Below are 144,179 nucleotides of genomic sequence, written 5' to 3' on the forward strand. Positions count from 1 at the left end.
TTAAACAAGTTGAACTGTGTTCCCAATGAACTGAGCCCAGTAAGAGCTCTTTTAGAAGGATGCTGGTATAATCTGCACACTGTTCAGCTACATCCTTGCACACTCTGCCCCTGACACAACCCTTATACAGTAAGGTATTCACTCCTTTGGACCACAATAAAAACTGCAAAAAAAAAAAAAAAAAAAAAAAAAAAAGAGGAAAACCAAGAAAAAGAAAGGCTGGACTAATGCAAAACTAACACAAATGCAAATAAGCGATAACCTATTTAACCTAAGCACAGCACCGCCAGACATTTCACACACACGATTTGGTGTTTCGTGTTGGTTTTCCTTTCATTCTTTAAGGCAGTGGTATCCACAGGTCAGTTCAGAGAATCTGCAGCAGCAGAAGCAGCATGGTCTGTGGCAGTTCATGTTGCAACTCCATCCCCTGAACTCTTAGTGCTTTTTTGTTTGTTCAGTACTTCAAAGCTTTGAAACTCCGTTTACCGGCTTTGTTCTGGCACAGAAGTTTAGCTGGCTTGCCCTCTCCAGGGCTTCCCTTCTTAACCTTTTACAGCATTCAAAAATGTCATCTTGTTCCCATTTTAAAGAAGCTTCTCATTCAAACGTCATCAAGTTGGCAGGAACCTGGAAAATACAAGGATACACAAATTCCTCGAAAGGCTACTTAGACATCTCTACTGTCACAGAAGACTAGATTTTTAGAACAGATTGACTACTGAAAAATGCAAACAAATACCATTTGTTTTAACCGGTTGTGCCATTTCAGGGGTGGTGCAAGGGATACAGCACCCCTCCTCCAACCTATGCTTATAGATCACATGTGCTTATTTCTCTGGAGCGTCTAGATCTCTGGTTAGGACAAGGTACAACAAGTACTCTTTAAACTGACTCCTTGTTTTGCTAACATGGAATACACCCAGGACCCCGCTATGACAGCTGACCCTGCCACTAAAATATTTTTGCACTCTTCTCAATGGTGCCCCAGTTATCTACAGACCCAAAGTAAGGTGCACTGCCTCTGGGGCTTCATATCTCCAGCATTCCTATGTGCCTGACACACTTCTATGTAAGTATCTAGCAGGTGGCCAATATGATCTGTAACTACCTAAACAGTGAAGACTGTAATATTCCACTAATTGGCATTTCCCATCATTTCCTCTAATAGTGAAACTGTGACTATGGGATGATCTATAGGGCAGTGATAGCCCCACCCTCCATGATTCGGGGAGGTTTTGGCATACTTGGGAGCTTATCAAGGGATGCAGAACATTTCTCCCTCCTTAGAAGAGCTGTGCAACCGCAAAACCTTTCTGTAGAAACACAGCGTTACAGAAAGCCTTAATGTTAACAATAGTGCAGAGGGGGGACTGCCTTCTAGAGTGGCCAGTCTCCTCTGTCCTCCCCCATTCAATCAATACTTCCAGAAAAACAAAAGTAACTCTCTGAGACAACACAAACAGCTACACCTCCCTCCTCCACTATCCTGCTCAGGTTAGGAGGCAGCTACTACAGGTTTTCCACCAGGTCCCCCATAGGAAATTCTGGAATAACTGATCAATTGTCCCAACATAACTAGGGGGATTGTGGAGCAAAAGGCATTTGTATATAAACAGTAGTGTTGGCAACATGATGTTTAACATGCTCCACAGTATAGTCTAATCCTTACCATCCCATTAGATCTGTTTTAGCTTATGGAAGAGCTGCCTTGAAATTTACCATGCTTAAACTGATAGTGGCTTTAGTACTGAGACTCCTCCCCCCCGCCGTATTTATAGAGAGCTTCAGAAAAAATGTGTATGATGTTTAGACTTTACACAAGGGAAGAAGTTCATTTGTTCCATGTCATGCCAAATAATTAGTGTTTTTGGAGGAGGTGCAAACCAGAACTGTTATCATTCTGCACAGGGATTTATGGCTGACCTTTAAAGTTTGGGTTCTGGGATATCTTTCAGCCCTTTGGGGGTTTGCTATGTATGGGAATGAACAGGTGTGGTGAATGGCTCTGACAGCAAAAATACTGATCTGTTGTTCATGGAAAAGTACTACCACACCACATTTTGAATAGGGTCTGAAGACTTCGGCGTCACATGAGCAAATCCTGTTTAGAGGTAATAATAATATGGGGAAAGTATGGCCAGATCCAGAGATGCTTCACAGAACCAATTTGAAAGTACATTAGGATTCAGTGCTGTAACAGTCTATTATAGGATGCCTCTATAAATACCAATGAAGAATGGGGGAGGAAGGGTAAATGTATAGGTCATATAACACACTCCCAATTTGTCTGAATTACATCATATGGAAGTTGTTTGATGGGTAAAACGTAAGTAAAAATTCCATACCAGGGAATACTATTTTATCAACAGTAAAAATTAGGGGAACCCTCAAGGTCTCTTTTCTACTCTTTCTGAAGGCCACAATATCTGATGATAGGAAAAAAATCGCTTCCAATAACCTATGAGAACAAGTTATTTCATAGCTCTTCTGTTGAAACAGTGTATACTTCTCATGATGCCTTTTTGATCTCTTGCATGTTCAAGAGAAAAGAAACTCATTTTAATATATGCTTTTAAATGCCCATTATTTGAAGTTTGCATTAATTCTCAGAAAATCTGGACAGGAGTTATTAGGCTATTTCTTGCAATCATGGAACAACGGTTACACTACGCAAAGCCACTGTGATTTTTGCAAGGAACTGCTAAATATTCAACTTTGACTACAAGTTGCTGAAGTAGCTCAAAATTTGTGCTTTCTTACCTGTTGCCTGTTACTTTGGCAGGCAGCACTCAGATGTTTGAACCACAGCATTGCATTCATTCTGTTACCAGCCTGAAACTTGTATGAGTTTCCTGAATGAAAAAAGAGGGAGAACTCCCTATACTGAATAATCAACAAGCACATAGTATTTCATTAGCTAATGTTGGAAAATTATGTATTGTACAATGAACAGAATCAAGAGAAAAACCAACAAAAACTGCTAAGTTGGCACTGCCATATATGTTAAAATTCAATATGGCCATGATTAATATGAATCAGTTACATTAGAAAAAAAGATAGCACTTATTTTAACAATGCATACAAACCCCACAAAGAATTCAAATATTGTTTTATTGCATTGTTTTTGCAATCCTGGTTTATTGTATGCATTATATTGTTTTTATTGAATTGTTTTTCATCTCACAGAGAAAGCTGGAATATAAATGAAGTAAATAAATAAATACATAATCAATAGGCAAAATGCAAGGTGTGATATAAAGACATCATAATTAAGATGCATTAGAACACAGACCCCAAATTTTTATTTTCAGTAGACTGAATTCTCCTCCACCCCAGCACACACACACACACACAACACACGTCTTCATCAACAATATGAATGTATTCTGTCTGGCCTTTACAAAAAGTTATCTTGAAGGGAAATCGAGTTATGGACCCAAGTTTAGCTACAAAGATGGGGAAAAAACCCCACTCCAAATTAATGAGGTAAATATTTTGGGTGATACACTTGCATGTCTAGAACTCCACGTCACACAACAGAGCCCTTTAATACTTCTTCTCAACTATTCTCATGAGGTAGGAAGTTTCCTGCTGAGCAGCAAGGTCAACCTGAGTTTTGCCCATTTTCTGGGATTTGACCCAAGACTTCTTGCGCTGGTCGGACATCATTCCAAATCAGCTCGAGCCCTGCACATTCTGACAATATGGGAATGAGACTGGGGCTTGCTGCTGAAAGCGGGTAAATAGCAAGAGAGCAGTGGGCTGAAGAACTCTAGCACTCATCACTGGTAAGTGACCAGTTTCCCTTTGCTAAATTTCAACACCAAAGGAAACTTATGCTCATGCTTACAGTGCGCTTTCTGTGGAGGCAACTCTTAAGCACTGTGAGAGGGTGTAACAAGAACCAATAGTAAGGTCTTTTTCAGCATGAGGATGTCAGAGAGTGTGCCCAACTTGCAGGAGCTTGGGGAGATGTTTGGTGGCTTTCAAAAACAGGCTGGAGAGGTAGGGTTGCCAGGTCCCTCTTCACCACCAGAGGGAGGTTTTTGAGGTGGAGCCTGAGGAGGGTGGTGTTTGGGGAGGGACTTCAATGCCATAGAGTCCAACTGCCAAAGTGGCCATTTTCTCCAGGTGAACTGATCTCTATTGGCTGGAGATCAGTTGTAACAGCAGGAGATCTCCAGCTAGTACCTGGAGGTTGGCAACCCTATGGAGAGGGCTTTCTCTCGTAATGCTGCCTTGAGGCAGGAAGCCTAGTCATGCCTTGCCTTGGGAGTAAATTGTTTGCAAACAGAGCTGCTGGATACATCATGCTCCTCACCGAGGTAAAATAAGCAATGTGCAGTCAGAGTAAGATTTTGCCCCAAGACACATACATTTTCTTTAACAGAGCTTTTTGAGCCAGATTTTGGTGGTCGTTTGCTCTTTAAAAAAATCTTTTACTCTGGAAAATACCAAAGCTGAAGACAAAACTGTAACCTTTCCTTTTCAGATGGAAAAAAGCAGTTTCTTTAAATTGTTTCTCAAAGAAGGAGCTTCTAATAGACACAACCTCTTTCAGAAGCGGCTGAGAACTGAGGGAAGGGTACTCCCTCCCCCTCCCTTTCATGCTGAAAAAGACGGAGGGGGGGGAAGGAGTGTCCTCTTCTTCTTCAGAGCTTCTAAAACTGTGGTTCTCTGTGGCTGGCCTCAGCATGTGCAGAACCCATGTGGGACTACACAGGTACCACAATGATGAACATATACTGCCTCAAAATATACTTTGAACAACAAAACCAATGGACCCTGGATGACAGACTGGAAAACTCACACACATAAATACTTGGGAGCAGTTTTTATTTAATCTGTTCCATATGACTTTTTTTGGGCAATATTTTTATTATATATGCTTTAACTATTTGTAAGCCTCTACGAAAGTCCTTTCTTTTGTTTTTGTTTGATGTAAATTTTAAAATAAATATGCACCAAGAGAAATGGTTCCCTCAAACAATTTCATGGAACCCAAACAGGACAAAACACAAGACTTTCAACATCATATACATTAATAACGAAGCTGATCACGGTGTGTGCAACTAATGCACACTGGGTCTCTCATATTCAAGTCTTTCTAAAAACAAAATGGCAAAAACAGGCACCTCCTAGGCCTAAGCGTGAAGCACTGCTTCATCCCCTCTTGATCAGCTGTGAAGCTAGCAAGTGAATCCAGGTTTAAAACATTACTAACCTCTCTCAGAATCTGTAAGCAGGAAGAGATCGGGATGTTCTGGGTCATCAGCCATCATAACCATCCATCCTACTACTGACACATTCTTAGCTGGTGTAGATTTGAACTGGGGTGGGGGGAGAAGACATCCAAACACAACAATAATGTTAATTGAAAGAAAAAAGGGTTCAGGAAATATGACAATATTGCAAAAATGCAGCTGAAATAGCATTGTATTTGTTTGACAATATGCTATAATAACTTATTTATAAAAATAAAAGCCTCGGAATAAGCAATATGCGATAATTTATTTATAAAAACAAAAGCCTCATAATAAGCACATATAAAAGCAGTTTCTCTAGAATCACTATTTCTCTAATTTTAGATTCGGCCACATGGTTGAACACACAGAACACATTTCACAGGTGACAGAGCCAAGCCAACCAGCTCCTGTATGTTCCCAGCGACTACTGGAAAAGGCGTATGTTAGAACAAGTTCAGAATGCAGTTAAGGAGATGCATCTGGGACAAGGAGTGGTGGAGGCTGGTAGTAAACCAGAATTAGGTCCCTTGTAGGGTGTCCTACTGATTAGATCTGAGCTGCCACAGACCAAAGAGAATTTCTATATTATGTCACATCAACTCAGACAATGCAGCTGCCTTATTTTGAGTCAAGACCAGTGATTAATTCAGCCCAGCACAGTCTACTCTGGCAGATTTCTTTTCAAACAACATTCATGCGTTTGTGAACCTGGCTTAAGACAATTTAGATGTAAACTCATGATCACACAACAAGATCAACATTACTTTTAATTCACTGTTGGGAGGCATTGGGGTCACAGTATTTCTTGGTCGCAACTTCGAATTAATCCAGGACCGATTCATGCATTGAAAGGGAGATGAACATATGGTACTTGATGTGCACTTTGATAGAAATAATGTTGTTGCTCCATTCTCGACATAAAGCACTGCGAGTTTGTGGCTATTAATAATAAGAATGATGCAATCTCGTTGGTTTTGAAAGAGTATGGACAGAGAGCAGGAAGGATTTGCATGGGTACCATTGTAAAGTCAGAAAGAACACACAACACACTTTAGAGAGGTCAGTTTTTGTACACATTTTGGAGTAACGTGACTTTATGTTCGTGCTTTAGAGACCAGAGAGGTTCAGAAAATGCTGTGGAACTACAGAATTGCTAGGGCAGAGAGACCACCAGGCTATTTTTATTCAGTTTAATAGCTGCAATCGATATCATGCTTGTGCGCACTTTTTTGCCTGCCAAGACTGATCCAGCTGCTCTCGTAAGGCCTCTGTAGAGCTCCTCCCGCTTTCCTCAGCCTTTCAGACTTGAGTCTTTTGGAGGGACGATTTACAGAGAAAGAAATTGCTTTTCAAGACAGCTGCTGAGATGTCTTGGCAGCAGAAAACCAAACTGGGGGAAGTTAAAGTAGAGAACTGAGGGAGGAAAGTGGGCAGAGAAGATACTAGCCAAGCAGTAACAGTGGCTAATGGGGAAACAATCGTACAAAGGGTCATGGTTGTTGAACACACAAGACCCCTCTGCTCCCCCACCCCAAAAAGAAGGAAATAATCCTGCTGCCAAGTGAAGTGGGGGGGAGGCAGAGCAGAATCTTGGAAAAAGTGATTCCAAACCTGCTTTCCCCGTTACTGGAGGTTAATACATTTTGTGAACTAAAATGGCCATAAAACGTATTTAACTTTAAGCGCCCATCCGCCCCAAGACCAAGCATACCAGTAGGAGATATGCCAAAGGACAACACATACATGTTTTCGCTCTGTCGCTTTCAAAGACTTTGCTGCATAGTAGAAAAGCTGAGTTCCACACAGCGCGGCCCAGTATTTTGTCCAAGATGCTACCTGTAGAAGTAGAGTCCACAGATTTATTAACCTTAGAGGACCATGCCATGCCACTTTCATGTGATAGTTTACATTTTTATACCAATCTCAAATTGAGCAGAATGATACTTTTCAAAACCAATACCACCCAAGCAGTAAAATACATTACTTCCTACAGTGGCCTAGATCAGGGGTCTTCAACGTGGTGCCCATGGGCATAATGGCGCCTGCCAACACCTTTTCTGGCACCCAAGAATTTTTAGAAAGTAGGTGGGGCCAGATAGGCCTTTCGCTCAGCAAGTATTCTGATTGGCTGTGCAGATTTTTTTAAAAAAATATTATTTTGGTAGCAGCTGCCACCACAGCGCAATCCAGGGTAGTGCCAATTGCCAATTTGGGGTCAGGAAGCAATTTTTCTCCTGGCTAGATAGGCCAGGGATCCTGGAGGTGTTTTTTTTTTTTTTTTTTTTTGCTATCTTCCAGGTTTAGAGTAGGGGGTCACTGGGTGTGTGTGGCGGGGAGGTAGCTGTGAATTTCCTGCTTTGGGCAGGGGGTTGGACTAGACTGGTGGTCCCTTCCAACTCTGTGATCTGCACTATGTTACTGAAGTTAAGCTGTGGCAATCATTTTGTGGCTGGTTCCACCTCCTGTGGCAGCCATTCTATTGCTGTATCCTTCATACCGTGTCAGAATTCCAAATGTGCCTGCAGGCTCAAAAAGGTTGGGGACCTCTGGCCTAGATCACTACAGGAAATTGTTTCAAATACAAATAACTTGGTATAGACGCAGGATTCACAAACTGTGCCATATCAGTGGTCCTCCCCACAGCTTCCTTCACGCCTCTCTCTCTCTCTCTCTCTCTCTCTCTCTCTCTCTCTCTCTCTCTCTGTGTATGTATATATGGAGCTGATTTCGTATCGAAATAGAGACTGACTGACTCCCCAGAGCAAATCAGTGCAGCAAGACAGACACCCTAGAGAGCAATGGTATTACTTTTCCAATTTAAGGGCAGGCACGTTAAAAGAAAACAGAAAACAACAACATGATGTGTGCTACAAAATCCCAGGAGAGAAAAACAGCAGGAAACAGGGCTTCTTTCCAAACTGATCACTAGCTTTTAACACCACAGTCAATAGAGAGGCACACTGCTGCCAGGACCAAAGTTTGGAACAAAACTAAATCATATATGTTTTGAGTTATTTTTAGTCATTTCTCAGGTTGCCATAATAGTCTGCATTTCCTGTGATGAACACATTCCATTGTTTGAAACGCTAAGAACTGTGTCTTTGATCCATTATTAGAAGGAACTAAAACAGCTGCATCTATTACCAGATTTATTCTCTGCAGATGAGGGAATAATTTCAGATACTCCAGCCCTCAGACAGAAGCTGCTTAAAAAATCTCTTTGCTATGGTGGTGGTTTCTGCCAGGGTTTGGAAAAAGCAACAACTGCCTCTCATACTATTAGCCTGATAACACATAAGGTCTCTGTGCCTTCTGAATATGTGGCACGGGAATGATGATGATGATGATGATGAAGAGTTGGTTTTTATACCCCGATTTTCTCTATCTTTAAGGAGTCTCAAACCTTCCTCTCCCCACAACAGACACCTTGTGTGGGGCTGAGAGAGTTTGGAGAGAACTGTGACTAGCCCAAGGTCACCCAGCAGGCTTCATGTGTAGGAAGAGTGGGGAAACCAACCCGGTTCACCAGATTAGTCCGCGGCTCACGTGGAGGAGTGGGGAATCAAACCAGGTTATCCAGATTAGAGTCCACCACTCTTAACCACTACACCACGCTGGAGATTCTGCATATGAGAGGGCAAACCATACAATGAGTGGCAACTACATGTTATGGCCCATGCATAGAACTACTGACAATCCAAACAATTCTGGGGCAGTGCCATAAGGAGGTCTGCAGATAACATCTAAATTGGTCATGAGATGAGCTACCACTGATTTTATCCTGCCCTTCTCCCCAGAAGGCTTTCAAGGTAAGGTTTCCCTTTTCGGCTCACTGGAATAACCACTGTTGACCCACATAGTAAGACAAATCACACATAAATTTTCTCTGCTGACCCATTTAATAAGACAGATCACACATAACTTTGTAGAAATTAAGAGGCATGAGAAATATACTTTAAGTGTTTTGTTTATTGCCTTACTGTTGGCTTTTTGCCTTCTTTCAATAAAGTCTTCCTCCTGAGAACGCCTTGAATAGTTACAGCTCCCGGATACAAATGAACAGCTAAGTCTTCAGACTCTGCAGAACTATAAGCAGCACAAGAGAGGAAACGTGAAAAACAGAAATGTCCCAACAAGAGTTCTCCAACTTGCAATTAACATTGGCATCAAATGGTAAAGTTGTTGCCATTTCATTGACTAGATTTTATTGCAGAACGTGACCGTGGCTATTAGAAGGGCAGCTTTTGTGGAATTTAATCCCAGAAGCATAAATAACATTCGAAAAGAACCCTTCAGTTCAGCAAGCAATTAATATATTTAAAAAACCCTAATGCTCTGAGCAGCCATAATACAAATAAAATGAATTCTAAACAGCAGACAGTTTCAGGCTAAACTGTCTTCTGGAACATGCAATATTGTAATTTGTTATTGTAATTTGTCCACTTTCTGGTAGAAAGACTGGATTAGTTAGATTCATCTGAGTTCCTGAAACTGCAAAAAAAAAAGAAAGAAGAAGCAGCAACAACTCAACGCATGCACAAAAATCCTCCTTGAAAGCAGCAACACAAGCAGCAGGAAAGCAGAAAGCCTGACCCGGAGCAGTTAACTGAAGCTGTTTTACCATAAGCTTGTGTTCTAACAAGTGAGCAGCTGACCAGCTTTTAAAAGGAAACTTTTGATTGACACAACAGTATGCGTGTGTGTTTTGGTGCATGCCAGGAAGTTTATAAAATCATGTAGGCACAGCTATCAGCTCCCAACAGACAGTCTAAGGAAATAAGAATTTCTGAAATGTCTTGGAAATAGCTCTTCATTCATCCTTCATCTGTTGGCAAGTGTAAATTGAGAATATGATACCTGGAGTCTCAGCAAAATACACAGCTCAAGTTTGACAGTTGTTAAGAGCTGGGTTTTGGCCCTTTCTTGAACAACTGAAATAATTCAACGGAGGTTAAAGTTTAATTACAAGTGTAAACTGTTTGCATAAAATGCTGTTTCTAAAGGGTTTAAGCCAGTCATTGACAAGTTCTTAAAATCTGGATGTCACGAACTCAGATGCCAACATCACTGTTGCAGCCCCAAATTATTTGCAATGTTAAATAGTGCTACAGTACTAAAAAAAACCAAAAAAAAAACACCAACATTTTTATGGTTCTTTGTTTAATGGTGCAATACTTTCAGAAACTTCATTTGCAGATTAGAACAAGCCAGCCACAATCTATTAAAGATATGATTGAGTCACGCGAAAGGGAAGGCCCAATTGTAAGGGAAAGCACACCAAAAGGATTTCGCCAAGGAAGTCAGAAAGAACAGAAGTGTCAGGTGACACCCATTCCAACATCAAGCCAGTCACCAACACCAGAGGGAAGAAGTCCGACCCCTGAACACAAAGGGGTTTGTACCTGCTGCCCTTCATGTGGCCTCGATAACCATTTCGTGCCATTCTTGTCACCGGACCAAGAGAATGGTATAATCTGTTCCTGTTGGGTTCCATTACAAATTGTATGCATTATACATATTTTCCCACATAGTCGTCATCATCATTTGTTAGAACACTGCAATAAGCTTCCTTCTGCCTTAATGCTCCTATGGCTCTTTCTTGAAGCCATACCACATTTTTTAATTAAGAAAAAAATATTTTTTCTTATTTGGACACATGTTCTTTATATGTGCACACCCATAACTCTGGGTTACTTTTACTGGCATCTCTATGAATGGTTTGGAAATCAGAAAAAAAAACTGCTTTAAAATTGAACTTAAAGAAAGAGCAGAGAATTACATTGCTGAACAATATTTATATCAATTAAGGCAAATAATTATTGCAAAACTTTGAAGATAATACACAGACTTCTAAGTTTTGATAGCTTACAAGCAAAGAACACAAGATGTGCTAGCAGGACAAATTAAAAAGTAACATGAATGTGATAACTGTCAGTGAATGCATAAAATGGTTCTTATATATTAGTTTTCTTATTACAGGATACTTTTAACAGGGCTGAGTTTGTATCCACTGCTGAGAAACTAAAGCACAATTTGCCATGAGGCAATATGACAGCTTAAAATGGTGAGCACGCAACCAAGTGTATATATTTCACTTGTAAATGAATTCAGTGCTTTGTACCATAATGTTCTTCTTAAATTTAGCACTGTTTCAAACTCAGTCTTTGGACACAGGTAAAATAAACATAACTGACATTTTTCAAGATCAATCAATGACCAAGGGGCATAGGCTTTGATGACTTCTTCCCTAATACTTGGACTTATATGTCGTCGTAGCATGGTCAAGACAGTGGAGCCCCCAGGGCTTAACCGGCCCTTAGATTCCCAATGTTAGGTGCTAACATCTTGCATACCTCTTACAGATGCTAATATGTACCACTATTTCACTTCATCCTGTATTAGCCTTGGCATTTTTTCTACTTTGCTGCTGTTGGGAGTGTCTCAGCCTCTTTGTGTGAATAGATTACTCCTTCAACTGGATCAATCGACTGGCCTCTCTTTGTAACATTCTCTGGAGAGGCGGTATAGATATTTTTCTAAACAACGACATACATAATCCACCCCCTGCACTGTCTATAAAATCTGGCCCAAAGGTTGTATAACTTGATGCATCTGAAGAAATGAGCTTTGACTGATGAAGGCTTATATCAAAATAAAATTTGCTACTGTGTAATTTTGAGAGTCTTGATTTTGGATAAAGGAGTTACGTTGCAACTTTAATTAGTCTGTATTTTAATGCTGTGCATGAATCAAATGAATAATTCTTCCACTACTAACCAAAGAAACTTACACCATAATGCCCTTACTTTCTCAATGTTATACAAACATGATGCACCAGAAGCAACTGACATGGCCTGCTTATTAGCAAAGCTGATTAATCACAACCAATGCGTTTGAAATAGGGTTGCCAACACCAGGATGGGAAATTCTTGGAGATTTGGGGGTGGAGCTTGGGGAGGGGGGTTTAGAGAGGGAAGGGACCTCAGCAGGATATAACGCCATAGAGTCCACCCTCCAAAGCAGCCATTTTCTCCAGGGGAACTGATCTCTGTAGTCTGAAGATCAGTTGTAATTCTGGGAGATCTCCAGGCCCCATCTGGAAGTTGGAAACCCTAATTCAGAATGCAATCTCTTAACCCTATATGACAAAAAAAATATTCAGGGATAAGGAGCCGTGTTACTTAACTCCACAGAGAGAAGATTCATGCCCTTAGCTGGACTCAGATAAACATAAGAAAAGCCATGCTGGATTAGACCAAGGCCCACCAAGTTCAGCCATCTGTTCACACAGTAGCAGAATTGTAAGCACTGACCATTTATTCCTTCCTATTTTTCAAGAGTGGTCTCACCATATATTTGCATAAAGGCAATATGATAGCAGCAGTTTTATTCTCTATTCCTTGTCTAATTATGGCCAGCATGGTGTACACCTTTTTCACAGCAGCCGCACACTGGATTGATATTTTCATGGAACTAGTCCACTACCACCCCCAAGATCCCTCTCTTGGTTTATCACTATCAATGCTGCCAGCACAGATCCCATCAGTGTGTATGTGAAGCTGGGATTTTTTTGACGCAATATGCATCACTTTCCACTGGCTCACATTGAATCTCATTTGCAATTTTAACCCAGAGAGGGATAAATAAAGGCAATACAAAATACAATCACAATAATGAAAGGGATGCCCATGTGCTTGTTTTTAAAAGCTATTGCTTAACATCACATGCTCCTTCCTCAGTGGAATATTCCAGTTAAAAGAACAGTACTGGCTCTGGCAATAGATTGTATTCATGAGAAAATGGAAGAGCAAATAAACATCCAGCAGTCGGTTTGTGAACATGGTGTTATTTATGAGCATCTGTATCCAGAGGAATAACCCAACAGGAAGTTTCAAATACCAGGCCTATTTCTACCTCTGAGAGCCCCATCTGCCCTCCACCCTGACTTCCCTCCAAATCCCGCTCTCCTAACTGCCTCTTAACATTCTATCTTGCAAGCAATTCCCCACTCCTTCCAAGGAACCCCTGGAGCACAATTCGTTACACTATTATCTCCTCTTAGAGGAGACCAGTAATGCACTGCATCAAGCATTTCTTAACTAATAATGAATACTAGTGAGGCAGCTGCATCGATTTTTAAAAAATTAAAATCTAAAATGCACGGGCTCCCTGATGATAAATATGCTTTTAACCTACACATATTTGTTGTGTACCTGTTTGCTTTGGCAGTTTAAACAAAACCTGAAATGGTTTCTTCATAGTGTGATTGCAAGTCAGTTAGGGACCCCACAGTGAATGGGAGGTATTATTGCACCATATTACTAGATACGGCTAAGTGAAAATGTAACTGAGGAAAACAAAGACTCTCATAGCCTTGCAAAGTTCAGAATTAAAGGTAGCAAACAGATTATCCCTTTAAATGAGCATATAAATTGGAAAAAAAAACTTTTAATACAAGCCTAGCATCATCCCCCCCTCCCGACTGGAAACAGTGTACAAGTATTTAATAAGTCAGAATCAAAAACCCAGTGCTAAAAGTAGCACTGGACTAGTAGCTGGCTTAATTTTTTAATGTCTTAATGTCCAGTATATTTAGATAAGAATGAAGGGGAAACTATGCTTATGAGCTTAGACAGCTGTCCTACACAACATGAAACAACACTACTGCCAGCTTTTTAGAAGAACATGGAAATGATTTCCTAAAGCTACTCTGCTCTGAGAAAGATCAGTTCACAGGAGCAATATCACCTAAACAGAGAGAGATATGGGAAACTGACAGCCTGCTTGCCGAAAGGGCATTTGAACTGCACAGCAAGAAAATGGTGGCAAAGTTGGCTAGACGGTAACCCCACTTCAGAGAGTTAACCCCATCCTAGATATCAAACTGCTTCCAAGGAGACAAGACTATACCTCACTTTATTCATTTATTTAGACCATTGCAAACACACTGTTCTCTGTAACAGCGGGTTACAACTCTTGCCTCCTGTCAACAGAAAACTGGTCAAGAAGTTGTTGTTTGAGTCATTAGCCCTCCTTGCTAGCAAAGGAGAAAAGTGGCTGCCTCTGCTTCTCCCACTGAGTTGCCTCTGTACAAGTGGTGCTGAGCAAGTGGTGTTAACACTCAAAGCACGCGCTAATCATAGCTATGTTTAAATTCAGTGCATACAGAGACTGAGGCTGCCCCAAAGAACAACAATTCACAGCCCATTCAATGACATGAGATGCTGCAAAGACATAATGTTCTTTCTGGAGACTCAGGAGGGACTCAGAGGGGATTAGGGCTCAGGGCACGCATGTAATCTTGGTAGCCTGTGGAGAAGAGACAGCAACCAAGCACCCATCCATCATGCTTGAACTGTGATTTTACCACAATAACCTTCTTCCTTAGCTGGGACTGGTCCCAGGTTTGGGGCAGGTAGAGTGCAAAGCCCCCCCTCTATTATTGTAGCTGATATCTGTAGTGGTTCTTAATGACTAACAGTGCGTTCCTAAGGAGAGTTACTCCAGTCTAAGCCCGCTGAAACGAATGGGCTTAGACTGGAGTAACTCTCCTTAGGAATGCACTGTTAGGCACCACTTTTGGAGGCAATGTTTGACATGGCATAAAAATGCAAGAAAAACAAACGCCAGAAAACACCAGGCCCCTCTCAGCAATATGCCTTGGTTGTTGTAGAGAAAGCTGAAGGACAGTGGGGGAATTGCAGGGGGGTTAGGGTAGAACCTTAAATCCCCAACTGTTGTTGCAAGGCAGCACAGAAACCGATAGTAACTACCTGCAAAGAACTGCTCCCAAAAAAAGTTGGATTCAGGATTCAAGTGTGATCAATGAAGGGGGAAGCAGCAGGTCATCATGGACCAGCAAGACTACATATCTTAGGAAACACCTCAGGGCAGCTACTATTTTTGGGGACGGCTCTAGAGCTCCGGCTAGGAAGGAGCATGAGGAGGCTCTCCTCAGCTCTGGATACCACTTTCAACAATTTGCGTGTCACTGTGTGTACTGTGTACTCACTCATAGGTGTAAACTACGGGGGGCTGAGGGGCTCAAGCCCCCCTGAACTTAGCTGGGGGGGCTGAGCGCCCCCCAGGCAACCAGTGCCCAAATGAGGAGCTCAGTTCCAATGGTAGCTGAAGCACAGTCCTGTCCTATCTTCCTGTTATATCATATTACAATTTCCATGATTCTTTGAGGCTTTTGTTCCTGTTTGCTAGTAGGAGCAGCAGAAGGGGTAATAGGGGATTAGGAGAATATTTGATTTTACTATAATTTTAAAAATGTAAATAAACAGTTTGCATTGTTAATTAAATGTTAAAGTTGTATTTCAGCTGTCAGAAGATAATGTATTGAAGCCCCCCTAAATTTCTGGGGAGCCCCTCCCTAAATTTCCCATAGCCCTGCCTCCATAGATAGTGGCAACGGAGGCCCCTCCCTATGATGTCACTGCCTCCTCCCTGTGATGTCATAGCAATGCCTCTGGCCCAGCCCCAGCCCCAGCCCCCCCCCTGGGAAATTGGAAACTCTACGCCCCTGGACACACTCTCAAAGCAGTTTGATATCCAGATTGTAGAACTGAAGGTTGTGAGCCTGTAATTTCAACTCTTCTAAACACCACTTCACATGTGCTATTTCCTACACAGATCTCACCTCCATATAACTGACTCACAAAATCACCACCCATTTGCGCCAAAAGACTTGAATAGGTGGTAGTGTACACATTCTGTAGTGTACACATACTTACTTAAATGATATTGCTTAAACAGCTGAAAGGCCACAAGCAGCATCACACTAATAGAATTCCCAAAATTAACCCTTTTTACAATTAATTACAGCCCGCAAAAAATTAGCCACTAATAATGTAATTCTTTTATCTGTGCCAAATAACTACCATTGAAATTAAGCTTTGCAGGGAGAGAAAAACGTATAAAATAAAAGTTGTCCTCATAATTTCTGCCTCAAATCATCCCAATGACAGTACAGCAAAAGGTGTCCCAGGTTCTCTATGGGGCCATCCCCACAAACGCAGCTTCAATCTGAATGGAGTACGCCTGCAAAGCGTCATTGGTAACCATAGACGGGAACACATTCAGCCTAGCCAACATAAATGCTTTTCTATATTGATCTACGGTTAAATTAAAGACATATTGTGGAATGGACTTAGAGGGGATTAAACCATGCGAGGCCACAGAGGAGACTCGCTGAGCTCTCTCCTGCGTATTACTAAGGTCAAATCACGCTAGATTTAATTTCATTCATCTCGTATGCCTCATTAGGGTTAAAACCTAGCCGCTGCAATCTATTGGCAATAACGTGTGTTTTTTTTCTGAATGTGTCTCTCCTACGTGGAGATGATCATCAGGTAGCAGAACTATCAGGGCCTGCAAAACGGAACTATTCCGCCATGCCTGCAATTGAGGGCAGCCGCAAGTTTTACATTGTTGCTGGCCTCCCCATCCTCTCCCCGCCCCACTCTGATTGTGGGGGTTACACTGCCTGCCTGGGTCCTCAGCAACTGCTATTCCCCAGAGTGAGAATGACAACTTGATTTTATCTTATTTTATTTTATATTTGTGATTAGTTATTGTAGTTTTTAGCTGATTTTTAAAAATGTGTTTTTAAAATGTTGTTACCCGCTCTGAGATCGGCCTGGCTGGGAATGAGGGTGGGCTTTAAATGAAATAAATAAATAAATAAATACTAATAAATGTGTGAAATGCTCCTTCTCCCTGTTTGACCAAGATACAGAGTGTTTTCCCCCCCTTACCTTTCAAATGCTGGCCATGAAGTCTCTTCGCTGAGTTCTGATCCATCACTGCTACCTACGATATGAAGAACCTGAATTTTAAAAGGTCCTCATTCTATGGCATCTTTACCAATCAAAGCAGGATTTTCAAATGCACACATGTGGACATCTCCATAATAATTTTTTAAAAAGTATTTGTTGCAATAAGGAGAAGCTGGGCCAAATCATCCATCCTCTGCTCCTCAACCATTCTCTGATTTATCTGTCAAGTACAGGCTAGTGTTACGGAAACTCTAGAAATTGTGCCTGCACATGCTTACCGAAAAAAGGAATATTCCTTTTAACACTCAATTAAAACCTATGCTTCATGCAAAACAAAGGAAAAAAGACCGAGCAACAATTTCTGCTAACTGACCAACTTAACCCGCACGAAAGCATAAAAAAACAGAAGAAAAATAAATCTCAGACAATGTTAAGTCAAGGCATAGCTTGAAAGTATATGATGTAGCAACACTGCTGAAGCGAATGATATATGGCTGCTAGATAGGAGACAAGCTGGAAGCCCCCTGAGTGCTGCTTTGGACTTCCTGAAGGAAAGGCAAGATGTAAAAGTAATGAACACACAGCATGCCCAAAGCCTTCGCAATATATTTCAATGACACGTTGTTTTTATCTTTTCCGCATTATTTACACCATTGGGATCTACTTTTCACAGCAGGAGGCTTAGTAATATAACCAGTTTTGGCTATACGCATGGAAATCCTTTTCACTGGCTCATTGGGCTTCAGATCTCACCTATTGAAATTCCACTGGAAAGAGTGGAGCTCTCTGCCTGTGCCCGAGACGGGGCATGTGGCTCCATGACACTGTCGTCTAGTAGATGCCTTGGTCCTGCATTGGGGAATGTTGCACTTTTAAACTCTACTGTGTTCATCTTATGAATAAAACTGCAAAAAAAGAGAAAGGGGGCACATACTTAATCAAGGGTTAAAAGTACCCAAGCAAACAGATAAATACTGTATTCACTTAAAAAATCTACGCTGCCTCTACAAGCACAACAGTATGAGAAATGTAAAGGATACAAGATGCAGTACAGTGGATACACACATTTATGTTTCTGAGTTTAAATTACAAAACATGGAAATGATGTGCTCTCAGTGGTGAGGGTCACACATGCTTCAGAGGGTTGCTTTCCCTTCAACAGACACTGTAGGGAACGAGCCTTGGATACGTACCGTGAAGGCTCCTTCTGCTCTGAGATACGAAGGGCATCTATGATTGGGTGCTTCAGCTTCGCATGCTTCGGGAGGCAGGACCTAAAAAGATTTCACTCCCACTTCCTGTTTCCTGGGACCGGCCCCATCTCTCCAGTTCAAGACTTTCCGAGAATCACCGGGCTCAAACGAAAACTCCCCAGGAAGGAAGCAAACTCATAGGATGTAAAGGTGTTAATACTTATCAGCAGTGTACCAGGTGAGGAACAGTAATACAGATAGGAACAGTATAAACAGGTGAGTAACAGTTATAACATATAAACTTAACTGGGAATGAAACAATACCCCCAGGGAAGAGGAAACTAGGTCAGTTTCTTGAGTGTAGTTTAATAAAAAACTTGGAAGAAAATTAATGATAACCTCCTTACCCTATTCAGGACGTTTTGGGCGGGGAGATGCCCTTCGTATCTCAGAGCAGAAGGAGCCTTCACGGTACGTATCCAAGGCTCGTTCTCGCTCTGAGAGAGAAGGGCATCTATGATTGGGACATACCAGAGCTGTCCCTAATGGGTGGGATTAGACGTCCTGCAAGACACTCTGAAGGACCAGTCTGCCAAAGGCGGCGTCCGACGAAGCGTATAGGTTTAGTTTGTAGTGCCTGACAAACGTGGAAATAGAAGACCACGTCGCGGCCTTACATATTTCCTCGAGCGGGGCCCTACGGTCGAATGCGGTAGAGGTGGCAGCGCTCCTCACTGAATGGGCAGTAATCCTGGGAGGAACTGGCAGGTTACTGTGAGAGTAGGCGAGGGAGATACACTTAGTGATGGTTCTACTAACCGCTGACCGGGACATGGGTTTACCCTGATTAGGCTGGGTGAGGTTGATGAAGAGGGACTCTGAGTTCCTGATGGGACCCGTGCGTCTGATGTAAATCCGCTGGGCTCGCCTCAAATCTAGGGAATGCCATTCCTTTTCTTTTTGAGATTTTGGGTTGGGGCAGAAGGAGGGTAGCACTAACTCCTGTTCCCTATGAAATTTTGAGCTGACTTTTGGGCAAAAGGATGGATCCGGCCTTAGGACTACCTTATCGGCATGAAAGGTGCAAAGTCCCGGTCTAATGGACAAGGCGCTAAGCTCTGAGACCCTACGGGCTGAAGTAACCGCTGTCAAAAATAGAGTTTTCATGCGCAGCCAACTGAGACCTACTTGACGGAGAGGCTCAAAAGGTGGCTTGGTCAATGCAGTGAGGACGGTATGCAAGCTCCACGTCGGAAACCTATGGATGACTGGCGGGGATATCAGGGAGACTCCCTTCAGGAATGCTTTGACGTGGGGGTGTTTGGTGATCTGGAACCCTGATACCTTGGGAACTATGGTGGCAATTGCCGCTAATTGTCTGCGGAGTGTGGATACTTTCAACCCCTGTTTGCGACCATCCTGCAGGAACTGAAGGACATGTGCTATTCGTGGTTTCAAGGAATTAACTTTTTTGCGACGACACCATCTTGTAAAGGCTTTCCACGAGGCATTGTATATCCTGATGGTAGAGGGTTTACGGGACGCTAAAATGGTTTCAGTAATTTCTGCTGAGTAGCCTAGGGCTAGGAACCGGTCCCTTTCAATGCCCAGGCGGTCAGATGGTACCATCCTGGGTTGGGGTGGAGGATTGGGCCTTGATGGAGAAGGTCTTCTCTGTTCGGTAACCTCCAAGGTTCCTGGGTGGACAACTCCATCAGAACTGGGAACCATGGTCGACGAGGCCAGTAAGGAGCTACTAGAGTCACTGAAGCCTGGAGATCCCTTATGCGTCTTAGTACTCGTGGAATCAGGGGGAACGGAGGGAAGGCATACAGGAGTTCCTTGGGCCAAGGGGCTATCAGCGCATCTGTCTGTTCTGCCCCATGCTGTTTGTAGCGAGTGAAGAACCTTGTTAGTTTCTGGTTCCCTTGGGCTGTGAACAAGTCCACTGTTGGTTGACCGAACCGTTGGGAGATCTGCTGGAAAACCTCGTGATGGAGTGACCATTCGGCTTCGTTCAGGGTTTCTCTGCTTAGCCAGTCTGCCTGCACATTCAGGGTCCCCTGAATGTGTTCTGCTGATATGAATGACAGGTTGGCTTCGGCCCAGAGCATCAGTGATCTGGCCTCTCTGCTGAGTGCCACGGAGCGAGACCCACCCTGTTTGTTGATGTGGGCCTTTGTGGCCACATTGTCCGTTCTGACTAGGAGGTTCGCTCCCCGGATCTGTGGTTTGAAGAACTTCAGGGCCTTTAGAACCGCTCTGGTTTCGAGGACATTGATGTGGAGTCTTTTTTCTCGAGCGTTCCACACTCCTTGTGCTGCTCTGCCCATGAGTGTGGCCCCCCAGCCAGAGAGACAGGCATCGGTGAAGATCTCCATTGGAACAGGTCTGATGAATAGAAGACCCTTGGACAGGGACGTAGGGTCTGACCACCAAATCAGGCTGGATTTCACTTGGTCGGGGACTGTTAAGTTCCTGTCGCGTTTCCGCGCAATGTCCTGTTGGTACACGTTGAGAAAGTTCTGGAGTGGTCGGGCGTGCAACCTCGCCCACTGTACAGAAGGAATGCAGGATATCATTAGGCCTTGGAATTTGGCCAGTGACATAAGACGAGAAGACTTGGCCGAGATCGTCTTTTCGGCAATGGTGCAGATCTTCGCAACCTTGTCCTCCGGCAATATGAGCAAGTTGCTGGTCGTGTCGATATACACCCCTAGATGGCGAATGCGCATGGAGGGCGATAGTTGGCTCTTGGTGACGTTTGTCTGGAAACCGTGAAGTGCCAGTAGTTCCAGGACGATGGACGTGTGTTCTAAGCTCTGTTGTTTCGAGGCAGCACATATCAGGAGATCGTCCAGATATGGATAGATTCTTATACCTCTTTGGTGCGCCAGCACCACCAGCGTCAACATCATCTTGGAGAATACCCGCGGGGCAGAGGTCAACCCGAAGGGGAGGGCTCTGAATTAATAGTGGTGATGGTGGAACTGAAAGCGTAGAAACCTGCGATGGGAAGGATGGATCAGAATGTGCAGGTATGCTTCTTTGAGATCCACTGATGTAAGAAAATCTCCCGGTCTGAGGGCCTCTGAGATGGATTTCAGGGTCTCCATGCGGAACTTCTTTCGATAGACAAACTTGTTTAAAAATTTTAAGTCGAGGATGGCACGCCAACTGCCGTCTCTTTTTGGAACAGTAAAGAATATAGAATAGACGCCAGATTTCCGCTCCAATAGAGGGACTTCCTCTATGGCGTGTATGTCGACTAGGTGTTGGATGGCCGCCAGCGTTCTGGATTTCTTTTCCTTGTTCAGAGGGCGAGGGGACAGGATCACCCGATTTGGGGGGTTCTTGAAGAACTCTATTTGATAACCCGAAGACACTACCCGCATTACCCAGGAGTCTGGGTGGGAGGAGGACCATTGGTCCCGGAAAAGGTTGAGCCTGCCCCCCACAGGCTGTGGTAGGGAGTCATTGTTTAGGTTGTCGTGGGTTCTTCTCTCCTCTATCCGATTGGGGATTGGAGAAGCAGGAGTTTCTGGAATATCGGCCACCTTTACGAAAGGAACCACGTTGGGAGTTCCATTGACCTCTCCTATTGTCTTGTCTGTATCGAGAGAGGGGGTGAAAGGGCCGAAAGGAAGGTTGGCTTGGGTATTTATTATCCCTACGTAGGACCTTGGGGAGGTCCTTCTTTTTATCCTTGGTTTCAACAAGGATCGGCTCCAGAGATTCTCCAAAAAGCTTGTCGCCCTGATATGGGTAGCCCATTAACACGATTTTAGATCGGTGCTCAACTTGCCACGGACGTATCCACATGGCTCTTCTGGCAGCTCTGTAGTAGCCATTGCTCTGGCCGAGAACACCATGGTGTCAAGAGAAGCGTCGGCCAGGAAGGAGACAGCTTTTAAAATCCTTGAAACTCCCTCGAGGGCATTCCTGTCGTCTTCAGGAATAAGTTGGCTTAACTTCCTGACCCATACTATTGCTGCCCTAGATACGAGAGCTGAGGTAATGGACGCGCTAGCAGCCAGGGCAGAGACTTCATGGGAGCGCTTGCAGGCCAGGTCAACCTTGCGATCAACTGGATCTCTGATCATGACTTGACCTTCCTCCGTGGCCAGGTCTGAAGAATGCAGGGCTGATACAGGGGATTCTACTGTGGGTACACGTAGAAGATCTGCCGAGGCAGTAGCCAGGCTATAAAACTTCTTGGTGATTTGGGGGACCCTTTTCCCCTTTAGGGGCTTGACCCATTCTGCCTTTATTAGTCCTGTGAAGTAATCTGGGACTGGGATAAGAGTAGAAGGAGAATCATTCAAGTGAAAAAATTCCCTTGACCCTTTTAGTTTCTCAGGGGGGCAACCTTTAGGGTCCTCAGAGAGGTCTAATGCAGCTAGGGTTTTTGTCAGGAGAGAGGGGAAATCATCCGCATTAAAAATTCTATTCTGTTTACTTTCAACCACTATCTCTTCCCCGCTGGAGGAGAATTCTCCTTCCTCTCTCTCTTCCCCCTCCTCGTCCGAGGAAAAGGGGGAGACACTAGGCCCCTGTTGGTCAGTCGAGGCAACCGGCTGGGATCTTGATCCGGACCCTGAGGTAGGCGTGCCAAGCTTGCCTGCTTTGGCTCTGACCTTGGAGCTTTTGCTGCGCCTGGGAGGAGAGGCCTCTCTAGAGGTAGAGGCGAGAGGGGGGGTGGGGGGGGGCTAAATTAACCATGCGCAGCCCCTCCGCAAAGGAATCCCTGATAAGCGCTGCGAATTCAGCGCGTAGAAATTCCAGTCCCCCCGCCCCCACGATGACCGAAGTCGGGGGTACATTACCGGTGGCTGCTGTGGCGGCAGGCCCTGGGCAAGTTGAAGCGGCGCCATCTTGTGGAGTCTGAGCGACCGTAATCGCTGTGTGCTCTGCGCCGCGGCCCGGAGTCGTAACGGCAATAGCCGTTGAATGCTCGGGAAGAGGAGCTGGGATCGGAGCGGTCTGGGCCGCTGTGTGTCCCTGAGCGCCACCAGATTGTATTGGCTCTGCGCTCACTTTGCGGAGCTTTGGGGCTTTTTGAACCCGGGCGGCCGTGAGGAGGCGTTTCGCCGCTTTCCCCCGCGCCGAGCTGGCTTTCTTTTTTCTAGGCGCGGCTTTTTTAGTTTTAGCCTGAGCGCCTGCCAACTGGCTGCAGGAGGGCTGATCCCCTTCCATGGCTGGCCTCAGAAGGGAAGGGTCCAGGTCGCCCTGCATAATAAATTGGTCTGGTCGACCCTCCGCCATCTTGTTTTGGCGGGAAACATATTACTACCCCCTCACCCGCAGAGAAAAAATCTCTGAGGGAACAAAAAGGACACAGGGACTGACAGACAGTATGAGCCACAAAGGGAAGGGTTAGGGAGGGTAAGGTTAGGTAAAGGTAGAATACAAGAGGAACCTTTCAAAAAGCTGAGCAGAGAGCTGCTAAAAAACACGCTCTCCCGATAGCGAGGCAGGAAAGAACTGAAGAGATGGGGGCGGTCCCAGGAAACAGGAAGTGGGAGTGAAATCTTTTTAGGTCCTGCCTCCCGAAGCATGCAAAGCTGAAGCACCCAATCATAGATGCCCTTCTCTCTCAGAGCGAGAAAGGCATGGCTCCTTGGGGCATACACCATTCACGGTGCCATATGTGCAATATGACAGTAAAACTCCGGAACATTTTGTATTCAAGTTCAAAAAGTGTTAGTCCTTTATGCGTTTGTGTAATTTTTTTCTTCACTTTTTAGGATTTAGGAAATTAATGAAGATGGTCTGATCATTTGCAGAGCATTCCTAAATTGCAGCGTGTGTGGATGGTAGGGACGCACTGCCACACCGCCTCCTAAGACATTTCCTGTACACCGTAAAATGAAAAAAGCCTTTTAGAGGCTTTTTTTGTGTGAAACAGGGACTTTTTGCCCCATCAAGAAAAGAGAGGCTGCACCTGCGAAAAAGCAGGCGCAGCCTCGCTCTTCTCGGCACCGGCATTCCCGGGGCGAAAGGGGACAGGAAGCTGCCTAATGGCAGCTCCTCCCCCTGGCCTGCCCCGGGAATGCCTTCTGGGACGCCGGGATGCCGGCGCAGGCCTTTACACGGGTGGGACGCCGGCGGACAGCCCTGTCGGTGTCCTGGGGTGGCGCTGCCGCGGAAGCCCCCAAAGACCGATGTCTGGGCCTTCCCGCTGGCATTCGGGCCACTAACGCCATCATAAGTAGCCAAGACACTGGCGCGGGGGCCCCAAACGCCGGCGCAGCGCCTTCCTGGCCTCCTAAGGGCTTTCGCCCTTCAGGCTTAGGAAAGCGCTGTTAGTCTCATTAACTCATGAGACTACAGAGAGACTACAGAGAATGCTTCAAATGGTAAGAAATTTTACAAAACTTGCTTGCACAATTTGTGACTGGCCAAGCCAAAACTAGCCCATTACCCATGTATTGTAGGCTGTCAAAAGACTTGACAACCTCCCTGTTTTTGTAATCCTAAACAGGCAGGCATGTCAAGTCCTTCTTGAGCTACTCAACATGGCTGATCTGCTTTGGGTACAGGCTTGCTAAAGAGAAAGCACGCTCTATGAGTTCAATGTGACCACAACATGTCTTAATTCTTTTTCTTTCTATATGCAAACAACATTGCTATATTTATAACCAAACAAAAAACCCTTAAGGGGAGGACAGAAAAGATGGCGGTCGAGCAGTAGAGCCCGCGCTAGCTGCTCACCACTGTACCAGCAAGGACAGGCTTCTAACACTCCTAGAAGCCCCGGCAAGCTGAAACCGAGGATCCGGAAACCCCTTCCAGTGGACCGGGATCTGTGAGATCAGGTTCACCCATCGGAGTGAGTCCACAGTGGCTCGTGCCGCACCAGGTCCTCCCGAGCCAGCCACCCCTTGCCCTCCCCTCTCCCTCCCTTGCTTCGGAAGACCGAGAGGCAGCATACCGGCGACCAGCACCCAACAACTCTCGACCGGTGAGTGGAGTGAAGCCAAACCTCTACAGCGATCCGCATGAGTGACTTTTAAAACAACAACCCCCCCCAAAGGTCAAGGAGGAGAAAGGTGACTAAAATGGCAACCGGGCACAACTGAAACAATAACCCCCGGTGCCATAACCAACAGAATAGCGGCCCAGAGGGGGTACTCACTCCACCACCTCCCGAGAGAGAGGGCCATTCAACTGGAACCCGGAGAGGCCCAGGAGACCCAGCAGAGAACCTGGGCAGAGTGCATCGCCCGGAGAACCGCGAGGCCGGCACGGGGCAGAGGGAGCGAGTGGTGCTGAAAGGCTCATGGGCAGCTAGCTGAGAGCAGTGGTGGGAGAGAGAGGAGAGGGACCATTCTCAGTGCCAGTGGTGACCCAAAAAGCACAAGGCTGAGGCGGCGGGCTTGTCGACCAGGTGCCGAACAATCAAGGGCTGAGCGGGACCTGATGGGGGGGGGGAAGAGCCAGGCGCAAGAAACGCGCGCTGGAGCAGGAGCCACCAGCGACAGGCGTGTGGCAGACTAGCAGGCAGCCAGAACACAGTGGTGGTGGCGGGCACGTGGACTGGGCGCCAAAGAAGATCAGGGAGTGTGCGAGCGGGGAGGCAGCAGCGGGTGCACAGAAGAGCGCCGGGGTGAGCTGGAGCCCAGGCATGAGGGGGCAAGAGCAGGTGCCCAGGACGGGCACCGAAGAGCCAAGGCTGCTGGGACTCGGACGCGCTGGGAGACAGCGGTGGGGGCGCGGAGTGAGTGCCGAGGGCAGGCCAACCGGCAGCAGCGGCTTGGGAGAATAACACAGAGCGGTGCGATCCGGAAGCTAAACACAGCTCAATACTAACCTATGCTCTCAGAACAACAGCTCCACCCAGGGGTGGAACTCATACCAGGACCCCCTACTCCCCCACAGTGGCAGTAACATATCCCTTGAGCTGGAGAAATAATCAAGATTTTTCTCTCTTTCTTGAAGCTCTCTTATCTCCCCTGGTTAACCAAAGGCTCAAAACTAATTTTAAATATTCCTACCTCATACTAACAGTTATTTGGACACTATACTGAACTCCCTAACAGCAAACCTAACAAGACTAATCACTTTAACCCTAAGAACGGTGATTTTATGAATTTGAATAAATTGTATAATCCTGGTCATTGATTAATTGAAAACTGATTCTATCTGATGTCGAGTGGAGGATGCATCGACACTAGGCTAACCGTATTTGATTAAGTGGTACAATCCTGAATATTGATGAATTTAAACCTGATTTCACCTGATATTGACTTGAAGCTGTGTTTACATTGAACTGACCGTAATTGATTAAGTGGTGCAATCCTGAATATTAATTTAAACCTGATTCTACCTGATATTGACTTGAAGCTGTGTTTACATTGAACTGACCGTATTTGATTGTGGTACAATCCTGAATATTGATGTATTTAAACCTAATTCTACCTGACAAGGACTCGAAGCTGTGTTTACATTAAACTGACTGTACTTAACTAAGGGGTGTAATCAAATTGAACATAGATTTTAACTGTAGCTGAGTGGAAGCTGTGCCTAAGTTAGGTTGATTGTACTGCTCGGCTGACTGAAAGCCAGAGGTAGATTGAGAGAGTTGTGCAATCTCATACACTGCCCCAAATTGGTTATCTCAAGAGCTGCACACCACTGGGCATTGACGAATTGAACCTCTTCTAAACTGATGTTGATCTGAAGCTGTGCCTGCGCTGGGCTGATCATATCGGATGAAGCCGTGCAACCCTGAATACTGAGCTGAGAACCGACTGCCACAATTGTAGACCCGAAGTCGTGCCGCTACAGGATAGCCGGCAGTCAGGGATCAGTTGAGAGGGCGGCGCAATGCTGTGTGCTGCTCTAAATCCATCAGCTAGATAAACTACCGACTGCAGTGAACCTCCGGGTCCCCACACCCGAAAGCAGTCAGCACCTCAGAGATGACAAAAACGAGGAAAAAGACCAAAACCCAAGAAGAAGAAGACTCACAAATGGATGACCTCAAGTCTCTGATAATACAACTTGGTGAAGACAACAAAAAAAGACAAGACGACACCAAACAAAGCATCCAGGAGTCGCTGCAAAGGATAGACAAGAAAATTGACAACAATGCCAGAGATATCAAAATACTACAACTGAAACATCAGAAGCTAGAAGAGAAGCTAGAGCAGCAAACAACACTTCAGGCACACGAGGCGAAACATCAAAAAGTGGAAGAAAAGTTTGACCTTCAGGACACCATCAATCGTGGAAATAATTTAAAACTCAGAGGCCTGCCTGAAACCTTTGGATTAACAAACTTGGAAGCCGAACTACAAGACTTGCTGCAAGAAGCATATGGTTTCAGGCAAGACTTCCTGCAAATCAACAAGACATTCAGAATTGACTCAGCCTTCACAAGAAAATTCCGAACACCAAGAGACATCTTGGTAAAATTCTCTAGCCAGAAAGCCAGGGACGAAATACTCCGGGCACAAAGAGACAAGAGACTGTCATACAAAGAGAGAGACATCTCAGTCCTCACAGACTTATCACCTGCGGTCCTCCAAAAGAGAAAACAACTAGACGAACTGAGAACTATACTTCACCAAAAGAACATAAGATTTTGTTGGCTTGCACCTTACACCTTAAACATCTATCAAGAGGAAGAAGGATCGTTAGAAATAAAGCAGAAGCTGACCGACTTATAGACGAACTATCCTCTGACCATTCTTTCCAATCGGAAAGACCAAGGGAACACTTCAAACGATACGAGAGCTACAGCCCCACATGTGACACAGAGATTAGAAAAGACCGAAAGAGAAGAGCATCAACAGAGGAGATCGTAGACGTGGAGCGAGCCGACCTAAGCACACGCACAACAGAGAGAATTCAGATCAACAGAATAACATTCTCTCCAGCCAAAAGGAAAAAGATATTCCACAAGCTCTTGAAAACATCATCAGACATTACTTGCCTCCAGGAAACCCACACCAGAGACTCACAAGAAAAGTACTCGCAATGCAACAAACTAGGGGCACTGTTTGCCTCATCATCACGAACCAAGAAACGAGGTGTAGCAATCTATGTCAAAAGCAGCAATCTGACAGTAATTGACTCAATTAAAGATGGAAAGGGAAGGTACCTGATCCTATTAATGCAAGGGGCGGGTGGTCAAAAGTTCACAGCAGCCAACATCTATGCTCCGAACCAAGCGAAGGAAACATTTTTCAGGTCATTTTTTCGGGAACTAACGGATTTTCAGCAAGGAGAAATACTGATCATGGGAGACATGAACGGAGTGATGAATACAAAATTGGACAAATCAACGAAATACAAAGGCGGCAAACTACCGACGTTGGTCTTTCAATTTCTGGAAGACTGGAATCTCACAGGCATTGTATGATGCATGTCATACAAGCATCGAGTGGAAAGAGACTACACTTTCTTCTCTACCCGACATAAGTCTGACTCAAGAATCGACATGGCCTGGGTATCCAGCTCCCTACTCAACAAGCTAGGGGAAGTCAACATCCTATCTGCAACCTATGCGGACCACAATCCCATCGAAATGACTCCCCGGGGCTCGAGGACAGGGTTAAGAAGATGGAGAATGAACGACAACTTGCTCTTAAGGAAAGAAATTCTGGAACAATGCTGGAAGGACATCAAATCCTTTCTTGAGATCAACACGACCCTGGGTATGGCGCCCAGATCCATCTGGGACGCCAGCAAAGCCTACATGAGGGGACTGCTAATCGCACTGGCATCCAGGCTGAAGAAAGAAAGAGCAAGCACTGTCTGACCTACACCAGCGACTGCGTCAACTAGAAGAAGAGCACCAAAAATCAGGAGACCCACTAACCTACAGGGAAATCTTCAAGCTGAAACACCGAATTGCACAGGAAGAATTGGAAGAAATGCAGAAGAAAATGAGATTTTTTAAACAAAAATACTTTGAACAGGCTAATAAACCAGGTAAACTCCTGGCGAATACGCTGAACAGAGAATCGGAAAAGAAAAGAATCCTGGCGGTTCAAAAAGGAGACAGCCTCTCCAACAAGGAGGAAGACATCCACGAGACTTTCAGAACTTACTACGCGGACTTATATCACAATACAGATACGGAGCAACTGGGACTAGAAGACTATATTAAATCTGCCAATCTAAAAGAATTCACCGACGACGATCGACAACTACTTAACCAAGATTACGACACAAGAAATCAAGGACGCATTCAAGAAGCTAAAACCCAACACAGCACCAGGTCCAGATGGCCTAACAGCAAGCTACTACAAAGCGCTCGAGGATTCTCTGATCCCAATTCTAGAACAGGTCTACAACGACATACTACAAAAGGGCGAGATACCGAGGTCCTGGCAAGGTTCACATCTCACTCATCCCCAAGGACGAACGAGAGAAACACTTACCTAAGGCCTACAGACCCATATCCCTACTAAATGCGGATTACAAAATTCTAACGACCATCCTAACTGAGCGGTTCAAAAAATGAGTTCTCAAGATAATCCATCCAGACCAGACGGGCTTCATTCTAAGAAGGCAATTGACAATGTAAGAGTGGGATTAGCAGCAATACATGTCAAAATGCACAAAAAAAGGCTGCAATGCTATTTTTGGATGAGGAGAAAGCATTCGACAAAGTATCACGGAACTTTCTTCTAGCGACATTACAGCATATGGACTGCGGGAAGGAATTCATAACTGCAATACGGGCAATATACACAACCCAAAGTGCAAGACTGTTGATTAATGGGGCACTAGCGGACAACTTCACCATAAAGAAGGGAACAAGACAAGGATGCCCACTAGCACCACTATTATTCAACCTAGCCATGGAAGCACGGGCTAACAAAAAAAGACTAAACAACAAAATCAAAGGACTAAAATTTGAAGATCAGGAATACAAGATTAGAAGCTATGCAGACGATGTAGCGTTGATCTGTCAAGATCCAAAGGCTTCGATCGAAGCAATCAAACACGAAATCAACAGTTTCAGCTACTTCTCCGGATATAAGTTAAACACACAAAAGACCAATATCATCTTTTATAATCTGACCAACCAGAAAAAATCGGAAATCCAAGAAATCATCCAGTGCTCAACTCCAAAGAAGAGTGTCAAATATCTGGGAATAAGAATCTCAACTGGAAACGACACTCTATTCAACTTGAACTACAGAGAGACGTGGTCCAAAATCGAGAAAGATTTAGACCGATGGAACAGGTTACAAAAATTTTGGCTTGGCAGAATCTCCACAATCAAGATGAACGTACTACCAAGAATAAACTTTTCTTTTCCAAACAATACCAATAGACATAAACAAAACACTAATAAATCAATGGCAAAGAGCTATTAACAAATTCGTCTGGAGAGGAAAGAAACCCAGAGTCAGGTTTGCGGTGATACAAGATGACACAGAGAGGGGAGGACTGTCACTACCAAACTTGCTTCTGTACCACCAGGCGGCCACGCTAGTAGCCATTACGGATTAGGTTTTATACCCAGAAGACTGAAAAATCAGACTGGAAAAAGCCCCGCTAGGAAAAGGCTTTCATTTTTGGCTATGGTCAAAAACTCCAAAAATACTGCCCAAGTCTCTGCACCGGGATTCCATTACCTTCAGTCTGTTGAAAACCTGGAACTCCCTGAGATGGACGCTTAGTCCGCATGTGTCAAACCTGATGTCACCTATTGAAGCATACCTGGATCTGGGAGGTAGGAAAAATAACGACTACCTGACTTATGGTGGGCTCGTGAAGGAGAATGGCCAGATCAAAACACCTGAGGAGCTAAGGGCAGAAAACGTCTGAATAACATGGTTTGCATATCACCAAGTAATCCACGGACTAAAGACTGAATACAACCCTAACCCTAATCCTAACCAAGACACCCACGATATTTGAACAACTGATAACCAAATCCCAAGATCACTTGCTCTCCAAAATCTACAAGATGCTGCTGACCATGGAGACTGCTGAGGAACAAGTCAAAACATGCATGATAAAATGGATGCAGAACTTTGGGGAAACGATCCCAATGCAAGATTGGGAGAAGATGTGGACCTCTGAAATCGAATTTTCAGTCCCAAGACATCAGAGAAAATTGGTATAAAATGTTCTACCGATGGTATCTGGCACCTATAGACTTACAAACAATGTACAAATTCAACCAGGCGACTTGCTAGAAGTGCTCAGAAACAGAAGAAACCTTTTACCACCAATGGTAGACCCACAAAAAGGCCCAGAAATTTTGGAAGCAAATACACAAAGAGATCCTGGAAATGCTTTAGGTGGACATTGAATTAAATCCGAAGTCCATGCTCTTGGGAATAGTACCGACACAGATACAGACCATGCAAAAGGAAGTTTTCCAATATACTGCAGCGAGAGTTCTCTATGCAAGATACTGGAAAAACAAGGAAACTCCAAAAATCTCTGAATGGATTACAAAAATGATGGAGTACGCAACGATGGCAAGACTGACAAACTTAATCAACGGCATGCAACTAGAAGAGCATCAACAAAAGTGGCAACCATTCTATGAAAAATACGGATGAAAACTGATCTAGGTCATAAGCAGACTGCAAGAACAGTGCAGCTAGGGTTTCACCCAAGCCACAGCAGAAAGAACCCGCCAATTTTACCATGATACAGACCAAACATTTTTATAGACAACATTTCAGAACAACTTAAAAATGAGTTGAGTAGAACCACATGGAGTTCTACTAGGTGCAAAACTAGAAGTGGGTTGCGGGATCATAGCACACGCACCATTTCCTTATTCCCCATGTTTATCCCCCCTTCACTCTCCTGTATCTCCAAAAGATCAAGAATAACAATAATAATAATAGGGGAAAAACATGTTATGAAGACGTGCTTCACTGGGCACGGACAAGATAACCTGTAAAATCTACCCTATTTGTCTTTTCCTGTTTTTCTTTTTCTGTACCCCCTTCAAAAAATGAATAAAATCATTACCAAAAAAAACCCCGTAAGGAGCTCTATACATTTAGTGCTAAGCCAAATGGTGAAAAGTGTACAAAGAACAAATGTATGGGTTTTAAAAACAATTTCTTGGTCTTATGAAATAAAATGGGTAACAAAATGGATGTGAACATGCTAAAACATTGGATTTTAGATTAATTTAAAAACCAGCCACTGACTTGTATCCTAAACTATGACATTTTCTATGCCCGTGTGGCATCAGGTTCCTAGGGGAGGGAGGAGTTGGCGGTAGCAATGGTCCTTCAGCTGCAGCATTTTTTCGTATACTTTGTGGAGAAGCTCCAACTTCAGGGCCTGTGGATGAATGAAACCATTTTTAGCTCAGTACTTATAGCCGTATTACAATCCTTCAGCTTCTGTGCTCAGAGTAGGGCTGAAAAATGTGAACATGGATTCTTATACGTGATTCTAGTGACACAAAGAAAAGCATCCTGAAATATTTTTACTGAAGTTTTAAACAGGTTCAGCACATATTATTATAAAATAAGGTATATCACTAGAACCTCTTCATACAACTAGCTTCTGGGGACTAATTTTTGTCTGAAACTAATCTGGCCGCAGTGGATGTGACAACACTCAAGATCTGTGAAATCTGAAGTACTGATACATCCCTCCTCCTAGTGCTGAGATACTTCTAGCACACATACTAGGAAGTTGCTCTTTTGGAAGAAGGGACTCCAATGGCTGAGTTATGTAAGCTGCCCACTTGATAAGTAGACAATCTCTGTAGGAATACTGGGATATACTTCTGCAATCTAAGGTTTTTCCAAATATGTCAAAGGTCTCCCATCTCATGTTAAATGCCTGGCTGTTCAGGTACTAGAAGCTCAGAGTATTGCTACATATGGATATGTGGCTTGATAATATTATTCATTCTCTAGATGTGAATGAATGTTCAGACTCATCACAGGGTTCAAATGGAGGGGAACAAAACTATTTTTACTGCAGAAGCGTTCAAAGAGCTTTAGTTACTTTTTTCCAACATCAAAAGGTAACATTTTTGCACTTGATGCCAATATTCCAGTTTGCTTCACTTTTGTAAAATCTGTTTTAAACTAAATCTTATCAAGGAAACCAGTGACAAAAATCCCTGAAACCTGCTATCCTCCTGTATTTACACAAATTAATGCATCAGGAGCCATTCCAAAATCTTGGAGACATACTATTATTGTTCCAATCTTCAAAAAGGGTCAGCGCTCTGACCCAAGCTGTTATCATCCAATCAGCCTTTTGTCTTGCTTAGGCAAATTGTATTCCTCCTACTTATTAAAGAGGCTGTTGGACTGGGTTGAGAGTAATGACATCCTTGGCTGGGAGCAGATTGGCTTCAGAAGGGGTTGGTCTGTCACGGACCATTGTTTAGTGCTCTCTCACTCAGCCGAGAAATATTCCTCCCCCCAAAATGGCACCCTTTACGCGGGTTTTATGGATCTTAAGGGAGCTTTTGATACCATCCCAAGGGAGAGGCTATGGTTGAAACTATAAAATTCTACTATGGATGGGAGGTTACTATGGCTCATTCAACAATTTCATACTGAACTCACAGCTCAGGTTTGCTGTGGCGACCAAGGAGAACTAACTGAGCCCTTTGAACTGGCCAAAGGAGTTAGACAATGTTCCCTCCTTGCTCCTCTCTTGTTTAATCTATACTGCCTTTAAATTACATCTTAAACTGTGCTTTAGCACTGAGGGGTTCCTAGCTTATCTGAAGCACGACCCTTTTAAATCCTCATGGCAAAAAATCTTAGATGAGAAACTGTCATTGTTGGGCTTCTCACAGGATATGTTATTAGATCTTGGGAAAACTGAAGCTTTCACCAAAATTAAAACGCGCATTAAAGAGCTTGATTATAACAGCACTACTTTTCGTGCTCGCCGCATTTGTTCATCCCAGTTCTTTGGAATACTACCACAACGTGGTTTGCCTGCTTATACATATTATTTGACAACTCCTCGTCTTTCTAGAGCAGTGATGGCAAACCTTTTAGAGACCGAGTGCCCAAACTGCAACCCAAAACCCACTTATTTATCGCAAAGTGCCAACACGGCAATTTAACCTGAATACTGAGTTTAGAAAAAACAACTCATACATTAACATCTTTTGTCTTAAAAGAAAAACACAATAACAGAGCTTTCAATGATACAAACAACTTTTCATTGAAAGGTAAAAGTTTGTATTTGGCATGCTTTTGAACAATTAATGTGATTTTTGCTGTTGTATGCATGCTGATAATTTGTCTAACCTTGGCTCATACTTTGTAAGTTTGACAGCAACACATGCACTCAGGTCATCTGTTAGTCTGTTTCAGGTATCAGATTTGATAAATCCAAAGCTGAAAACAGCTGCTCACAAGCATAAGATGATCCAAACAAAGTAAGGAAAGCAATCTTTTAGTAGGGGATTTCACTGAAAGGTGGGAGCGCTCTGCTTCCCTCCAGCTATGCCACACTGTGAGCTGTGCTCCCCTCCATCCTAGCTCCTCTCCAACCCCACCACGGGAATCACCTTCGCTACAGACTCAACAGGCTGCTGCCCTTCGCCACACCCTCATGCCGCATGTGAGCTGCCCGGCATGTGAGCCGCCCTGCCGCATGTGACAGGGGAGGGAGGAAGTGCTCCCATTGGGCTGCTGGGCAGAGGGGCGGGTGATGTGAGAAATGCCCTCAGGCGCACGTGGAGAGGGGGAGGGGAGCAGCCCGGCCCTGCGTCCCTCTGGCTTTCTAGTAACGAACTCAGGCGAACTCTGTGCTAGGGCGATGGTGTGCGTGCCCACAGAGAGGGCTCTGAGTGCCCCCTCTGGCACACTTGCCATAGGTTCGCCACCACTGTTCTAGAGCTTTTTGTTTAGCTAGATTGAATGCCAACCCCTCTATGGTTATGCAGGGCAGAATTTTGAATATACCATATTCAGACAGGACCTGTCCTTGCTCTTCTAGTGCTATCGATTCACTAGCTCATGCCCTTTTGGAATGGCGCTTTTACAAGGAACTTCAATCACATTATATTTCCCCCTTTTAAATTACAAATCTAATGCCTCTGTGTCTGACATAATGCCTTTTCTACTAAGCGATAGGGATCCGAAGGCTACATTGTCAGTGGCAAGATTTGTTTCAGTCCTTATATCCCTCAAATACTAGTTATATGCTGCTCAAGATCAATGGATCAAGGAGCTTCTAAGGGATAAAAGGAAAGGAAAGGAAACCTGCTGTCACTTCCTTTTCTCTAGGTAAGTATAATAGGATAAACACGGTAGTAGCATGAATCTGAGAAGACAAGAGTCACTGAAAAAGACAATCAGGCTAGGAGAAGTAGAAGGCTGACGGAAAAGAGGAAGGCCCAGCATGAGACTGACTGACTCTCTAAAAGGAAGCCATGGCCCTCAGTTTGCAAGACCTGAGCAAGGCTATTAACGACAGGACATTTTGGAGGTCATTAGTTCATAGGGTCAACACAAGTCAAAAGCAATTTGAAAGCATTTAACTCACACATGAATTGAACAGGATATAAAGACATGTGACTGGTGGATCTATTTCAGAATTGTGGCCAACCCCTTCTAAGGCAATGCCCTTGTAGAATTAATTAAAATGTGTCATGGAAAGTGCTTTTAAGATTCTCTGTCTCCCTTTTAGGGGAGTGCTTGTTTTGGTACATTGGTCTCGCCAAATAACTAGGCAGTTCTGGTGTGGCTAGAGAGATAAACTGAGCAGCGGTTTGTTCAATGTTGCAGCAGTGGGCACTTCAAGTGACTGAGGCTTCAGGTACAGGAAAGAGGTTGTGGACTAGGGTTGCCAGGTTCCTCTTCTCAACCGGTGGGATATTTTGGGGGCGGAGCCTGAAGAGGGCGGGGTTTGGGGAAGGGAGGGACTTCAATGCCAGAGAGTTCAATTGCCAAAGCGGCCATTTTTCTCCAGGTGATCTGATCTCTATCGGCTGGAGATCAGTTGAATTAGCAGGAGATCTCCTGCTACTACCTGGCAGTTTGTGGTAAACAAAGGTTAGCGTGCTGTAGGATACTCAGCAAACTAGAAACAGCACTTCACAAAGCTAGACACAATGATTATAAAGTAGTGGTATTTAATAACATATCCACCACTGATAGTATGTAGGCAAAAACCTGTGTTGTTAATTATTGCCTTAAAAGTAACGCCGAAGAGAGGACTATGCCTTGTTACAAACAAATAACAGTATTATAGGTAAGTCCATGAAAGGGGGTGCCAACCTCCCTTTCTTCCACAGATATGCTTCTTGGGAGTAGCAATTCAGAGGTGCAGTTGGAGCCCGGTGATCTTTCTGTTTCAGCGATTAACGCCTTCTTCAGGGACCACTATATCATAAATTAGTACATAATACTAATTACGAAATAATAATTAACATGAATATGCTAGCAATTGGCTTAAACAAGGGAGAAAATAGAGAGAAGATAGAGCATCATGCTCACACGCTGGCTGTTATTAACATTCTCTGCGTTGGCAATTTACCAAAGATACTGACCTTAATTTTAAATGGTGCCGTCACATGTAAGAATCAACCATTAAAGAGACAGTTACATTTTACATTACAGAAAAACTGCGTTCAATTAAAGAGACAGCTGTTACATATATTATGTTACAAATAGCATGCTAAATCAATCGAGGTATTCAGTCCTGTAGGATACAAAGTATCAAACATGTCACTTGAAGTGCCCACTGCTGCAACATTGAACAAACCACTGCTCAGTTTATCTCTCTAGCCACTTCCAGAAGTTTTTCAGTGGGTACAAGGGCATCGGAGAGAAGAAAGGTCTGAAAAGCACCAGTGTATGCTGGAAACATAATCCTGGGCTAAACAATAATCTGAGAAGATCTTGATGAAATCAGTATATAACTTTAATAGACAATTTCACAGTGGAATGAGACCAAAGAGGGGTTCATAATCTACCTTTACCAACTTCTGATAAACACCTACCTACTAAATCTTCACGAGATGCAGCAGAACGGGGAGTACTGGTCCCAGGCTCTATCTTCAATGAAAGCCTGAATTAAAAAATATATATATTTGCAAACAACAAAATCTATGTGGAGACACCCCCCAATTTTATTCTTGACAAAACTGAGGTACACGTTTACCGTATTTTTCGCTCCATAGGACGCACCGCTCCATAAGACGCACCTAGTTTTTAGAGGAGGAAAACAAGAAAAAATCTTGTTTTCCTCCTCTAAAAATGCGGGCAGGGAGCGGGCGCGCCAAGCGCCAAGCGCTCAGAGCGGGCGGGGAGGAGGCGGGCGGGCGCTCCAAGAGCTCAGAGCGAGCTGGGAGGAGCCGGGCGGGAGAGGCGCGCCAAGCGCTCAGAGCGGGCGGGGAGGAGGCGGGCGGGCGCTCCAAGAGCTCAGAGCGAGCTGGGAGGAGCCGGGCGGGAGAGGCGCGCCAAGCGCTCAGAGCGGGCGGGGAGGAGGCGGGCGGGCGGGCCAAGCCGCCCCCCCTCCGCTTCCCAGCTGGGAGGCGAGCAAGCGCACAGAGCGGGCTGGGCGGGCGCACAGTGCCGGCTGGGCGTGCTGGAACGGCGCGAGGCAGCTTTCCCTGGCTGCCTCCCAGCGCGCCCAGCCGGCTCTGTGCGCACATTCGCTCTATAAGACGCACCCACATTTCCCCTCACTTTTGAGAAGGAAAAAAGTGCGTCTTATGGAGTGAAAAATACGGTAATATTTGTTTTGCTCTGCGCAACAATCTTGAGATCAAGCCATTCAATGTCCTCTTCCTTGTATACTTTGGAGAACATGCTATCAACCTTTCAATATATTTTTAGCACCAAACAATTTATTGTATCCTAGTAATCTGTAGCATTTATTAAATAGATCTGTAATGAAATTTTAAAATTAGGATATGATAGGCAAGTCAAAAACAGTACCGAGTAGTACTCAAGTAAAAATATCATTGGACTGATTTAATATATATGAAATTGACTGGCACTTTTCGACCGAGAAAAGAGGAATCATTTTAGCTAATCACCCTTCCCACTGCAGACTCCAACTCTTTCCCACCTAAACTGTGAAGTCACACTCTCTCAGCCCCACCAACCTCACAGGGTGTCAGTTGTGGGGAGGGGAAGGGAAGGAGATTGTAAGCTGGTTTGATTCTTCTTAAAAGGTAGAGAAAATCGGCATATAAAAACCAACTCTTCTTCTTCTTCTTCCCTGACGTCAAGGAGTACTATTCAGGAGATCCAGTGGGCCAGTGTGTGTGTGTGTGTGTGTGTGGGGGGGGGGTTCCCATTTCAAAAGCTTTCTACCATTGACAGTACTTTGAATCCAACCCATTAATTGTGTATAAGTAAAACACAGTCAGGGGTTAAATTCTAGTATCATGAACAAGATCTGGATTCCATATTTGTGAAGCTAAATTACTGCCCTCACAGACTACTAAACCCAAAATATGTGCTGTAACTCTGGTTTCTCAAAATGTTAACATACATGAAACATTATTATTATCATTTTTGCCAAACTGCAATTTATACATGAGTTTCTGAATAGAATAGGGCACAGGTGATGTCAGGTTCTTCGCTGAACCCAAGTACCAGTCAGGCTCTTGACATAAATTCAGGTCAAGTTCTGGCCACAAGTCAAGACCTTGGTTCCCAGGGTCAGAAGGTCCTGTGTATCTCCTGTTTGTGCCAGAGCTCACAACTGTGGCGTGTTTTGTCTTCAGTCCACGGGAATTGCTTATCTTGCTGTTGCCTAGCAATGTTTATCTTATTTTCCCGTCCTAATGTTTTTAAGCAAGTAACCTGTACTGGGTTTCCATTGCTAACCTCGCCTGCCTGCGTGCAGTCAGTTCTTTTATTTTGCTTTTTAGTTCCTAATAAAGTATTACTGCTTCAGATCTACCTGTCTGGATGAGTGTGCTTGAAGGATACTAAGGGCAGACGCCTGAGATTGACAGGTGCCATGATACTGCATGGAGATTCCCCACTGGTACCAGGAAACTCTATGCTACTCTGACTGCATTATGATCCCATGCAAACATCTCAACGCTGTTTGTGGTTGCCAGTCCCAAATTTCAGACGGACAGAATAGATTTGTGATCCAGCCCTAAAGATAAGCTTGGGGAGAAGGAGGTGGACTGGGAAGCGCACGGAGAAGCCGAACTAAATCCAGGAAGAAAATTCCCTAGATATTTGCAAGACTTCAGTTACCACTAGGTAACTGAATATTCCGCAGGTTAATCCCAAATCAGCTATGAGACATAGAACATTCAGAGAAAAATACAAATGGTTGAGAAAACAAAACAGCAGGCACTTATTGGCCCCTTCCATTATTGTACTTTACGAGGTTTAAATTTGAAAAAGCCAAAAAAAAATGCATTTTTATTGATTAGTTTTCAGGCTTACTTATAGTTGTCATCTTCCACAAACTTTTGAAGCTCTTCTATATACTGAACAGAATTCAGGTATTTTTGAACATGAGGCAGCACAGGGATATCTAGATAGCAGACAGTACAAGTCAGTCATTTTGTATCTTCATTACGTTTAACAGCAGTTTTTCTTGCATTCTTTGTATGGTTGTGATTAGCACTACTGTTTGTAATACTGTCTCCTGTAGCAGCTAAGCTGGCATTTGGTTGACAACTGTGCTGAAAGATAAACATGAATCACTCCAACTATAAGCTAGCAGGTTGACACCTCTAAAGGGAACCAGCATCCCTCTTGCTGATCATATTTCATCAAAGGCAATCTAAATACAATTTGCTGGGGTGGAAGGAGCCTCAGAACTACTTTTACCCTGTATTCAAGTTTATATATCCTGGCCTCAGTCCCAAGGCTGTGCAAACAGGATGTGCATGTGCTCCATCCTTACTTTCCCCTTATTCCTCCTCAGCAATATTTCCTAATGTGACGCTTAAATCTCTTCCCCCAACCACAATACAAGAACTGATCCAGCAGCTTAAATGTTCAAGTGACTCCAGAAACTCTTGCCAGAGAATGCTTGGGAGGCAACTGCAAATGAGCAATTATGGATCTCTTCTCTTGTACATACAGACTTGGGGGCATGGCTATAAAGAACAAATGATTTAAATATATATTTTACCCTGTCCCATTAGACACAGCATAATATTGCACAATTACCTACAACTATTTAATAAGCATTCTTGCTTATCAATGGACACTAACGTCCATTGGGGAGGGGCTGTGGCTCAGTGACAGAGATTCTGCTTTGGCATGCAGAAGATCCCAGGTTCAATCCCCAGCATCTCCAGTTAAAGGGACCAGGCAAGTAGGTGGTGTGAAAGACCTCTACCTGAGACCCTGGAGAGCTGCTGCCGGTCTGAGTAGACAATAGTGACTTTGATGGACCGAGGGTCTGATTCAGTATAAGGCAGCTTTATGTGTTCATGTGTCTTCCCTAACACATTTTACACAACCCACCAAAAGATAACAATTTAAAGCAAATTTATGAAGTTATAAATTAATGCATGAATGGCTAAAACTACAAATCATACAGATAACTTGTCTGCTAGAGATTTCTGCAATATGAAAGATATCCTCCCAAAATGTCTCCTTCTCCACAGCTGTCTTTTTTTTTTTGCTTCTGCAGCAGTTAATTTTAAATATCATATCCTACAAGGTTTAATCTAAAAGGATGCGGTTTTATCAATTTAATGCCAGTTACTAAAGAAAGGGAAGCGGCCTTCAAGGGCCACTTGAAATATGTTAACTATTTTGAAAAACTCAGACACAATGATTTATTAATGTCGTTTTGCTTTTTGCATTATTCTTGTCCTCTGGTTAGCCAATTAAGTGACAAAATACCCCTGCTTACATTTACTCTTCCAGGTTATGGCTGGGATCCACAAAACTACTTTAGGCATACCCAAGGGCTGAGATAAGCTTAGCGCATTTGAACGGCAGACCCCCCCCCCCATTCCATTTAACAAACTACTCTTGAAACTCATTTGATTTTCAAAAATGGCCTGCCCTGTGGCATGTGATGGGGAACAACTGTGTGGTTCTTTAGAACCTGGCTTTTATCTCCCCCCCCTCAAAGAAATGGCTCATATGAGTCGTTGATTAACAAATAACTTATTTGAACATAAAATTAGTTACCCATAATGGTGCGGTACAAAAGTACAATATAAAACTTACCATATTCACAAGACTGTTGTAAGTCCGAAATTATTCTAAGTATATTATTCATTAAGTTTGATCTCTGCTCATTTTCCAGAATACTTCCTGTGGATGGGTATGCCGAGTCGATATATGTCAAGTCTGAGAGATAAATACCTGAAGGTAAGATCAGAAAGATTACTTCAGGACCCTAAATAAAGAAAAGTAATTCCAAAAAGAGCTAACGCATTGCCATATAACACACCGGTCTACTTAATACTATTTAAAACTGTAGCAACTTTTACTTTCATTAAAAAGTGCATTGGTTAGAACTACCATTCATGGAACTGCTGTCTACTGCTTATTAGAGAAATCATTTATTTAAAACAATGTGTTGTGCTTTTGCATATGCTCACTAGACTGATCCCTGAAGTCATCCCACTGTCACAAAGTATTAAGTACAGAACTGCAAGGCAAAAACGCAACATTTCCCAACTTGCATTCTCTATTGCAAAATACCTTTCTTTTAGACACTCAAAGCTAAAAACAAAGTACTTTACAGAAACAGTACATAAGTAGTTTTTAATTTCGATTGACTTTTGGCTGCAAGAACATGCAATCAGCCCATATCTCCAAAGGGGAATGGTGTGAAAATGTTGGGTGGGGGGCAAGAGAAGAGAGCTCTTTCGGCATATAGGGAAGGAGATCAGATGGTGAGCAGCTGAGACATGCAGAGTGATGTCCAGACAGGGGATGAAAGAAGGGGGCAATTGGGAGCAGAACCAGTGAAGGGGTTTGGGAAGGCAAGATTTAGGAGAGAATATTCACACCAACACTGGAGGAACCCTTCTCCCGTAAAACCATCAATTTTTTGGTTGTGGCTCCTTGGCATGTGATGGGTAGGGAGCTTAGTCCTCCAACCCCTGAATTAAGATTCACCCGATATAGGCAGACAATTAACGTTCAACATGATGAAACACTTGCTTTCATCTTTGGATAGTTTCAATTTTGAGTTTCAGGTTGCTTGAGAGTTAAGCTCCCCCCACCAACTTACATACCTCTGCCTATTAGCGAAGACAACCAGTATTTACTGCCAGAATAAGCTGAATGCACCTTTTATAGTGGTATATGTAACATGAGTTACATTATGAACTCAATCCAGGCTGAGATTCCACCCGTCCACCAACATTATCTAGCAGCGGTTTCTAAAAATCAGCAATGTCAAAGCAGAACCATGCAGTCCACTGTGTGTCAAAGCCCAGCTGTTGTTTCTCAAATGTAAAGCAGTATTAGTAGGGCACCATTTCTGGCAAAGTAATGACACTTAAAGTCTTCCTTCAGTTATCACTTCCCTTCCTCTAACCCCCCCAATCTCTTTCCCCCTCATGAGGGGTTCCAGGCTTGCATTTCCTTTGCTAGTATGGGTCAGCAACCTGAGCTGGGGGGGGGGAGCACCCTTCTTAAGGTTAAGTACTCTCTTCCTGTCCACTGGTTCTCCACTTGAAATTGCATCATGCCTTGGAGATGTGGGATTTGAAGTGGATGTGGGATTTACTTTCAATGTTAGAAAGTTTGGCTTAATATCCAACCATACTGTAGTCTACCTGTTTTGACTATGAAAAAGTTTCAATCAAAATAATAATTTCTTTTGTTTACTACAGAATTCATTTTCCACTTTCAACTACTACAGGTAAACAGTAAGCTAGCAAAGTGTGCAGTTGACATCAAAATTGTTTGGATGATGAACACACAAAGGGATTGTAACAAGCTCCAAGAGAACCTCAATAAAAAGGTGAATGTAAATGAAAAATTATGCACATTGGGGCAAAACTCCCTAATTTTATGAATATACAGATGGGGCTGCTGAACAGGCAGCGGCTTTGGGAACTTGGTGGATAACTGGCTGAAAACTGACTTCATGTTCAGCAATGATTAAAAAATTCCATGATAGGAATCACCAAAAAAGGGGGTTGAAAATAAAACTCATGGTATAGTAATTGGCTGTGGTGAAACCTCATTTTGACTACTGTGTCCTGTTCTGGTCATCACATCTCAAAAAAGGATACTAAAGACCTGGAAAAAGTACAAAAGAGGGCAACCAAAATTATCATGGGGTTTGGATACAGCTATGGCAGCCATGAGCCAAGGCTAAAACATTTAGGGATTTTTTTGTTTCTGTTTTAGTAAAGATAACTGAGGGGTGGTATGGTAAGAAATCTACAAACGCACCCAGGGGTATAGAGACAGTGGATACAGGGAAAGTTTTCTCCCTCTCCCATAATACCAGAACTTGGGGTCACAGTATGAAGCCAACTGGCAGTACATTCATGACAGATAAAAAGAACTGCTTTTAGATGGTGGGTAGTTGACATGGAAATGTGATGATCGCCCCTGACATTCAGCTATCCTTCTCCTCCCTAGACCTCAGCTCCAAAATTACTTGAAATCCAAATAAAGATGGCTACGAAGGGCAAAAGGATATTAATAACCCTTGTATCTATCCCTTTCCATGTTGGATTGTGCCCACTTTAATAGGTGCCAGTGCTGCTTATTTGAGAAGGTGTATTTTGCCACTGATGAACAGTTGAAATCTGACAATAATAAATATTTATAATCTTAATGTGAAACACATCAGTGGTCTCATCAACAGTGCATACCTACAAGCACTGCTCACATGGTTTGAAATGTGATTATCGCCCCTGACTTACATGGATTTAAAAGGCATTTGGACTGATTTATGGAGAACAGGTCTACTGCTGGCTAATACCCATGATAGCTCAATGGGACCTCTGAGTTCAGTGGCATTACCATTCTTGGTAATAGGATGCTGGACCAGATGGACCATTAGTCTAATCCATCAGTCAGCACCTACATCCCCTAGAGCCCCCTGTTACACAGGAGCAGCATTTGTGGAGAGGTAGAGGTGGGAAAATTCTGTTGCTTTAGAAGAGCTGCCTACGGTATTTTGGATCCAACCAGTTGTTTTTAAGGAATTTTAAATTAGCAAAACTGAAAATATCTGTTGTGTCATGTTGGTCTTTCTCTGAACAGAAGGATGCCAGAGTAACTGGGAAGGCCATCACAGGCTTAACATGCTTCTGATAGATGTACTGATGACATTGCGAATTTGAATGAACAAGTCAAAGAGATCCTTCCTTCCTAGAAGTCAAGTGCTCTTGTAAAACAATCAAACATGTTCTTGCTGGAAATGGGTCTTTCCAAAATGACCTTTTGACCAAGGAACCAGCCTTACAGTACAGTTTTTCCAAGATAATCACCTCCATCTTAAATACATGAAACTTCTGAAGTTCTAGCCTTTCACTGAAGGCTTCCTGGAGGAGATGTTTCTTTATACTTAACTGTGTTCTTGGACTAACAAAGTGCTGTCAATGCTCATTGAATGACTAACAACACTGCAATTGTACAGTGCTCACTTGACATGGAGCCATGCTTGATTATCCTACACTGTGCCAGTACTACTTTGATACCATTACCAAGAGCGCTAAAATAATTTTTTTTTAAGTAACTGAGGAAGTGATCTTGCCTTAACACATCAGGCTGCTTTGAATTACTCACTGATTATTACCTTTGCTGTTTGATGAATTTAATAAATATAATACTAATAGCTGTTATAAAAGAGGGGAGGGGAGGGAGGCACATCAAGTGGTAAATCTACAATACAATCCCTAATGCAGAGTTACCACAGAATAACACAAATCATATTAACTGTCTTAGACTGGAGTAACTGCATAGCACTGCACAAGTAAATACCTAATTCTTCTTAGCAGAAATTAAAAAAAATGCTCAGAAGTCTGGCTTCCAGCATTACCTCAGCAGGACACTGGTTCCATGTTATTTGCTTAAAAAAATCTTTAGCAAAGTACAAAACCTTAAAATAATTTAAGAGATGTCATAACAACCGACAATCATAAGAACAATGTATTCTGTTTTCTTTGTAAGAGAAAGCAAACCCTTCCACTTAAGTTGTCATACGACAGATTTTGTCAAAGGGGGCATGTGTTCTGGTCTTCAAAAATTGAATTTTTCTTACAAAGTCTTGTCTTTGACAAATTCCTATACTCAGGAAACACAAAAGTTAACATTACCTTACTTGCACAAAAAGTTTCTTTATGACTATTGCGGCAAGAACTGTTTCTCATTAAGTAAACTTAAATAATTGAATGTGACATTCTGTTCTGCATTCTTCAGGACTATAAATGGTTCATTTGACTGTTATATTTTACTGTCTGCTTCTTTCATTCTTGGCTATATAAAACTGAGCTAATCAGCCTCTAAGAATCTCCCCTCTAAACAAAGCTCACTAATTGCAACAACATGAAAGGCATCTTTAGGCAGTGCAATAAAATGTTTTGCAATTGCCAGAACTCTTATTAATTGTTTCCCCATCTGCCCTGCTCTGTTCAACCAGCAAACAATCTCTCCTTGTTCATACTGTGCTTCTCCCCCTCCTCCTTTTCCCCAACTCCCTCTCTTCTCTAAAGGTTGTGGATAGGAAATCCTTTGGAGCTTTTTTCTTTAACTCTTTGGTGACATCATACGTGAGCTGACTGGTTTAAGTCTAGCCATGCATTTGTTTAAAGAAAAAACACGCCCAAATGTGCTGTATATGGAAGTGAGGTCATCTGTTGTTGGTTAGCACATTTCAGCATGCAAATGCCAGGCAAAGACAGCAGGGCAGATACACAATCCCGTCTCTTCTGGAGTAGACAAAAAGTATGATAGGTGGCTCTCTTATCTGACTGAACTAAATGGGGTGATACAAACTTGGATGTAATATGGCAAGACAAAGCGGCGGCTCTCTCTAGAGCTACAGATTACCAGCCAACAATACTGGCTCCAGGAGAAAGAACGCAACTGGGTTTTTGCTCTGCATTAGAAGAAAGTCATTGCACGGTTAGTATTCTCACATTTTCTTTATTGCCAGTCTGTATGTTTTCTGCACGTATATTTGTCCATAGATTGTACATGGGTGTTCTTCCTTTTACTATGCTAGTATCTGGAGTGTAATTCATTAATGCATGTGGTCTGTATTTTGTTACTGCATGTAAGCCATTGCAGAAATTAAAAGGGGCAATGTTACTAAGGAATCAGCTTGTGAACTGCTTGCATAAGAGAGCAAAATGTTCATATTATACCCCGACACACAGATTCTGACTATGAGAAAGTTTTTGCAGGCAAAGCATGAATATAAAAAGTTACATCTTCTTCCTAAGTCTTCACAGCAGCACACTGTAGTGATATTCCTTAGAACCAACTATAACCTCAGTGTAGCTCTACTGAAAGGAAGGCTAATTCAAAGTCCATACCTTGCAAGTTACCATATAAGTCTCCAATTAAAGTGTTAACTTTAATTTTCTGTATTCATAAACAAGCACCTCTTTTGTTCACCACAGCAGACATTTCAGTCAGCAGTGCTTGTTAAAAATTTATTCTTCATATACATATACTTGGATTTTCCATGGCAAGTTAACCAGTTCTTCTTCACACAGCAGCTTTAACTACATTAGGACACAGCTTTTGTAAGCAGTGCTTTTTGGTGCCTGAAAAGTGCAGTAAAATCACTGAAAGAGCCTGAAAGAAAATAAATTCACTCCACTACAGCTTCTCAATCATCCGAGGCAGCTAGGTATTCATTTGTAGAACAAGATCACTTTGAAATCACCACTGTACATCACAAGGGTCTACCAACACTGGGTTTTTTCTTAGAAATCAAAACCTGGCACAGTACCAATGGCAACGATACAGGAGGGTAGAAATGTACACAATGAAACGAACGGATTGGGTTAAGCAACCGGCTCTTTTAAGCCTTACTCTGGTTCTTGGACGCAGCTCCCCCACCGCTTTCTTGGTCTTCATTTTGCATGCTGCAGATGCAACTGTTTACAAAAATGTTCACTTAACAAGAAGTAACAGTTCCTGTGCTTATTAGGACATCTGCCTCTGCCAAACTATTCAGTCCTCCACTGGTAATTTCTTTTGCTTTCAAGCAATGAGGGATCCCATTGTTCATACAGTTTTCAGGGGCAGTAAGAATTACAGGACAACAGAATTTTTAATTCCCTCCATTCTGTGCAAAGTAATTTCTCATTCTTAGCCAATTACTGACAACTAGGGTTGCCAGGTCCCCCCAGCCACTGGCTAAGGACAGGGGGAGGGTTGCCAGATTCAGGTTGGGAATCTCCTGGAGATTTGGGGGTGGGGCCTGGAGAGGACAGGGACCTCAGTGGGGTACAAGGACATAGAATCCACCCTCCAAAGCATCCATTTTCTCCAGGGGAACTGATCTCTGTAGCCTGGAGATGAGCTATTATTCCAGGAGATCCCCAGGCCCCACCTGGAGGCTGGCATCCCTACTGACAACTTGCAAATTCGTAAGTCATTTTGGCTTGTTTTGGCTAGCTGCCTGTACATTACAGTTATCCCTTACAACTGGCCTGCTAGGAGTTTTTCTTTCCTTGACATGTAAAATTCAGTCTTCGAGTTTTCAATGCTGTTTTTAAATGAAATTTTAAAGAATACACACTTTAAAAGGTTCAAGTAAGTTTGAGGCAGGCCTTAATGTTACATGCTTGTGGCAACGTGACAAAGGGCCTTCTCAGTCACGGCACTGAAACTCTGGAACTCCCTCCCCGAGGAGATTCGTCTGTCTCCCTGTACCATTTTCTTCTACCAGCATAAATGAAAGACTATAACATTAATGTACACATACAAAACAGCTTTATGTTTGCATAATGGTACTTTTTCCAAGTCATTTAGTCCTAGGTACCACTCCCCTATTTATATTGTTTGGGTGGAAAGGCGGCATAGAAATGTTTTAAATAAATAAATAAGCCTGTATAAGTACCTCAGCTGTAAGTAAAAATAAACTTTCATCATTAGTTGTTTGGAAACTATTTGTTTTACATGTAGCAGACATTTAAACCAGCTATCTTTTTGTAAAAAACACACACCTGTCATTAGGCATTTATTACAAATTATATAACCCAATTGCACAACATCAAAAAATAACACAAATGATAAACCTTAAAAAAAGGGGGAAAAGAAAATTATCCGAAGTTATTGACAATCAATTCCCAGAGCCTCATGGCTGCTAGGCAATGTGTGTGTGTGTGTGTGTGTGTGTGTGTGTGTGTGTGTGTGTAAAGTGCTGTCAAGTCGCAGCCGACTTATGGCGACCCCTTTTGGGGGGGTTTTCATGGCAAGAGACTAACAGAGGTGGTTTGCCAGTGCCTTCCTCTGCACAGCAACCCTGGTATTCCTTGGTGGTCTCCCATCCAAATACTAGCCAGGGCTGACCCTGCTTCGCTTCTGAGATCTGACGAGATCAGGCTAGCCTGGGCCAGCCAGGTCAGGGCTGCTAGGCAATACCCAGCTATTTGATTAGTGATATCAGGGTTCCAGTCAGATAGAAAAGGTACAACTAACTGCTTATCACAGTGGCCATTAAACTTGTGGGATGGCCCAGATGGCTCAGTAATTTTTATACTGAGCTGAGGAACTTTTTAATTAGAAAAAACATGAGATAAAAATTCAGTTCTAGCTCTACTCAGGCAGAGTCTTTTCTGATGAGTTCTCAAGCCATCCATCATAGTGCCCATGATTCAAAGACTTGCCATGCTATGAAAGATAAAGAACACCAAGGAAAGGCTGTCTCACAGTTGACAATGGGAAATCCATGTCCACACTTGTGATACTCATCTGCTAGACAATAGAAATTATATTGAAGGAAGCATAGCTCATTTCAGTGGGAAAATATCATATAATGACTGCAATACAAGGTAAGACACGTAAGACATTTCCTTTTAAAAAGTAACCCATGCATGAATAACTGCTAAACTCTACAGCTAGGCTTGCCAGGTGGATGGTTTCGGCGGGCAATTGCCCGCCAATCCACCAGGCTGCTCCAGAGCGGGGATCATGTGCGATGCAATCACATCACTTCGGGTTTAGCTGGTGTTTTGGGGGGTTTGAGTGCTAAAGCAGCCGCAGTGATGCGCTGCTTCCGGGGGTAAACTCGGAAGTGATTGCATGTACATGCAATCACCCCAGCCCTGCCCCCAAAACCTCCCGCCGATGGAGAGGGAGGACCTGGCAACCCTATCTACAGCAATTGTTCAATAAGCAACGCATGAAAAAGCCTCACATGCAATCACGGATACAGTTTGCACATACTAACTATCAAAAGCATTTTAGCATTCTGAAAGTAAGATTGAGAACATTTTCCCTAAATGGTAGAAAGCTCAAATGTACATCTGTGGAAAATTGACTGACATATAATTTAATGAAAGCACCCTGAATTGGCCTTGTTCTCTGTCTGTGATACCATTTTCTGGTATACAAAATTCGCCTCTTCAGTTTAACCTCCTTTCCCCTGCTTTTTTGCTTTCTCAGAAACGAACGTTCTGACAGCAGCCCCTCCGTGCAGTGGGTTGGATCCAAAGGACCTTGGCATGGACAGATATTTCCTGCCTCCCCCTTCCTGCTGCATTCCACTGTGTTCCCGAAAATGCAACTTCTGGGGAGTTCTCAGGAAGAGTGCTGGATGCCATACGGGGGACTACAGTGGGAAGGGGGAAACCTGTGAAAACCTCCCCTCCACACAGACCAACAGAAAGTGATTGGATTCAACCCAGAGAGATAAAACGCTTAAGATCAAATTTTGCTCTCAGTGATGCCAAACCGTACATATTGTACTCACGATTTATGCAAGCTATGCAATCTACAGAATGCATACATGTTACAAAGGTTTGGGAGGCATTAGGGTACTTGTTTCATTTAAAGGTAGCCAGAACGTATGCCAAATTCCATGGTGCACTAAGGGATGACAAATGGAAAAGTCTTGTGTACAGTAAACCGAATAATACAGAAATACATTGCATCTTGGTATCCATTGCTGGTGTTCCATCAAAATGGTAAAATGGTTTTGAGTGTGTACTTTATGAGCTGCTACAGTATCTTTCACACTTCCCTCTACCCTTGCAGACCTATTTTCCCCTCAGCAGCAAATTCCCTGGTTAACAAATGTAGGACAGATATTATGATGCCTCATATCATTTTTGGTTTTGTTTCTTTTTTCCTCAATTCCCCCCCTCGATTTTTTCCTAAACTAACCAGCAATAGAACTAAATGAAAATAACTAGAAAAAGTAAGCTTTACAGATTTAGTAATGAGTCCAGAAAATAAAAGTTACAGTAAAATTTGACTTGTGGTGGCAATGTACCTGATGATCCCTTTTAATCTCAGGCGAACAGTGCTACGTCTACAAAATATAGAAAATAATAAATAGAGAACTACATTAGACACTTTATTTATAGACTGTGGAACTAGCTCATACTCCATAAATTCACCTCACTCTGTAAAGGATTAGGAAAAAGGTTCAACAGAAGTTGACAGAACACAAGGCAACACATTATATTGTAATGTTATTTTCTTCTCTTGTTATATATTTGGGAAAGGAAATCTACAACAGAGATACATTCATATTACTGATAAATGTTCAGCATTTTCTTGAAGCCAGCTCCAATGGAGTTGAAGCAACATAGTAGCTAAGATACTTTGCTATGATTTTGCCTCCATCATGAATTCAGTGGCTGGTCCTAGGCCACAACTGATGCCCACAAGTCTTGAAATAACAAGGGGAATAAGACTTTCCCCCAGTGCTGGTCCTAGGCAAGCTGCTTTCTCAGCCTCACTCCCCTCGTTTGCAGTACAATACGTATCTACCTTACAAACTTCCTGAACAGCTTGAGTACTCAGTGAACATCTGAAATACTTGGCTCATTCTTGTAACAATCTCTCAGGAGCCCATGAAATCCTAAAGACTGCCTCAAAGAAGCAATTTGCCAGCCAGGATGACAGACTGAAATTTGGTATACCATATCTGAAGGCTGGGTATGAGTTGGCAGCATCTAATGATGATGAATGCTTGGAAAGCAGCTTAGATTTTTCCTATGAAGAAGCTGAAGTTCTTGACTTCTCTATTTGGGAGCAGGCTTGCAATGCTATGACAAGAAATCCAATTTCTGAGTGCTATGCTCAAAGGCTTTGGAGAAATCTACATTGGTTCACTTTTGATCAAAAATGGCTCCACAGCTAGCCATGTTGGATTTTAACTTTGGGTCCACATTCCACTATTTGAGGCTCAATCTTGTTACTACATCAGATGCATGGAACAGATTTTAAATTAAATGTACTCCAGACAAGAAACAGCCTAAAGGACTAGCAGGATACATGTTCCTGAGCCTTGAAGATAAGGTACCAAGCCTGACAAGGTACTGAGCCATATACAGTGGCTTCGTTCTGGGAAGAACTCAGTTTGTGATCAAAGCCTCCAGGCCATCATCAGAGTAAACCGATATGAAACAAATTTTGCTGCCCACCCGATAGGTTTGCCACCAGTGCCAGGCAACAAGAGTGGGCGAAGGCCACAGCATTAATAAAAGCCCAATGGCAGAGAGGAAGGAGCAGCCCTGGTGGACAGAGAGTATGGATGGAACTGAAGAAGCAAGGTCTGGCTCACAAAAGCTTACAAGATTAAACTTGGCTAGTTTTAAAGATGCCACTTGATTTTGCTCTACATTACTACAACAGACTGACAGGCTACACTTTTGAAATTATTACCCTCCTCTGAAGTCAAACAAGTTCACTGTTTTCTGAGGGAAGCCTTTATTTATGATGTCATCTTGTGTGCCTAAAGCAATCTTTAGGAAGTTCTACTGTTTACACCATGTTGGAACGCAAAATTCTGTGCCTAGAAAAACAAACTGCCTTTCATACATACCCAGTCTTTTTAGCTTTACATTGTGAGGGGGAAATGAAGATCCTGACTTATTATTAGACAGAAGTATGGGCTTAATTTGGTTCAACATGAAACATTCCTATAACATAAGGAGAACGCAACACATGTGCTAAACATAACAGAAGTATGGAATATTTTTTCTTCAATTTATCACTATATGTACATGACATTGCACACATGAACACACACCAAGCTGCTTTATACTGAATCAAACCTCCATCTATCAAGATCAGTATTTTCCACTCAGACTGGCAGCTGCTCTCCAGGATGTTAGGCAGAGGTCTTTTACATCACCTACTGCCTGGTCCTTTTACCTGGAGATGCCTGGGACCTTCGGCATACAAAGCAGAGGCTCTTACACTGAGCCACAGCCCCTTCCCTTGCAATAGAAGCATCCTTTCAGTACCTGAACTGTTGTTGTCAGCATTATTTCAGCACCACATCTCTACAGTACTACTGTTGAGGGAACATGACTATTTCAACCACATTTCAAAACTGGCTTTCATTTTGTGTCCTATTCCTGACGATGTTGTACAGAGCATGTATCCTTAACAGCAATTTCATTCATCCAGTTTTTATAGGAAAGACATTTCCTTTCTGACCATAATTTATGCATATTGAAATGGTTTCCCATAAGTGGTAGATTTGTCCTGATTAACTGTTCTTGTAAGAAGTCATCAGTATAAGAGAAAATTAACTGCTCTGGTTCCTTGTGAGAAATCTTAGACTGTTTAGTTTCTAAGATAATTTTTAAAAGATTAGCAGTTGATCATTGCAGTCTAGTTATCTGCAATATGGCAATAATGAGATCCCTTAAGAAGGCATGTAAAGTGGCAAAATATGAACTCATTATGTTGTATCAAATAAAAAGATTTACTGATTTGAGGTAGTATTTTCAGCTTTACTGGTTTCCATTTATCTTGCATAATGAACTGTAAAACAGACTCTACAAAATCATATTGGATTTCTGCAGTTTTATAAGGGATATTTTTATTATTTTAATATTTAGTTATAACCTTTGTATGTGATGATGTCATCAGGTATTGTTCTGATGTTAACATTAATTTTAAAAAAATATTTGGGTCATGGAGGGAAATATTTTTGTTGTGAAAAATAGTATGTAATCACCAAAAATATTAGTCTGTGTGTAACTGTCATGAGACATATTGACACAGGATTACTAAAAGTGTAATTTCCCTCAAAAGTATTATCTGATAATCTAGTAATCAGTTCGTTTATCTGACCACTATGGGAACACCAATTATGCCTGTAGAATTTGGTGATTGTACAAGAGAGATACATTTCAGAAATGTGTGCTTTGGGAGACCATTTCCATTATAAAGTGAAAGAAAATCAAGTTATAACAAATGTAAGCACAAAAGCAACCAACAAGTGAATTTAACTTCAGCATCTTCCTCATTTATTTACCACTTACAGAAACAAGGTCAGAACTAGTGAGAGCACTGTAAAAAATGCTTGATTTGTTTCATTTTAAAGTTAAAATAATATCAATTTCCACTGGCTGGAGCATACATACTACAAACATTACAAGCCAAAATTAACATTAATGCATTCATGAATTCAAACTGTTCATTTCCAAAGGTAACATTTATGCACTACAAATTAGTACAGTGGCTCAATGTAGCTTGTTCCAGAATGGTAGCTGTGTCAGTCTGTTGTGCGTGTGGGGGGAGTTGGGGCAGAGAGACTTGGCCTGAATCCCCTCATAAATCTTTACAGTGTAATCCTGGAATGATTAGGATGTTACACATAATGGATGATGGGAGCGGTCAGAGCTTCCAGCTTCTCCCTCATGGCACTAGGCAAGGCTTTGTGTTCAAACAATTAAATGGAAGCTAGTTATTGCTAGCACTGCAATGAAGTTCTCAAAATACCAACAAAAATTTAGCCTATTTGTTCTCCCACACATCTGTATTAGTTAATTCCTTTCACAGGCATGCTCCACAACACAGGAGCTTTTTCAGCCCAATGAAAACTCATACGTAGGGGAAACCATGTGAATAATGTGACTCCATGGGTGAAACAAAACCATGAAGATACCAAGTACCAAAGGCTACTAAGTTGAGAAGGTAATTCTCCTTTACTCACATCCACCTAAACAGAATTCTATCAGAACTGTAACAATTGTTTATAATTCTTAGTAAGGAACAATAGCGGTAAAATCTGGAAAACTATTTTTAAGGAAAGTCCACTTTTGTACCATGTTCTGCAGTGTTACAATTGCCTTGTAATGTAGGTAATTCCTTTTTTTTAATGAACCATCGCTATGAAGGGCCACTCACCTCGATTACCCATAGTTATCTTTTGGAATGAGTACAGCCAATACAGTGTGGTTTAACATTTGGAGCTGGCAACACATTACCCTAAAGACAATTCAGCTTTTTTCTATTATTAATTATTTTGATGGTATTATAGCTGACAAATTACTTAGATTTCTTCCCTTTTCCTTTCTATTCAGCTCACTTGAAAATGAAGAGACTCTCATGGACATGGGGTTTGCTGTTGTTGTTATTAGCATCCAGTGGACACTGTTCAAAACAATCTAAACTCAAAAACTCTCTGAGGCGACAGCCACGTGCGGCAGAAGGGGGAGATGAAGCAAGAAAGTGTGGCTACACATTTATTGTCCCTGAACAAAAAATAACTGGACCAATTTGTGTCAACACCAAAGGACCAGGACCAGAGAATAAAAAAGATGAAATTACAAGGATGGACATAGAGAATCTGAAGGATGTATTATCTAAGCAAAAACGAGAGATCGATCTCCTGCAGCTAGTGGTAGATGTGGATGGGAATATAGTAAACGAAGTAAAGCTGCTGAGAAAAGAAAGCCGTAACATGAATTCCCGGGTCACTCAGCTCTACATGCAGCTTCTGCATGAGATAATCCGCAAACGGGACAACTCACTTGAGCTTTCCCAGCTGGAAAACAAAATCCTCAACGCCACAACAGAAATGTTGAAGATGACAACAAGATACAAAGAACTTGAAATAAAATACGCAGCACTAACTGATCTTGTTAATAATCAGTCTGTCGTCATCTCTTTACTGGAAGAGCAATGCTTGCGGATATTCTCACAGCAGGATACACATGGTTCTCCACCATTAGTTCAGGTGGTCCCTCACCACATTCCTAACAGCCAACAGTACACCCCTGGACTCTTAGGAAGTAATGAAATACAGAGAGATCCAGGTTATCCTAGGGAGAGAGATGTAAGGCCACCTCCTGATCCAGCTACCTCTCCTACAAAAAGCCCTTTCAGGATTCCACCACTGACTTTAATCAATGAAGGTAAGACATTTGCTGAAGTCTACAGTCTGTACAGGTTTAATTTTTAAATTTTAAAATCTCCATTAGCTATTAAGTATCAAAAAGCAGCTGCTGGGTTTAGGGATTTGGTGTTTGGGAAGAGGGCCCCAACTCTCCCCCCCCCCCATGTTTTTTTCTTGCTGAAACTACACCCTCCGCTGTGGCTGATAGTAGCTCTAATAGAAGAAAGCAGAGATGACTGGCTTCTCACTGGAGCCAGAAGTAGCCACTGAGAAGGCCCTCTTCCGGCACAGGACTAGAGCAATGACAAAATAAAATATGACCAACCTGGTAGCAACTGTGCAGTCTAACACGTGGGGGAAAAGATTAAGAGAAATATCCCAGAGAAATAGATTTACTAAGTGAAGCCAAAAATGTCTCTGTAAAAAGGTTTATTATAAAAAAGAGGGGGAAAAGGGAAAGGGTGGTTGGGTTCAAAAAGATGTGGGAAAAAGACAAACAAAATACAGAGAAAGGCACACAGCAGCAACAACAACACAGAGATATTCAAATGAAAAGCAATACAGTTGCACTAAGCTAAACACATTACCTATGCTGTAGCTGGTTCCTCAGAGCCTGTGCAGAGTTCCTTGCAGTAACAAGAAGTTGGAGGAGTTCTTAACTCCTACCCAACTTCATGTGGACTCAGTTTCTCCAAAGAGTGAAAAACTGAAGACAAGGGAAAATCCCAAATGTACAGCTATTTATGCTAAATGAAGTTAGACCTAAGCCAGCCTCCTTTCTAAGACTTGTTATAAAAATGTAAACCACTGACAAAACATATAGTGATTAATATATTTACAATGATAATTATTTAGTATGAGACATATATTGTAGACACATTATTGTTTGCATAATGTTAACATAAAAGTATCATGGTTATATGCTTCACCATGTACATAACATCTCATCCAAAAAAACGTTTTTATACAGCTGCAAAATGGCACAAAATAATGTTCTTGTTAATTTTATGTTGATTTTCTTTTGAAGTAAAGTTAGGCTGTTATCTATCTGGTAGTGAACTAGGCTGTTATCCGTTTAGTAGTGGTACAGGATACCGGTCAAAATGCCTGTTTCGAGCCTTCTTCAGCCACCCCAGTTGTTCACAGAAGCCTTCAGCTATGGGTATTTACCTCAGAGCTATAGCTATTAATTTAATGCCAATATTATAGTTAGCTCAACATTATACTTATCTCTTAATTAAACTATGTTTACACCTTATATTTACAGCAGTCAAAAAAAGTCTCATACTCACTTAATTGTTGACATTCAGCAATTTAGCACAGTAACTTGTGAGGTTTGGACGTGACAGAGATTCTTTCTTGTTCACAGTCATTATGTTACTAGCAAACTCAGTCTAAATATCTTATTTCGATCCCAGGTGCAATGTATTGTTACAGAAAGGGTGTACTGTTACAGAAAGGGTGTAAAGTCATTGATCATGTTTAACCCATTGGGTGTTACACAATTAAAGAGATGCACAAAGCGTGCCTCTTGTTGACAGAGTATTTTCTCTACATCAGACTTTTGATACTTCTTAAGTATAAATTGCCAAACCGCAAAGAATTTTAAGTCATCTTCTGAATGTTTATATTGCATTCAGTGCTCTACAATAGGCGCCGCTGTCACGTGATTGCGTATTCTAGACCTATGTTCCCTGATCCTTAATTTTAGGGGGCGTGTCATTTTTCCTACGTAAATTAATTTGCATGGGCAAATTAATATGTAAATCACATTCTGCGAATTGCAATTAGTAAAGTGGCGTAGATTATATTTAAAACCAGTGTCTTCTCTCGTGAAACTTTTCACTGGTAATGAAAAGCGACACACTGCGCATGATCTGCAGGTGTAATGACCTACTGCCCCTACTGTAGTTGGAGCATTGGTCCAATCTGTATGGACTAAGGAGTCTCTTAAAGATACAGTCCGCTTTAACCCAATTAAGGGTAGCTCTGAGCATCCTGGTATGTCCTGTACTATGTGCCAATGTTTAAAAATAATATTTTTTATTTTATGGGCTAGTGATGTGTAATTAAAGGAAGCTGTTAATCTGTCTGTAGCCCGTTTTTTTCGGATAAAGAGTGAGGAACGATCTATGCTATTAGCAAGTTGTTTAGCTGCATCAACAATATGTTTAGGATAACCCCTTCTTAATAAGGTGTTAGTAAGATCATTTGAAGCTATGTCATAGTCCTCCCTTTTTGTTGCATTTCTCTTTAAACGCAAGAATTGCCCATAAGGTAAATTATTTTTTAAAAAGGGGGGGGTGATGTGAGTCATAATGCAGTAACGCTCCCTTATCTGTTGGCTTCCTATAAGGGGTGACCCATAGTTTCCCTTGTGCATCTATGTTTACCACAGTATCTAAAAATGGCAACTTCGTAGTATCCATTTTACAATCAAATTGAATATGTGTATCACACTCATTAATTTCTTTGCAGAACCGTACACAATTCTATGCATCATCAAATAACATTATCAGATCATCCACAAATCGGCAAAAAATATCACATGATTTTTAAAGATATCATTTAAAAAAATAAATTTCTTTTCAAACAAAATCATATAAATGTTTGCCACCGAGGGCGCCACCGCTGAGCCCATCGCGACTCCTTCTGTTTGTTGATAAAGGTTGCTCTCAAACCTAAAGTAATTATTATCAAAGAGTAGGCCTAGCAAATCCAATAGGAAATGAGTAGGTGGTTGCTGTTCTAACCTACTCTCGAGTAATCTTTCTATTTCAGCTCTAGCCTCTTTAAGTGGAACATTAGTATATAGAGATCTGACATCTAGCGTGGCAATAACCGCACCCGGTATGTTGGGAATAGTTTCAATTTCCTTTATGAATTGTGTGGTGTCTAATATGTAAGAGGAGGTTCTGATAGAATATTGATGAAGGTGGTTTTCAAGGTATTTTTATATATGATCCAAAGGACCATTAATGCCAGATACTATGGGGCGCCCAGGAGGTGGTAGAATACCCTTATGAACTTTTGGTAGTATGTAGAATGTTGGAATTTTAGGATATTTATTTAATAGAAAATCAGCTTCCTTTTTTGTTACATAATCCAAAGTTAGTGCTTCATAAATTACTGTTTTTATACGGTTAAGAACCGTATTTGTTGGATCCCTTTTTAATTTCTTATAGTATTGTATGTTATTAAGCTGTCTATGACACTCTGCATCATATTTTGATTTTTTTTAAAGTACAATAGCCCTGCCCTTATCAGCTGGCTTGATAATAAGGTTGGGAATGATTTGTAAGTTCTTTATATATAGTACTGAAAAGGTATTTTTCAGGGTTTTTTTTTTAAACTGGCAAAAAATGGTGGCAATGAATGGGAGCCGAAAAAGCAGACCTGAATAATGCTGAATGTATTTGGAATTATTTGGCCACTTTGGCCCCGTCACCATTTCCCTCCCTCTTCCCTCCCCCCCTTACTTACTTGCTGGCTGACACAGATCCATGCCGCTCGCCTTCTCCGGAGTCCAGAGAAGGGGGCGGTGCAGATCTGAGGCACATCCACCCTGACTGCCTTCTCTGGACTTCGGAGAAGGCAGGTGTTGGGGACAGGAATGCCCCTGCCTTCCTATCCATGCTATTTTCCAGGTCGGACCATCACGTTGAAGCCCAAGCCAGCACGTAGCATGAACAGGAAGGCAGGGGCATTCTGATCACTGCTGCCAGCGCGCTCCCACAGGTGCACACCCCTAGCTGAAAGTGTTTTAGTAACCATGCAAGCCAATAAATGATGACAGCTTATATTAACATACAGAGTTGGCTTATACAAACATACAGAGTTGGCTTATACAAACATACAGAGTTGGCTCATACAGAGTCAGACCACTGGGTCTATCAACACAGACCAATGACTGACTGGCTCTGACTGGCGGCAGCACTCTAGCTTCCAGGCAGAGGTCTTTAACATCACCTACTAGGGCTGTTGAATTTAAAAAAATTCGGTATAGTTCGGATTCGGCCGAATTCGGCCCGTTTAGATTCGGGATGTGCCGAAGTCCGAACTCCCCCACTTCGGATCCGTTCAATTCGGCGGGAATTCAAAGTTCAGAAAAAAAATTCGGCCGAATAAAGCCATTAAAAACACAATCGCGCCTTTCCCCGGCTCTGGGGGGGGGCATTTTTGGGGTTAGAGGTCCCAAACTTTCAGCAGAGCTTCAAAGGACGTTTATTGAAAGACTCCCCAAGTTTTGTAAAGATTGGGTCAGGGGGGGCTGAGATATGGGCCCTGAAAGGGGTCCCCCCACCCTTAATGTGCATCTCTCAGCAGAGCTTGCCGCCCACGCACAAAGCTCCCAGTCCTGACAACAGTTTGCAAAGAAACTCAACCTTGTAAAACAACACCTTTTCAACAGGGAAAAACCAGAAGACACACAACTGAAACCTCCCCCCTCAAACCAGGGAGCGAGAGACTCGAGGGGGAACACACACCCAGGCAGAACCGACGACAGCCCCCTTTGGCTTCCCCCCCACCCACAGAAACTGCTCCCTCCCCACACACACACAGACTCTGCTTTCCGCCCCCACACACACATACACAGGAGAAAAGTTATAGATTAAAGCCCCCAAAGGGGTCTTACTGTGGCTGTCTTCTGTTCCATCAGGAGGGGCTGGGGAGGACTTGTAATCCAAGATGATTCCAATTAGGCACGGGACGTTTTGCTCTGGAGAAGATGCACACAGGATCGGCTCGCTGATCCATTCATCCCAATAGGGAAAAGGGGAAAGGGGAAAGCCCATATCTCGGGACCCCCTGACCCAATGTTCACAAAACATGGGTGGTCTTTTAAGAACACTGGTCTGAAACTCCGCTCAAAGTTTGGGATCTGCACCCCAAAAAATGCGCCCCCTGCAGCCACGGAAAGAGAAAAGGGGGGGAGGCGATATTTCTGCCCCCACTGAACCCATCTTTACAAAACTTGGGTGGTATCTTAAGAATAACTGTCTGAAGCTATGCTAAAAGTTTGGGGGCTATATCCCCAAAAAAGGCCCCCTGCAGCCACATAAATGGAAAAAGGGGGGAGGGAAAAGGGGGAGAGCCCATATCTCGAGACCCCCTGACCCAATGTTTACAAAACTTGGGGGGTATCTTAAAAAGCTTCATCTGAAGCTCCACTAAAAGTTTTGTGTCTGTACCCCCCAAAATACGCCCCCTGCAGCCACAGAAAGGAGCAAATGTGCACAAGCACCCCACACACACACACACGAGGATTTCGCTCTCTCTCTCTCTCTCTCCCTGGCCGGGCCGCACATCAGCTGATTCCTCCAGTACTCAATCCTGACTGATTGGCCAGAAGAAGACCCAGCTTGCCCACCGATTGGCCAGGGGAGGAGAATGCTGCTTACTGACGGTTATGCTGCTTACTGACGGCCGAATTTGCCGAATTTATTCACGAACTCCTGAACTCGCTGAATTCGGCCCCCCCGGTTGCCCGCCAGTTTTGAGTTCGGTTCCTCCCGAACTAAAAACCACCGAATCAGGGGAAATTCGGCTGATTTTCAGTTCGGGCCGAACCGAATTGACAGCCCTATCACCTACTACCTGATTCTTTTAACAAAAGATGCCAGGGATTGAACCTAGGACCTTCTGCATACAAAACATATGCTCTACCACTATGCCAAGGCCCTTTCCCCATCACTGGGCTGTGTAGAAGAGAGAATATTGTTCTAATTTCACAATCCTGTTTCATTTATATACTCTTGGTTGCTTAATTTACCAGCAACCATAAAGAACAACCTGAGGATTGTAGGTAATTCAAAAGAGTTCCCTGAATGTTAAGGCTACAGTGCATATATTTAAAGGTCTTTAATGACTTCTAAAACCTGCACTTTATATTTGTTATTTGTAAAACAATTTCTTGCAATTTAGATTGTTTCACTGCAAAATTTGTTGCTTTGCATTTTTGTCACAGCTGGACAATTTGTGTTCCTACTCCTTTTGGATGCTAGTCAATCTATTCAAAACACTGTGAACAAACAGCTGCTGATACAAAGACACTATTTTAGTAGAGGCCTAAGAAATAGCAAGCTGCAATGCAAATGAAATGTAAGATATCATGGGAACTTAATCATGTCCCACAAAGGGAGCAAAGCGAATTGTTAAAGGGGTGTCTAGACACATGGCAACAAAGCAATATTTCTACCATATATCTCCTCACACATCTATTATGGCAAACACTAGGAAACTCTGGTACATCAGGCTTTTGCCTGAAATCTGAATTGGCTTCAAGAAATTCACAGCCAGACAGATCCTATGTATAATAGACTTACAGTGTAATCCCAAAAAGAGTTACTCCAGCTTAAGCCCACTGATTTCAATAGGCTTAGACTAGAGTAACTCTGTGTAAGATTGTTCTGTTAGTAACTTGTAATGTCCTGACCTGGATGGCTGAGGCTAGCCCAATCTAGTCGAGATCTCAGAAGCTCAAGCAGGGTTGGCCCTAGTTAGTATTTGGATGGGAGACCACCAGGGTTGCTATGCAGAGGCAGGCAATGGCAAACCACCTCTGAACACCTCCTGCCTCGAAAACCCTACGGGGGTCACCATTAGTTGGCTGTGACTTAACAATATTTTGTACCATAGAAGGGAAAATGCAATAAATGACATCCTTTTAAGGCTTGCTGAAACAGGATAGGCACTAGGCATAACCTAAATATCAGGCATGTACTATACACGCTAAACTGCTACGCAAGATGGAATACTCTTCCTAAAACAGAACAGAAACTACTAGTCTTCCTAAAACAGAACAGAAACTACCAGTCTCAAACACATACACACCTCCCCAAATTAATTATCATTACAGTAGCAGAATTTAAGTTAAGCACGGATTAGTTTAAAGCAGCTAACCAGGATTATTTTTGAGTTATATTATTCTTTTGTTGCATATTTGTGAGTTGTTTAAACCAATGCAATAATATATATTTGCAAATTATATTGCATGAATGTAAGGCAGGGGTGGGGAACCTTTTTCCCGCCAAGGGTCATTTGGATATTTATAACATCATTCGTGGGCCGTACAAAATTATCAACTTAAAAATTAACCAATACGTTTCTCCATGGCCCAGGTGGGAAAGGGTTAACACAGTTTCTTGGGGGGTCCTAGCAGCTCCATAGCTAACGATTCTTCTGCAAGGGGGGAAAAGGTTCCTTTTCTCTGCAAAATAAACTCATATCTGCCTTGAATAGAGGCTATTCATGTCCGTGGGAGGGGGCGGATCACCAGTCTTAGATCCTTCTGAGCTAGAGATCTGCCAGGACCCACAAAGGGCCAGACCAAATGATTTTGAGGGCCTTAAATGGCCCTCGGGCCTTTCTTGGAGTACTGTACAGTATTTTATCTCACTGATAAAACATCGGTTGGTTTGCAGGGCAATCTACAAAGTACAAGAGAATGAAAAGAGATGATATAATGTAGGTGTCTTGGGAGGCAGCTCCAGACACAAGGAACATCAAACAAGAAAGGGCAGAGTCACTGGAGGAAGCAGGAGACCTTCAGATAGCTGAGGGTAGTGGAGGTGGGAAGGTTGTGTGCAGGGATGTGTTGGGATATGACAGCAGAGAGATGGTGGGCAAGGAACTGGGGGGCTTTGAGGTTAGAATGAGGAATTTGCACTGAATCCAGGAGTGGACAGGAATAAAGGGTAGCAATTTCAGGAGGGGTGTTGCACCCTGAGAATCACTAGGAATTTTGACAGCTGAGTGCAAGATAAAGGTGAAAAGTAAGAAATTAGACAGTGCAATGTCATAGAGGAGACGACTGAGGTAGTCAGTAAGGAGCAATGACTATAGCATGAAGCAGAGTTCTCACTGCTTTGGAGAGGGACATATCTGTGAAGCTGTAAAGTCCTAAGCAACATGATTTGGAGACCAGGTTGAAGGTGGGAAGCAAAACAGAGAATCGAAGATAAAGCCAGGAATTCATACCTGTTCTATAGAATAGATATTGGTGCTTTCATATGTCCAAGAAGGGAGATACATATACATGCAAACTGTGTTTAACCGAGACAGTACTAAGACAAACTATCAGACATGCAACAGGAGATTGGAGAGATGAAGATAATTCCGGACCAGAAAGGTAGAGCTTCGTATAGATGGCAATAAAAGCTATGGGATTTTGTAAGGTCACCCAGGGAAAATAAGTAGAGGATAAATAGAAGATAACCAAGGACAGACTGGAGGGGGAAGGCTCCATCAGACAAAGAGGAAGCACGGAGCAGGCAGGCAGAAGAAAACCATCTGAGGAGTGTTGCAGGAACCTAAGATGCAAGTATGGTTAACTGTATCCAAGGAAGCAGATAGGGCAAGGAGGATGAGGACAGACATCTGGATTTAGCAGCAGGGAGATACTCAGTTATATGGTTACACCAGTTTTAGTGAAGAAAGAGAAAGCCAGATTGTAAGGGGTTGAGAGAAAAACTGGAGGAAAGAAAGGTGAAGCGGTGTGAGCAACCAGCATGCTCTAGGAATTTGAAGACAAAGAAATCAAGCAATAGCAAGGAGTGGCTGATGAGAAGTTCTTGAGTTGGGTCTCTAAATGCCCCCCATAGTATGCAGTGCTACAGTGGCACTTCCTCTGATGAACTCAGAACACACTCATACTTGTATTTTAATGAGTACTAGCAACATTTCAGATGAAGGGACAAGAGGGTTTAACGAATGGCAGCAGGACAACATTACTGGGAGCTGGTTGCAATCCCCACCAAAAGAAAGCCTCACTGTAACTCTAGTTGACACTTTGGCTTTTAAAACTGGGCCTACAACCAGTTTTCTCTGCCCTCCCCCCATTTCCCAGATGAGAGGAACATATACCAGGGTACAGACGTGCGGAACTGCAAATATTAGTGTAACAATCTTTGTATTCATGCATCTCATACATTCTCTTTTGTCTAATTTGGAAATTTTCATTCATAAGATCCTGGATTCAGTCCCTGCCATCTCCAGTTAAAAGGACCTGGGATACCAATTGAAAAAAAAAAAGCCTCCTCAGACCTTGGATAGTCATTGCTAGATAGTACTAGACTAGATGGAGCAAGGGCCTGACTCAGTATAAGGCAAATTTCTTGTATTCATCGAAGGAACTCCATGTTCATACCATTAGCCACTACACTATACCAGCTCACTATCTGCTTCCTCCTTACACCCTTAAAAGCCATGTCTTTTGCTTAGAAAATGCATAACCTTCTGTAACTGTCTGCAAGGTCAGTCATGTAATTATAAGTTTTCCAATGTTCAGTTTATTATTACTTAAACCTAAGCTACTGTTTGCTGTAAGGTGACAGTAGCATAAAGATATTATGCTTTATTTAGCAATGCCAGAGGCAGTCCTACGAGGCAACATCAGCTCTATGCCTTGTTTGTTGGCTCTTCAGGGCAATCAGTTGGCCAACAGGCGAAACAGGATGCTGAACTAGATGGACCACCGGGTCTGATCCAGCGGAGCACTTTTTATATTGTTATAAAAGTCACTTTTACAGTGTCAACGGTTTAACCAAGATATACTATTTGCCAATTCAAAGTAACATCACAAGTAATTTTTTATAAATGTAAATTCCCCCCCCCCTCTAAAAGGTCCATTTAAAGACTGCCAAGAAGCCAAGCAAGCTGGGTATTCCAGCAGCGGGATTTATATGATCAAGCCCGAAAACAGCAATGGACCAATGCAGTTATGGTGTGAGAACAGCCTTGATCCTGGGGGTTGGACAGTTATCCAGAAAAGAACAGATGGTTCCGTAAACTTCTTCACAAACTGGGACAATTACAAGGTAGGGTGATGTTGTTGTTTTTAAATCTACGGGATAACAAACCACTTTGTAGTGTACACACTCAAGGAAAAACTGACATAGCCCCTGCTGATATAGAGCATAACTAAAAGAATGTCTGTAAGGAGATGTTCAGAGTTTTTACGCCAGACTTATCCACTTGTAACAATGTTTGTCTATGAAGGCGTTGTGCTTAGTAAATTACATATTCTAACCTCCCATTCTATCCAAACATCATCTCATGTCACATCAATAGTTATGACTGTGAGCCTTCAGGCAAATGATTTTCTTTTCAATTCTCTGAAGCACTTAAAAACAGTATTATGTTGTCCTCCTCCTAAGGGTTCTCATCCTAAGATTAACCACTCTTGATTATGAATTCCCCTACCAGTGAATGACGTATAGTTGGGAAAGTTAACTCAGAGGGCTGGATCCTATGATGCACAAGCAGAATGGCCCTCACAGATGCCAATCTGTCTCATCAATGCCAACAGCAACCCCCAGAGTCCTCCTAACAGTTGATGCTGGAGGGTATGGGCCCTTGTGAATAAAAGCCACCTCTTCTGGGGGGCTACACTGAAGAAGAACTGGGCAGGGACAATTTCTGTGCCCGAGAAGACCCATCACTGACAGAAGAAGAATTGGTACTTTCACCCAATTCCCCTCTACACTACATATCTCAGGCTTTTTGTCCGCATGGGCCCCATGACCACCAATATCCATATTGTGGAGGTCTCAGGGGGCAGAGGAGGCAGTAAATATCTGCTTAACAGTGCATACTTACAGTGCATTAAATATATGGTTAAGTGCATCCTTGCAGTTTGTAAAGTCCAGCCAACAGTATCCTGACACTGGGTAGATGCTCTCTGGATGTGTGGGAGAGAAAGAGATGAACACCATGCTTCCACCCCCACCCCCACCAGTGATGGGGGTAAAACGCAAGGGTAAAAAATTAAGTTTATTGTACGAATTTAAAAGTGCAAAAGATATACAACATCGGTCACCAACATGGTGCCTGCCAGGTGTTTTTGGCAAGTGGGTGGGGCCAGTTAGGGCTTTTGCCCAGCAAAGCTTCTGATTGGCTGCGCTGTCGCGCACAGCTTGTCTGGACTTCAGGAGTTTACCTGGTAGCAACTTCACACCACGCAGTTCTGCTATGTACAGTTTATTTACAATATCTACACAGAGTCCTTTGGCTGTTAACATTCACAGCTCTGAGCAACAGCATGCTCCGCCAGCATATATATTTCAGGCAATAGGTAACTCACATTCACTATACAGACTTATATACACATTCATGGCCAATCACAGTTCACCTGAGATGAGTCATTCTGGAAATCCCCATTCCTGGCTGTACAAACTGGATCAGACCAGTCTCATCACATGACTTAGCTGTCACTCTGATCAGTATGATCTGTTTTGCAAACTGCAGACTAGGCATAACTTTGACATATGTTGACACGCCTCCCTAGTCAAACGTTTGTTAAACACAGCCATTTCTTTAACTATTGAAACCTTTCAGTATTCAAACATTTCAGTCTCCTGGCTTAGTGCACACCAACCATTCTCATTTCTGGAGACTTGCACCCCTAGGTAATTCTTAATTGGGCCTAGATGTTTCCTGTTCAACCACCTGCGTAAATCCCCTCGCAACTAATCTTGCCTTATATTTAACATTCCCATTTGGCAAGGTTTTGAGTCTGTATAACCAACGGCAACTCAGAGTTTTCTTATCTGCCGGCAATTCAGATAAGGAAAATACTTCATTTGACACCAATGAGTTATATTCCGCCTCCATGGCTTGCAGCCAAGCATTTCTCTCTTCTGAGGCTAAACTTAACACTTCATTGTAATCAGTTGGAACTTTAACATACACATGGTTAGCAGTTACACCATACCTTTGAGGTGGAATACCTTTTGTAGATCTAGAGGACACTCTTGGCACTACTCTCTGATCTGCACTTTGCACACTCTCAGAGTCTACATGTATTGGTGACTGCACCTCCTGTTTCACTTCTGGCATGTTATCAGAATCATCATTCATAGGTAACAATACTGTGGATGGTAATTGGTTTGCATGTATCTTAGGCCAATTAGCATCCTCACAGAATGTAGCTGAACGACTGAAACTTAATGCATTTTGGTTATTTACAAAACGGTAAGATTTCATTCCTGTCTGATACCCCAGGAATGTCAACTTTTTTGCTCTTTCACCACCTTTCCTACGTTGTTTCAGTGGTATATTGACCCATGCTTTACTGCTAAATATCCTGATATGATCCAAACTGGGATCTTTCCCATACAAAGCCTTGTATGGAATATTATTTGTGGCACTTGTCCAAATTCTATTTGATATATAACAAGCATTTTTTGCCGCTTCAGCCCAGAACATTTTTGGCAATCCAGCATCAAGTAGCATTGATTTTATCATTGTTTGCAGTACTCCTGCCTTTCTCTCTGCAACACCATTTTCCTGACTCATAGATACATTTGCAATTCTATGTTCAATACCTTGAGTCTTAAACCAATGAGCCATTTCACCAGACATGTACTCACCCCCAAAGTCACTTTGGAACTTACAAATTTTATGCCCCAATTGCCTTTGCACATTGTTAGCCCACATCTTTATAGTATCACACACCTCTGACTTCTTTGCTATGGGATACACCCATGTGAACCTTGTGGCATCATCTATCAAAAGAAGAAGATATTTTCTTTTAGATATACTGTCTGGGAAAGGGCCTACCAGATCACTATGAATAAGATATAGAGGGGTTTTTGTTACTCTGTCACTCCTTGGTGCAACTGGACTTACTTTGCTTGCACACATCACAATCCAGATATGTTTTGCACCCTTCAACCTTCTCTTTGCCCAGCAGGGCAAGAGTTTTATTCAAGGTACCCCAACCCACATGGCCAAGTTTTCTATGTAGCAAATGTATACATTTATGGTGAGGGTTTTTATTTAACACTGTTTGTGCTTTACCTGCCATGTTCTCTAGCACATACACATTATCTTTCAAATTCCCCACTGCCATAATTTTATCACCTTTGAGAATATTACAGCACTTATTTCTGAAAGTCACACTGAATCCAGCAGAATCTAGTGCACTTATACTTAATAAGTTTTTCTCAAGAGAGGGTATACAAAGCACATCATTGAATGTATGGTTTAAACTTCCAAACATTACACTTCCTTCACAGGAAACAGTTGCAGAACGTCCATCTGCTAAACTTACATGACCTAACGCCGATTGATGTGAGTTCATTAGTAACCTTTCCTCCCTCACAAATATTTGTGAAGCTCCTGAGTCAATTATCCAAGAGTCATTCAGGGAGTCTGGACTTGCTCTCACCAGCGTAGCTTGCTGTTTGGTCACAACTTGAGTCTTTTTTCCTTCTCTGTATTTCCTTGCAGCAGGGCAAAATCTTTGAATGTGTCCCTCTTTCCCACATCTGAAACATCTCTTTTCACATAACACCATAGGTATAGGCTTACTTGCTTCACAGCTGAGGCTTGTATCCTTCCTTATCTCTTGCTTGGCACAGCTCCCGGTCTGGCTGACTGCCAACTCCCGTTGCATATGTCGCGCATCTTCCTCTAGCAATCTGCCTGAGATATACTGCAAGGTCAACTTAGCTGCATCCACAGATTCAAGGGCTGAGATAAGTGGGTCGAAACGCTCCGTCAGGGAACTTAAAACTATAAACACCTGGTCCTGGTCAGAAATCTGCTTTCCCCTCTGAGCCAGCAGTTGAAAATACATGGCTAAGGTGTTCAAATGAGCTCTAACACTCTCATTTGGCTCCATAGTCTTTCTATAAATCCTTCTCATCAGGGAAATAAGGGATCCAGCCGTGTCTTGCACATATACAGCCTTGAGGCTATTCCAGGCATCTTTAGCTGACCCCTGTCCCGCCACATGCACCAACTGGTCATCAGCAACACTTAATATCAATGTGGCCAATGCCTTCTGGTCTTTTAAACTTTCCTCAGGCGTGGGAGCTTGTGGGGGAGAATCCACATACGTCCACAATGACTCACGCTTAAGATAATGCTCCATTCGCAGAGACCACACGGCATAGTTATCTGCGGTCAGTTTATCAACCAGCATAGCAGAAACAGCTTGCGCCATGATATCTTCTCTCACCGGCAGTAGCTGATTATCTTCCCCCGGTTCCTCCTCCGACTCTTTGTCAGAAACAACTTAACCGTCTTCAGACTGTACATCAAGGTCCTCAGCGTCACTGGCCTCTGTAGACATCCAAACCACTCACAGCAGCAACTCACGGCAGTAGCTCACCAACTCCAATAGAACCTCCAGCTCTCAGCGCAGTCTATCTGGGCCGATAACCCTGTCGCGCACAGCTTGTCTGGACTTCAGGAGTTTACCTGGCTGTACAAACTGGATCAGACCAGTCTCATCACATGACTTAGCTGTCACTCTGATCAGTATGATCTGTTTTGCAAACTGCAGACTAGGCATAACTTTGACATATGTTGACACGCCTCCCTAGTCAAACGTTTGTTAAACACAGCCATTTCTTTAACTATTGAAACCTTTCAGTATTCAAACATTTCAGTCTCCTGGCTTAGTGCACACCAACCATTCTCATTTCTGGAGACTTGCACCCCTAGGTAATTCTTAATTGGGCCTAGATGTTTCCTGTTCAACCACCTGCGTAAATCCCCTCGCAACTAATCTTGCCTTATATTTAACATTCCCATTTGGCAAGGTTTTGAGTCTGTATAACCAACGGCAACTCAGAGTTTTCTTATCTGCCGGCAATTCAGATAAGGAAAATACTTCATTTGACACCAATGAGTTATATTCCGCCTCCATGGCTTGTAGACATCCAAACCACTCACAGCAGCAACTCACGGCAGTAGCTCACCAACTCCAATAGAACCTCCAGCTCTCAGCGCAGTCTATCTGGGCCGATAACCCTGTCGCGCACAGCTTGTCTGGACTTCAGGAGTTTACCTGGCTGTACAAACTGGATCAGACCAGTCTCATCACATGACTTAGCTGTCACTCTGATCAGTATGATCTGTTTTGCAAACTGCAGACTAGGCATAACTTTGACATATGTTGACATGCGCAGACTTTTTAAAACGTTGCTTTGGCAGTGGCTGCCACCACAGCACGAGGATTTACACTGTGTTACTCAAGTTAAGCTGTGGCAATCATTTTGTGGCTGGTTGCTGTGCCCACCATGCCATGTCAGAATTCCAAATGTGCCTGCAGGCTCAAAAAAGATGGGGACCCCGATATACAATGATACATTAACTGTAGATGAACCACTTTCTATCGAATGGAAAGCAATCTAATCAAATTATTGTGTGTATGTTTTTTTTTTACAGAAAGGATTTGGAAATGTTGCTGGAGAATACTGGCTGGGACTGGAAAATATTTTTTTGCTTAGCAATCAGGACAATTATAGACTTCTAATTGAACTAGAAGACTGGTCTAATAAAAAAGTCTATGCAGAATACAGCAGTTTTCGCTTGGAGCCAGAAAGTGAATTCTACAGATTGCGTCTAGGCACTTACCAGGGGAATGCTGGTGACTCTATGATTTGGCACAATGGAAAACAATTTACAACACTGGATCGAGACAGAGACATGTACACAGGTAGGGAATGCTATCGTTCATTAAAGGAACTGTTCTGAGAATGAACTGACAAAATAGTCTGATCAAGAACCAGAGAGTATGATTAAAAAAAAAACCTCTCAGCTATTCAATTAGGGTAATGTTGGCTTGTATACAAATTAACTTGATGCAGGATGACCCATACAAACTACATGCAACCAGAATGTTACTTTGGTCCATGGTAAAACCATGTTTCATTTCACGTGCCAGATTTTCTTTAATGGACCATCATTGGCCAAGAGGTGATTTCTACCAGAGTTTTTTTTTTAAACACAAGAATACTGCAAATCTTTTTTTTTTTGCAACTTCATTTTACAAACTTCAAAATTTAATGACAATCTAGGCTTTAAAGACACAATAAATGCACAGGGTTATGCTGTTAACAATATACAGAACAGTGCTAAGATTCAAATTAACTCAGCTATAGTAACATGAATTTTAGAAGATCAATACTATAAAATTATTGTGATTGGCATATTGTGAAGTTAATACAAGTTGTTGACAGTGAAACCTCTGACATATATCATATGGTTTATAATATTTCGTAAGCTTTCAAAACGGACGTGCATATGACACCCTCTCCCATTTGTACAACATAATATATAATACGAGGTCTAATGTGCATGAAATATTTTGCCTCAAAAAAGAGGATTAAAAAGTTGTGGGAGTTGAATGACTGAACATCCTGCCATACCACCACCCCCATTCATATATACCCTGAACCATACATCACATAGAAGGGGAGGGGTGCAGGAGCACAGGCCTGATACTCCTTCTCAGCAATGTGAATCAGCCTGTTAAATTGGTTATACTTTCAAGGTGCCCCCTCACTTTTTCAAATTTCCTAATTTCATCAAATGGAAGTAAAACAACGTTTGACCTAATGTGAGCATTTTGTCTCTTCAGGAGGAAGGAGGGCATCTTGGAATAGGCAACTACTCTCACCAGACTCTGGAATGCCACTCCCCCCCCCCCAATTACTTTCTGTATTTTCCCCTCCAGCTCGACATATACTGTATTTGTTCTGTAAAAACCTGGACCTGGCACCAGTAAAACTATGCTGGAAGTAGAAAAACAACTGCATTATGGAAAGTAAGGCAAGGACAGAGGGACTAACCTGCAGCTCAGGCTACACTTGATTAGAGCCCCGTGGTTAAAATATGGGTGACCGAATCTGATTCCTCCCATTCTGTCCTTTGAACAGTGGACCACGATTGTCAGGGAAGAGTCTTGCCTATTGGGAACAGAATAAAAAAACCCTAAGCCTACAAGGGTTCTATTGAGGCGAAGGTGTTAAAGGCCCAGGAGAGTTCTCTGCAGATCGTGTTAAAAAAGCAAGGGTGCCCTACTACACTTTCCAGCACAGCCTGATTATGAGACCAGTAGGCAAGTGCAATGTGTTACCTAATCTATTTACTCAACGTGGATTTAGACAGCCTGAACAATAGGCTGGAAAGCAATAAACAAGGATTCAGTAAATTCAGTAAATCTGATTCAGTAAATCAGAAACTTCAAAAGTAGATTCTGAAAATCTTTCACAGATCCAAGTGAAATTGATGAAAGGAAAGAGAGTGTCCTAGAGACTTCTCACCAGAATGAACTCTGGCTTTTTAGGGGTGTCTGGCAAAAGACTGTTCCAGACCTGCATGTGAAAAAATAAGAATTTTCTTAACAGAAGTATGGAAAGCAGTAAGACCCTAACATTTGCAGCCCCTAAAGAATGCCTACAACATGGCCTTAAATATCTTTCTTGTCAAAGGTGAACTGGAAGGCAATAGCAACTTCAAGCACCATCTTGTCAGGTAGAACTATTGTGCAGGCCTCTGCATTCACAAGTCCAGCAATGGACAGTTCCACTGCATCTGAGAAGCAAGGCCTTCCTGACCAAAGATGTTGGAGATGAGAGTAGAAGGGAAGTTGCTGTGTTGACCAGTTGGCTATTTAGAACTTAAGAGAAGAATCCGTCTTCCATAATTGATAGAAGTGTACATATCTGCTAAAGATGATCCAAACCTGCTCATGATGTCCTATAAAATGCTCCTCATGGTGTACCACTCATCTAATCAATCTATTTTGCTTAGAAAAGACCCTGAATGTGTGCCATCTTCAAGAGCTTCGCAAAGACAATGCAAGGACAGTGTCCACTATTTGGTACAAAAGGTTTTGGCTGCGCTGTTGTCAGCCTGTACTATGACATACTTGCCTTCAGATTGTGGCAGAGAGAAAACCTCCTCTGAATCCCTTCCTTTAGGAAAACTTACTCAGCTTTCTTTAGTTTGGAATGGTTTGGCTCTTGCTAGATTCCTGGGCAATCAAACTGAGTACTCCAGGATTAGGCCAGCAGTGGTTGAACACCTTCCCATAGCAAATGCCTAGCAGACATGAGTTATGATACAGAATCACCTCTTTTGAAAGTTTCCCTCCTTTGTCACATGGGCAGAGGGATATTTCTAAGTCTGCACAAAAGACTGCCTCCAAAGTGCTTCGGAAAGTTGCTCCCTCTTTGTTATAGTCTATAGTGAAACCTGTGCGAAACTCACTTGGGAGAATCTGGTCCAGAATGATGCTTATGATGCTATTTCATCAGACTGTTTGGGATGTATGTCATATGACTACTCTTCTCTTGCTTTCCCCCCTGCTGCATAATCTCACTCTCTGTTGACTAGATAATTTGGAGGCGAGTAAACAGAAAATGTTTGTTGGCTTCACAGCAGAGACCAGTGTAAGAGCCAGTGCACTACAGTGGCTAGAGCAGGGCTCCCCAACGAATTGCCTGTGGGCATCACGTCACCCACCAGTACTTCCCTTGGTGCCTGCCGAGCTTTACAGAAAGTGGGGTTGGGGCCATTGTAAGGCAGGGCTTTTTACTGGCTGCCCTCATTAAAATGAATCTCAAAAAGGACATTGGTGAGCTGCAAAAAGTACAGAAGGCACCCAAGATGATTGGAGGGTTGGAGCACCTTTTTTTATGAGGAAAGGCTGAAGAGTCTGGGGCTTTTCAGTTTAGAAAAGAGATGACTAAGAGGGGACATGACAGAGGTTTGAAAAAATTATGCATGGGGTAGAGAAAGTTGACAAAGAACTTTTTCTCCCTCTCCCAAAACACTAGAACTCGAGGGCATTCAATGAAGCTGATGGGCAGTAGATTCAAGACGAACAAAAGGAAATACTTTACACAGCAAGTGATTAAAATGTGCAATTCGCTGCCAGAGGACATAGTGATGGCCACAGACACAGCTTTAAAAAGGGATTAGACAGATTCATGGAGGATAGGTCTATCAGTGGCGTTCAGAGGCAGTTGACCTCCGGATACCTGTGCCAGGAGGCAACATTAGTGAAAGGCCTTGGCTTCTATACTGTTTTGGCCCCCCAGAGGAACTGGTTGGCCATTGTGTGAAACAGGACACTAGACTAGATGCACTGGTCTGAACCAGCAAGGCTCCTATGTTCTTATGAAAGGGTTTTCTACTGCGGGATCAGGAGAACAAGTAAGCCCCTGGGCTTTTCTTAGTCAGTGTGAGGATCCATTCTCCCTTCAGGTTTTCCTTCTTCCCAGGAAGAGATTCCATTTGGCTCCACCTCCTGTAGCAGCCATTTAGACACGGTGCTCACCAACCCTCTCAAAATTCTAAATGTGCCCACAGGCTCAAAAAGTTGGGGACCTCTGAATTAGAGTGTTGGGCTAGGATCTGGAAGACTAAGGTGGAAATCCTCACATGGAAGCTTACTAGGTGACCTTGATCCAGTCACACAGACTCAGCCTAACCTATCACATAGAATTGTAGTGAGGATAAAACAAACGAGAGGAGAATGATGCAAGCAAGCCATCTTCTGTCCCTTATGAGTGGAAAAGGCTGGGTATAAGTACGTAAATTTTTTAAAAAGGAGTTCTCCTGACTAAGACAGCAGATAGGGGAGGGGGAATTCTACCACTAGAAGACTCTGCTTCCAGAGTCTGAGGGGGAGAAGTTGTGTCCTTCATAATATGCCACCAAAAGCTATTTGCAAGACCAGATATAGGTGGAATTTTTTTTTGTGAGACTTTGTTTTTGTTTCAAAATCTAAAGGTAATTAAAATTGCTTGCTTGCCTGTGCGATGACATTACACTTAATGTTTTATTTCTTCCTACAGGAAACTGTGCCCACTTTCACAAAGGCGGTTGGTGGTACAATGCTTGTGCTCATTCTAATCTCAATGGAGTGTGGTATAGAGGAGGACATTACAGAAGCAAGCACCAAGATGGGATTTTTTGGGCTGAATACAGAGGAGGATCATACTCACTAAAAGCAGTCCAGATGATGATCAGACCCATTGACTGAGAAACTCTCAAAACAAAAAAAAACCCTTGTTCTTGAAATTCAGGCAGATATTGTGTTTCATGTTGTTTTGCACAGTTTAAACTTACAAAAAGCAGGGCCTATGAGATATTCTTTTAAATATATCTGTGATATTTCATGTGTTAATTATACAAGTTCTAATAGCTCACAAAGCAATCAGGAAGCTGCATTTAAACCCATTAATATCAAATGTAAGGGCTTTAACAGCAGCAGTACAACCTATACCTTCTGTAGGCTACAGTGAAAATAATGGATGTAGAATGGTTGAACTCTGAAACTGAAAGTATGTGAAACTGTCACTGTGTGTTAGTGTACAGATAAATAGTTTTAAATCTATGGAAATGAATTTAAGTTTTTATTTCAAATGAAATATTTTCAAATGAAATATAGACGCACAAAGGCAACAGACAAAGAACTGGAGAGGAAAATCTAGTTTTGCAAACATATTTTTCATCAAATAAAGCATTATTATTTCAACCTAGTTACTATTGGATACTGTTGCACTGTCTAGCTGATACGAAATGTAAATCCAGCAATCGAGGATCATGCTTACATTTTAATTTTAAATAAATAATTATTTACAAAATGCTTTTTGTCAGTACACAAAGTCCATGAGATACATTCTCAAGTAATTTGTTTTAACGTGGTAACTTATTGCACAGCTTTCCCCCCAAATTGAAATCCATTTGGAAACCATTCTCTCATTACATAAGTGAAGGATTGTGAATAAAGAGGATTCTATCAGTGGTATAAATCAGGGGTCGCCCATGGGCGCCATGGTGCCTAACAATACCTTTTCTGGCACCTGCCAAGTGTTTTAGAAAGTGGACGGGGCCTGGTGGGGCTTCTGCCCAGCAGAGCTTCTGATGGACCACTGGAGATTTGGTTGGCTGTGCAGATTTTTAAAAATGTTGCTTTGGCAGCAGCTACCACCAAATCACAAGGATTTTCTCTGTGTGACCTGAAGGTAAGCTAGAGTGGCCATTTTGTGCCTGGCTCTGTCTCCTATGGCAGTTGTTCTGTGGCTGAGCTCAACAGGCAGTGTCAGAATTCCAAAGGTGCCCGTAGGCTCAAAAAGGTTGGAGACCCCTGGTATAAATCATCTGCCAAAAGGAAAGCTGGCAATCAGATTAAAAGGGCTAATTTTCTCTAAAACTTAATTCTTGTTTATTATAAAGTCAAGGTAATGAATAACTGAGATGCATCGAGATAACAACAGGATGTGAAAATGAGGGACAGAATAGCAGTGTGCAAGAAGTTTCCTCAGCTGACATATCCACCAGTAGTCCACCTGCCATCCCAACACTACCCTTTGTACCAGTCAGGGATCAGGGAGGCAGAAGAGAACCTACGGATGTCCCAAGAAGTGACATTACTCTTAAAGGCCAGATGACACCAGGAGGTGTTTGGCAAGCACCTTTGTGATCACGGACCTTGCTAAGTTAGAATGAATGAGAGTGGTACTTTTCAAACATATTTATGAAGCACACACAATACCCTGCTGGAGATCAGTGCAGATTTTGATTCATCACCAGATTTGTGTAAGTACAGTAAGAATGTTTTCCCAACGTCTTCTTGACCACTGATTCTTTTGGAAACAGATGAAAAATGAGCTGAACTTGGAGGTAAGCAAATAACACTCTCAAATAATTATTCACTTCAGAGACTAAGAAACTGAACTTAACTTACAAAGTATTTTTTTTCTGATTCCTCACTCATTAATGAACGCAACCCCCACTTCCTTTTCATACAAGTAATGTTTAACTTTGATTAAATCACCACAGAACCTATATAGCTGTAATTGGTAACTTTTCTTTTGTACAATGAATGTTCACTGTTACGATCACTAATAGTGCAATGTTACTATTGAACTAATGGGCTTATATGTTAAAATAGAGGAATGGATTGTGTTAGTTCACATGGCAACAGGATAACTATTACTTGGATAAACAAGTGGCAAAGAATATTCATGTACGCTATCAATGGATCTTCCTTTGATTAATTGATGTGTTTGGAGGAAGAGTGCTTTGAAGAAATAAGCAGCAGTAATGGTATAATTAACAATTTATATTGAAGGATACAATTTAAATTTCAGCAAAATGAGCATGTGTTAAGTACGGGGATCTAAGGAACATGAAGTAAAAGCACTGATAATCAGTGTACGCACAGAAAAAATTGCTTAGTTTTTATCAAAGGAAAGGGGATATAACAGTGTTTCCCAACCTGTGGGTTGGGACCCAGAAGCGGGTCACGAAGCCTCTGAAAGTGGGTTGTGGGCCAGCCCTCCAATGGCCGATGCTGCCCTTTCTATTGTTCTCTTTTGTATTTTGGAAACCAAAATCTGATTGTTGGAATCGTACCTTTCACGTAATACATTAGTTGGTATTTTTTCTTCATTGCATCTACATGTTGATTCAAGTAAAACATGTCCTGACGGTTACTAGAGTATGGCTGTTACCGCACTAGGTATTCCCAGCGATGTATCAAGAGTTTGGAAATGTTATAAAAAACATCGCTTTAAAAGGGTTTTTGGATACTACGGCTAAAAAATGGTTGGAAATGGCTTCACAGCTAAAGGGGCCAAACAAAGTGCGAACAGTATTTTTTATAACAGTTTCAAACTTTTAATACATTGGTAGGAATACATAGAAAGTGCGAACAGTATTTTTTATAACATTTCCAAACTCTTAATACATCGCTGGGAATACCTTAGTGCGGTAACAGCCTAAGCTTCTTAGACTGAGGGGGGATTAGAAAGAGTAATAGAGAAAGAGAGGGTGGTCAAAGGCTGGAATGTAACCTTCTTATGCAAAGGCTATGCATGTTGGAATGGATGTGTCACCATACCAAGAATATTTGGATTTGTGGGTCACCAAAGTTTGGGAACTGCTGGGATAGAATAGCAAGTAAGGAAGAGGAGGAAGGAGCTTCTGGAAGGTTCAGTTTTGAAAGTACTAAACCGCTTAAAAAACATTAAGAATCTGAGGAAAAATTAGTCCAGAAGACCGGTGATGTGAAAGACCTCCACCTGAGACCGTGGAGAGCCGCTGCTGGTCTGTGTAGACAATACTGACTTTGATGGACCAAGAGTCTGATTCAGTATAAGGCAGCTTCATGTGTTCATGTGTACAAGGCTGAAGAAAAACTCACCATGAGGAAGGTTATGAAAAAGAATCTAACTTGGAAAATTCAAGCTTTTGGGGAAATAAACCTATGAACAAAAACATATAATTTCAGTAGAAACTAAAAGCCATGAAACAAATTTAGAAGACCCTCAAGAATATAGTACAGGTTTGTGAAGAAAAAAAAGGGAAAAGATAGGAAGCTGGAATGGGACAGCTAAGAAATCTCAACTGAGGAAGGATTTAAGAAAATCAAAAGTGTGGAGTTATTCGATTTTGAAGCTAGAAAACAAAAAATGTAGTCACAAGATTTACTTGGCTTGTTCTTTTAAGAAGTTTCTCCAGCTTGACTTTGGTTGTGAGGTAGGGATGGAATTTGCATTCAGGATTAATTCTAGCTTTGCCAACAAAAACTAACTGATGAAAAATGTAGTTGTAAGATTTATTAGCCTGTGAGTCAAAGAAGCAATCTTACCTAACATTTGGTAGTAGAAACTCAATGGGGGGGGGGGGGCGGGGCGGAAGGCTGAAGTATTAGCTGACCTCCATGTGGACTTTCTAAAGAGGTGAAGGGATCTTACATTTCTCATCCTTCAAGAAAATATTTATTATAGTCAGGGCATACCATTTAAACTAACCGTCATTTTAGATGAGGACTTGCTGGCACAACACTGGAGAAGCTATGCAAATGCTGATCTCATAAAAGGAACACTGAATAACTCTAACCTGGACACTAAAACTAAGGAACATGGACACCAATGGAAAGACAAAGGCATAGATAAACACAATACTTTTTAAAGTTATTTCTTCCTACTTTTATTATGATTTCTGGTTTTCTGGAATGTTAAGCTATAGTACTTTTATAGTATGGGGAAACAGAATGTAATTTCATATAATTCTGAAAGTTTAACTTTACTCATTAAAAGGAAGTCGAATGTTAAACTGATCAAAAATGAGATAGTTCTGCATTCACAACAGACTTCCGCAAAAATATATATGTATTGTTTGTGTGTGTTTCAGGACACTATTGCTTAAAAATTTTCTTGGGTAGACATTCCAATTTTGGGACATTTTTCTCGTAGCTGCCATTTTCCAAGATTGAGACTATGGTTACTTCGATGTTCAAAATTACTGTAGGATGCTCATAAATTTTTGTGGCTGTTAAAGTCAAATATATTATTATGTTAGTTGCAGCCATTATTCCTGTAGCCGCCATTTTCCACATTTCATTTTCACATTCTTGTAGGATGCTCATATTGGTGTCATATCATTTGTTACTGGGGTTGATAAAACCAAATATATGATTCATTTTGTTGTAAAAACATAATTAAGTATTAGTTCTTTAGGTCTGTAACTTTTGGGGGTGGGGAATGATAAAAAATAACAACAGTTTAACTGGATTTAATGTTTGTAATATTGGGACAAAATACAGCAGGATAATTATTAAGGTGACAACTCCTAAAATTACAGAAATTATTTATTCTGGTGCCTTAAATAACAGTATTTATTATATATTAATTTAAAGTATTTATTAGCCACCTTTCTTCTTTATGGAGCTCAAGGCAGCTTACAATATTAACAAGTGCATAAAATAGATTACACAAAAACAAAATTTAAAATCACACTTTAGAACTACTTTAATCAAATGCAGTCCTAAATAAAACCATTGCCAGCAAATTTTTATTGGGTAGACATTTCAATTTTGGGACATTTTTTCCTACAGCTGCCATTTTTCGGCATTATGAATATAGTTACTTCAATGTTTAAAATTATTGTAGGATGCTCATGAATTTTTGTGGTTGTTAAAAGCCAAATATATTATTATATTAGTTGCAGAGACAGCCATTATCCCTGTAGTCGTCTTTCCCTGTGATCTTAATTCTCAGGCAGGAACATATGCGAGAAGATAGCCCTGGTGGCAAGCCATGTAAGGCTTTAAAGGTCAAAATCAACACCCTGAACTCGACTCAGGAGGGGATTGGTTGCCAGTGTAATTGCTGTAATATCAGGGTCACATAATACCGATTCCTGGTGCCAACCAGCAGTCCTGCCACAGCATTCTGTACTGCAGCCTCCAAGCACTCTTCATGGATAGCCCCAAGCAGAGGGCCTATAATAGTTCCAGTCTAGACGTAACTAAAGCATGGATCACTGTGGCTAGATATGACTGATCTAGGAACAGACACATCTGACGCACTGGACAAAGCTGGGCAAATGCACTCTGAATCACCACAGCCACCTGGTTTTCTAAGGGGATCACTGTGTCAAGCAGCATTCCAAAGCTGTGAACCTGGCTTTTAAAGGGGAATACAACCCCATCCAAGATAAAAGAGATCTGAAGTCCCTGGTCTTCCTTTCTACTAACCCAGACAACTTTTGTCTTGTCAGTACTGAATTTCCGCTTGCTTTTTCTCTGCAGATTCTTGTCTGGCCCCACCCCTGGCATGGGAGAACCCTAACAACACCCATTCCAAGTTAGAGCAGAGCTGTAACAAAAGGTGGGCGTCAAACTTCCCCCTGACCCCAGCACCAGCATGAGTTTTCTTTCTTCCCCATACTGTTTCCCTAATACTCCTCTAATTAGTCTGATTAGTTTGACACCCTAATATTTTTCTCTTTTCCTCCTCATGAAGATTAACAGCCCAGGGAAGGGCAGATTCAAAATAGGATGGAAGTGGAGGGGGAGATTTAAGGACCATTAAATCTAAAGTTACCTAGCTGCAGCACTGCAAAGTACTACGATTGTTTTTAAGACATAGAAAAAGCATCTAACTATGTTGAATGGCCTTATTTGATGTAAGTTTTAGATCAATCCAATGTAGGTAACAGATTCAAACAGTGGGTCTCTGTAATATACTCAAGACCTATCAGTCATGTTTTATTTAATATAAGCTGCCCTTTATCACCACTCCTTTTTGTACTCTTGATAAAGCTCTTTGCAATTGCAATATGAGAAAATTCAGTATTATGGTTAAAATCTCTCATTTTGAGACTAAAACCGTGCTGTAGGCAGAAAATATAGCATTAACCTTAACACATCCACAATACCAGCTTTTAAAAGCTTTTGCAGCCTGTCAGGTTGTAAGGTATAACAAAATTATTTTGAATAAAACCAGAATGGTTGGGCCCTTAAAGTTGTAAGGTATAACAAAATTATTTTGAATAAAACCAGAATGGTTGGGCCCTTAAAGTATCCACTGTGGATGAAAATCAGATGCATCACCATAACGGGATTTCTTGGGAAAGACTACCAATAATATTTCTGGGAATATGGATAACTGGGGAGTTAAAATAAATAGTGAAGACCAAGCATTAACAACTAGCAATAGCCACTGAAAGGCATTTGTTTCTTAAAAGCTACAGGTGTGGTTTCTATTTGGGGGGGATGGGGTTAACCCACTTTTTTTTTTTTAAGAGTTCAGATTTTTCTGCAGATCTGGGACTTTTCTCAGGTTTGTCAAAAGATGTGTCTTGTCTGTCCATGGCTCCAATCTCTACATTTAAGTATACACAGATGGGGCCATGTTGAGAATTAGACATGTTGATTATCAAGCAGTTACGCTGGTAGCAATGTAGGAATGGAAATGCAGAAATGACAACAATAAAACATCAAAATCAAGTTTATCTGATATTATACTAGAGGAGAGACTGAAAAAGGAAAATGTCTCAGGCTCTCTCAGTAGCATCCTATCTGCAGTACGGTACAAATAGAATTGGTAAAACACACTGAGATTAATAATTAATTTTGCTTGGTATAAACTGCAGATCTAATGGCAGTACTCTGGATATATAAAAGGGTGAAGAAAGTAGACACACAAACTATTTTTTAATTTAACCACAGCTGACTATATATCTACGCATTGGAATAAAGCAACCTTACAGCATGGTTTATGAAAATCGCCCATACTGTACAGCAGAAAGACGAATATCAACTCTCAAACTGACAACTTTATTGAAGTTACTTAAGTATTGCCATAGCAACTTTCAGGACCATATACAATCTTATGCATTTTTTCAATGTTATAGACATCATAGATGGTATGTCTGTGTATTTTCTGTTTTTAATCACAACTAAAAATGCAAAAAAAGTTGCATTTCCTAGAAGTGTGGTATTAAGTTTAGAAAGTTGTCAGTCTTCAACAGTAATTGGTAGATGGACCACTGCAGTAATTTGCTGTCTCTTAGCCATTAGGCTAAGACTACAGGATCTCTTACAAGTTTCCCTTTGTTAGCAAGAAAAATAATTAGATCCTACTATGGTTCTCTGGGCTGCCAACCTAAGACTTGGAAATGGTTCCCATTCATTTAATTCCTCCATGTGAAGGAAATGCTTGCCATGGCTGCCTTTTCCCTCCACAGCCCTGCAGCAGACAGCAAGGCGCTAGGAAAGAGAGAGGTCTGGGGATCACAGCCTATCAATCTAAAGTTTTGAAAGCTGAATGGTTACAGGTTACTGAAAAGGCCAACATGAATCTGAATTGCGTATTTTAGTTTGAGTCCTCTCCTCTCGTTAATCAGGGTGTGTCAAGAATTTCAAGAAGCCAGCGCTACACAGAATTTATTTGGCTGTTAACTAGCTATTTTGTTTCAAAAGCAGCAGCAGTAGCCTCCTACATACAAGTGCTGCTGAAGAGCACAGTGTGAAGCACCTCTGAAATATTCACCTGGCCAAATACTAAAGTGCAGTTCTATAAATCCCTTACTTCAACACTGTGACCAAAGTGATTGTCAGAAAGCACTGCGAACAATTCTCAGATATTGCACAAATTCCTAAATACTTTACAAACATTCAGAGGGACAGCATTTTACAACCTTCTCTGGAACTGCTTTACAGAAGCAGCCACAGAACGTAATTATGTTTTCACCTGAACATTCAGTTTGCTATTTTCTCTCCTAAATACACCTTTCAACTGAGCATCTCTCACCTCCTCAGACAAATGGCAGGGTTCTAGAAGGGCAAAGGGGCTTTTCAGCCTTCTTCCTCCACTGTCACCCCTACAGAGTTCCATAAATCTGTTCATAATAAGTTTTTTCATTAAGAGGAATGCTTCTACTTTCCACCATGAAGAACCTTGAGCTGTGCAGAGTGCAAGAGACAAGCTACCCTGACAGGACAGGGTTAGTGGTGATCACAGCTATTGGCTGTGTACTGTAGTGAGGCTATACCAGGTAAATTCTGCAGAACCCTCCAGAAGTCTCTTCCTCAAAGACCAATCCATTAGTCAAGAAAGGCTGCTGCCCCTTCAAAAGGGAAACATGAACACATGCAAATGCCGACTGTGCAGAAAAGCGCATCTCCCTGGATCCTGGCCAATGAATGGAAAACACAATTCATATTTCCAAGTATTATGCATGTTAAGACATCCAAAGTTATATGTGCATCTTTTATATATAAAAAAGATTCTTTACCCCTACAGGAAGGTATACAAGGTATATAAAATAATGTCATGGTACTGGCCTTTTCCCCTGTAGTTTTTTCTTTCACAGGGCAGTAACATTAGTATGAACTATACTGCTTCAGTGTTTAAGAAGAAAACAGAACAGATAGGAAAGTTATTCAATGGGGTTTTTTTGGTCATGTTCTAAATTACAGTTCTGAATCTGATAACAAAACTGTTATAACTATAAATAGCTATTTTTGTTACTTTCACATTAGTGTTACTTTCACATTATCAGCAGCAAATTTCTTCTGAGGAATTGCTAAACTAGAGCTCAAGGCCACATAGACCTTAGAGAAGTTTAAGCCATAGTTGGTTAAACTCATTTTGATTTGTATCTGGCAACAGGCACACTCAAAAGTATAAACAGACAGTATTCTTACGGTACCTTAAAAAAAAGATTTACTGTAGAATAAACTTTAGACCATCATATGCAAGAAGTGAAACTTCACACTTGTGTTATCACTAAAGTTGTTGTGAATTGTCACTGTGCTTACATTGAACTCTTCTGAGTTTTGCATTGCAATGTCATAGATTTTACAGCCTTCTATCCCTGAGGTTCACAAGTGTGTATGTGTGTGTGTGTGTGTGTACTACTCAAGCATCTGATGAAGCAATAAATTAGTTTTAGCTACAATAAGTCAGTCTTCTAAGATGCCAAACCAGACTCCTTTTTTTGTTTTGCTGCAACAGACTGACATGGCTTCCCCATAAGAATTTGTCCTAACAAGTGCATAGCTAACTTTTCAGGCACCACCTGTTAAACAAGCAAGCTGGCAAATTTGGACACATGGTAAGACATTTAACGTGACCACTCACAACACACTAATTAAAATCATTCTGAAAGTTGGTCCAGTCTGAAAAAAGGCAGAAAAGGCTCTGTGTGAACAAATTCTAAAGCTATGTAACAGAGAGTAGAATTTTCTCAAAGAACAAAAAAACCAGACACTGAATGCTTGAGAATACAAGATATTCATTCCTTTAAGCACAAACAAGTTGAGAATTGACAAGATGTCAATTTTTCACAAAGATTTAAGTCTACAGCCACTGTGCATGTATTAATAAATTTATAATGCAAACTAAAAACATTAATTTTTTTTGTCTTACCTAAATAAGGAATACAAGGAGTCATCTTCAAGCTGCTAATATAGTTTCTAAGCCGTTTATAATTGTCTTCTTTACTCATTACGTACTCCAACTTTTCAAAGGTAGTTTTGTCCTTTCGGCTCAGTAACTTTGGGGGAAAGAAGAACCAAAACATTGTTACTGTAAACAAGTTTGATGTTCTTTTGTCTTCCTCCAATACATTCACTACTATTGGATAGTGTAAAAGGAAAGAATCACAGTTGATTAGTACATGAAAATCTGGAAATGAGCCTTTAGGAAGATTAGCAAAGTGGTGCTTGCTCAGAAGAATACTGCCTTTGAACTTGGAAGTTCCATTTTGCTGTCATTCAACAGCCATTCTTGGTAGATGCCAACCAATCGCAGTGAACCTTAACTTTAGATCTAGACCAGTGGTTCCCAACCTTTTTTTGACCAGGGACCACTAGGACTTTTTTGTTCGGTGCAGGGACCCCAAGGTTCAAAATAAAAATTCTGAGAATTTGAAAATAAACTTTAATCATAACTGTTAGTTAAACATTAAACTTAGAATAATATTTGAATATATTTTTATAATAGAGAACTTTTAATTGAAAATATTAATTTATTATGGGTTTATAACTTTGTTTCGCGGACCTTAATTTAGTTCTCGCGGACCCCTGGGGGTCCATGGACCCCTGGCTGGGAACCAGTGATCTAGACTGTAGAGATAGTAAATGTGATATACAATAAACCAATCATTTTTTTTTCTTTTTGATGATGTTAAAATTATTTTTAATAACTTGGGTTACTAACTGAGGGCACAACAGTGATGAAAAGCATGGCAATACAGTCTGCTTGATCTGTCTTTGCTTTTTTGTTTTAATTACTGCTGATATCCCTATTTCCCCCTTTTTCCTTCTGTGTCTCTTTCTATATAATAAAAAAATAAAATTTGGGAAAAAAAATAGCCATTCTTAGAACTAGACAAATTCATGGATGACGAATCTTAGAAAGCCATTTATGGCAGTGGTCATCTTGCTACATTTGTGTTAGTTATGCATCATGTGAAATAGTACTTGTCTATCTTGAACCTACTGTCAAAGTCATTTTCACTGGCTGTTTCTGAGTTCTGCTATGACAGCTTTCCCACCCCATTTATAGTTTCATACATCTCTTATTATGTCCTCCTGCTAGCTATTTTTTTTACCTAAAATGAAAACATGCAAATGCTTGTACCTTTCCTATTAGGGAAACTGCTCGAACACTTTGGTCACTCTTCCGTGCTACAATATTCTTGTTGAAATGGGTGGACCAGGATTGTGCAAAGCCAAATGTGGTCAAGACCATCAACTTATACATGGACATTACTATACTGATAGGTGTATTTTCAGGCCTTTCCTAGTAATTCCCAATATTTCCACCTTTTTGTAGCCTTGACACATTAAACTGACATCTCTAGTTGGGCTGATAGATTTGTACCTCCCCTGGGATGCCTTTTTAAAAACTGGTACTCCATTGGATTATATTCTAAAGGTTTTAATAACATTGCATTTTTGTTAAAATATCAGCAGTTTTACATCTGCATTCTTTAAAATCTCAGGGGGGGTTACATTAAGCCTTATTGATTTGTTAATTTAAAATTTGTCAATTAGCTTTAAAATATCATGCTTAGTCACTTGGACTGTTCACCACATCCTCTCATAAAAAGGCATGTAGCATCTTCCCACTGAAAACTGATACAAATAATTCATTTAGCTTCTGAAATTCGTTATCCCTACTGCTGTTTTCATTCCTTTGACCTACAAGCTAGTTTCCTGTTTTTTGATGTATTTCAACAAATATGTTTTTTTACCTTAAGCAATTTGATCCTCAAATTCCTCTTTTGCTCGCTTTGTATTAAGTTAATTTTGTCAGAATTTGTGCTCTTTTAATTTTTTTTCTTTTGAACATGTTTGTTTTAAAGAAAGCCTTCCTTATGACTCCTGTGACTATGCTATTTAGCCATAGTAGCATCTTCTTGGACATGTTGTGCATGTGTCTTATCATCCATCATATAGTTTATGCTAGCCTCAACTATAGTGGCATACAGTTTCTGAAGGGATTACACTTCATGACTCTTATTTTCAACTTCCTTTAAACTAATTCCCTAATTTTTGAGAAATCCGCCTTAATATTTGACTTTCTGAACAATTCCACTCATAGGTTTAGATCTGGTACAGCTTCGGCCACTGTTCTAAAATCAGATGGTATATCATAATATACCATCATATACCTCAGCAATTAGAACATATCAAATGACTGTTCAGAGAAGAATGGTTCCCTTGGATACAAACCCATACATTATTTCTGGTCTGACTGGCCTACAGTAAATGTGCACTTAAATGCTCAGCCACCACAATCTATACAGGTAAGCGTTTCTAAATGATTAAGATATTGTTATTGAGAAAATGATATTATAAAACATAAGCACTTATTCAGAACAAAATACTACTATGGTTTAGCCAGCCTGCGTAGACTGTTACAACTTCAAACCATGCTCAAAGTGTAAATCACTAAAAGCAAGAAATATTCTGTAGATTTCTGTTGCATGTATATGTGCTTCAAAAGATCATGGCTTTGGCATACTCAAACTGAGTAGAATTCATGTATCACACATACAGTTATTAAAAGTCTGTTCCAGTTCTCACCCAGAACTATAAATGAATCGTGTGTATGAGAGGATGCCAAATTAGAGAACGCTTGAATAAGACTCAACAGAAGCAGCACTGAATGCCCACCAGAAGTTTTATTTGGTTTGAAGACCAAAAAAGAAAGGCATGAAGGAAAAAAACATTTAGAAAATGTTTTCAGAGAAAGTAGAACCTCTGTTCTTTCAAAACAGACATTCAGACCTACATAAAGTTGAACAGTCGCATAAGGATTCATTTCAAGGACTCTGTGGGGATTTATGTATATTTATAAAATGAGCAAAACCACCCCAATATGAAATCAAATAAAACCACACTTGATATATCATTTCTTCTCCTTTAAATAGAAACAGAACACAGTGAGGCTGTGAGTGAATTACAGCTGATGACTCCAAACTGGAGAGATAAAGCCTCTTTATATAATGTCCTATTGCACTCTTTTAAATTGCATAATCTGCCTTGAGTTAGCAAGTAAACGAACTAAAATAAATTACTACATCAAAACTTCCAACCATTGTTCTTAATCACTACACAAGTGTGCTTAATAATGACATCTGAGGATGCTGTTCAAAAGAATTTAAAATACGAGACATCTATTTCTGGCCACAGGTAAAAAAAAACTAAAAACCAGCTATTAAAATAAATAAATAAATAAATATAAAGCTGGTTTTTAGTTTTTACATTTTATACACCCACACACAGATCCCTCTTTGCCACTGGTGGGAGGATTTGGGGGTGGAGCCTGAGGAGGGCGGGGTTTGGGGAGGGGAGGGACTTCAATGCCATAGAGTCCAATTGCCAAAGCGACCATTTTCTCCAGGTGAACTGATATCTATCGGCTGGAGATCAGCTGTAATAGTGGGAGATCTCCAGCTGCCACCTGGAGGTTGGCAACCCTAACACACAGAGAACTGCCTTATTGATCAACTGACAGGTTTCAAATCAGGCGCTGTCTCCTGTTAAATCTCCTAGCCAAGTTTCAGTTTCACACTATCACAGCTCTTCTTGTCTGGCCAGACCAGAAATTTTAAAAAGGACAGATTATGACGAGGTTCCAGCACGCCTCAGAATCAAGTGACAAGTGATGCAAGGAACGTTTCACTTGCCACACCCACGCAACACACCATAGCCAAATTCAGCTGGGAATTAATTTTTTCAGTCCTGGCAGCAGATGGGCGCTATCTGGGATTAAGTACTTTCTTGTACTTCTTTTCCCCAACCAGTCTTTTTGTTTGTTTGTTTAATATATTTTTAATTCCCAGAAACCTTGCAGAGTCTTCTGCTAACTTCATTCCAAAGAAGGACCTATTTCCTATTCAGAGGAGAGCCAGGATGATCCACAAAGGCAACTAGTTGTTGTTGTTTTTGCACCAGAGTCTATTACAAGAGGCAGAAACAAACATTAATCACACAATCCTGAAAGGGGGGGGGGAGCTCCATAGCAACTGATGAGACCTTCATGCCAGTGTCCATGCCACTTTACCATGGTGCAAAGTGGCATGAACGCTGGCACGGGGGCAAACATGCTAGCGCTGGGGAGCCACGGAGCTGCACAGCTACTGTGAGCAGTTTTCACTATTTTAATGAAGATGCTATATGATGTGAGATTCTGTTGTATTCCAGAAAGGCAATTCTTGGCTGCAACAGTTAGGAACTACACTCCTTTGTAATGAATCAATATTCCTCTGAGTACCAGATATGGGAAAGAATATTTTTTAGTGTTTCACGTTATTTTCCAGATTAATCTGAAGTTCACAAAGAGGAAGAAACCCATTCCCTGATCTGTGTAGCTTACTCACCGCCCATGTTTTAGTTAACCTGAAGATGGGGGCACTTTGCAATCCAGATACCACAGCCATAAGGGCATGTAGGTTATTCAGCTCATACAGTTTCTGAGGATAAAAAAAATAATGTTGTAATACATGTCAATATTTATTTCAATTTAAAGTACCAACCTATTTCATACTTTGCAGAAAGCACTGCATACCACAACACATGAAATAATCTGATATTAGAAACTGACAATTTAAAAAAAAATAAAGCTCCCCAGATAACAAATAATAAGTGAACAGAAAAGTGTCATATAACCCATAACTTTGCCAATATGTTTCAATTATCATTATAAACCACTCAAGCATAGATATCTCCTCTCCCGTCCTTTCTCTCCTCTAGCTGAGTCCCTGCCACTGCACTTTTGATACTAACCTTGTTTTCCAGTATATATGAATCAAATTTAGCAAGCAGTTAGTGTTGAAAAGGGGGAGAGAATCGAGTGAAGGTGTGCTTGGGGGTAAAACTGATCTTTTCACCTTTGTTAAAATGTCTGGCTTCCACCAGGTCTTTTTCTTGTTAACAGTTCAGCTGTTAACTTTCTATGTCTAAGATGTCACTAGAGCTTACATTATGGCTGTCTATCTGGAGAAGTATGTTAGCAGAGAAACATTATAACGTTCAAGAAAAACTAAAGAGAAACATGGTAAACCTAAAGGCTTCCAACAATCTTAAATTTCCCAATGAACTTGAAATAAAGTCCAGTTAATTTCAACGGGATTTTCTTTCAGATAGACCTTACTGAAACCAGTAGTACTGATGCACTGATAATTTCAGTGAAACTTAATCACAATTTTCTCTGGATCATACCCAAGGCAGGTAGGCATTGCCACCACTCTGTTCTAAAACAAACTAGAAACATTATATTGCTTTCTACTTTTTTAAACAACTCTTGAAGAATCAGTAATTGCTACTTTTTAATACCTTCATTATTCTGAGTTACAGCATATATAATTGATAAAGGCAAATATTTTTTCTCATCACAAAGTAAATAGACTCAAATACTTATCTACCATATTCCTGAAATTGGATGTTAAAGATTCACTCTGGCAAATCCAAAAAGAGAACTACTTACTTTAGCAGTTTTAATGTAGTGGCTCAGAACCTCAGCTCTTATTTTTAATGTCTGCGCATGAAGAATCTCCCTAACGACCCAAAAGCTTACCTAAAAACAAAAGAATCTGTAGTAATGCATACAAACAAAAGAGGCAAAAGAAACGAGAGGTGGTGGTAGTATAAAAGTTTAGAAATGTTGGAACTTATTATCCTTAATTTCATAATATAAAGGTCTTTTGAAATACCAATTTTAGCATCTTATGCCAACTGAGTCACTACTGTTAAATAGTTATCTTTATATCATGTTTACAGTTATGATTTAGTTGACAAGGTTATACACACTTTCCACAAAAACCTTAGCTTCTGAGATCTGATGAGATCAGGCTAGCCTGAACTAATCAGCTCAGGGTTTATGTTTACCATTAGGAGGAGTTATATTTTGAAGATGGGTAAGGGGAGGGTGACAAGAATACAAAGGACGCTAGCCACGGACTACAGCTGCTAAAGGAACCAAGAAAAAGGAGGGCCACAGTTCAAAAGAGTTTAAAAATTCCTGGCTCATAATTATGCCAGCTCTTATAAGAATTAACTGTTGGGTGGGGGAGAAGGGGTGATTAATTTCACGCTAATTTGTACTAGCCAGCCAATTCTTTGGCTGCAGGTTTGTAGTAAATAATGGCAGAGAAATAAACGTTCTCCACTCCTAAAGAGGTACAAATTGTTTCTCCAATTTCTGAGACAGTGAACTCTAATTAAAGGAGACTGGACCACTGAACCAATGAGCAGGATTTGGAGACAGCCATGTGAGGATCTGAGGAAGCAGCATACAACAGAAGCAGCAGTTGGAGCAGAGTACAGAATGAAAGCGGCTAGGGGTGGACTATGTTTTCAGATTATTGCAAAGATCAAACTGTGGAGAATAGTTTTTAAAGTTCTGATCCTTCCCAGATATTGCTCTAGTTCCCTACCACAGCAGCAACTGGCATATAAATTGGAAAAGATGCAAAGCTGAAAATTTTTCTACCACTGAAACGCCAAATGCTATAATAGTCATTAATCCAGTCAAAATTAAAATACCAAGTAGTGCACAGTTGTATATTTGGCAACCAGACAGTTTATCTCTTTCTCTTCCCATTCATAAACCCCAATCCTAGCATTCCTGTAAATAAACCTAATGTTTAACTTTAAGGTTGTTTAAGTTATTATAAAAATTTGAGGTGGAAAGGAAAGAACCTTGCAGGTTTAAGGAACTGTGAAATACACTGAAGAGAGTGAGAATCCATTAAACTGAAACCCAACCGAACAAGACAGTTAAGGGTTTCTGTAAATACCTCAGCCATACTGCATTCTAAACAAAACTATCTGGCTTTTTATTCACCTTCCCTCTAAAGAAACTGTTTACCCAGTTTACCACAAAGTGAGGTCTTACAGCTCTACATGTGTTTATACATAATACAGCAAAGGACTCTAAATCTCTTTAGTTCTGTATTGTTGCTAAGATGTCAGGGGCTCTGGGAATCCAAGTTTTCCAACACCAAAACCCAAACATCCCCACCAGAAAAAGTTCTGAAAATGAAATATAAGTTTTAAGAAATAACTAGGGTCCTTTCTTGCTGCATTTTATGAGGAACTAGTGGAAATGAATGTCAAAAGGGAAATAGGGCTATAGGATTGTAGCCAGAATCCAAAGAACTATGAAACTATTTCGGCACACAGAGTGGCTTGAACTTTTCTCTGTCAGGATGCAAACACAATGTGAAAATGCAGTCACCACTCTGATACATATGTACTCCTCTCCCTGAGATTGAGCTCAGAAGAAGCTTATGTACATGGCTTGGAATAGAAGATGTACAATGCTGACTAGTCAGTACTTATATCAGCCACATAACTTTTATCCAAGCGCAGGAAAAAATACACTGAAGTCCAAACATTTGAGGGTGGGAGTAAAAAAGAACAAAAGCAGAAGCTGCAGTAGTCTTAGGAAGAGGACTTTAGTTAATATCTTCTCCATGCTTGTCATCCAGGCTTGAGAATTTCTATCCCTAACAGTAAACGCATGGGGGTAAATAAGATGTGGATCAGCCAAAGATATGGGGAAAAATCCTGAACAGTAATTCTTAAGGTGGACTCCCCCCAACCCCGGAGGTCTACAAGTTGGGGGTCAAAGGGGGGAGTCATTCAGGATTCTGGCTACATATGAGCTTTATTTCCATAAGCCAAATCAAGTTTTAACTTTCTTCAAATGACAAACCTGCTCCACATGAACCAGCTGTATGGACATAAAGACCAATGCCTGACACATTAAAAATTACATTCCATTAGAAACTGGGTAACTTTTATCACCACTGTGATCCACAAAACTACTCAAGGACTGCCTTGTTATACTTTGAATTCTCTAGTTATCTTAATATTACATTTTTGCTTTTCAGCCAAAGAGGACTCCCAAAGCTGCTCATAGGGGGAAAAAAGAACGTCATTCAAATTCAATAAAAATGTATTGGGTGAGGGAATTAAGAACATAAGAAAGGCCCTGCTGGATCACACCAAGGCCCATCAAGTCCAGCAGTCTGCTCACACAGTGGCCAACCAGGTGCCTCTAGGAAGCCCCCAAACAAGATGACTGCAGCAGCGCCATCCTGCCTGTGTTCCACCGCACCCAAAATAATAGGGATGCTCCTCTGGTACTAGAGAGAATAGGTATGCAGCATGACTAGTATCCATTCTAATTGAAAGCCATGAATACCCCTTTCCTCCATGAATATGTCCACTCCCCTCATAAAGCCCTCCAAGCTGGCAGCCATCACCACATTCTGGGGCAGGGAGTTCCACAATTTAACTATGCGTTGTGTGAAAAAATACTTCCTTTTATCTGTTTTGAATCTCTCACCCTCCAGCTTTAGCAGATGACCCCGTGTTCTAATATTATGGGAGAGGGAGAAAAACGTCTCCCTGTCCACTCTCTCCAAACCATGAATAATTTTATAGATGTCTATCATGTCTCCCCTCAGCCGCCTTCTTTCCAAGCTAAACAGCCCTAAGCGTCTTAACCGCTCCCCATAGGACAGTTGCTCAAGTCCCCTAATCATTTTGGTTGCTCTTTTCTGCACCTTCTCAAGCTCTGTAATATCCTTTTTTAGATGTGGTGACCAGAACTGTACACAGTAGTCCAAGTGTGGTCTCACCATAGATTTGTACAAGGGCAGTATGATATCAGCAGTTTTATTCTCTATTCCTCGTCTAATTATGGCCAGCATGGAATTTGCCTTTTTTACAGCAGCCGTACACTGGGTTGACATCTTCATTGAGCTATCCACTACCACCCCAAGATCCCTTTCTTGGTCTGTTGCTGCCAGCACAGATCCCATCAGTGTATATGTGAAGTTGGGATTTTTTGCCCCAATATGCATCACTTTACACTTACTCACATTGAATCTCATTTGCCATTTAATGCTCATTCTTCCAGTCTGATTTTGTTTTAACCACCCTAAATAATTTGGTGTCATCTGCAATTCTCAGTTGAGGCAGTCCTGGCACAATGGAATGACTTCCTGTTCTCCCCTAACGCCCCATCAATGGCAGCTGGAACCTGCAGGGAAAGGGGCTGTCAGCTGGGGCTGAATGCAAGACTGATAAAGCGGATCTAAACCATTTCCTCCTAGCCTCAGTAATGGCAATGGGAGGTTCACAGTTCACTAAGCCCTTGTTTTATAACAGCATCTACTAAAGTAAAGGAGAAACCCCAAAGATCAGATTAACCATACAATCCTGACGGGAGGGGGAATGCCCATAGGAGCCGATGTAACCCCGCATTGGAGTTGCTCTGTGATAAGGGGCACTTACGCTACCCCCAGAGACTGATCCAGCAGTGTGGCATGGGGACGACGGCACATCCTCTCCGGCGGCATTGCCCCACCGTCTCTCCCTGCGCTGGGATCCTGGGAGGCGTTCCCGGGGACAGAGCTGCCTTTAGGCAACTTCCTAACCCCTTTCGGGCCAGGGAATGCCCCCTCACGTTGCGGCATTGCTGCACCAGCTATTTTGCTGGTATAGCCTCACTAAAGCAAACGGGGCTTTTTTCGGATCTTTAATTTTAAATAAATTTTCCTCCCTTTTTTTCCAACCAGGAAACTGCACAGAGACAGCATGGCTGTACCACCACCACCACCCCGCTCAGGATTGCTTTGCCTATCTTGGGATGTATTACTTGGCTTTTCCTATAACCCTTACAGATCCACCACCATATATTACTAACCAAGATACCCAAGTGTCGCACACTTCTAAAGTTAACTGCATAACACTGTTAAAACTGAAAACAAAACAGAATAGTGTTTCCAGAAAACACCAATTAGAAATTCTACTACTGCCCAAATACTCTATCGTAAAAGGCTTGTAAAGACCAGTCAGGATCTCGAGGTTGGTTAACATAGTTAGGCCTTAGGCACTTGCTTCCCAAGAACTCCTATCCAAACAAAAGAATTCTTTAATATATAACACCAACTTGATAACAATAGAAAAATGTAGAACTGCTTTTTCTTATTCTATATGTTAATTCAAACTTACAATCTTCCGAGGCCTTTCTGCCAGCATTCTCATGGGGAGAAAAATCTCCTCCTGCACTTCAATGTAGCAGCTCCCTTCATGGACTTCCTTGAGGCTGGTTGTAGTCAGACTGCTGGGGCCTAGCTCTCGCCACAGCTATTCAGCCCTCCCTGGTCTATAGCTTCTTCAGCTCTCAGGCATCTTCCACCTACTGAGGGAATTCTTTGCTGCAGGTATCTGGACTTCACCTTTGTCCCTGCCTTCTGAAGTCCTTCAGAACTCTTCTTCTGTGTTTCTCCTTTTTTGGCTGACTAAGCTAGTCCTACTTATAGTTTTAGGGGGGGGGGGGGGCTGAAAATTTATTTCTTATTTTATTAGTTGTATACCCCACTCTCTTTCCTGACCAAGGCCGGGCTCTAACTAGTGATTGGCTCATCACAGTTTGCTAAAAGGGCCAATAATGTTGCTGCATTCTCGCTACTGCCTGATTGGTCCCATGCTAAGGGACTAATACAACAGCTTTATTTTTCCTCCTCCTTCTCTAATAGGTTAGCTATAGAAACCCTGATTTGCATGTTTGTTCAGCTTTCTATTACACAAAAAGACCTTAAATTCATTCTAATACATATACTTTTCTGTTTACATGTATAAATATACAAATATATACATGGCTTTTTAAATTTCTTAATAAGACCTCTTTTTCCTATGAAAAGCACAGCCAGCCTTGGCTAACAAAACTTGTTAAAAATGCAATATCTTTTAATGCGGCATACTGCCTGAAGAACTATTTTTCTGTATTTTCATTGTGCATACTATTGGACAAATGATTTTGACTCTCAATGCTCAGTCTGAGCACAAGTTTAAGAAAAGCAAGTATCTGCTGACTACCCAACTTAAACATCAGCTGCAGAATTTCCACTGATCAGCCAATGTTAACATTCAGAGTTTAAATAACCAGGATAAGCCTTGACAAGCCTCTGAAAACAAGTCATAAGATTACAAGAGCTCATATCACCATTTTGAAAAGAAGCACCATTTCCATGAGTTGGTGTGTGAGTGTGCCGTCAAGTCACAGCTGACTTATGGCAACCCCATAGGGTTTTCAAGGCAAGAGACACTCTGAGGTGGTTTGCCATTGCCTGCCTCCGGGTGGGCTGAGAGAGTTCTCAGAGAACTGTGACTGGCCCAAGGTCACCCAGCAGGCTTCATGAGGAGGAGTGGGCACCCGGTTCTCCAGATTAGAGTCTGCTGCTCTTAACCACTACACCACACTGTCGTGTTTTAGAACAGAGGTTCCCAAACTGTGTTCCAAGGAGCACTGGGTACTCTGCGAAACATCTCCTAGTGCTCCATGAAGAGATTGGAAAGAAAAGTATTTAGTATATAGTATATAGGTGCTAGGTGAAAACTAGTGCTCCATGACTCAAAAAGTTTGGGAAACTCTGTTTTAGAAGGTGGTATATATATTTTAGTAGTCCTGTCATAAGCAATCTACACAAAAAGTAGAATTTAGATGGGGCATACAAATTAGTGTAGCACCGTATCAATATAAATTATGATTACAGGTCCAGTACTGCAAGGCTTTTGTGATGGCATTGCTGGCAGGTACAACAATCTCTCTTCCACAGTCCATCTCCATATATTTCCTCTCACTATTCAGTTTCTTGAGCTCTATTTGCTGTCATCATTTGATACATGACTTCAGGGATCTGTTTGGGCACTGAAGATCGCTATAGTATGATGACCCAAATGAAATTTAAGAACAGTGTTTCACTCTGTAGACAATACCTATGAGGATGCAGAAGCAGTGTATCCATATTTATTAGACCCTTTGATGCCATTTTACAAGACATGTTTCCATCTGTGAATTTAAATATTGCAACTATGAAATGAGTTATTTTTCTTAAAGTTCACCTAACAAGAACTGTGGTCTCAATTTTGCATACCTTTTATAATTTAAAATAAAAGTCTATAAGCATCATTTTATAGTCATATTATCCAGATACTATTAAAATAGGTGTCTGGAATACAGAAACATGCAGATTATCATCATTTCTATAAATTTCAGGCCACAAGGCTTTTCTTCAGAAATGGGAGCAGAAACATGCAAATGTGTGCAACTGACATTCATGTTTTTCCCTTCATATTACACCCCCCCCACACCCCTCTCCAGGTTTACAGTTACTTATTCACTTGAGGGCAGCATGTACAGATGAGAAAGTGGTTACAAAATCAGCTGTGAAAATGTTAGAATCCTCTCTACAGACTGCAGTATCCTATACAATACCCCTATAGCTTCCAAAATTCAGAATGCTTTTACTAAAAGCCATCCGTAAGCTATTTACTATTCACAACTTCCCAGGAGTGAATAGCAGTTTTAAAAAAATCTGGAAGAATATTGCATAAATCTCGAAATACTGCTAAGGGGGAGTGACTTGACTGGGAAAAAATCCTAATTACTAGAACCAGTTAAAAGTCAATAAGTATACAATGTATCACTATTAGATTCTCAAATAGAATTTACAGCCTTTTAGATTGACTACTGAAGCTAAAAAAAAAAATGGTACCCAGATTGTACTATTATGGCTGCAGAAGCGTAATTCATCCCCCATTCTTTCACTTGTTACTTGTACAAATGACAAAGGGACCCTTTCCACCTAAGTCTTTGTGCCTTTAAAGACTATGAGTAAATTAAGGGGAAACTGTTGGTTGTAGGAGAGGGTGGAGGTCCCAGAAAGAACAAATTGATTTAAAATGCTACAACTTCGTTAAAGAGATAAGCTTCAGTAATTAAAAGCATAAACTGTTCATGGCATCACCAAAAATGTATGAAACTTGAAGTACCTATTTACATGCCAAATAACTAATGAGTGTCAGAATAAACTGATACTTGAATAAGGAATGACCAGAACCCCTTTTGAACTGCTTATGTCAAACTGGGAGCTCTACCCATTAAAGTCTTCAAATGAGACTAAGACATAAAATTCTACTTCAGCATCTTTGTCCACATCCCACCTGGGCCCAAAATGGCAACAAAAACCACCAACAAAGTTAGAAACTGTCCACTGCATAAACCCTCATTCAATCTGATGATAAACCAGAGAAGCAACAGATGGGGGAACAAGATAAAGAAAAAAAATCAGGCAGAAAAATCTGCCAGTCAGTAGTTTAGGAAAATACCCTCCCAGTTGTGCAGTGAAGCGGCTACTAGAAAAAGCCCATGGGGGGGGGGGGAGAGAAGGGTGAAAAAAAAAGAGACAAACAGAAAGGCAGGGTATTGTCGAAGGCTTTCACGGTCAGAGTTCATTGGTTCTTGTGGGTTATCCGGGCTGTGTAACCGTGTCCTTCAGTGTTACTCCTCTGAAGATGCCTGCCACAGCTGCTGGCAAAACGTCAGGAAAGAAAATACCAAGACCACGGTTACACAGCCCGGATAACCCACAAGAACCAAAGAAAGGCAGGGCTTAAATACTAATGAATTCACCCAAACTGAGCTTGTCTGGGCAAACTAGATAGCAACATCCAGCCAAACCAATTAGATGCCAACTGTACAATTTAAACTGTGTGTAATAAAATTATTCTCCCTGTGGCTATGAAACAGCTGCCTGTATTCAGATGTGTCCTTTTTGATATTTCTCTTATAGTTGCTTGGTGGTGGAGGAAAGTGCCTTCAAGTCATAACTGACTACAGCAGCCCCATAGGGTTTTTAAGGCAAGAGACATTCAGAGGTGGTTTGCCACTGCCTGCCTCTGTGGAACGACCATGGACTGCCTTGGTGGGCTCTCACTCAATTACTGACCATGGCCAACCCTGCTTAGCTTCCAAGATCTGACGAGATCAGGATAGCCTGGGCCTTCCAAGTCAAGGCTTATGTCACTTCATTTATCTACCATTTATATTTTTTCTTTATTAAACCAGCTTACTTAAGTTTCAGATAAGCTATTCAATTTGTGCCTCCTTAGTGGATAACAGTTAGCAACTAGAGTTTAAAACAGTCCAAACAGTGGTGCATTAGGCACAAAATTCTAGCCAGTAGCACATGAGCTATAATGAATGTATCCTCAAGTGTGTTTGAGATATTTATAACAGCCCTGCATTTTTAACAAACTTACTGTGTACACCACATAATAAATATAATTATTTTGTTATAGATTTTATAGTTTCCAGCTCAACCTTTGAGGCTCCCTGTGGTAATAACAACAAGAAAGCAAAATCTGACAGCAAGAGACATAACAATGGCATCTGGAGAACGAATTATTTCATATATACACTGGGTAAAAAATTCCAAGTCCTGTACCCTGCACCACATAGAAGCCACTGGAATAGTTAAGAATCAGTTCATATAAAACAAGATTTAGTTATAGGATGTATTTGAAGCAAAAAATACCTTACAAATAGGGCAGGTTATTCCAAAGCCATTAGCAAGCACAGCTAGTAAATTTTACTTCTTAAAACCAGTAAAAGGACCACTAACTTTGAAGGAGATTGAGGAGAAATTGATAGAAAGCTAATTCCACCCCACACCCCCACCAGGCTGCACAAAACCAAGGCTGGGCCCCCAAATAAATTGTAGCCTCCAGGACTCAAGAAGATTAAAATTTCCTTTCTTCCCTGCTCTGAAGTGTGTTCTTTCTGCCTTTTTTTGGGGGGGGGGCATCAGAATCATATTTCCTCCGCCTCACAACCACACATCTCCCTTCAAAAAGGGAAAGAGCCTTGGTTACTCACCATGAAGGCTTCTTCTGCTCTGGGATACGGAGGCCATCTTAAGAGTGGGTGTTTCCTCTTCCTTTAGTTCCGGGAGGCAGGACCTAAATTTTTAAGCGCCTATCTCTAGAGGAAACGCCCCCGCCCTTTTCAGTAAAAAAACTTTCCAAGCAAGGAGCACAACAGTTAAACATGGAACATCAGTAAGAAAAAAACAGTAGAAAGATAAAGTAGAATGCTTAAGATAACTGTAAGTTCAACTATAACCGTATTAATAAAACTTCTTTTAGTAAACCCAACCTGAGAATTGTATTATGTTATTTCAGAGAATCCAATTTGTGAGAGTCCAATTGTGCAGCATTCTCCTAGATTTACTTAGACGTCTGGGCGGGCAAGATGGCCTCCGTATCCCAGAGCAGAAGAAGCCTTCACGGTGAGTAACCAAGGCTCTTTCTCGCTCTGGGAGAGGAGGCCATCTTAAGAGTGGGACTTAAAAGAGCTGTCCCTGCCTGGGTGGGATCAGACGTCTTGGAGAACGCTTTGAAGAACCCACCTGCCAAAGGCGGCATCAGCTGAGGCATACAGGTTAAGTTTGTAATGCCTCATGAATGTGAAGATTGAGGACCACGTGGCGGCCTTACAAATCTCCTCTATAGGAGCTCTGCGGTCGAAGGCCGCTGACGTGGCAGCGCTTCTTACGGAGTGTGCTGTCAGGCCAGAAGGTACTGGAATTTTTGTCGCTCTATATGCCTGAGTGATACACTGAGTGATAATGCGACTAACTGAGGTGCGGGGCATGGGTTTACCCTTGTTAGGTGCTGTTATGTCGATATATACCCCTAGATGACGTAGATGTTGAGTGGGTTGAAGATGACTTTTCTTCTGGTTTACTAAAAAGCCGTGGTCTTTCAAAAATGAGTACAATGCTTGTGTGTCGGACGCTTTGAGCCTTTGACGATGAACAAATTAGAATGTTGTCCAGGTAAGGGGGGATTCTTACGCCCTCTTGACGTGCTAGAGCTACCAAGGTCACCAGGACCTTGGTGAAGACCCGTGGGGCTGACCCCAATCCAAAGGGGAGGGCCTTGAACTGGAAGTGGTGTCCGTTGTGGAGAAATCTTAGAAATCGCCTGTGGTCTGGATGAATGGCGATGTGTAGATAGGCTTCTGTTAAATCTACGGAAGTAAGGAAGTCTCCTGGTCTTAGGGCTTCTGTTATGGAATGCAGCGTCTCCATCCTGAATCTTCTGTATGTTACATGTTTGTTCAGGTATTTTAGATAGAGGATGGCCTGCCATCCCCCGTCTCTTTTTGGCACTGTAAAGAATACGGAATATATGCCCATCTGCCTTTATCTCCAGCAGATGTTGTATGGCTGCTAAAGTTCTGAGTCTTTTGTCTGCTTGACGGGACACAGGGGACACTACCAGTCGATCTCTTGGAATTTTGGAAAATTGTATTCGGTAACTGTGGGAGACAATCTGTAGAACCCAATGGTCCGGATGGGAGAGAGACCATTGGTTGTGGAACAGGCTGAGCATGCCCCCCACTGGATTGCATTTGGCGTCACTGTCTTGTTTGACGAAAGGGCTTTTCCCCTCTGTCACTTTGAAAATTGTTAGTTCTGGAGTTCCTAGAGAAGCGCCCTCCTCTGCGAAAGGAACCCCTACTATAGCTCCACTGGCCTCTCCTCTGATCAGGTCTGTATCTTGAGTATGGATGGAAGGGACGAAAGGAAGTAGAATTAGAGAATCCCTTTGATTCCTTACATAGGCTTCTGGGAAGATACTTCTTCTTATCTTTTGACTCAACTAAAATGTCTTGCCCTGGTAGGGGTAACCCATCAGTACAGATTTAGACCTGTGCTCGGTTTGCCATGGACGCAACCATAAGGCCCGCCTAGCTGCAGTTGCGGTAGCTAGGGCCCGTGCTGAGAAGCACATAGTATCTAATGTAGAGTCGGCCAGAAATGATACTGCCTTCAGGATTCTAGACACTCCCTCCATAGCACTTCTATCTTCTTCAGGAATGAGCTTGGACAACTTCCTAGTCCAGACTATAGCTGCCCTGGACATTAAAGCAGACGTAATGGAGGCGCTAATAGCCAAGGCTGAAGCTTCATGGGCTTTTTTACAGGCCAGTTCAGTTTTCCTATCAACTGGATCTTTTATAGAAACTAAGCCCTCTTCTGTGACTGCATCAGAAGAGTGTAATGCAGTAATGGGGTTTTCCACTATAGGGAGTTTGAGTAACTGTCAGGTTTGTGTTTCAGTTAGTTTCGTTTTCCCACTATCTAGCCTTCAAGGTTTGTTTTGCATTCTTGGACTCTTTGAAGCCGACAGTAACCGTGTGAACCACGGCGCCTTTGTGCTGTTTGTAATCTAGCTGTACTGTGCTGTGAATGCTTTTTTTCAATGCTTTTATATTATCCAGTGCAGGCCAATTTGCTCCATTGCTGTCTTAGTTTCTCTGTGCTCTGCTAACCTATATGACCAGTAAAACCAGCTTCTTTGGACAATTTCGTCTCCTGTTGTGGTTTGTGGTTCTTGTTAGGCCAAGTGCTCACAGTAACTCAGAAGCATTAGTGGCCACATTATACAGTTTTTTAGTAACTGGTGGGAACTGTTTTTCCCCCATGGGTCTTTCCCATTCCCCCTGTAACAGGAACCACTCTATCAGAGACATTATGCATATGAAAAAATTCTTTTGCACCTTTTTTGTTGTCTTGAGAAGGGTTTGAGTCTTCATTAAGGTCCAAGGCCGCCAAGACTTTAGTTTAAAAAGGCTGAAAATCTTCAGCCTCAAATAGCCTATTTTGTTTGGCAGGTTGGGGAGAAGGGTCTTCTACTTCAGAGAACTCGCCCTCCTCTCTATCAGAAACCTCGTTATCGGAGGAGAAGGGGGAAGCAGCCTGCTCAGACTGCTGTGGCTGAGTAGAAGCATTGGCTTTTAGAGCTGCCTTGGTGGGCCAACTGCCGCCCCCCTTTCATTTTCATTTTGCCCGATCTGCTCCCCGCCGCCCACCTGATCGCTACCCCTGGAACCGCAAGGGTCCCGATTAGGAATTTGCATTCCAGAAATAGAAGGGGTTAGGGAAGGAAGCTGTGCCACCCGCAGCCCCTCTGCAAAAGCGTCCTTAATTATAGACGCGAGCTCTGCCCTGAGAAGAGCAATCTCACTTGCGGCAGACTGAGAGGGAAGGGGAGAGGGGAGTACATTACCGGCTTCAGACGCGGCTTCAGGCTCGGCCGGACCAGGATTTTCTGTTGGCGAGACGCCTACGGCCTAATCCTTAGAATGTTTACTAGTAGAGGGGATAACGGCCGAAGCCACTGTTTTTCCCTGGCCATGCCCGGATCTGGAGGATTTTTCTGTTCCTTTTGCGGTTTTAACCGCCGCAGCCGCCGACGTGTGAGCTGCAGAGAGGAGGCGATTTGCACTGCCTGAATGAGAAGATCCTCTCTTACGCTTGTTTGCCGCTTTCTTTGATTTGCCTAATAAATCACCGGAGTGATTGTCAGTAGGCGGATCCCGGGCGACCGGCATTGCCTGGAGTAGACCCAGGTCCAAATCTCCCTCAGAGATATAATTATCAAGACAATCAGTCGCCATCTTGTTTTGGCAGGAAGGAAAACTTTCCCCTGCCCCGCCTCAGTCTAACACACTGGTTCCCAACCAGGGGTCCGTGGACTCCCAGAGGTTCATGAGAACTAAACCAGGGGTCCACGAAACAAAGTTATAAACCCATAATAAATTAATATTTACACGGGCGGCATGGCGGCGGCTTGCGGGCACAGAGCGCGGCGGTGGTGACTCGCGGGAGCGGCGCATGACAAGTAAGGAACATGCAGGGGCGGAGAGGCCGGGGGAGGGTGCAAGCGAGCCTCACACAACCACACACAATAGGAGAAACACTTGTCAAACCTTGTTTGATGATAGCTGTCGAAGAGGTTTTAGGGATGGAAGCCAAAAAGAAAATACAAGAAATACCTCTATCGAACAACACGGTAAAAGCTTGAATTGAAATTATGTCAAATGACATCAAGGAGCAGCTTGTTTCAAAAATAAAAAATTCGCCATGTTTCGCTTTGTAGTGTGATGAATCGACAGACGTTTCTAATTGCAGTCAGTTGCTCGTATTTCTCCGCTTTTTAGACGACGACAACACTATTAAAGAGGAATTATTGATTTCGCGGAAACTGGAAACGACGTCAAAAGGTATCGACGTCATGAATATAATAGCGGAGTATTTTGAGAAACATAGCATTATGTGGGAAAAGCTCGCAGGCTTCTGTATGGATGGTGCTCCAGCCATGTTAGGATCACGCTCTGGTCTAGCAACATTAATAAAACAGAAGAATCCTTCAGCAATAACAACTCATTGTATCATACATCGTCAGGCGTTAGCTTCCAAGACTCTTCCTAAAAGCCTTGTTAATACCATGGAAATGGCCATAAAAGTGGTCAATGTTATTAAAAGCAGCGCCTTAAATACACGCCTTTTTAAAAAACTGTGCACTGAAATGGACTCCGATCATGAGACTCTTCTTTTCCACACCAAAGTTCGTTGGCTATCGAAAGGCAATATGCTGGGAAGGTTATTTGAACTAAGAAAAGAGGTTGAGCTGTTTCTAGCCGAGAAGAAAATTAAAGATTTACTAGAGCTGTTTTCTGATTCGAAAAGTCAGATGCATTTGGCTTATCTTGTGGATATTTTCTGACATTTGAATAATCTAAACTTACAGTTGCAAGGCTCTGGAAACATAAATTTAGCAGGTGTGGGAAACATTTTTATGTTTGAAGATAAACTGCGTGCCTTTATTTGCAAACTTCAGTTATGGGTAGGCGAAAACAATTATTCTGCGTTTATGACATTAAAAGCACTGGTCGATGATAGTAAAGATGACATGATCACCGCAAATATACAAGACAACATCAGAAGTCATCTGCAAATGCTGGTCGATGAATTCCACCGTTACTTCCCGGAATATAACCAGACAGAATCAAAAGATTCCCAAAAGCTGATTCGCAATCCTTTTGGTATTGCTGTTGAAGAGGTTGCAGAAGAAATCCAGGAAGAGCTCATTGAATTCCAAAATGATAGGTACTGTAAGGATGCGTTTGAATCAGTTTCTCTTGAAGAGTTCTGGTGTAAAAAAGCAATTTCATATCCTACAGTTTGGGGATTCGCCTTGCGATGACTTATGCTCTTCTCCACAACTTATTTATGCGAACAAGGGTTTTCTGCTTTGCTTACGATTAAGAACACGACAAGAAATCGATTGGAAGCAAGTGATGATATTCGTGTAGCTCTGAGCAACAGTATTAGCCCCAGAATTGCCCAGCTTGTAAAAAGGATGCAAGCTCAAAAATCACATTGATTTACAATTAAAAGTTCTCTATTATAAAAAAAATATATTCAAATATTATTCTAAGTTTAATGTTTAACTAACAGTTATGATTACAGTTTATTTTCAAATTCTCGGAATTTTTATTTTGAACCTTGGGGTCCCTGCACCGAACAAAAAAGTCCTAGTGGTCCCTGGTCAAAAAAAGGTTGGGAACCACTGGTCTAACACCAAAAGGAGAGATATAGAAGGATAGTCTAGATTTTTTTTTTAATAGATTAAGGCTAATTAGAATAGAAATAGAATGAATGAAAAAATAAAATAGCTCGAGGTAGAGAGCTGTGGCTACACTGCTCTTCCCGGACGAGGCAGGAACAAGACTGAAAAGGGCGGGGGCGTTTCCTCTAGAGATAGGCGCTTAAAAGTTTAGGTCCTGCCTCCCGGAACTAGAGGAAGAGGAAACACCCACTCTTAAGATGGCCTCCTCTCCCAGAGCGAGAAAGGAAGAAAGCATATCATGTCCCTGCTGTTTACGATTTGTCCATCCCATTTTTAGCACTGTGTGCAGATCTCTTCTTACCATACCTTTGCCCCAAGTGCAATGTCCCCCCACCTTGAAATGAGTAAATGGCAATCACTGCATTCTAAAAACTTTATTTCTAAGTAGTAACAGATATAACCGGACTCCTAAATTTCCAGGTTTCAACTGACAGCCAATTTGCAAATCAGAACAGATTATTACTATTTTTTTGAAAAAAGCCTCATACCTGACACAGATGTCATTTCCACATTTCATAAACAGAGCATCCATGTGCCTCAATAACTGATGCCTAGCCCACTGCCTTTCCGCAAGAGTCCAGTAGCACCTTAAAGACTACCAAAAATAATTTCTGGCAGGGTATGGGCTTTCGTGAGCCACAGCTCACTTCTTCAGATATCTTTAAGGTGCTACTGGACTCTTGCTCTTTTCTACTAATATATTCAAGTTCATCATCGAGAATATGGTTCATCAGTGGCTAGGGTTTCATTATTTACAAATGAGCTTAACCAAGATAGTGTTAACACAATTAATCCACACAGCAGCCAAAGGGGAAGCCTGAAAATTTGCTTCAGTCAAAACCACAACAAGAAGTTACAAATAGTGCTGTAAAATAGCAAGTACAAACAAGAGTAGCATTGCTGGTATTGGAACTGTTTCCATCACCTCTACTGCGCATGATCTACCCCTGCAACTGTTGGAGTTCCATCCTGGAAAGGCCTTCTTCTTTGTGCTTGCCATCTTTGGGAATAGACCTTTGGGGTTTCTATGAGCCATTGACTGTTTGAATTTTTATAACCATTGAGACTATTTGGATAGGTTTCCACTTACCTTTTGGTTTTGAACTCTTTATACATCCATGGTACAGTTGTATATTTTGTGTATATGATGTGCAAGTCCTTTGACTATTGAACATTGGTTGTGAATATATATATTTTGTATTTTGAAACTGGAGCTTGTGCTGTTCTTGTCAGTCAAAACCACAGCAGCAAAAGAAATGTTAGATGTCGTTCTTTAAAATTCATACAAATGGCATGCTTTGATGCATTCAGTGAGGGCTCTATAAATAGAATGGAAACTTACATGGTTGAATCTTCTTGTAAAGGCAACTGCATTGGGAGCAGAGCTGTATTTCTCCTTTTTATTCCAACCACAGCTTGACAGCTCCTGGACAAAAAGGGAGAAATAGTTTCAGACTGATATAATAGTTTATTTCCATCATGCTTAATGCCACAGCTCATATTTCTAAACATGAGGCCAGTTCTCTTTTATCACTGGAGTCAAAACATAAAACTGAGAAGAGTGTAATAATCAGTGATTAAACTGCTTTTGTTGGATAGAAATGAGAATTCCTGGAGTCTTTTTTTATTAAAGTCTGATGTGCTTAAATTTAGCCTATGACTTCAGCAACACAAGGAGCTTCAGGCAGGAAAGTACACACATACATAGTGTGGAATGAGGGTAGATTTTTGAAATGAGGGCAAGAAACACCAGTCTTGCTTTTGTATATTTCTGTACTTCACTTAAAAAAAACATTTTTCTCCATGTACTTTTGCACTGTATTTAAGCAAAGGCAATCTCCTCTGATTCTCAGTTTATGAAGTGTGGGAAAGTAAATGCACAAATGCTCACTGTAGGCAATGGCAAACCACCTCCAATGTCTCTTGCCTTGGCTACAGAGTCGCCATTAGTCAGCTGTGACTTGACGGCCCCAAAAAATATATATATACTACTTAATGATCTTGTGTGTCTCAAGCCAAAATGCTTTTAAATTGGTTAACGGGGGATTTTAATGTGTTTTACTGATTACTGGATTATTGTTTGTCTATGCTGGCTTTAGTCTGAGGAGATAAGGTGAGACAGAAAATGTTTTAAAAAAACAAATAAATACATCAGTAATTACCGAGACAAGGAATTCTAATCCTAACCAACTGCTCACCAAGAAACTCTCTACCGGGCACCAGTTCAAAGCGGAAGCACTGATGTCTAAAATCCAGTTTCAAAAAGTGTGTGTGTGTGTTCACTCTGGTGTCCATCCCCAACCAAATAAAGTGTATTAAAGTGGGCTTTTCTAAGGAAATAAAGCAATAGATATGGGAATCGCAAGGTTTTCCCATCCTGAACAAGATGCTGATAACTAATATTGGCTCCGTCTCTGAACTGTGGGCATGAATAATAGAATCATAAAGTTGGAAGGGACCACCAGGGTCAACCAGTCCAACCCCCGGCACAATGCAGGAAATTCAAAACTACCTCCCCGCCACACCCCCAGTGACCCATACTCCATGCCCAGAAGATGGCCAAGGACATAGAATCAGCATTGCTGACGGATGGCCATCTAGCCTCTTCTTAATAACCTCCAGGGAAGGAGAGCTTACCACCTCCTGAGGAAGCCTGTTCCACTGTTAGAAAATTCTTCCTAATGTCAAGACAGAAACTCTCTGGATTTAATTTCAACCCATTGGTTCTGCTCTGACCTTCTGGAGCAACAGAAAACAACTCGAAACCTCCTCTATAGGACAGCCCTTCAAGTACTTGAAGATGGTTATCATATCCCTTCTCAGTCTTCTCTTCAGGCTAAACATACCCAGCTCCTTCAACCTTTCCTCATAGGACTTTGTCTCCAGACCCCTTACCATCTTTGTTGCCCTCCTCTGGACACGTTCCAGCTTGTCTACATCTTTCTTAAATTGTGGTGCCCAAAATTGAGCACAATGAAACTAAGACCCTTTTGCCAAGAATTATTTTTTTATCTAGAGAGGAGAGATATATCGACATTTAAATTGAATTAATGGTTGCTTTTCTTAATAGATAGCCCTTGGTTGTCATAGATGTTTGGATTCACAGAATCATGAATGTTTCCCTCTTATTTAAGCTGATATAGGAAAATACAACCACTTCAAAAGATTTTCTCTGCAGCTAGTATGCAGGTGAGCCCCTAGGATTAAAAAGGCTAGAAATCTGGACAAAATATATGTCATACTATCATTACTGGTCCAAAGTTACATCTAACAGTTCATTTTTCAGCCACATTAGTAACACAAGATATCAAAGTTTTAAAGTCATCTGCTTAAAAATAATAAAAGGTAGACGACAAATTCACAGAATGAACATAATTTTTAGTTCCAGAATGTACATGTGGATTGACGTCAAAAGAAAGCCAGACCTTACTTTATGCAAAATCAAAGCATTTAACAAACACACGCTTACCTCTGGTTGAATTGCTTTAAATACAGGAATATCCATTAGTGTTATCTGGCCCTGAAAAAATAAAATAAACATTTGGTGTGATTTCCTTTGAAGTTGGGTTTGCTTGTTACTATAAAAATGCCACCAGAATGAAAATGCTTCCGACACTTTCCAGCCCATGGCCTAACATTGAAACTGCCATAAATGGATGAGGGAGGAATGAGGATAAGCCCATAATGAAGCCGACCCCATTCGTACCTATGGTTGCAGTGGTATGGATGTTAGGAAATCAGCAAAGCAAAAAGTAACTTGATTTAGGGAACAATTAAAGATGGTACAGGATATTATGCTTGGATGTCCTGACATCTAAAATTTGATCAACAGACAGCACATGAAGCTCCAAACTGGATTTGACCCATAGCACAGGAAAGAAACACACTCACCCCACCCTTCAGAATTTCCCAATCCAAAGTACCTCTCTCCTGTATAAGCAACTGCTATTAGCCTTTAGCCTCACTTGTATATTTTCTGTAGTGGGATGATTTGGTATTCCTTCAGACAGACTAAAAACTTGTATCATTAGCACTAACTATTCGTACAACAAAACAGTTATGCATTGATACCTAGCTAAATAAAGCAAAAAGCTGCAGAAAGAGGTTGGAATTAAGCAATCAAGCTTCCAACTGGGATCTATGCAATTTATTCAGCTCGATCGTAACTGGGGGGGGGGGGCTGAAAGGGGTCTGAAGCCAGCGTGACCTCTGTGCCAGCATTAGTGCCACTTGTGCCGGCGTTGGGGCACTTACATTGGTTATGGTGAACCACGAGGCAGCACGAGCCTTGGGCGCTGGGTACAGCCTCACCAGCAGTGTTTTCCCAGAGCGGAGGCTTGCGCTGGCGTCTAAGGGGCCGTTCCCAGGGGCGGAGCTAACAATAGTCAGCTCCCAAAGCCCTTTCGGCCTGGGAACGCTCCTTTTTGCAGGCACCGAGTTACGCCTGCAAAAATGTTAGCTATCCTTTAGCCATCTTTTTCTGTATCCTGAAAGCCCCACTACCATAGCTACATTTTAAAGAAAAAGATAGGCCATCAATAGGTAATACGGGGATGCTTATTAAATTTTTATTTGCCAAATTTCTTTCTTGCATTTGGGGTGAAAAATATTTCAAAAGATAGAAAAAAAAATGAAGGATGAACACACACACACACAGAGAGAGAGAGAGAGAGAGAGAGAGGAAACTTTGTTTCTTCCAGGGAAGCTAGTTTGTTTTGTTTTAGCAAAGACAAAAATAATACAAAAATATTATTCAAAGGAAGAAAATTCATGAGTATATAAAGTATATAAACAAAATCTAGTGCAAACATTTGAAATGGCATCTGCCCGAGTGGCAGAGTAGATTTTAAGGCATAACTACTACACCGAACACAACTGGGGGTACTGGCGCATTCTAGTAATTACACATAACTACAAATAGAGCTTACCTATGGAAATGATTACGGTCATTATGTCCTGCTTATACATCTTCCAGAACATATGACAGGCCTCAGCCGGAAATGGGCTATTGGACTAGATGGACCTTAGCAACAATCTAGGAATGATCTACCAAAGCCACCCCTTACTTTGTAAAACCTTTCCTCCACAAAACTGCACACAAAGCAGCGGGAAGTATCAAGCTCATTTTAAAAAGTACAAAAGCAAAGGCAACACAAACATGACATGACATGAAAACAACATTAAAAAAATGCTTATTTCCGGCCAGAGCAAAAATCAAAGCCAAGACTGAAACTTTTTTTTTAAAGAAAATCCTCGCAGTAGGAACTTTTATTTACAAGCAAAAAATAAGCAAAGAGCTTGGTGATTCTCCCGTTGGAAAACACTCCACAACTGTGACGTTTCTACTGAGGATGTAGAGCTCAGTGACTGTTGGTTTGGGATTTAGATAGAAATTTTCCACATGGAAAGACAACAAAGTATTGAAGTGTTCAGTTTTTTCATCGTCCAACTAGGGTGTCGGGACACATACGAAGTGTAATCCTTAAAAAACCAGCATAGAAGCAAAATGTAACCAAGAAATCAGAGAAGGACAATAATCATCCATAGTTTAAGTCTTCATAAAAATGCTGGCTTTTAACAGAGCCGTATAAAGGCTGATATCCATTGTGGTCAATTTCAGATACCAGATACGTCTCATCTTTCCAGTAATGCCAAAGCAAACCTGAATCAAGCCTTGCAAATTTGCTTAAAAGCTAAAATGAATGAATGTACATTATCTGATTATGAGGCAGCAATGTGCAATTTAAAACCCCTCCACTTTAACCATTTCTTATCTTTCAATTTTATGACAGAGAATTTCACTCCAGAAAGTATTTCTCTAAAATCCTCATTTACTAGAATTCCTCATATTGTGTTTGTATTAAAGGTGGTTTTAAAAGGTATGTATACAGTGTAAAAAATGTAAAATCCCAAGTAATACATGTAAACTTCCAAATAAAAATGTAAAGGCCTAGCGTTACCTGCCTCAAGGATAGAGATGTGAAGGCCCAGGAAAAACCCAGAAACATTTTGAGAGAAGCCTTTTTTCCCCCAATTATTCCAACAGAAAAATTGGAAATTTTGGGGAGTACAGAAAAAAAACCTCCCATGAAATATTTTGTCTTTTAGAATGAATGAAATGCTTTTAAAGACAAGGTGGGCATGCTATAGATATACGGTGATGCTAGAAAGTGCTGTCAAGTAACAGCCAACTTAACGACCCCATAGGGTTTTCAAGGCATGACACTTCAGAGGTTGTTAAAGCCAATGCCTGCCTCTGCACTGCGACCCAGGTATTCCTTGGCGGTCTCCCATCCAAATACTAACTAGGACCAACCCTGCTTAGTTTCCAAGATCAGGCTAGCCTGGGCCATCCAGGTCAGGGCCTGTAGACATATACAGCTCTTAAATACAAGATGTATTTCTGCACCTAGGATACTTGATCTTCACAAGGGCTTTTGTTACTTCTGCAGCCCTTTTAACCCGACTCTCCTTTTGTGGTTGATCTTTTCACCTCTCCTTCCAACCATTAAGAGACATACACCCTCAGACTGGGTATCAAGTAGCTTAGTAGCTCATTGCCCTAACTTGCTGGAGGTGGGGGGAAAGATCAAAAGGAGGTAGGGCAGAAACTAAAAATACTGCTTACTATTGGGACTTCCTTTTGAACACTGGCACTATTGAGTCAGAAACACTAAAATCCAGGAGTGCCATATTTCCTCACCAAGATCATCCACAGAAACTTAACAGGCAAACTTTCACTCACATCCCTCCAGGTACCCAAGTACCACAATGTTTTAGTATTAAAATATGAATATTTATGACTCTACTAATCAAACAGCATAGAAATTTATTGACCATCTCATTGCCCATCCACTGCTTCTGGAATATTCTGGACACTTGACCTTCAATTAAGCCATGCCAGTGATAGATAGCCTTGCATACATACTGAGAAGGCCCAAATAGAAATCTGCCACTTACACTCCTAGGTTGTATAAAAGGTCTATTTAAGACTCTATTTAATTGCAAACCAAAACTTCTATGAATATTTGTATTTCTGAGAATATGAACTTAAAATAAAACTTCATTAGTCCAACAATCCAGAATAAAGCAATCCTAAATTGTGAGGGGAAAGGGCTATGGCTCAGTGGTAAAGCATCTGCTTGGCATGCAGAAGGTCCCAGGTTCAATCCCTGGCATCTCCAGTTAAAGGGACTGGGCAAGTAGGTGATGTGAAAGACCTCAGCCTGAGACCCTGGAGAGCCGCTGCCGGTCTGAGTAGACAATACTGACTTTGATGGACCAAGGGTCTGGTTCAGTATAAGGCAGCTTCATGTGATTTTAAATTTTGGTTTTCTGTATTTTTATGTACTCTATTTTATGTATTTTATTTGTATTGTAAGCTGTCTTGAGCGCTATAAGAAAGAAAGGCGGCTAATAAATGTTTTAAATAAATAAATAATAGGACTAGTCAGAACTAAAATTTATAAAATGACACAAGGTTGTTAAAGCCATGTCCGCCTCTCTGTAACTTTTACTTAAGGATGTAGTCTAATGTCTGGTCTAACTATTACATTTAGCATGTTCCTGGTTTTGACACAGTGTATGACATACCTGACCTTTAGCCCAAGTTAGTCTGTTTGTGTCAGATCTCAAAAGCTAAGCAGGGTTAGTCCTGGTTAGTATTTGGATGGGAGATCATCACAGAAGTCCTGGACTGCTACACAGAGAGGCAGGCAATGGCAAACCACCTCTGTTCACCTCTTGTCTTGAAAACCCTATGGGGTTGCCATAAGTCAGCTGTACCCTGACAGCAAAAAAACAACAACCCATATCTGCTAATGTTTTCATTGTTGCAGATGTGTAGTGCGGTGTTATGGTTTTTAAACTGTTCTATCATATCACTTCCTTTCTTCCTCCTTCCCCCCACCAGGCAATCTGGAGGTTTTATATCCTGTGAGCCACTGCTTCTTAACAGATGTAGCAGCTATTTCAGAAGTTTTGCCATTATGTAATATGGCAAATATTTAAGTTGGCTGAAATGTTTAATACACAATGTACTTGTAATGTATTAAAGCACTTAGTATGTCTTATTTTAATTATAAAAGTTGAATTACTTAACCAAGGTGTCTATGTTTACTGTTTTATTAAATTAGCAAACCTCACTTAATCAAACGCAATTATAAACCATGGCTTGGCACTGAAGAACAGGTGGATTTTTTTCAGTCTTGAACCAAATTGTCTCTCCACCTGACTCCAACCCTAGCCAGAATTGGGGTTTCTTGCATGATAGTCCTGTTGGAAAAAGCCTCACTGGGAGCTGTGTACCTATGTAATGTCTAGCTTCACCTGAGAACTATTTCAAACAGCACTGTTCAGATGACTTTGCTGCTGAGGCACTGTGCTCAAGGTCTGTATTAACTCTTGTTTCCTTCCCAGTGGACAGCCACAGAAATTGGACAGCATTTCTACATATTTCTGAAAGCTACTCAGACTTTTTCACCTCCAGATCTCTCCTCATTCCAGGAAGCCAGCCTCTGCCATTATTTAAACAAGATAATTACCAGCAGGGACGGTGAAAGCCCACTCAGAAGGACTGCTCATGTTCCCACAAATATTGGCAAGCTGTCAAAACTCTAACAAAAACTTAATTGAGAAAAATGTGACGATGAAAGAAGAGATATAGTTAAACATTCACACACAATTAGAAGAAAAAAAATTAAGCCAAACTAAAATGAACCTCCAGATGCAGTATATTCAATATGTAAAATACAAGAACCTCAAAGTAAGAGAAAATCCCACCAGTACTTTGCCTAGCCTTCTGTGTCTTTTTTTATTCTCTATTTTTTCAGACTGGCATCAGAAAACAATATTCCAATTAACACAATGTCAATGAAATTCACATCCCATGTGAGCATAGTACTAACTTACAATGCCCTGGGACAAAAAGCACGCAAAAAATCACCATGGAATTCTTGAGGTGGATTTGTGGAGTGGCCTGCTAGCAACAACACAAAAGCACATGGTAAACTTTACAAAGGAATAAGTGTCATGTGAAAACAGAACTCCATGTTTTGACCAGACCTAAAACATTAAAGATACCAGTACTCTGTGTATTACATAGGCAAAAGGTGCAAGTCAGGTATGCTAAAGAATCTGTCTTTCAGGAAACAACTTTGAAGATTCTTATTACCTCTTCAATCCCTTCTGAAACACCTCACTAATCTATTGTGTATACTTACCTGAAATACTTGCTTCCCCCCTCACATATGCCTCCCAAAATGGGACAATCTTAAATTTGCGTACAAGTTAGCTACGTGCTATACTAAAAAAACCTTGTGTGTATAGGTTGTCTTCCTTTCTAGCAAATATGGTAACTGATAAACTCATTGTGATTATGAACACAACAGAAAGCAGCATAAATACTAACCTCCAAATCAAGTTTAAAAACAAATGTCTGACCATCTTTTACTTAGTGGCTCATTAGAAAGTTCATTTCTTCACTAGCCTCTTAGTTTAAATATTCCAAAATGCCTGGATTTTATTTAAGAATTATTTGCTGTATGAGAGTAAGAAATTAAAATGGTGTTAATCCTCGAAAAGCTGAGGTTTTCTATGGAATTTGGTATTTTATAGCATTACTCTTTACTAACACCTTCTAAAAAGAGTAAAAAAAGCACAAAGAAATATTTATACTACACTTGATGTAAACAGACTGAAAAGTAAAATAATCAGAAGGCCTTTCTAATCTTCCCAAAACTAAGCTGTTTGCAACCACTCCAGCGATCTTTCCAGCAACTTTCTCAACAATTCTCCCACACAGTGTCTGAACACAGGAGAGGAAATTTTTTTGGGTGTTACTGGAAATCGGAACAACTTACACCCCTGTCTCTTAGAAATGCAACATACTCAGCAGGAGCCACATACCTAGGCAACAAGGCAGCTATTTGTTGAAGCAGCGGCTGGACACAACACTGCGAAGCTTTCAATCAGACAGAGTCACAGCAATAGAATCGCCTACCAAGATGCAACGCTACTTTGTATCCTTCACTAATAAACTGCTGATTACATAATTGGTATTTATATACTTCACACTAATGTAACCATACATTCATTTACCATTTAAAAGTACAGCCGGCGGTTGGCAGGGTGGGCTCAAGGTGTTTTGCTGCCACAAGAAGGGCAGCAATGGGAAAAGTACAAGGAAGCCCATCACTTCTCCCAGGTAGTAGCAACACAGAAGGAAGACAAGTCCCGGCAGCACTGTCAGCACCTCTGGAAGTCATCTTGCAGTGGGCAGTGGCACAGGAGAAGGCAACGCCACTCACCACCTCCTATACCACTGTCCTCATCAGAATGTAGTGCCCCAAGTGACTTCTTGGATCACCTGGGTGGTGAGTCAGCCCTGGCAGATGGGGATAAAATAGACTAAAAAAATCCAATATACATGTTGCTTTCAAGAAATAGCCACCATCAAGGAATCAAGACATTAGTCTGGCAAGAACGGAGGCTGCCGTGTGTGGATGCTTCTGTTCTTCACTTCTATATTCTTTCTGGTGATAAGAAAAGCTCTTGTGATGTAGGAACACCTGCTTCCACATTAACATCTGTTACAGGGGGAATGATGCCCAGAAGCAAATTTCCCCTTGTGGATGTTCGTAACAACTGCTTGAGGGTGCAATTTTTTGAAAATTCAACAACAGGTATTATTACATCAGATTACTACAAGGTCATATATGTTGTACAACGTCCCTGCAGCAACAGGGGGGAAATGTACAATCATATCAATACCCTGAAAGAACACCAAAATATATAATTTTCCAATCAGCCCTTTGTCTCTACTATTACTTGTCAGATACAATTTGGACTGTTATGTCCGCATCTATAGAATTAGATTTCAGGAATGGTAAAATTCCAGGTGATAGGGGACAGCGGACTGGACAGCACAAACATTGTGATGGATTTAATGATGAAAATAGAATTCCCAGGCATGTGCTACATCGCCCCATCGATGCTCTTGGTATAACATGGGCACACTACAGAATCTCAGTTGACCTGTAAGGGCCTCAGACAAGCCAGAAGATTAAAACTTAAAACACAGAACAGCTACTTGTACTAAAATCCCCACTCTCACAGCACATCCTCCTAAACACTGTACTAGAAGATAATGCACACACATGCTTGGACCAGAAGAGGCTGCAACTGGAATGACACCTTCAGCAGAGGCCTCCTAAAGAACATTCCAGGAGAGACTCCCATACAAGGGTAAGGTTGACCCTGTACTCCTATCCTGTAGTTTGTTGGTTTTTATCATTCCCTGCCATCATCATTCCCTGCCATTATCTCTCTCTTTAAGGAGTGCAGACACTGCAGCTTGACAGATGGGAAGAGAGACAAATCCTGAGCCTCCATTCATAATTTGTTCCACTTCTATCATGATCACTGCAAGAAATGTGACACACACTGGAAAAGGAGTTGGAAGGAGTTTACAAGCAGAGGGAAAGTAATTAATAGCAGTTTGATTAGCAAAATGTCTGTGAATTACTTACTGCATATTCTTCTGGTGTAACCTTTAAAACATCAAATACTACTGCATCAAAACTTTTCTTCAGTTCAGCAGAACCTTTGTCACTCAATGACTCAGAGCTGCTACTCTTCTGTGGGAACAGAAAAATAAACTGCCAAAATGTTTTTAACAACTGAGAAAAACATGTATTATATTTGATATAATGAATTGCTTCTTGCTGATGATACAGCTTAGACCCTGATACAATGGCCCATGTGATAGGGACTGGCCAGAAGTGATTCTTCCTAGTATGAAAAGCTCTCAAGCATTGGTCTAGCGTGCCAGACAATTCTCCCATTATTGATGATGCTTACTGTATTTCAATACCCACCCCACACTCACACACTTAATCATGATTCTGTGACCTTGGGCAGTTCATGAAAGGGAGGGCATCTTGACCATCTTCTGGGAATGGAATAGGAGTCACTGGTGGTGTGGGGGGGGGAGTGGTTGTGAGGTTCCTGCATTGTGCAGGGGGTTGGACTAGATGATTCTAGGGGTCCCTTCCAACTCTATGATTCTATGATTTGCAGCAAATCAGCAGTCTGAAAGCACCAGTGCTATCAGTCTACCAAAGCTTCCCTGCTACTTGGTTGAAGAAAATTGTTACTAGCCACAGGTGGCCTGGTGGCAAAGCCCTGCTAAGCACCGAACAATAATTGCTGGCATAATTATTTAGGTAAGGTAAAGGTCCCCTGTGCATGCACCGGGTAATTCCTGACCCATGGGATGACATCACATACCGACGTTTACTAGGCAAACTTTGTTTATGGGGTGGTTTGCCAGTGCCTTCCCCAGACATCTTCCTTTTACCCCCAGCAAGCTGGGTACTCATTTTATGACCTGGGAAGGATGGAAGGCTGAGTCAACCTTGAGCCAGCTACCTGAAACCAACTTCCGTTGGGATCGAACTCAGGTCATGAGCGGAGCTTGGACTGCAGTACTGCAGCTTACCACTGCGCCACGGGGCTCACTATGACCAGAAATAAAAAATTATTTAAGGTGGCAAAATAAAGTGTTTTCTTTATTCTACGTATGATGGATTATGACTTTGCAGCAAATCAGTTTTCCTTTCCTTTCATCCAATATAAGTTCTATAATGCATAAATCTTGAGCAGTGAATAGTTGCTGTAAATCATTTATTATCCAATAGACAAAAGGAGTAATTTTTTTCGACTGCTTGGGTTTTAGGGGGGATTATCAAGTAGAGATGTAACCATTTTATAGGGATATGAATCAGAGCAGGGTAACAAACATGGTGAAATATTGTCTATTCTAAGGTTAATATACAACAGACACTCCAGGAGAATGTGTGCAATGGTATCAATCTTGCCTAAAGAACAGCAGCAAGTTCGTTCTGAGTACAGTAAGCTAAAAAACCTACCCCTCAGAACTACCAAAGAGTAGGTATTTAATCTGGCCAGTACAAAAGCTCTTAAAAGACTTGGTGGGGTCAATAGATAAGAGTGAAGAGATTTTGGAGGATGAATGCCAAAAAACTGAGATGAACTAATGTGGTACACTCTAAAAGGAGAGCTTTGAGATAATCAATTAATCTTACACGACTTCTCACCAAAGCAAATGTTGAATGAGAACCTAATTCCTGAACAGTGTTTAGAGTAGCATTGACAGCCAAAAGTTTCTCATGAACAGTCTTACACCAGGTAGACCTATAAGAATCCTGTTTTAAGCATGTCAAATAGCCCTTGTTACGCAAATATAACCTAATCAATAGTCTGAACGCTTGCAAGTGAGCCCTTGCCTCAAGGGAAGGTTGACCTCATTCAGAATGCAAAAAGTAGATGGTCAACGTTTTCGTTAACCGACGCAATCCTTATGGCTACTCCATAAAGAATGACAGAGGCAACTTTTAGATTCAAAACTTGGACAGCACTGGTTACATAATTCCCACCTCCTTAAAAAAATGCTGCTAGCACAAATTTTTGCAAATATTTCTTATCAGCAACTGATGTGGTCCCCATTTTAAATGAGATGAAAATAGAATACTCAAATATGAAAACTCCTTCGCTTGTTGGATTTCTTCACCATTCAGTGTCCATTGGTACACTGTAGGATTTCTGTTTTTAGAAAAGGCAACTTCTTTGGATTTCTGGTAGTTTATTCTCAGGCCCTCCCTAATACAATATTCCAAAAAAGTTTCTAAAGAGCCTGAAGATCAAATCTTGTCCAAGGTAATAGGACAGTATCATCAGCATAGAGCAAAACTGGAATATTACAATTGGCCAAACAAGGTGGATGACAAGACTCATTAAAATGAATCAAAGGGTCATTCATATATAGATTAAATAAAAATGGGGTCAAAAGACACCTCTGCAGGTTTAAAAATTAAATTACACAATGGACTCCTGTTGCTGACCCCTTACCTCTGAAGTAGTAGCTGCAATATTAACACTGCTGGGCTGCCCGTTCATTAGGTCCATACTGCCCACACCATCAGGCTTCTTCCCTACATTTGAAGTAGTGGGTTTAGTAATCAATTCATCATCAAGGCATCTGAGTCATCATTCCTAGAGGAAAATGAAAACTAGTCAGAAGCAGTTTAGAGTTCTATAAACTAAGAAAGTCAAGGCCTCATAACACAATACAACTGTATTTGGCAAACTGTGGGTTTACAGAAATTTTCAGCCAAGCTTGTGCATGTACAGGTCTACAAAGTTATGCTGATACTTAGGGTTGCCAAGTCCCTCTTCATCACTGGCGGGAGGTTTTTGGGGCAGAGCCTGAGGAGGGTGGGGTTTGGGGAGGGACTTCAATGCCATAGAGTCCAATTGCCAAGGCAGCCATTTTCTCCAGGTGAACTGATCTCTATCAGCTGGAAATCAGTTGTAATAGCAGGAGATCTCCAGCTACTACCTGGAGGTTGCAATCAAATAACCACAGATTCCAATATCTCAAATACAAAATTTCAATGGCAAAAATTCATAATAACAATTCTTATTCCAAAATATATAGCAAAGAAAAACAAAACAATGTGGACCATAATCTTATACGCCAACTAGTGCAACCAATTCTCTTGGATAAGAGAACTGGTTGCACTAGTTGGTGTATAAGATTATGGTCCACATTGTTTTGTTTTTCTTTGTTATACTATTACAATGACTAAACAGAGTTATAGCCCATTTAAATCTTAGTCCATAAGACACTTAATTTATCATTAATTAAATTTACATATAGCAACAAAAATTCTTCAGAAACTCTACTTGGTTTTTGGATGGATGACTGCATGTGTTGCATTAGATTCCATTTTTAAGGGACATTACCTGCACACACAAAAACAGAATCTGTATTGCCACAAATGAAATCCTCAGGCTTGTATACACCACAAACTTTGAAAATTTCATGGTCAAGGAAATCTTTGATCTAACCACAAATTGTAATTGAGAGAAAAACTAGATGTTATGGTGGCCATGGGGTCTGACCTAAAATGCTGGTACCATTTTAGAGAAGAATTCGGCCATCAAAAGTATAGCCCAATTCTTCTCTAAAATAGCATCAGCTGCCATGGGTTGGTCCCATGGCCACGCTTAAGTCTAGTTTGGCCCTTCGAATTCCAATTTGTGAACAATAAACAAACTCCATTTGGTAAATTACCCAAATTTCAGGCATCACAATGAACTTCAGTCCGATGAAATACTTCCTAAACCAGGAAATTTCTCTTCTGGTGTAACACAAACACATGAGAGGAGGGCGGAAACATGAAAGCCCAAGAATTTCAGCCCATGTATGTCATGAAGAATTATGGTTTGTTCATGATGTCCCCCTCATAGTGACTCTTAGCTTCTGGATAGGGTTGTCGTAAGGTTGTGAGCTCCGGGATGGAAAGTACTTGGAGATTTTGGGGGTGGAGTCTGAGAAGGGCAGGGCTTCAATGGGGTATAATGCCATAAAGTCCACCTTCCAAAGTAGCCATTTTCTCCAGGTGAATTGATCTGTCACCTCGAGATCAGTTGTAACAGAGGGAGGTCTCTAGCTACCACCTGGAGTTGCCAGCTCCAGGTTGGGAAATACCTGGAGATTTGGGGGGTTGAGATTGAGGAGGGCAGGATTTGTTGTGGTGAGGGACTTAATAAGGTATAATGCCATAGAGTCCACCTTCCAAAGCAGCCATTTTCTCCAGGTGACCTGATCCCTGTCACCTGGAGATCAGTTGTAATAGCAGGAGATCTCTAGCCACCACCTGGAGGTTGGCAACCCTACTTCTCAGACTGCTTCAACCTGCCAATTTCAACTTTTAAAATACCTTACAAAGCACTTCCTTCTATATGAACATAAATATGGGATAACTTAAATCTTCAGAGGGTACTACCTGGCAAAGCTTTACATAGCTTCAGTCTCAATAAGAGAGGTATTTTACTATAAATACATTAAAATTAAAAAAAAAACCTGCCCATATATTGTTTAATTTTTAGGGGAAAAACAAAAGCCATGGAAAACTACTGACACACCAGTTTCAACTCAGCCAGAACACTGCACATGATATGCCTTGTCTGTGGTTCTCTACCATCTATTTCAACAGAATTTAACTCTTCCACAAACTGGGGTGCATTAATTTGACTGACACACTCTGCAGTATCACTTGTTGTTTCCATAACAAACTGAGGCAGACTTAATTCAGAACTACTTGAACCACATTCTCATTCATTAAAGGGTGATTTTCCCTATGAGTTTATGGGGAAGGACAACTTATCACACTATTTTCACTGACTGTGCTTGTGTCCAATTCTTCAGAAGCAAGATTGAGAAACAAAATTGTTAGTCTATTCTTCCTTTGCCTTCAAAGATGAAAGCCCCAGTTGCATTTAAACGTGCTTTATGTAAATACTTCTCCCTTCTCCAGCTCAAGAAAAGAAATGCAACATTGATCTGTGTGTTTGTGGAAAGTGAAACAAACATTAATTGCAGTTTTGCTTTCAATTCCATTTATAGTTTGAGATGAAATTAGAATTTTGGTTTTGGTTTTACCTACACAGCCAATCTGGTGAATTAATAACTTTTATTTGGATTACTGTATGTATTTCTGGTTTTATTCCCCCACCTTTACATGAACGTACTTATACAATTCCTAGGCATACAGTGAGGGAAAAAAATATTTGATCCCCTGCTGAATTTGCCCGTTTGCCCTCTGACGAAGAAATGACCAGTCCATAATTTTAATGGTAGGTCTACTGTAGCTGTGAGACAGAGAATAACAACAGGAAAAACCCCAGAAACCCAGAAGACAAAAGTCAGAGATTGATGTGCATTATAATGAGTGAAATAAGTATTTGATCCCTTTGCAAAAGATGACTTAGTACTTGGTGGCAAAACCCTAGTTGGCAATTACAGAGGTCAGACATTTCTTGTAGGTGGCACCCAGGTTTGCACACATCTCAGGAGGTATTTTGTCCCACTCCTCTTTGCAGATCCTCTCCAAGTCAGTAAGATTTAGAGGCTGATGTGTAACTACTTGAACATTCAGCTCCCTCCACACATTTTCGATGGGATTAAGGTCTGGAGACTGGCTAGGCCACTCCAGGACCTTAATGTGCTTCTTCTTGAGCCACTCCTTTGTTGCCTTGGCCGTGTGTTTTGGGTCATTGTCATGCTGGAATACCCATCCTCGACCCATTTTCAATGCCCTGGCTGAGGGAAGGAGGTGTTTGCCCAAGATTTGACGATGCATGGTCCCGTCCATCGTCCCTTCGATGCGGTGAAGGTGTCCTGTCCCCTTAGCAGAAAAACACCCCCAAAGCATAATATGTCCCCCTCCATGTTTGACGGTGGGGATGGTGTTCTTGGGGTCGTAGGCAGCATTACTCCTCCTCCTCCAAACACGGCGAGTTGAGTTGATGCCAAAGAGCTCGATTTGGGTCTCATCTGACCACAACACTTTCACCCAGTTCTCCTCTGGGTCATTCAGATGTGCACTGGCAAACTGCAGACGGGCCTGTACATGTGCTGTCTTGAGCAAGGGGACCTTGCGGGCTCTACAAGATCTCAGTCCTTCATGGCGTAGTGTACCAACTGTTTTCATTGTGACTATGGTCCCAGCTGCCCTGAGATCATTGACAAGTTCCCCCCATGTAGTTCTGGGCTGCTTTATCACCAAGTTCCCCCCATGTAGTTCTGGGCTGCTTTATCACCGTTCTCATGATCATTGCAACTCCACGAGATGAGATCTTGCATGGAGCCCCAGACCGAGGGAGGTTGACAGTTAGGGTTAGGGTTGTCACCTTCTCACCAAGCTGCTTGGCAATAGTCTTGTAGCCCAGTCCAGCCTTGTGCAGGTCTACAATCTTGTCCCTGACATCCTTGGACAGCTCTTTGGTCTTGGTCATGGTGGCTAGTTTGGAATCTGATGGATTGATTGCTTCTGTCGACAGCAGTACCCTAACCCTAACCCTAATCTGGCTGGTTGATATGGGATCAAATACTTATTTCACTCATTATAATGCACATCAATCTCTGACTTTTGTCTTCTGGGTTTCTGGGGGTTTTCCTGTTGCTATTCTGTCTCTCACAGCTACAATACACCTACCATTAAAATTATGGACTGGTAATTTCTTCATCAGAGGGCAAACGGGCAAATTTAGCAGGGGATCAAATACTTTTTTTCCTCACTGTAACTGCCTGGAAAACATTAATTACAATTTTGAAAGTGCCATGCTTGCCTAATACTATACTGGCAATGACAGACATTAATTGTTACTAATTTTATGAAACAATGATTTTTACAAGTGAAATATTTTCCATGGAAAGATAAATTACTGGAAAGTTGTCTGCTTTACATATCTGAATGTATTCACTACCAAGTCAAATCACGGGGTAGAAAAATGTGCCCCCCCCCCCAAATCTGTCAGACATTTGGAACCTATCAATTTTTGCAAATCATATAGTTCCACTCCCCATATTGGTATGTTTTATGAACACATTATAAAATCGTACACTGCACAGGGATTTTGTTACTATGCAGAGTGCTGCTTTTGGCATTTTAAATATGGTTGAGGTAAAATAAAACAGAAACCATCATTAAATATAAGCAAGAAATAGGCACTCTTGATTATCAGACGCTGCTTAGCTAATTAAAACTCATTTATACACAGAATCATTAGCACTGTCCCAGTGAGAATGCTGATTACTCACATGCTAGCATTTTAAGAGGGAACTTTAAACCTGTAGCAACTGCTAGATTCTAAATAGCTGGTATGCCTTTCACATGATGGTGTGTCATCGCCACCTTGTGCCAAGACAAAGTCTTTGCAAGTTTCAACTGCTTTAGCCTCATCTGGTCAGATCTCAGAAGCTAAGCAGGGTCAGCCCTAGCTAGTAATTGGATGGGAGACCGCCAAGGAATACCAGGGTCTCTATGCAGAGGAAGACAATGGCAAACCACACCTTTTCTACCTGTTCTCCCCCCTCCCCCCAGTCTTTAATTTTTCTAATGCAAAAAAATGGAAGTTGGAAGGAATATTAAAAGACCCCTATGAAAAATCTCATGTGGGTTTTTTTTGCTGTGGGTTGAATAAAATGCTGTCTTCAATTTGAAGATTTTTTAAAATGTAAAACACTTTACAGTATTTAATAATTCTTTTTTTTATTTTTATTAATTTTCAGGATACAAAATAGAAAAGGGAATAGGGAAAAGGAAGGTAAAAAAAGGGTAATTTAACATTTTATGCGTACCTTGTAACCCATTCTAAAACTTATTTTTTAAATCAAACATTTGTTGTATCTTTTTGTGAAACGTTATACCACCAAATCTTCTAACTCAATATTACGTTATATCTACTTTCAAATTTCTATCCTCTGATGATCCAAATACTATAGATTCCAAAACAATTATATAGATCAAACTGTAGTATATACATTGCCATTTCTTTTGGTGTTCTTTATTTAGTTTTCCCTGTAGTTGATCAGTAAAGCTTTGCCATGGAAGCAAATTCCACCATTTTTGTAATCCATTTGGTCAAAACGGGTGTCTCTTTGTTCTTCCAATTTCTTGCATACAACATTCTCGCCGCAGTAACTGCATAATGGAAGAATTCTTTTTGCGTAGCTTGTAGCTGAGTCGGAATCATCCCCAGAAGCATATATTTTGGATTAAAATCGAATTCCATCTGAAGTATTGCCATGATCTCTTTATGTATTTGTTTCCAATATCTCTGATCCTCATAGGTTCTTGTAGGCTATCCGGGCAGTGTGACCGTGGTCTTGGTATTTTCTTTCCTGACGTTTCGCCAGCAGCTGTGGCAGGCATCTTCAGAGGAGTAACACTGAAGGACAGTGTCTCTCAGTGTCAAGTGTGTAGGAAGAGTCATATATAGTCAAAAGGGGGTTGGGTTTGAGCTGAGTCATTGTCCTGCGAAGTATTAAAGGTAATGTGCTAATCATTGTCCTGTAAGTATCAAGATAATGTGCTAATGAGGGTGTGGTATGTTAATGTGGAACCATTGTATCCTGAAGTGATCTGTTAACATGTGGAATCCAAAGCTAATCCGCATTGCTATTGTGGACTGTAGTCTTTGTTAGTCTGGAGGTTTTCAGGACAGGAAGCCAAGCCTTATTCATTCTTAAACTCTCTTATTTTCTGTTAAAGTTGTGCTGATGTTTATGAATTTCAATGACTTCTCTGTGCAATCTGACAAAACAGTTGGTAGAATTGTCCAGTCTTTCAGTGTCTTTGAATAAGACCCTCTGTCCTGTTTGGGTCAATCCATGTTCAGCCACTGCTGATTTCTCAGGTTGGCCAAGATGAAAGATACTGCAGATGAAAGATTCTGCAGTTACTGCAGAACATGAAAGATACTGCAGACTTGGCCAACCACGGGGGCGAAGTGCAAAAAGGCACCCAGTACAAAAGTCAAAGGGGGAAGAAGAAGAGGAAAGGCTCCACAGGAGCAGCAGCATCACACACCAGCGTGGATTCTAGCCGGACGCCCAGCTCCGCCGCCATAACTTCAGTCTTCGGATGATAGAACCGACGGCGGGAGCGCAAGCACGGTTGCTAGCCGGTCGCCTGGAGCAAACGGCACAGCTTCTAGCAGTTCTAATTCAGCGCCTCAGGGGACTCCTCATCCATCCGGAGGATTAACCATCCCACAGCCGGCATTACAGCCCAGCGTGCCTGTCTAGACGCAGTCGGCTGCTTCAAGCGGTAACGTACAACCGCCCACGTTTCCTTCTCAAGAGGGGGGACTGGGGGGGCAGGCCGTGTTGAGAGCAGAGCTGACGGACCTCATCTGCAGCGTTTTTGTGGAGGGTCTACAGGCCGTCCAAGTCTCCCCTGCCCCTCAGTGTGGGATTTGCATACTGATCCCTTAGACGGATCAAGCCATGAGTACAGGGGGACTCAAGTGAGAGAAAAACATTCAAAATCTCACGGGGCCTCCCAGAAAACCTATGCCTCTAAAAATGCAGAGGCTGAACTATCTCAGGCCTCCACTGATGATGAGGAAAGAGAGGAAGGCGAGTTTTCCCCAGACGAAGGGGAATTCCCCCCTACAGAGGAGAAGCAATTGAGATTATTTTCACAGGAAGATTTTCCTTCACTGCTCTCCAAGACCTTGGCAGCCCTGGACCTCTCTGAGGCCCAGGAGGCTCAGCCCACTGATAAGCTGAATGGATCTGTAGAATTTTTTCACAGGCACACAGTTGCCTCTAGGGCTATCCCAGTCCCTGATTACTTCTCCTCCATGATCACTTCTGAGTGGGAGAAGCCCCTGGCCAACAAACAGCTGCCAGCTGGGATCAGGAAATTCTATTTGTTAGCACCTGCCCCTGCCAAGTTACTGCAGGTCACAGTGGTAGAAGCCCCAGTCACCGCTCTGCCCTCATTCGATCTGGTGGCAAGAGATGGCATGGGTTCCATACGCAACCCATTAGATAGAAAGGCGGAGTTAGCCCTCAAGAGGGCTCATGAGGCCTCCTCCCTAGCGGCAAGTGCCTCTATTACTTCTGCTCTTATATCACGAACAGCTATTGTCTGGACACGTAAACTGCAACAGCTGATTCCGGATAGCGATAGAAACGCCTTGGAGGGAGTCTCTAGAGTGCTAAAGGCAGTTACTTTTTTAGCTGACTACACCCTGGTTGAGAAACTGTCGTTGTTGGGCTTCTCACAGGATATGTTATTAGATCTTGGGAAAAAACAGAGTTGCACTTACCTGTAACTGCTGTTCGTCAAGATGTCTTCTGTGCAGGCACACATTGGGACTGCGCTTGCGCAGGCCAACCTCGGAAAGGATTCTTATAGCTTCTTAAATTCGACAGGGGGCGCCGAGACGCCATTGCGCATGCGTCCGCCTTCCCGCCCTATGACGTGGCGTAACGGCGCCCCCTCTCCCAGTTCAGTTCTTTGTCCACTCGAAGAGGCTATTATAATCAAAAAACAATTAATAAATTCAATAGATGAGAGCTCTCCGAGGGGCAGGAGGGTGGGATGTGTGCCTGCACAGAAGACATCTTGACGAACAGCAGTTACAGGTAAGTGCAACTCTGTTTTCGTCTGCGGTCTTCTGTGCAGTCCCACATTGGGAGATTATATAGCAAACCACTCACCTGGAGGCGGGGAAGAGCTCTCAGCCAAATAATGACTGTAATACTGCTTTCCCCACAGCTGCATCTTGTCGTGCATCTACATCGATTGCATAATGCTTAGCAAAAGTCTCCGATGAGGACCAGGTAGCGGCTCGACAGATGTCCTTGATGGGGACCCTCTTGCGAAAAGCAGCTGAGGATGACTGGGCCCTAGTGGAATGCGCCCGTAAGGATTTGGGACACTTTTTACCAGCCCTCAAGTAACAGTGGCGTATTGTCTGCACTATCCACCTAGACAAGGATTGGGAAGAAGCAGCTTCTCCTTTCTTCGGACCAGCAAAACATACAAACAGGGAATCTGACTTGCGAATCTGCCTTGTACGATTCAAATAATACAATAAAGCCCGTTTAACATCTAAGGAATGAAGAGTTTTTTCTGGTACAGATTGAGGATTTGGGAAAAAAACAGGTAAACATAAATCTTGCCCCAAGTGGAAATCCGACACCACCTTGGGCGTAAATTCAAGACTGGTGCGTAACACTACTTTAGAAGGGAAAAATTGAACAAAAGGAGGGTGACACTTTAGCGCTGCAAGCTCACTAACCCTCCGTGTAGATGTGATAGCTACTAAAAAACACACCTTGTAAGACAACCATGACAGGGGAACCCTTCCCAAGGGCTCAAAAGGTGGAAGCATCAACTGAGCTAAAACTAAGGACAGTGACCATTGTGAAATAGGGTCATGCCTGACTGGGAACATATTTGCTAGGCCTTTCATAAATAATTTAGAGGTAGGATGAGAAAAAAGAGAATATCCATCCACTCCTACATGAAAAGCAGACAGAGCTGCTAGATGAGTTTTAACCGACGAAAAACTTAAGCCCTCTGTCTTAAGGGACAATAAATAATCTAATACCATCGGCAGGGGACATGATGACGGGAAACATTTCGAGGACCTAACCCACTTAGAGAAACTTAAAAGCATATGAAGCCCTCGTGGATGGCTTCCTTGAATTTAAAACTACTTCCAAAACCTGATCAGACAACTTCATTGAGGGGGGTTCAGCAGCCAGGCTGTCAGCTGAAGAGTGCCCGGATCTGGATGACGTATCCTGCCCACTGATAGTAGGTCTGATGCTGTCTGCAGGCGCCTGAAATTGCCCTGGGCGAGATTCTTCAATTCTGTAAACCAAATCTGTCTGGCCCAATATGGGGTTATTAAAATACAATGAGCTTTGTAAACCTGAATCCGAGCCAGTGTCTTGGTAATTAATGGGGTAGGTGGGAAAGCATAAAACAGGGCTCCCACCCAGGGTCTCTGGAAAGCATCCCCCAGGGACCATGGGTCGTGACCCGCCCGGGAACAAAAAAGAGGTGCCTTTTTGTTTTGGGACGTGGCAAACAGGTCTATCTCGGGGAACCCCCACTCCTGAAAAATGGGTAGAATGTAAACCCATTTGAGAGACCATTCGTGATGGTAGGAAAACATTCTGCTCAGGGAATCTGCTTCGACGTTCTGTATTCCTTGAATATGGATGGCTTGAAGACACACGTTGTGTAGGATTGCCCATTTCCAAATGCTTCCTGCTTCCTTGCACAGAGTGAGGGAGACTGTACCCCCTTGTCTGTTTAGATAAAACATTGCGGTGGTGTTGTCTGTCTGGATGAGCACCGCTCTGTTGTACAGGATTTCTGCAAAAGAGATAAGAGCATAACGAATTGCTCGTAGCTCTAAAACGTTAATATGAAGGGAAAATTCTCGAGGAGACCATAATCCCTGGACCGATAGTCCTTGACAATGTGCACCCCAACCAATTAAAGAAGCATCTGATGTGAGAACCACATTAGGCATGAACACCCCAAAAGAAACACCAGAAACCAAGTTATGCATTTGGGACCACCATTGTAAGGTACGTAGCACAGGTCTAGGGACTGAAAACCTGGTTTGTTGAGACTGGGTCAGAGGCTTGAATTTCCTGACAAAACAATTTTGGAGGGGCCTCATGTGTAGTCTGGCAGTTTTAATAACTGCTGTAGTTGATGCCATCAGTCCCAAAAGTGTCTGAATACGCAAGGCCGACTGATGCCTCTTATTTAAAAAGGAACGTACTACACCCAATAATTTGTGGGCTCTATCAACGGGCAAGGTTGCTTTACCCAGGATAGAGTCTAGAGAAGTGCCAATAAATTTAGCTGTTTGAGACGGGACAAGGGCTGACTTCTTAAAATTAACCATAAGGCCCAAAGAATTCAGGCAGTCCAGGATGAGTTCCCTCTGAGAGATCAGCTGGTCTATGGAAGGAGCTGTCACTAACCAGTCATCCAGATAAGGAAAAATCACACAACCCTTGGTACGGAGGTGAGCTACCACCACGGCCATACATTTGGTGAAGACACGAGGAGCTGTGGATAACCCAAAAGGTAACACTGCATATTGGAACACCTTGCCCCCTACTACAAAACGTAAGTACTTTCGATGTTCTTCCTTAATTGAAATGTGGAAATAAGCATCCTTCAAATCAATAACAATATACCACCAACCAGTTTTTAATAACTGTAAAACATTGCAAATAGTTAACATGTTGAACTTTTTATACTGTAAACATTTATTAAAATCTTTCAAATCAAGAATGGGGCGCAAACCTCCATCTTTTTTGTCAACTACAAATAAACGAGAATAAAAACCTTCAAAGGAAGTTACAACAGGTTGCACTGCACCTTTAAGAACTAACTCTTCTAGGGCAGTTTGTAAGGCTGGAGACAATGTTGGACCACTGTCAAATGGGGGGTGATCTAGACTAGGTAGAAATTGAAATTCTAACGAATACCCGTGTAGAACAAGTTGTAAAACCCAAGCATCAGAGGTTATGTTCTCCCAGGCCGAGAAGAAAGAAGATAAACGGTCACCAAACATGCAGGAACAACTGTCCCTAATCTGGAACAGTCAAAAAGATGGTTTGGGACCATGCCCTCTCGGGGACTGAGACCTCGGGGCGGTGGGCCTGGATCTAGGAAATCTCCGTCTGTTCTGGTGCTGGAAGGATTGGAACACTCGCTGTTGTCCATAAGAATTGGGTGGTGGAGGAGGTGGTCTCTGGAACCTTGGTTGGTAGGTGGTATTTCTATAGCCATAGCGTGGTCTGTGAAAACTGCCAGGTACTTGAACACATACCCCCATGTACCTGGCATCTTGTTTCTCCTTTTTTAGCTGGCTGAGGGTGTCATTGGTGGTCGCAGCGAAGAGGCCCTTGCCATCAAAGGGTAGATCTTCAATGGTACTTCTGACGTCTTGGGATAAAGCAGTAGATCGGAGCCAAGCAAATCTGCGTAGGGAGACTGAGGCGGCCATGCCTCTGGCAGCTGACTCTGAGGCATGTCTGCCAGCGTTCATTTGATGTCTAGCCAATTGAGTCCCTTCAGATATCACCAACCTGGCTAGCGATTTTTGTTCTTCAGGCAGGTCTTGCAGGTAAACAGACATCTTCTCCCAAAGGAAAAGATGATAGGCTGACATGATAGCTTGGTAGTTTCCAATACGAAAGCCAAGTGCGTCTGCAGAATAAGTCTTCCTGCTCAATACATCTATACGTTTACTGTCCTTGTCAGATGGTGAGGAATGGCTGCCTAGACGTTTGTTTTGTGACTCAGCCACAATCACTGAAGAAGGGACTGGGTGTGAAAATAAAAACTCACATCCAGTAGGAAGAACTTTATACATGCTATCTACCTTCCTGGATGTTGATGGAGTAGAGGAAGGGTTTTCCCAAACTTTCTTAGCTACGTCCATAAAGTCCTCTAACACTGGGAAAGCAGTGGAAGTGGAGGCTTGAGGAAAAAGAGGAGACAATATTTTCTCTTTTGGTTTAGGTGCTAGGGATTTAGCATCCAAACCTAAGGCTTTAGCGGCTCTGGTCATTTGTTCTGAAAAGCTGGTAATCTCTTCACCAGAAGGACCCGGCAGGTGATCTCCAGAGGCTAGATCTGGATTGGCTTCAGAGGGATCCTCTAACCCCAGCTCAGAGCGAACTGACTGAGAGTCTTGGTCTAATTCAGACGCACCCAAAGATAAGTGGTGATCCAATAGGGGTAGTCCCTCTTGTGAAAGAACTGGTTGAGACTGTTCAGTAGGCCAAGATGGAGGCTGTTGAGGCAGGTGGGGTTGGGGACCCCAGGGTGGATAAGGATACCCTTGCCAAGGGGCTGTCTGAATTGGCCCATACCACTGAGGGGGCCACCACTGAGGCATTGCAGGGGGTATGGACTGCTTTTGAGACCCCACTAGACTCGACGTTGGGACCTGACGTTCGCTGGGAACAGATTGCAGGGAGCCATGAATCTCTTTCAAAAACAAATCAGGTAAGTCATTGTCCGAATCCGAAGATTCCTTTTCAAAATGAGGGGAGGGAGTGCGGAGGGGAGGGGGGGTACGATCGTCCTCCCTCACACTCGGATCCCCAGGCGCTTTGGAACCAGTGACTCTCGGTTCCTTAGATTTCTTATTTAAGTGCTTGGTTTTGGCACGCGCCTTCTTGGGGGGTGGTTCAGCAGTGCCCTTAGTTTTCTCACTCGGAACCGGCGAACGAGGGCGGGATTTAGAGGCGGACGCTAGCGTCGGTTCCGACCGCACGGATCCGATCGATTCCGATTGCGTCATTTGGTCTCGCTCAGCCGATGACTTCGAGGCCGGCATTTGAGAGCCCAACAAGATTTTCTCATAGAGCCAAGCTTTTAAACGGGAAGCTCTATCGGCCCGTGCTTTTGGAGTAAATTGCAGGCAAATTTTACAGGCAGTCACAATGTGGGATTCACCCAAGCAGAGCACGCAAAGCGAATGCTCATCCGTCTTGGACATTTTTGTGTCGCACTGCAAGCATTTTTTAAATAAAGCCGCTTGCGCCATGACTCCTCTCCTTTTCTAACTGTTTTCTCTCTCTCTCTCTCTCTCTCTCTTTTTTTTTTTTTACAGATAAATCTACCGTAAGCTGTGAAGCGAAGGACGTCCTTTCTTTCCGGCGGCAAAGAACGAACTGGGAGAGGGGGCGCCGTTACGCCACGTCATAGGGCGGGAAGGCGGACGCATGCGCAATGGCGTCTCGGCGCCCCCTGTCGAATTTAAGAAGCTATAAGAATCCTTTCCGAGGTTGGCCTGCGCAAGCGCAGTCCCAATGTGGGACTGCACAGAAGACCGCAGACGAACTGAAGCTTTTACCGAAATTAAAAAGCACATTAAAGAGCTCGATTATAACAGCACTACTTTTTGTGCTCGTCGCGTCTGTTCATCCCAGTTCTTCGGAATACCCCCTCCACGTGGTCTGCCTGCCTATACATATTATTTGACAACTCCTCATCTCTGTAGAGCTTTTTGCTTGGCTAGATTGAATGCTAACCCTTCTATGGTAATGCAGGGCAGAATTCTGAATATACCATACTCAGACAGGATCTGCTCTTGCTCTTCTGGCTCTATTGACTCATTAGCCCATGCCCTTTTGGGATGCCGCTTTTACGAGGAACTTCGATCGCACTATATTTCCCCCCTTTTAATATACAAATCCAATGCCTCTGTGACTGACATAATGCCTTTTTTACTAAGCCACGGATCATTATTAAGTATGATATCAAGTTTTATTCAGTGTACCTATAGTTTAATTAAGACTTAAAACTTTAATTAAAGTTTATTAAGTTAATAAACAGTGTATCCACCTATATAGTTTAAGTTTAAGAAATTTGGCTCTCAAAAGAAATCTCAATCGTTGTACTGTTGATATTTGGCTCTTTTGACTAATGAGTTTGCTGACCCCTGTACTAAGTGATAGGGACCCCAAGGCTACATTGTCAGGGGCAAGATTTGTTTCAATCCTTATATCCCTCCAACACTAGATATATGCTGCTCAAGATCAATTGATCAAGGAGCTTCTAAGGGATAAAAGGAAAAGGGACTCCACCCTGGACACTATGTCCCTTTCAGCACGCGCAATGGCCACCCAGCTGGCTGCCAGGCGGGCCGATCACCACTCTAAAGCGGAGCTCATGGCCTTCCCCTGTCAGGGCAATAAGCTCTTTGGGGATGAACTGGACACTATCCTGATAGAGAGAAAGGATAAGAAAAAAGCACTACCTAGGAGTTACCGGAGGGACCAGAAGAGCTCGGCCCCTCCCTCCTTTCGCTCCTCCCACACCCTCCACAGGTTTAGAGGTGACTATAAAATAGGAGTTTGGAACTCCTTTAGACACTCCTCTAGGCCTCCTCACTTCTACCAAAGTAGCAGAGACAAGTCAGGAGGAGGTTCCCACAACACCAAGCAGTGACGGCAGGGTTCTGCCAGTGGGGGGGTTGCTTAACGCAGTTTGCGACAGAATGGTCGTCCTCCCACACAGATCATTGGGTGACCCAAATTATCAACCAGGGTTATCTGATAGAGTTCTGCCAACCTCAACCAGACAAGATCCTCTCAAGACCCCTCCATCTCAGCGGGGACAAGCTCCGCCGGACAGAGGCGGCAGTCCACCACCTTCAGGAAATCAGAGCAATCAAAACCGTCGAGCAATCGGAGCGTTTCTCAGGCATCTACTTTGTGTTTTTCACGGTCCCCAAAAGGAACAGGGACTGGAGGGCCATTCTGAACCTGAGGTTCGTCAACAGGTTCGTCAGATACAAACGATTCAGAATGGAGACCCTCAGGTCGATCGCAGAAGACACCAAGGGCTTTCCTGACCTCGGTGGATCCCACCGAGGCCTACCTTCATGTCCCAATACACCCCTCTCATCGGAGATACCCGAGATTCACATGCCAGGGGGAGCATTATCAATTCTGCGCACTCCCTTTCAGACTATCGTCCGCCCCCAGGGTATTTACCAAGATCCTGGTGACCCTGATGGTCAAAGCGCGAAAGCAAGGGGTCCAGTTACACCCGTACCTGGACAACATACTCATTTGTGCACCATCAAAGGACCTCAGCCTGTCCCATACCAGGCTAGTCACCCAGCTGCTCCAATCTCATGGGTTCTTGATCAACTTGCACAAGAGCCACCTGACGCCATCCCAGAGACTGCTCCACCTAGGGGTGATAATCGACACCCTCACCAACTGCGTCATCCTCCCCCAGGAGAAGGTCTCATCCATTTCCACCCTGGCAAAGCGGATTCTATCCTCGTCAACCTGTCGCCTCAAGACCTTGGCCAAGCTACAGGGCCATATGATTGCCTGTATTCCCACAGTTCCCTGGGCACGATACCATGCCACACTGCTGAAATGGTTCCTCCGACCACATCAATTAAGACATCATCTGGAAAAGAAACAAGGTCCTAACAATTCCAAGCCCAACGCATCTGGCCCTGAGGTGGTGGACAGTCCCGAACAAACTATTGAAAGGACTGGCCTTTTTACATGACCCACCAGTCCAGTTGTTTACCGACACCAGCCTGACAGGCTGGTGCTACATTTCAAAACCAACCGGCTCAGGGCTCTTGGGGACCCAAGGAAAGGGGCAAGACTATCAACTTTTTAGAAATCACGGCAATTTTGAAGGCTCTTCTACACTTCAGCCCTCAGATAAGGGGACAACACCTGCTTGTCAGAGCGGACAATGTGGTGGCCAAAGCCCATGTCAACAAGCAGGGGGGGCTCAAGATCGTCCACAAACAAGTATCTCTAGCCCTCGACTAGGCGGAGTGTCATCTGGCTTTGATCTCAGCAGAACATATCCAGGGCACTCTAAACGTCCAGGTGGATTGGCTGAGTCGCCAGCGCCTCGAGGAAGCCGAGTAGGCCCTGAACCCAGAGATCTTCCGCCAAATCTGCATCAGATACGGGACTCCAATAGTGGACCTGTTTGCGACCTCGTCCAACTCTCATCTACCAAGGTTCTACTCAAGGTTCCGAAAACGGGGAGCGGAGGAGACGGATGCCCTTCTGACTCCATGGCCTCAGGGGCTCTTATACGTCTTCCCCCACCACCACTAATCCCCAGAGTTATCAGGCGCAGTCGCATGCTGAAGGCCACAGTTCTTCTTCTCACCAGACTGGCCAAGGCGGCCATGGTACCCAGCTTTACGTCAGATGTCAATCCGGCCCCACTGGCACCTTCCGGACATACACGACCTGCACCTTCAGGGGCCCATCTGCCACCCAGACCCGAGATGGTATCAACTGACCATCTGGCCATTGAGAGGCGAAGGCTGTTAGATCTAGGGTACAACGCCGACATTATAGATACCATCTTGGCATTTAGAAGACCGGCCACTCACCGGATTTATGGAGTCACCTGGAGAGCTTTCGCAGCTTGGTGTGGCCGTAACTCGGTTGACCCACTCAAGCCCAGGGTGGTCGACATATTATCCTTCCTCCAAGATGGGAGACGTTTGGGACTCAAGACCTCCACTATGCGACGCCAATTGGCGGCCATCGCCACTCTCGTCCCTCGAGTCTCAGGTTACGCCTTAAGTTCACATCCACACATCAAGGCGTTCCTAAGGGGAGTAAAATCCTCTCCAGCAGTGATACACCATTTCCCTACCAGGAGGCTTCGCTTGGTTCTAAAGTCCCTCACCAAGCCCCCCTTCGAACCACTGAGAGTGGTGGATCTAAAGTGGCTACGAATGAAGGCTATTTTAACAGCAATAACCTCGGCGAGGCGGGTGTCAGAGCTAGGGGCCTTATCCATCAGGCCTGACCTGTGCGTCTTTCGCAAAGACAGGGTCGTCCTCCGCACTGACCCTTCGTTTGTGCCTAAAATCAACACAAGTTTCACAGGGAGCAAGAGGTAGTGTTGCCCACCTTCTTCCCCAACCCTTCTAGCCAACAAGAAAAAGAGTGGCATTCATTGGATGTAAAGAGGGCCTTGAGGATTTACATCAGACTCACTCAACAAATCAGAGCCTCGCAGTACCTCTTCATTACGCTGACAGCCCCCAATAAAGGGAAGGCGATGTCTAGAGCCGCCATCAGCAACACTATTAGGAGCTGCATCACACATGCCTACAAGGCATCCGGACTTCCTGCTCCGCTCCACATCACAGCCCATTCCATTAGAAGTGCGGCTACGACAACAGCCGTCAATCACAGAGTTTCACTGGAGCAAATCTGTAACGTGGCAACATGGTCGTCGGTTTCTACATTCACAAGACATTACAGAGTGGACTCTTTTGCCCAGGAAAGTACCGGCTTCAGACAAAGGGTACTTCAAGCAGCGCAGAGTACCTAATCGTGCCCACCCTCTACGTAGGTAGCTCTGGTACAGCCCGAGCTGAAGACGCCCTCCTGCCTCAGAGCGACAAAGAGCCTTGAATTACTTACCATGAAGGCTCCTTCTGCTCTGAGGTACGGAGGGCGTCTTCCCCTCCCGATGGTACCTGCAAGTAAAGTAAGATTAACATTAATAATTATAATACCTGATTTATTACAGTCCTCTAATGTTTGGACAATACAAGTTTTCATAGGGCTGTTGTCTACCCCATGTTGTTCTGTGTTTAAGTTACTATGTTACACAGGGAAGGTCCTGTTTTTTCCTTCAGTTAGGTTCTGTCTACCTTTGAATAGCTCTTCAACTACTGGAGCTCTCAGAAAGGAGGGGGTCATTTCCTCCGGGAAACAGGAAGACCTTAGATGTTTGTTCCTGCCTCCCTAGCAACCAATGGAAACGAACCCGAGCTAAAGACGCCCTCCATACCTCAGAGCAGAAGAAGCCTTCACGGTAAGTAATTCAAGGCTCTTATCCAGAGATTTGGTGGTTAGGACTGAAGCCATTAGGGCACTACGCATAACAAGAAAATCAAAGATAAGGTATTCCATTTCTATCAAAACACCAGTCATATCATAGTTAAGCTGCCCTGGTCACAGAGCTCCTATGGAGGGTTGTAACTTTTACCCACTACCACTTACCAATCACAGCATTGGTCTTCTAGCTCAACAAGCTTTCATTTTGTTTAAACATTACACAGCCACAAAAAGAAAAATGCAATTTTCAGAACAGATGGCCAGCATAAGCCAGATTCTAGGTCTAAATATTTTAAGTCCCTTGTTAGAGGCGTGCACGGAATCAGGGAGCAAAAGGAAGAACAAACAACTAGGGAATTCTTCCTCCTTACAACAGTGCCTTGAGGTTTAATGAATAAGCTTCCTGCTCATCTAACCCTGAGCCTCAGCATAAGAATTTAAGTAATGCCCTGCTGGATCAAACCAGTGGTCCATCTAGTTCAGCATCCTGTTTCATACAGTGGCCAACTGATTGTCCTGGAGGGCTATCACTAGCAGTCTACTCATGTAGGACAATATTTCCCTGACTGTTTATGGCTGCATGAGCAGAAAGCTAGTAATCTAGTCCTGAATCTTAAGAATTACACTGCAGGGAAGTATTTCCCCAATTATTCCATGAAGACCGAGTTGGGATTAAGGAATGCATCTCTAACCCTAATCTCTCAAACACACACCAATCAAATCTGATGGATAACATCCCCTTCATGTGTCTGGGAGTGGAAGAACTCTGAAAACTAAACAAATCCTGGCAGGGGGATCAAAGTGGTCAGAGTCCTTAAAAGTATATAGCAACCTTGACTAATAGCAGAACAAGTAGAGACAGGACGTATGTTTTACAGCACATCTTCTTCAACCCATCCAAGTCTACACACTGTTCTGCGTCATTTCAATTGATCCTAATAGAAGATATAACACACTTTTTCTTCTTGTTTTTGGATTTCATTTTGGAACAATGTGCCTCCCTCTCTCCTTCCCAGCATACTATAAACTGCCAGGGACACTATGAGGCAGATTAGGTTTAGATAATGACAGGCTAAAACCAGCCTCTTTATGGATGAGTAGGGCTATAAACACAGGTTTCCCAGGTCCTGAATGAACACTAACCATTACACTTCACTGACTCAATCAGCTACTGGAGCATCATGAATCAGACACCATATATTGTTTTGTAGTAATACTGGCAAAATCAGACACTGAATTTACTCATGGGTAATAGCAAAACAAGGTTGGGAATATGCCTGAAACAACACTCAGCTGTGCATGTCCATTTCCGGTTTGAAGCAAGCAAATTTAACTATTGACATTTTTATTCATTCAAGGAGCTCAGGACAGCATATACTGTTTTCCTTTCCCCATTTTGTCCTCTTTAACAACTCTGCGAGGCAGGTCAGGCTAAGACCAAGTGACTGATCCCAGGTCACCCTGCGAGATTCATCGAGCAATGGGGATTTGAACCTCAACCTCCCAGATTTCACCCCTACATGAACCACTTTACGACAGGAACAGCATGAGAAATAAAGGATCCTGTACAAAAAGAGGAAAAAAAACAGCAGAAATGCAAACACACACTTATTTCTACTAGCTCTAGCTGCATCAAGAAGGGGAAGGTGGCAAAAATCCCTGCTGACAACAGAGCAAGTTCATAGAAAGGATGGACCCAAGTCATTGCTATTTTGAATAGCAACGAGCTTTGAATCCCTTTTATGACCATAATATATTGTGGAAGCTTGTTTTCCCATGTATAAACTAACTACTAGTCTTTTCCTTGAAGACTGTTCCAGCCAGGCTCTTTTACTAAATAAGTCATTTATCAAGGATTTTTCAGTTGCTTTGCTCCCTGGGCCTTCAAGAAGTAAATGTAAGCTGCATAACATGCTTAAAACTGTATCAACTAATTTATCAGTGGCCCCACAGTTAAAAATTCAGATCATCATATAAAAAAAAATTAGAAAAAGCTCAGCGATTTTACTCCCATTAAATTCGTGGAATTATATTTGGGATAAGATTTGGATATATACAGTCTATACGTAGAAGAGGGGAAATGTTATAGTCATCCCATTTTTTCTGTCACCCTATATACTATTCTGAAAATTTATGACAGATGTGGGATGTGCTAGTCATGTAGTATCAGGAAATTAAAAACACTCCTAATTGAAAGATTGGGTTCGTACTGCGAGATATGGCGATACTCAGTACTACCACCCTTTTCCCCATATCCAGGTAAACCAAAGGCACTGAAATATAAGAATGGAAGAGTTCTAGAAATTATTGGAATGCTAAGAAAAGTAATGAAAATAACTCCTCCCTCTTTGTTATGAAGAATCCAGCCTTTGTACTTTTAAGATCTTTTGTATACTAAGGATGTGATTAGTGCTATAATACATTACACAAAACATTTATTTTCTTTAATGCTGCTTGCCACACAATTGTTAGCTATTCATATCTTTTTGAAAAGGTACATTTGTGTTCTATTTTTCATATATACAGTAGAAACTTATTACAGGAAGCCTGAGGTCTGATTGACTACAACATTTAAACATTTTAACACATTACAACTGTAGTTCACTATCCAGAAATAAACAGATCATAGTTCTGATCGACAAACACATGTTACTGATAATCAAGTATCAATGCAAAGGCTGTCAACCAACTGAAGAATTCTTCATTTGATTAATAATCTGCCTTCTGACCAAAAAAAAGTGTGTTTACTACTACCAAAACTGCAGAACAGGCACCTTCTTGAGATGCTGAAGTGCAAGATTGATTAATTAAAACTAACTGCTAATTGCCACTCACTGTTAGAAAAAAGCAATCTAGTTTATTTATTATAAGCAAAAAACCCTTTAAAAAGTTAAGCATGGCCTTAAATCACAGCTTCAATTATTAAAATATGCCGTGATCAGTTAAGCTGATTATTATCTCTTGCAGCCCCAACACCCAGTAAAATCCACATACAGGACTATAGAAAGAAATTACTAAATACTGAACCTCTGAGCTCTCAAAAGCACATAAAAAAATCAGTCTCAGACTTCAGTGCACTTCCCAGATACATTCTGAACATATATGGCAGAGATCTCTTTATACACACATGAGCAACTCCTTCACTATTCACTCAGTAAAACATTCTCCAGCAGCACTTGCCAACGTTATCTTTACACTCAGGTCAATTGTCTTATAAAATGTCTCCAGACATGAAAAATCAAACCTGAAGTTATAAAAATAACATTGTATTTTTAAAAATTCTCATGTGCAAAGACTATTATAAGTAAATACATCTAGCAAAGAACTCTATTTAGGGTTAGAAAGGTGATTAAAATTCACATTCCGCATTCCTTGAAAAAAAAACATTACATAAATTAGACAATCCTGCCTTCTGTAAATTAATTAGATACAGAAAGATATGCCTCTGCATATTACCTACTCAATCTATGTTTTCAAATAACTAATAGAATTGAAACTGCAATCTAACAGCCCATTCCTGAGCTGTCGGCAATTGGGGACGGCGTGTGTGAGGTGCCGCTGCGGCGCCTCCTAACCTGTTTCCCGGTCACCAAAAGCTTTAAAAAAGCCTTTTGACGACTTTTTAAAATTTAAATGGGGCAAAATGTCCCGTAGAAAATAGCGAGGCTGTGCCTGCAAAATCGCAGTCGCAGCCCCGCCATTCTCGGCGCCGGTGTCCAGGGCTGAAAGGGGATAGGGAGCTGCCTGCAAGCAGCTCCATCCCCGGCACGCCCTCTGGAATGCCGGTGCGGGCCTTTACGCTGGTGGGATGCCAGCGGAAGGCCCAGACAGCGTCCCAGGGCAGGGAGACCGGCATGCAGGCCTCCCTGCCAGCATTGGAGCCACTTGCGGCAGCGTAAGTAGCCCAGGAGCCAGTGCAGCCCCTTCCTGGCCTCCTGAAGACTTTTGTCCTTGGAAGTCAGGAATGGACTGTTAAATGCTACGTTTCTTCAGTTCAGTTCCAGTCACCTTTATTGGCATGATAATAATAACAACCAATTATTAATAATAATAATTTATTAGGTCTACGACCGCAGTCTTGGACCAAGGAAAGAGGGAGGGAGGGGAACACAAAGGAAAGACAGGAAACAGAGAAATAGTCTCATACAGTCACAACAGGTACGACTACCAACATATTGGATATCAAGTTAAACTTCATAACACAGAAAATACTGAACTCGTTGATGCATTAAATTCATTACAGCAAATTAATTGTGCAAATTATCCATAAATATCACATCCTCGAAAATATGTTTTCTATATGTACAGTACGCATAGGAATTTTTCATGTAAATGTTTCCACCGGGGGGGGGGGGGATACTTGTAAAAACACAGTAAAATTTCCCCAGGCTTTCATTTCTCTAGAAGCAGATACAGCCGGTGAACTAGTCCTCACAAAAAGGCATCCCAGGTAACTTCTGTCACCTGTTTGTCCAAGGACACTGTGGAAAGCATTCACAAGTTGCTACCCTGATCTTTCATGAGAGAAGCATACAAAGCTTTTTTGACTGTGAATTGCTGCTTGCCTTCCTCTGGTGTTAGAACTGTGTGTGCTTAGGTAGCGTAGGATGTGCTCTTAAATTCCATGTGCCAAAGAGTACAATTTGACATTTTAACTACATTATAAATGATTAATTTTATGTTGTTAAAACAGCAAAATAACTTAGGGTTTGATAAACCAAGTATTTGTCTCCCTCCCCCCAAAAAATCTTTCTTCTTTCCAATAAACCCATGGCTATCCTATGGCTTCTAAATTTCCAAATGTTTACATTTAAGGCTTATCAATTTTTTAAAGGTTTTTATTACATTTCAAAGGCTCATCATGGTTTTTCCAAATGATCCTCCACCCTGTGGAGGTCTCAAAATTCCATTGGTCTAAACCTTACCATGGAATAATAATCCATCCATGATGATGGAGCTATATTAATCTCCTCTACCAGCAGCTCAGATGACTCACACCCAGCATGGAATACCAAACCCAGACTATACTTTACTATATCCAAGGGAGAATATATTACCTTAGACAACCCCACGGTTGTCATGGCAGCCATGAAATCCTGCGATGCACTTGGTGCGGATGTAGAAATCTTGCTGAATGATCAGTCAAGGAGTATCTGACACCAAGACCAGTTTGGACTGCTCAGGAAACGAGGCAGCAAGATGGATAGTATACAGGAACCCTAATTTTTCTCAAGATCCCAGAACCACATACAAAACCTCAGAGTTCAGGGACCGCTGACCAGGAGGATGATTAAGGGAAATGGTGTTATGGTAGACCAAGGCAACTGCCCCCTCCTCCAGACCTAGCCTGCTGTTGAACAGATAAACCCCTAGGAGAAACTGTAATACATCAACTCTTCTTCCTTATTAAGCTCAAGCCAGGTCTCTATAATGCCAGGTCAGTTTACTTGCTTGAGTCCTGGTTTATAGCTGATTTTTCTGGTCAATGATGAAGTATTCAACATCAAAACTGACAAAGCATCCTGCTGACATTATACTCCAAGGATTTTTTTTTTTTTTGCGCTAGAAACAGGATTGCAGGCTCTTAACTGCCTTAGACACTCTTCTTCTGAACTGGCCCATTCTATTCTAATTGCCACAGCTCCTGCCGTTTAACACTACTGAAATCAAAACTAACACACTCCAGCTCCCAAGCATTCCCAATACATATCCCCTGGCTACAAACCCCAATAAAACCTCAAAAATAGCAGCAACAGAAAATGTGTGTGTGTGTGTGTAAAGTGCCGTCAAGTCGCAGCCGACTTATGGCGACCCCTTTTGGGGTTTTCATGGCAAGAGACTAACAGAGGTGGTTTGCCAGTGCCTTCCTCTGCACGGCAACCCTGAAAATAGACCAAATAAAATTCCTGCTATTTCAAATGTATAAATTATAATTTAATTTATAATGACATTAAATGTTTATAATTAGCTCACTGTGTGACCTTAAGATGGTAACTCTCAGCCTAATCTACCTCACAGAGATGTTGTAATGATAAAACAAAGGAAGGGGATATTTTCTAAGCTGGTTTGGGTTCCACAGGGAAGAGATGTGGGGCACAGAGATCTAAATCAGTATAGCTAATTTTCAACATGGCCCCATCGGTAGATACTTAAATCCAGAGACTGGGGCCATAGGCAGGCAACCTAGATCTTTCTACTAATCTGAAAAAAGCCCCAGATTGAAGAAAAATCTGAAATAAAATTTTTGTAGGGGCATTAAAAAAAACACCCACTAGGATACTTGGTTGAGAGGGAATTCTGCACCAGGGATGGGGGGGAAGCGGGGAGAGAGGGAGAAGGAGTAAACAGAGGATAAGTTTACTTATCCTCAGTCTGCCAAGCTAGATAGAGTATACTGTCTGTTAATGATCCAGGGATTCAGAATAGGGTTCTGTAGACAGAGCTTCCAAAGGTCCCAAGAAAACAGTAAGGAGGTTTGCTGGTTTCAGAACAGTGGAGAGGGTAGCTTCTGAGTCAGCAGAGGGGTGAGACTGCACAGTTTTGGCTCGCAGAACAGCAATAGTTGTAGGGGCCAGCACAAAAGAATATAATTGTAAAGTTCAAGAATTCATGGTGAATCCAGGATGAGAATCTGTGGGTTTCCTAACTGTGACTGAGGTTAGAGCTTTCCCAGAAAGGTAACAGAAGGTGACTGCATTTCTAGGCAGAGTGGAGGCTTCACTCATGCCTGAGTCAGGTTGGGAGGAGACATTCAGACAAGGTCAGTAAAAGTAATCAAGCCCACCTGGTTGCTTGGTAGTAATTAGATTTTGTATTCAGGAAGACTTGCCCTTGCTGATGAAATTACACTGATAGATCTAGGTAGGTGCCTGGCTTTGCAAGTCCCTGTGGCAATGGGCAGGCATGCAAATATCCCATCACTGAATCAGTCTCCCACCCAAAGTTTGGCCATTCATTAGCATAGTCTGAGCAACATCTTGGCCTCAGCTTCGCCAAAGCATGGCATTCCTAGTTCCTAAAATGGCTGCCAAAGCGAAATTAGTCAAAATAGTCAGAGCACATACCACATCTGTGAAGGGGGTC

The 144,179-nt window shown here is 42.1% G+C and overlaps 2 protein-coding genes across 3 annotated transcripts; one reads left to right on the top strand and one right to left on the bottom strand.

The window, feature by feature from the left end:
- Positions 1–229: 229 nt before the first annotated feature.
- Positions 230–119,370, bottom strand: RALGPS2 (Ral GEF with PH domain and SH3 binding motif 2). 2 transcript variants are annotated; one of them, XM_056844402.1, is made up of 19 exons: positions 119,231–119,370; positions 116,830–116,937; positions 108,771–108,821; positions 106,644–106,727; positions 90,447–90,536; positions 89,341–89,433; positions 84,876–85,002; positions 41,328–41,465; positions 39,576–39,666; positions 37,157–37,224; positions 32,370–32,505; positions 17,786–17,937; positions 17,012–17,066; positions 10,652–10,729; positions 9,230–9,335; positions 6,993–7,085; positions 5,228–5,333; positions 2,764–2,855; positions 230–630 (listed from the first exon to the last, which is right to left on the bottom strand). In XM_056844402.1, the coding sequence occupies exons 1-19, from the start codon at positions 119,285–119,287 to the stop codon at positions 601–603; spliced, it is 1,755 nt and encodes a 584-aa protein (XP_056700380.1). In that variant the 5' UTR covers positions 119,288–119,370; the 3' UTR covers positions 230–600. The 2 variants fall into 2 exon arrangements, with proteins under 2 accessions (XP_056700380.1, XP_056700381.1); XM_056844403.1 differs by lacking the exon at positions 10,652–10,729.
- On the top strand, positions 54,592–75,207 carry ANGPTL1 (angiopoietin like 1). The gene is made up of 4 exons (XM_056844404.1): positions 54,592–55,420; positions 65,026–65,219; positions 70,582–70,852; positions 75,003–75,207. Exons 1-4 carry the CDS (start codon positions 54,598–54,600, stop codon positions 75,188–75,190), a joined length of 1,476 nt encoding a protein of 491 aa, XP_056700382.1. The 5' UTR covers positions 54,592–54,597; the 3' UTR covers positions 75,191–75,207.
- Positions 119,371–144,179: the final 24,809 nt, after the last annotated feature.

The sequence above is a fragment of the Euleptes europaea genome, chromosome 2 (genome assembly GCF_029931775.1).
Source record: "Euleptes europaea isolate rEulEur1 chromosome 2, rEulEur1.hap1, whole genome shotgun sequence".
Taxonomy (NCBI): domain Eukaryota; kingdom Metazoa; phylum Chordata; class Lepidosauria; order Squamata; family Sphaerodactylidae; genus Euleptes; species Euleptes europaea.

Bases quoted from the DNA above. Each gene is read 5' to 3' on its own strand.
- ANGPTL1 (XM_056844404.1), top strand. From the start codon at position 54,598: ATGAAGAGACTCTCATGGACATGGGGTTTGCTGTTGTTGTTATTAGCA. The intron at 55,421-65,025 runs GTAAGACATTTG...CCCCTCTAAAAG, and splicing joins ACTGACTTTAATCAATGAAG to GTCCATTTAAAGACTGCCAA. The intron at 65,220-70,581 runs GTAGGGTGATGT...TTTTTTTTACAG, and splicing joins CAAACTGGGACAATTACAAG to AAAGGATTTGGAAATGTTGC.
- RALGPS2 (XM_056844402.1), bottom strand. From the start codon at position 119,287: ATGGACCTAATGAACGGGCAGCCCAGCAGTGTTAATATTGCAGCTACT. The intron at 90,537-106,643 runs GTAAGTTTCCAT...TTTTGTTTTTAG, and splicing joins TTACAAGAAGATTCAACCAT to GTAAGCTTTTGGGTCGTTAG. The intron at 9,336-10,651 runs GTACAAACCCCT...TGCTGCTTATAG, and splicing joins GGCCACATGAAGGGCAGCAG to TTCTGCAGAGTCTGAAGACT.